A 127,761-nucleotide genomic window follows, 5' to 3' on the forward strand; every position below is an offset into this window, starting at 1 on the left:
ACCCCTCCCCCGGCCAACATCTCAGCACCCTCTGCAGCAACTTGTCCAAGCCCCCCCTCACCCAAATCCAGACAGCTGATGTTCTGAAAGAGCTGCAAAATCTGGATCCCTACAAATCAGCTGGGCTAGACAATCTGGACCCTCTCTTTCTAAAATGATCCGCTGAAATTGTTGCAACCCCTATTACTAGCCTCTTTCGTATCATCTGAGATCCCTAAAGATTGGAAAGCTGCCGCGGTCATCCCCCCCTCTTCAAAGGGGGAGACACTCTAGAGCCAAACTGTTATAGACCTATATCCATCCTGCCCTGCCTTTCTAAAATATTCGAAAGCCAAGTTAACAAACAGATCACCAACTATTTCAAATCCCACCGTCCCTTCTCCACTATGCAATCTAGTTTCCGAGCTGGTCATGGGTGCATCTCAGCCACACTCAAGGTCCTAAACGAGATCATAGCCTCCATCGATAAAAGACTGTGCAGCTGTCTTCATCGACCTGGCCAAGGCTTTCGACTCTGTCATTCTTATCGGCAGACTCAATAGCCTTGGCTTCTCAAATGACTGCCTCGCCTGGTTCACCAACTACTTCTCAGATAGAGTTCAGTGTATCAAATTGGAGGGCCTGTTGTCCGGACCTCTGGCAGTCTCTATGGGGGTGGCACAGGGTTCAATTCTCGGGCCGACTCTTTTCTCTGTATATATCAATGATGTCACTCTTGCAGCTGGTGATTCTCTGATCCACCTCTACGCAGACGACACCATTCTGTATACATCTGGCCCTTCGTTGGACACTGTGCTACCAAACCTCCAAACAAGCTTCAATGCCATACAACACTCCTTCCGTGGCCTCCAACTGCTTTTAAATGCTAGTAAAACTAAGTGCATGCTCTTCAACCGATTGCAGTCCGCACCCTCCCGCCCGACTAGCATCACTACTCTGGACGGTTCTGACCTAGAATATGTGGACAGCTACAAATACCTAGGTGTCTGGTTAGACTGTAAACTCTCCTTCCAGACTCACATTAAGCATCTCCAATCCAAAATGAAATCTAGAATTGGCTTCCTATTTCGCAACAAAGCCTCCTTCACTCATGCTGCCAAACATACCCTCGTAAAACTAACTATCCTACCAATCCTTGACTTCGCGATGTCATTTACAAAATAGCCTCAGCAAACTGGATGTAATCTATCACAGTGCCATCCATTTTGTCACCAAAGCCCCATATACTACCCACCACTGCGACCTGTATGCTCTCGTTGGCTGTCCCTCAGTACATATTCGTCGCCAAACCCACTGGCTCCAGGTCATCTATAAGTCTTTGCTAGGTAAAGCCCCGCCTTATCTCATCTCACTGGTCACCATAGCAACAACCACCCATAGCATGCGCTCCAGCAGGTATATTTTACTGGTCATCCCCAAAGCCAACACTTCCTTTGGTCGCCTTTCCTTCCAGTTCTCTGCTGCCAATGACTGGAACGAATTGCAAAAAAAAAATCACTGAAGCTGGAGTCTTATATCTCCCTCTCTAACTTTAAGCATCAGCTGTCAGAGCAGCTTACCGATCACTGTACCTGTACACAGCCAACCTGTAAATAGCACACCCAACTACCTCATCCCCATATTGTTACTTATCCGCTTGCTGTTTTGCACATCATCATCTGCACATCTATCACTCCAGTGTTAATGCTAAATTGTAATTATTTCACCTCTATGGCCTATTTATTGCCTTACCTCCCTACTCTACTACATTTGCATACACTGTACATAGATTTATCTATTGTTATTGACTGTACATTTGTTTACATTTTACATTTTAGTCATTTAGCAGACGCTCTTATCCAGAGCGACTTACAGTATATGTGTAACTGTGTTGTTTTTGTCGCACTGCTTTGCTTTATCTTGGCCAGGTCGCAGTTGTAAATGAGAACCTGTTCTCAACTGGCCTACCTGGTTAAATAAAGGAGAAATAAAAAATTATAATAATAACTAACCCCTAACCCTAGCTTCAAGTCCCAATCACGGTTCAACTCTTACCCTAGCCTCAACCACAACCCTATTTATCTTCAAGTCCACATCAAGGTTCAAACCTAACATCAACCACATCCCTAGCTTTAAGTCCAAACCATGGTTAAATCCTAACCCTAGCTGCCTGCAACCCTCATTTTGGCATAACCTTGGTTTATCATACTTTTATCCTACTTTTCTTTTTGGACCCGTAAGGTGCTGAAGCTCAGCATGGCACTCTCTTTAACAAGGTGCAGGAGTCTGGCTCTGGGAAGCCCAGCTCAATTTAACCACTGCATATCTGAAGGGAAAGGGGATAGCTAGTCAGTTGCACAACTTTAACCCAACCCCTCTGAATCAGAGCGGTGCGGTGGGCTGCCTTAATCGACATCCACAGAACAGTTGTCTGCGGTTAACTGCTTTGCTCAAGGGCAGAACAGCAGATATTTCCAACATGCCGGCTTGGGGATTCTAACCAGCGACCTTTCGGTTACTGGCCCAACACTGCTAACCGCAGGCGACCTACCGGTGTTTGTGTGAGGGGGATGCACTGATTTCTTTTGTTTTATCTGACAGGTTTACTCATCTAAACTCAAGTTGTGTTCACTCTCTCCTATATCAACAGAACGTCACCGCAATCTGATCTTCTGTCAGAGCTAGGTGTTGAGCCATTTCTACTCTACTACACAGTGAAATCAGTCATGACCTTTGCACTTCACCCCTATGGTCAAACATATGAGACGAAAGCACAAATAACCCAAAAAATCCATGCTAGCAGGTTGGGAGAAACATTTAGAAAATAGTAAAAAAGACACTGCTTTGTTTGGCCAAGGAGGGTCATCCATCATAATTATAATTAGAAAGTGTCACCTCACCTTTCTGCCAGATCAGCGGCTGATTAAATATTCTCTGGCTGCAGCCAATAATTGAATTGTGTGTGTATGTGCGAGCATGTGTGTAAAACCCAAGGGCTGCTGGGAAAAGCAAAATTAATTACGCACAGGTCTGGCGCCACTAATGAGCGGGCCATGATTAGCTGCATATTTATTCACATTGGGTTGTTGGGCAAGGTTCACCATTCTCTGGCAGAAAAGCTGTTGGAACTGTAGTCACTACTAGTGAGACATTAGCAGGTTATATACATGAAAACCTATCCACCTGTCAATCATTAGCAGGTGATTAGTCCAGTCTTTTACCTGTATGTAAACTACATAAACATGGACTATGGGCTGGGTAAAATCTGTATCACAGAAGATCCGTGTTCAAATGTAAAGGTAATTTTCGATTGAGCCGACAGCCTATGCAGCGTTTACCGTGAATGCTGTCTCCGCGAACAGTGCCTTTAAAATTTAATTTGAGCTATAAACGCAGATCTTCCGTGATACGGATTGAATCCAGCCCTTCAAGCATTGGTCATTAGCTCAGATATGAGGTTTAGGGGATGGATTCAATCCGTAGCACCGAAGATTAGCGTTGTAGCGCAGTAGAAATGATAAGATCATTTCCGATTGAGTACATGCAGTCTCTGCGGATACATTGCCTTTAAATTTCAAATCACGTCATAATGCTGATCTTCGGCGCTACAGATTGATTCCAGCCTTTAAAGGCAATGCTCCCGCGTTCACGGAGACTGCATTCACAGTAAACGCTGCATGTCGGCTCAATCAGAAATGTCCTTCACATTTCAATTGCACTTTACTACAGAACTTCCGCAATGCAGATTGAATCGAGCCCTTAGGCTCTAACTGAGATAGTGTTTACTTCGTTTTACCTGTGGTGAGGGAATCAAGGACACATAAACCAACAGTAAAAAATAAGACAATTTATTTTCAGTTCCCAAACTGTAGTCAAGTTAAAAATTATATTCGCAAACCATGGGCTGGTGTTACCAGAGCCTAATTTCACATCACAAAACAGAATCACTGACCACCAACAAGACAAGATACTGGTCTGTACAAAACTATACAAAGTCAAATCTAGTACACAGAGAATGAATGACTTCAGAATCAAGTCCACCGCTTGGAACTTGCTGAACCACCTTGCTAAACCTGACTACTCAAGTGCAGGACATATCAGTCTGGTGAAGAGACATGATGATGTAAGACAGGGTTTCCCAAACTCGGTCCTGGGGCCCCCCAGGTGCATGTTGTGGTTGTTGCCCTAGGACTACAGAGCTGAATCAAATAACCAACTCATCATTAAGCTTTGATTATTTGAATCAGCTGTGTAGTGCTAGGGCAACAACCAAAACCTGCACCCGGGACCGAGTTCGGGAAACCCTGATCTAGGAGACGTGCCACAGTTACACACACATCAACTCCAACCATGGGCCCTGCAAAATACATTTCTGGGATCATTCACCCACTTGACTTGGAGGGGAATCTCAAGATAAAATTGGTGGGCATTTTCAACACAAGGACCATGAGAGGCTGAGGCCATCATGAGTTTCATCCAGGTTCTGACATTCATGTGTAAACGGAGAGAAGCTGAGGAATATTACAGTGCTATGGAGGGCTAATGGGGTTAGGAAAAGCTCAATTGCTAAAGCTTGTCCTCCAAACAGTTTGCATGAAGGGTGTTGTTAAGGTAACTCCAGATATAAGGTCTGAGACACTCATGCCACAAGCACAGTTTGGATAATGCTTCAGTCAGTGAAGGGGCACTTCACCATGGCACAGGCCATTTGCTACACACGACATAAAGGATACAGAGGTCAGCCAGTTGTACAATGTGGAAATGATCTCTTGAAGGAGATTTGAGAGGGACATGATGAAATTGAAAAATAAAAAAAATAAAAATCTGACAGAATTCATGGACACACGACAGTACAACTTCTGCCTCCTCTCTCTACTCACACTGAATGACATACAGCCCAATGAACACACTATGGGATCAGACTAGTTTGGACCAGCTGTCCACTTATGACTGACAGCACAATGCAGCACTACTTAAACACTAGTGATGGGGGGGGTCTATACAGTTACATATTGGGATATTATTTGACAATATTTTGTATTGTTTTGACAATATCACAATAATATTTTGGTGCTAGTTGCCTGTACCTGCACCAAAACGCCAGTATTTTTCCTTCCATTTCTTGTTCTCCATTTTATTTTGTATTCACAACTTTTATTTCCATGACTGATCAACATTCGTTCCTCATGGATCTCTCTCTTGTCCCTCTGCAGCAGATATATGGTGAGCAATATGTTCGGGAAAATCGACTCACAATAAAATCACAGTATGGAATCGCAACACATATGGAATCGGCACATCATGCCTAAATCGTGAGGTCCCTGGCAATTCCCAGCCTTATTGAACATAGTTTATATTGATCTGGAGAGACTACCATCAAGAAAACAGCCCCTTGTAGGGTACAGTAGGAGATGGAACAACTAAAGGTTTCCTGCTTGGACACTGTAGCCAGTGAAGGATTATAATAAAGGCTTTGACAGATTTTCAAGGTATATCAAATACCCTTTAAAGACAATACCTTTTCAATGTTTCATCATTGTTTTTTTTGTTTGTTTTCTTACAATCACAGAAATAGAAAATACTGCATTCTAACAGCCGTATACTGTATCTCTCTGCACGTAAAAATGGAGGGACGCTATGTGGATTTGCTGACAGAAAAGGTCTGTTACGGGAGCCTCATGCCTTATACAAGTTCTACCTCTGCTGGCCTATGTCTGAACTGCGGCTGGTACCGAACAATAGGAGGGGAGCTTTCCAAGCCCTCTCAGCAAGGCTCATCCAGTGATGGTATGGTACACATACAGGTGATATTTAGTGGTGAGTTCAAGTGTTTAAGTCTTAACAGAGAAGATCTAGAGCCCAAAACGAGCTGGGGTGCGCTTTGGGGTCATGGGTGCCTCCTCCTTCCTTCCCGGGGTGCAGATTTTCACAGCCCTATCGAGACAAAAGAATAAACAATTGTCAATGGCAGAAGAGAATAAACATTTTTAAAAACTTGCCATGTCAAACATAATGGGATAGGCTAGCAGAGAGGGAGGGACAGGCTAGCAGGGGGGGAGGGACAGGCTAGCGGGGGGGGGGGGAGGGACAGGCTAGCGGGGGGGAGGGACAGGCTAGCGGGGGGGGGAGGGACAGGCTAGCGGGGGGGGAGGAGGGACAGGCTAGCGGGGGGGGAGGAGGGACAGGCTAGCGGGGGGGGAGGGACAGGCTAGCGGGGGGGGAGGGACAGGCTAGCGGGGGGGGAGGGACAGGCTAGCGGGGGGGGGGAGGGACAGGCTAGCGGGGGGGAGAGACAGGCTAGCGGGGGGGAGAGACAGGCTAGCGGGGGGGAGAGACAGGCTAGCGGGGGGGAGGGGGGAGGGACAGGCTAGCAGGGAGGGAGGGACAGGCTAGCAGAGGGGTAGGGACAGGCTAGCAGAGGGGGAGGGACAGGCTAGCAGAGGGGGAGGGACAGGCTAGCAGGTGGGGAGGGACAGGCTAGCAGGTGGGGAGGGACAGGCTAGCAGAGGGGGAGAACAGGCTAGCAGAGGGGGAGAACAGGCTAGCAGGCGGGGAGGGACAGGCTAGCAGAGGGGAGGGACAGGCTAGCAGAGGGGAGGGACAGGCTAGCAGAAGGGAGGGACAGGCTAGCAGAGGGGAGAGACAGGCTAGCAGAGGGGAGGGACAGGCTAGCAGAGGGGAGGGACAGGCTAGCAGAGGGGAGGGACAGGCTAGCAGAGGGGGAGAACAGGCTAGCAGAGGGGGAGGGACAGGCTAGCAGGGGGGAGGGACAGGCTAGCAGGGGGGGAGGGACAGGCTAGCAGGGGGGGAGGGACAGGCTAGCAGGGGGGAGGAACAGGCTAGCAGGGGGGAGGAACAGGCTAGCAAGGGGGAGAACAGGCTAGCAGGGGGGAGAACAGGCTAGCAGGGGGGGAGAACAGGCTAGCAGGGGGGAGAACAGGCTAGCAGGGGGGAGAACAGGCTAGCAGAGGGGGAGCACAGGCTAGCAGAGGGGGAGAACAGGCTAGCAGAGGGGGAGAACAGGCTAGCAGAGGGGGAGAACAGGCCAGCAGAGGGGGAGAACAGGCCAGCAGAGGGGGAGAACAGGCCAGCAGAGGGGGAGAACAGGCCAGCAGAGGGGGAGAACAGGCCAGCAGAGGGGGAGGGACAGGCCAGCAGAGGGGGAGGGACAGGCCAGCAGAGGGGGAGGGACAGGCCAGCAGAGGGGGAGGGACAGGCCAGCAGAGGGGGAGACATAGGCCAGCGAGGGGGAGACATAGGCCAGCAGAGGGGGAGACATAGGCCAGCAGGGGGGAGACATAGGCCAGCAGAGGGGGAGACATAGGCCAGCAGAGGGGGAGACATAGGCCAGCAGAGGGGGAGACATAGGCCAGCAGAGGGGGAGGGACAGGCCAGCAGGGGGGGGGGGGGCAGGCCAGCAGAGGGGGAGGGACATGCCAGCAGAGGGGGAGGGACATGCCAGCAGAGGGGGAGGGACAGGCCAGCAGAGGGGGAGGGACAGGCCAGCAGAGGGGGAGGGACAGGCCAGCAGAGGGGGAGGGACAGGCCAGCAGAGGGGGAGGGACAGGCTAGCAGAGGGGGAGGGACAGGCTAGCAGAGGGGGAGGGACAGGCTAGTAGGGAGGGATAAGCGGACGCCGCTGACAGCAAAATCTATAATCTTTAATTACAGCAGCGCGACACTGACACTACCCAGGATTCCCTCCTCAGTCCTCACACACACCAGCAATTATAGCCATCAGGTCATAACCCAGTCCTTCCCTTCATCCCTCAGTCCCCCCGCCCCCCCAGCTAAAGTCACATTTGACAAATATATTTATTTATTAAATTAAACTTTAATTTAACAAGGTTATTTCTAGAGGCTAAGAAAGTCGTTCACCTTTATTTTCCAATGTCTTTCACATACACACACACACACACACACGTCCTGAGAGGCCTGCTGGTAGGAGGATATGGAGAAGTGAGGAGGACAGCCTGGCTGAGATTAAAGCCAAACCATAACTAACGTGCCTCCCTTTCCATAATCCTCAGTAAAAAGCAGAGTTTGGAAGCAGGATGGATCATTCTAGGTCTAGTAGACAGACATATTGTTGTCAAGTGCTTTAAGAGCTCTCTGTCTGAGGGCCACTCTTCTTTCCACACACAGGTGTTTGGTGAACACAGCACAGAGGGAAGACAGCACCCTCATTCCTACCACCACCTTCACATACAAGGACAGAACACTTCTCTCAGCTCTGCATTTACATTGAATAAAAGCTCCCATAAAATCACTGACTTAGAGCTTTGAGCCCACTTATCTGAATAAGGGTGGGGGGTTGCTGAATGACAGACAGGAACCAGATCAAAATGTGTAGTAGAAGTGTTTCATGGGGCCCCGGCACGGTGAAGGGATGCTTGTATTCACAGGCAGAGTCGGACAAAAGCAGCTGACAGCCCACGAGAGCCGGCCATGTTTATTATCATAATTCTAAGGCGCTCGCTCTCTAATCTATTCCTTAATCCTCTGCGTTTTAATGTGATTATTTTGGAGACTGTCTGACAGACACACAGACTCTTATTGTTAATTAATAATCAGATTTATTGCTATATCAAAGTGTTCCTTTTTTCCTCCCAAACCCATCTCTCTTTTGTGAGCCTTATGGAACAGGTGCAAAATTAAAAAAAAAGTGTCCCTTCTAATTTGAAAATAAACGCTGTCTCCTTTCTCCCCTCTGCTGTGGCACCATTTAAATTGTAGCAGTAATGGGGGTCAGCCAGGAGTCAATATTATTTATTTTTGTCTCGTCTGGAGGGACTGGAGGTGAGAAAAGCTCATCATGGAAAGAGAGAGGTAGAAAAGACAGACGATAAGAGAGGAGAGGCAGAGATAATTAGAAAGAGATGGGTAGAGAAGACAGAGAGGATAAGAGAGGAGAGGCAGAGATAATTAGAAAGAGATGGGTAGAGAAGACAGAGAGGATAAGAGAGGAGAGGCAGAGATAATTAGAAAGAGATGGGTAGAGAAGACAGAGAGGATAAGAGAGGAGAGGCAGAGATAATTAGAAAGAGATGGGTAGAGAAGACAGAGAGGATAAGAGAGGAGAGGCAGAGATAATTAGAAAGAGATGGGTAGAAAAGACAGAGGATAAGAGAGGAGAGGCAGAGATAATTAGAAAGAGATGGGTAGAGAAGACAGAGAGGATAAGAGAGGAGAGGCAGAGATAATTAGAAAGAGATGGGTAGAGAAGACAGAGAGGATAAGAGAGGAGAGGCAGAGATAATTAGAAAGAGATGGGTAGAGAAGACAGAGAGGATAAGAGAGGAGAGGCAGAGATAATTAGAAAGAGATGGGTAGAAAAGACAGGATAAGAGAGGAGAGGCAGAGATAATTAGAAAGAGATGGGTAGAAAAGACAGAGGATAAGAGAGGAGAGGCAGAGATAATTAGAAAGAGATGGGTAGAGAAGCAGCAAAATTAACCCGTTTCTACAACTCGGAAGGGGCCCATTCTGGAAAACTAACATTTCCCATTGACCCCCATTGTAAAAGAGCAAACTTCGCCGTCGATTTTTTGTTATACAGAAATAACAAAACATGCTGAAAAGCTGCAGTATTGCTCAATGTACATGTAGCCAGGTCAAAAATCACAACCTACGGTTCGCAATGCTCCCACGTAGGGAAATAGAGCCTGTGAGGAGAGCACTGTGGCTTCAGGCTATTCGGTGTGGGAAATGTAGGGACGCGGTGTCCAAGTAGGGTACACGTAGCTATGTGTGTGTAAAACATTTAATCACAGGTAAGACATTTAACTTGTTAAGTACAGTCTGGTTGTAATTCCACTCACCACTTGTGAGTGGAATTACATGTATAGTCTATTTGTTTGTGGTGTTGGTCTTGGCTAGCTTAATGTTCTGGTTGGTAGCTAGCTAGCACTCACATGGCTAACGTTAGCGCCGTCATGAAAAGGGGCATGAGGGAAGCCTTTCAATATTACGTTTTTCTAAGTAGCGGGAACGCTTGGCAATGTTGAAAAGTCATCTTTAGACATGTACTTTTCTTAAATGTAGCTTTGTAAGAAACCTGCGTTTGAAAAACGTCAAGATTTTGCTGTGAGCCAATTGGGTAACCAAGGTAACCACAGGTCATTTTCCCGGTGTATTTAATAGCGACTGGGACTATTGTCAGAGTGAAACCTCTCTGTGAAGAATAGATGAGTGTATACCTGACGGTGCCCACGTTGCTCTTCCTGTTCTGATCCTCTCTCCTGCTCCTCAGTTGCTGCTCTGCCAGAGACATCTCCTCCTCCATGTTAGTGATCTCCTCCTTGGCCCGCCGCCGGTTCTCCTGCACACAGAGAGAGAGGAACAGAGGGGTGAGAGGAGAGAAAAGGACAGCGGGAGGAGGAATTAACCATGAGACGTAGGGAGGGAGGAAGTAAAGGCCGAAGAGCTTACCATCCTGCTCTTCCCTGCCTGTTTGACGCTGTAGAACATAGGCCCCAGCTCAGCCAGCCACTCCCCATCCACCGCAGTCACACACTGCATGTACTCCTACAGGAGGGACATCAAACACAGGTTACAACATTAGAACACAGTAACAGAGCTAGAAGGATGATATACACGACAGCTCTTTCTGGTGAGTCAAGGTGTAGAACATCGTCTCTGAACAGTCCAGATCAGAGCGTAGCTGTGTGGAGGCTGGGTCTGTTACCTTGGTGGTCATGACCAGCTCGTGGTAGGTGATGTAGTCTGGGGTGTAGCCCATGCCAAACAGAGAGCTGGTGGGGTGGAGGTGGCACGGCATCCCTGTCCTCACGTTCACATACTCCCCTATGCCCTTCAGCTTGGCTGCCTGGTGGAAGTAGGCAGCACAGATACACTTCCTGATGATGTCCCAGTCTGAGCCACAGGACACCAGGTTCATCCTCTGCTGCACCATGATGTCTTTGAGCTGGGAGCGGACCTCGCGCACCTGAAACGCCCACAGACAGAGACACGTTAGCTACCGGAGAACCAACACAACAGGACATTCAATACACATTGCTCAGTGTGTGACTATTGTGATGTAAAGTGGTAATGAAATGCATTTGGATCCTAAGCCAGGGAGACTGGTCAGAGAGGGTGAAGGACAGGGGCGTGGTCTGACCTTACGCATGGCCTTGGTATGGATGAAGTGTTCGTTGCACCAGATGCTGGAGTAGTTGTTGTTCTTCCACTGCAGGTAGACGTTCAGGTAGGTCAGGTGGTCGCTCTCTGGGACAGAGAACTTCTCCCTCACCTGGTCACTCTCCTCCTCACGACCCTGGAAAGGTCGGGACACAGAGGAAATACAGGGGTTACACAACTGTCCAGTGTGTAATGTGAATTTTTCTTAACAGTAAGATAAACAAATATTGGCAACACATTAAGACCTTCATTGGTTGGCGGTCTCAATGACATCTACCTTAGGCCTGTAGAAGATGGCCGGTACAGACAGCATGGAGACGATGATGAGGATGTCAGCACTGCAGCCCATGTCACATGATACGATCAGCATCTTGGACAGAGCCGGGTCCAGAGGGAACTCCACCATCAGCCTCCCAGTGGGTGTCAGGGCACCTGAGGGGGAACACAATAAAGGTGACACCTTCCTGTCTATATATGAGTGAGAGAGAGTGAGAGTGAGAGAGAGGAGAGCTAACAGGAGGATGGTTACAAAAACATATTTAAATCAAACTTTGCCAGCTCTGATTTAAATGATTACATGACAGACTATAAAGGAGCTTAGAGGGAAAGTGCAGAGGCAGAACAGGCTGTAATGGCCAGGTAAACCTTAATCAGAGATAATCTGCTGTTAACACACCACACAGGCAAACGTCAAAAGTCCTCCACAGACACCAAATCCCCTAATCCCCAGGGATCTGGCTCAGATGAGACAGAGATGAGACTCAGCCAGTCAAATCTAACAGAGGATAAAGCACTATGCAATTACTCCACTACCTACGCCACAGTGCTACCTAGCTCTGTACTTTACGGTGTGCAGTGTGTGTACATACCATTACAGCAACCTATTGACTAGTTCCATCATCCAAGTCTCTCCTCGCAACACATGAAGTAGTTATTGTTAATCTGTTGGCTGTATGCTGGTGGGGAACACATACTTATCCCACCCTATTTTAACCTTGTTTTCTGAGATTATTTATTATATTTGATCAATTTGTACATTTAGTGGCCTAATCTTGAGTGATGTGGTCCAGGCCAGGGCAGAGACCCACCTGTGTTGTCCAGGGCCCCCAGGATCCACAGCTGGTACATGGAGTTGAGCATGTTGTCCTCGGGCGGGGGGTCCATGAAGTGGAAGAGCAGCAGGTCCTGGACCCCCAGGGATTTGAGAAGCAGCACCACGTTGGCCAGGTTGGTCCGCTGAATCTCTGGGATGGTGGTGGTCAACATCTCATTCTTGAAGGCGCTCTGGGTGTACAGCCTGGATGGACAGAGGAGGAGAGAAGGAGAGAGGGAGAGATGGAGTGAGAGCGAATAATCTAGCAGACACTTTTTCTAAATGCACAAATGCTCCATAGAGTGACAGGTCTGGAGATGCTGTCTTCACCACCTGGTTAAACCCGCTCTGCATGGCACCGATATGATTTCACACTGCGCTCTAACCCTGTAACAATGGCACAGTGCTCTAACCCTGTAACAATGGCACCGTGATTGAGAAGCCTCCGTTTCCATGAAAGCTGAACGCTCCCCAACTGACATTTAGAGAAGGGCAAAGAGACAGGCCTACTGCACATTATAAACATTTAACCAAGCTACTTATGAGGTATTTACTATCCAAACTACTTAGAGCAGCTCCCATTGCTGCTTCAGACTGATAGGTCTGGCCTAACAAAGCAGCTCTCAACCATTTCAGTTAGTGGCTAATCCCTCTGAAGTGTGTGCATTATGGAGGAATGATCTGCGTTTGTTTACGCCGGGTTGTGTGAATGTCCTCGGGGCTGGAGATGTGCGGTGTGTGTGTGTGTATTGGGTGCAGTCACAGCTAAGAGGTGCTTTGAGTAGCAGATTCGCCACACAAGTCGAGTCACCCAGCATGGCGCGCACACGTCACCTCCCGCCCCTCCAAACGCCTACCCCACCCGCTCCACTCCAAAATTGATTCTTCACAGATCTGAGAGTGTGTGTGTGTGTGTGGGGGGGGAGTAATCTTGGTAGAGGGGGCTTTTATAAAATTCCCAGCTCATTTACAAGGCAAAACAATCATGTGCCTGGTGTGTTTGTCACCATCTCCCTCAACTTGGGAAAGTATGACAGATAGGTGAAAGGTCAGGTAAAAGGTCATGTGAAATCTCAGAGAGAACAGGCTTTTGTGTCACATTCTCCCTGCTGTAAACAGAGTTAAACTGCATGAAATCCTGTGGAGATTAGGATTCTCCCTCCTTCTCTCCCTCCCAGCCACTGATGGCTTTGAAAGCAGCCCAGCCGCCTTGCAGATCAGAGGCCTGGACAGCCCATCTGAGGGGAGCTCTGATGTGCATCAGCCAGAGGATGAAACACCAGCGGCGGCATTACACACAACACACACACACACAATCACGCTTCAGACAGACACCCGTTTCAGCACGGCTTACCATACAAAAGGATGCTAATGTTGTTAGCTGGTTTTCTACCTTTTTGGGGGATAGGAGCGGTTGGAATGAGATAGCAGGCAGAGTGAGGAGAATTGTGTAATTCAGCCTGTTTATTCCTATATCTAGGCCCAGAAAGACATGAAAGGGGGAAGATATGGCTGATCTAATATTGTAGTTCCAGACTGCTTCAGTCAGATGTAGAGGAGTATTGAAGTATCTTTCTAGAAGACAGGACACTCTTGACATGTGAATACTCCCTTCCTGCTAGCCCTGACTGGAACTCTAAAACATCACACTAAGGTGACACCTTCATTATGGCTCCATACTTCTCTACAACAACTGGAGGAGAAAGGAAGCTCTCTGGAAACTGAGGAAAGTGGGAGGACTGCACATTTGGAGTGTGAGACTGCGTGAGTGTGAGTAAGTGTGCGCTTGTGTGTGTGTAGACAGTGACTTACCTGTAGCACTGTCCCGGCCCTGTACGTCCTGCTCTGCCTGCACGCTGGTTGGCGTTAGCCTGGCTGATGGGGTACACCTGCAGGGCATCCATGCCAATGCGAGGGTTGAACACCTGTCAAAGAGAACACATCAACAACAAACACAGAGAAATACTATCCTAACATGGTGTGTCTTATTTCATTTGATAGTCTGGGGAAGATAGTGAGGGTGACAGGGTACCTTGAGTTTGCAGTATCCAGCATCCACAACAAACATGATACCATCCACAGTCAGGGAGGTCTCGGCGATGTTGGTGGCAACGATGCACTTCCTCACACCATCTGGAGCCTGGCGGTTAGAAAACATAAAGACATTAGCTACACGTCACTTTACCAGTAAGAAGGACGTGTTCCTTTTTGTGTAATATACAGTGCCTTCGGAAAGTATTCAGACCCCTTGACTTTTTCCACTTTGTTACGTTACAGCCTAATTCTAAAATGGATTAAATTGCTGTTTCCCCCTCATCAATCTACACACAATACCCCATAATGACAAAAATAAATGTTTTACATAAGTATTCAGACCCTTTACTCAGTACTTTGTTGAAGCACCTTTGGCAGCGATTACAGCCTCCAGTCTTCTTGGGTGTGAAGATACAAGCTTGGCACACCTGTATTTGGGGATTTTCTCCCATTCTTCTCTGCAGATCCTCTCAAGCTCTGTCAGGTTGGATGGGGATGGTCGCTGCACAGCTATTTTCAGGTCTCTCCAGATATGTTAGAGATCGGGTTCAAGTCCAGGCTCTGGCTGGGCCACTCAAGGACATTTGTAAACTTGTCCCGAAGCCACTCCTGCATTGTCTTGGCTGTGTGCTTAGGATCGTTTTTCTGTTTGACGGTGAACCTTCGCCCCAGTCTGAGGTCCTGAGCGCTCTGGAGCAGGTTTGTCAAGGATCTCTCTGTACTTTCCTCCATTCATCTTTCCCTCGATCCTGACTAGTCTCCCAGTCCCTGCCGCTGAAAAACATCCCCACAGCATGATGCTGCCACCACCATGCTTCACCGTAGGGATGGTGCCAGGTTTCCTCCAGACGTGACGCTTGGCATTCAGGCCAAAGAGTTCAATCTTGGTTTCATCAGACCAAAGAATTTTATTTTTTACTGGTTTTGCTTTGTCATTATGGGGTATTATGTGTAGATTGATGAGTAAATGTTTTATTTAATACATTTTAGAATAAATCTATAACCTAACAAAATGTGGAAAAAGTCAAGGGGTCTGAATACTTTCTGAATGCACTGTATATGCATTCCAACAACCTAACAGCAAGTATGCTTGTGTACAAAGGATACTGCAATATGTTAAGATTTCCAACTGTACATGTTAGTGTAACAGTAACTGGGTGTTATTGGTTACCTTCTGGAAGATCTTGGCCTGGAGGTCAGAGGGTAGCTGGGAGTAGATGGGCAGTACAGTTAGAGGAGGGGCGCTCTCCAGATCCTCCAGACGCTCCACGATCTGGTCTGACGTCACCTCGATGTCCTCCTGGCCAGGCATGAAGATGAGGATGTCTCCCCCCATACCACTAAGGTGGATCTGTAGGGCCTGCTTCACTGCTGCCTCCACATAGTCTTCCTGGGGAGTCTGCACTCAGATAACACACAACACTGTTAGAATACACAGCAACCACACACTACCTTGGTACAAATAACAGTAGTCTTACTCCATGACTAAACCGGCCCCGCGGCTGCGTCCATTGTGCGCGTGATCATTTTCTCTATCGCCACCAGGCGCGATCATTACACGCAGGTTAAAATACCAAAACCAACTGTGAATCAATTCTATTCATTTCAGGAAAGGTCGAAACACATGAAACGTTCATGGACATTTAGCTAGATAGCCGTTGCTCGCAGTTTCTCCTGGGATGTTATTTTACCCAACATGCAAATTGTCCTCTTTTTAGCTGGTTCTTTTTGTAAATTTGACAAATGTGTGTGTTTCTCTACTATGACGATTAACCCACGGACAAAAGTGAAACCAAGTTAGTTCTTAGTTATAACTAAGTTAGTTCTTAGTTATCTTTGATTAATCTCTCCTTGTTAGTCTTTAAAGCACCCACATTGTATCTTCGTGAAAACCAACAAGGAGATGGGAGAGGCATCTGAAATAGAACCAAGTAGGGTGGATGAAATGACTGAAAAACATGCACGTGTACATTTATTTTGCAACCCTCGCGCACGAAATGTGGCCGGTCTAGTCAGGGTATAAGTCATTATACAAATGAAATGGCTGTGTTGACTCCCTGTAAAAAAATATATAGAATAATGAATGGATGTTGAACGGAGAGTTGGACACAATACCTTGCTGAATAAGATGTCTACAGGGAATGTTCTTCCTGGAATGTGGAATATGGGAACGTTGCCGAAAAATGCAGCAAATTTGTCAGAGTCCATGGTGGCTGAGGTGACTATCAGCTTGAGGTCAGAACGCCTCGATACAACCTGGAAGAAAAGGACAGAGACAGAGTTCTACTACTGCTTACAAGACAACCAAAGCCTCAGAATAAAAAATATGCATGCAAAATAATTACAATTGAATAACATCCAGGGAGTTGTAAAAGTGTCTCCCTGGTCTGGCAGTCTAAGCCACTGCCCTGGAACACATGTATCACTGCCAGTATGGGTCTGAATCCGGCCCACTGCTCTTTCAGCACTCTTGATCCTACCTTCACCTCTATACCACTCTATCCAATAAACATACAAAAGACTGGGGGGGGGGGGGGGGGTGTCTCACTCACCTCTCGTAGCAGGCCGAACAGCACATCTGTGTTGAGGGAGCGTTCGTGGGCCTCGTCCATGATGACAGCACTGTAGTGGTCCAGATCTGACTCTCTGAGAGACTCTCTCAGCAGGATGCCGTCTGTCATGTACTTTATCACAGTCTTCTCCGACGTACAGTCCTCAAAGCGGATCGCATAACCCACCTGCAAAGCAAAAAAACGGAATGGTTTAGTAGTGAACTACATACATTTACATTCCACGTATGAATTACGGCCTTCAAACGACAGTGCTACGGGTCAACCAAAGAAACGAGCTGGCGAGGAGAGTTCCATTACAAGTTGTAGAATGGAAGCGGTGTACAATCTCTGAATCACCACTAGATAGCGGTGTTGCACAACATATGAATACAAGCGTCAAATCCATAAGGAAAAAACCAATACAGCACCATGACTCAACATCAACTGACAGATGACCTCTACACACAGTGAACATTGAAATCCGGTGGGGAAAAAACACTTATTGTGTTCTGGAGTACTTCTGTTCCTCTATAAACAAGTTAATTGCAGTTCATAAACTCTTGCCAGGTCTGCTACACTGGGTTAATTGATAAGACTAGTTATCCACTGCTTTGACTGATCCATAGATCAGCGTTTCTAAGACCTAGTTAATGTTTGTCTAGTGGCTCCTCCATCAGCCAGCGGAATGCTCACCTCCTCTCCCAGGTTGCTGCCCAGCTCCTCGCTGACTCTCTTGGCCACGCTCATGGCTGCCACTCTGCGGGGCTGGGTGCAGCCCACCATGCCGTAACTGGTGTAGCCGTCCTCGTGAAGGTACTGGGTCAGCTGGGTGGTCTTCCCACTGCCCGTCTCCCCCACCACGATCACAATGCTGTTGTCCCTGGAGAGAATCACATCACAACCAATAACATTACAATCCTGATGGGACTTTCAATCTTACAAAACTATGGAAACATGAATAACGGCTTACAAAAACATATCTGGAAGTATATTTGTCAATGATTTACAAATGCTGTCTAGCATTACCTAAGTCACCTTTGATGTGGTCATTCTCTAACCAAAGGTAAATCACATATGAACATTCTGACTTCACAGCCCCAAACTCCCCCCTTCATTGCCATACATGTCTTATCCTACACCCTGAATGAAAGCCTGCATCTGGGGTAAGGCTGGGGGTGACGTGGTCCCAGGACAGCCAGGCCGGGTCTAGTAGAGTAGCTACCTGATGATGTTGAGCAGCTGCTGCCTCACAGCGAAGATGGGCAGATACTGCCTCTGCTCCAACAGGGTCTTCTTCTTAGCAAACTCACTGCTGGCCTCACTCTTATCTTTCATGTGGTCTGCAAACTTCTGATCCGTTCTGGAGGAAGGAAGGAAAGGAGAGGGAGGGAATTAATGAGCTTGTCACATGTTCTTGTCACAACAGATGTTTAATAAACATTCAGTATGGAAACAAAATAAGCCTTTAGCAAAAGGCGTGTTACCTGTAGTCCACCTTGCCATCCTCGCCCACTGGTTTGCCCCCAGAGCTATCCCCGTCCTCGGTCTTCTTGATGCCCATAATGTCACCCAGCTTGGTGCCTGCCAGCTCCCAGTGTTTCTGTTGAGCCTGGAGAAACAATCAAAATAACAGTCAGATATTCAGCCAGTAACCATAGCATCAAGTACTGTATAGCTGTTTTAAACATTGCCTCCACTCCACTCAGCCCACCTTCTTGCGTTCCTTCTGCTCGCGGTGCTTGCGGACCAGCTGGCTGCCCTTGCGGGAGATGATGGCCATGTCAGAGGTGGCGTCTTTCACAGGGATGACAGGCTCCGGCTACAGCACAGAGAGACATCAGCAACAGTACGCATTCAGTACACATTCAGTACACAGCAACTCTGATAGTAAGTCCACTAGTTATTACTCAACCAGTTCCAAATACTTTACAGCAGACTCTCACAATCCCTCAACAAGCTTGCAACAGCTCTCCGCCAATGGCTCAGATCTTAAAAGTATATACACTCCCCAAAATATTTGGAAAGTGAAGAAAAAATATTTGTCTCTATACTCCCGCATTTTGAATTTGAGATCAAATGTTTTATACGAGGTGACAGAACAGTGTGTCACCTTATTTGCATAAGTATTCAGATGCTTTCCTAAGAAGCTCAAAATTGAACTCAGGTGCACCCTGTTTTCCATTGATCATCCTTGAGATATTTTTTCTACAACTTGGAGTCCAACTGTGGTAAATTAAATTGATTGGACATGATTTGGAAAAGCACACACCTGTCTACAGTTGAAGTCGGAAGTTTACATACACTTAGTTTGGAGTCATTAAAACTCGTTTTTCAACCACTCCACAAGTTTTGGCAAGTCGGTTAGGACCTCTACTTTGTGCATGACACAAGGAAAATTTCCAACAATTGTTTACAGATTATTTCACCTAATCACAATTCCACAATTCCACAATTACATACACTAAGTTGACTGTGCCTTTAAACAGCTGGAAAAATTCCAGAAAATTATGTAATGGCTTTAGAAGCTTCTGATAGGCTAATTGACATAATTTGAGTCAATTGGAGGTTTAGCTGTGGATGTATTCCAAGGCCTATGTTCAAACTCTGTGCCTCTTTGCTTGACATCATGGGAAAATCAAAAGAAATCAGCCAAGACCTCAAAAACTGTAGACCTCCACAAATCTGTTTCATCGTTGGGAGCAATTTCCAAACGCCTGAAGGTACCACATTCATCTGTACAAACAATAGTACGCAAGTATAAACACCATGGGACCATGCAGCCGTCATACCGCTCAGGAAGGAGACGCGTTCTGTCTCCTAGAGATGAACGTACTTTGGTGCGAAAAGTGCAAATCAATCCCAGAACAGCAGCAAAGGACCTTGTGAAGATGCTGGAGGAAACAGGTACAAAAGTATCTATATCCACAGTAAAACGAGTCCTATATCGACATAACCTGAAAGGCCGCTCAGCAAGGAACAAGCCACTGCTCCAAAACCGCCATAAAAAAGCCAGACTACGGTTTGCAACTGCACATGGGGACAAAAATCATACTTTTTGGAGAAATGTCCTCTGGTCTGATGAAACAGAAATAGAACTGTTTGGCCATAATGACCATCGTTATGTTTGGAGGAAAAAGGGGGAGGCTTGCAAGCCGAAGAACACCATCCCAACCGTGAAGCACGGGGGTGGCAGCATCATGTTGTGGGGGTGCTTTGCTGCAGGAGGGACTGGTGCACTTCACAAAATAGATGGCATCATGAAGTAGGAAAATGATGTGGATATATTGAAGCAACATCTCAAGACATCAGTCAGGAAGTTAAAGCTTGGTTGCAAATGGGTCTTCCAAATGGACAATGACCCCAAGCATACTTCCAAAGTTGTGGCAAAATGGCTTAAGGACAACAAAGTCAAGGCATTGGAGTGGCCATCACAAAGCCCTGACCTCAATCCCATAGAAAATGTGTGGGCAGAACTGAAAAAGCGTGTGTGAGCAAGGAGGCCTACAAACCTGACTCAGTTACACCAGCTATGTCAGGAGGAATGGGCCAATATTTACCCAAATTATTGTGGGAAGCTTGTGGAAGGCTACCCAAAACGTTTGACCCATGTTAAAAAACGTAGAGGCAATGCTACCAATTACTAATTGAATGTATGTAAACTTCTGACCCACTGGGAATGTGATGAAAGAAATAAAAGCTGAAATTAATCCTTCTCTACTATTATTCTGACATTTCACATTCTTAAAATAAAGTGGTGATAGTAACTGACCTAAGACAGGACATTTTTACTAGGATTAAATGTCAGAAATTGTGAAAAACTGAGTTTAAATATATTTGGCTAAGGTGTATGCAAACTTCCGACGTCAACTGTATATAAGGTCCCACAGTTGACAGTGCACATCAGAGCAAAAAGACTTGGAGAAGAGTCCACAAAATGTCTGCAGCATTGAAGGTCCCCAAGAACACAGTGGCCTCCATCATTCTTAAATGGAAGAAGTTTGGAACCACCAAGACTCTTCCAAGAGCTGGCTACCCGGCCAAACTGAACAATCGGGGGAGAAGGGCCTTGGTCAGGGAGGTGACTAAGAACCCGATGGGCACTCTGACAGAGCTCCAGAGTTCCTCTGTGGAGATGGGATAACCTTCCAGAAGAACAACCATCTCTGAAGCGCTCCACCAAATCAGGCCATTGTAGTGGCCAGACGGAAGCCACTCCTCAGTAAAAGGCACATGACAGGACTCTCAGACCATGAGAAACAAGATTCTTTGGTCTGATGAAAACAAGATTGATCTCTTTGGCCTGACTGCCAAGCGTCACATATGGAGGAAACCTGGCACCATCCCCACGGTGAAGCAAGGTGGTGGCAGCATCATGCTGTGGGGATGTTTTTCAGCGGCAGGGACTGGGAGACTAGTCAGGATCGAGGGAAAGATGAATGGAGCAAAGTAGAGAGAGAGATCCTTGATGAAAACCTGCTCCAGAGCGCTCAGGACCTGAGACTGGGGCGAAGGTTCACCTTCCAACAGGACAACGACCATAAGCACACAGCCAAGACAGCGCAGGAGTGGTTTTGGGACAAGTTTCCGAATGTCCTTGAGTGGCCCAGCCAGAGCCTGGAGTTGAACCCAATCGAACATCTCTGGAGAGACCTGAAAATAGCTGTGCAGCGACGCTCCCCATCCAACCTGACAGAGCTTGAGAGGATCTGCAGAGAAGAATGGGAGAAACACCCCAAATACAAGTGTGCCAAGCTTATAGCGTCATACCCAAGAATACTCTAGGCTGTAATTGCTGCCAAAGGTGCTTCAACAAAGTACTGAGTAAAGGGTCTAAATATTTATGTAAATATGATTTAAATTTTAGATTTTTAATAAATTTGCAAACCTGTTTTAAAAACCTGTTTTTGCTTTGTCATTATGGGGCATTGTGTGTAGATTGTGGGGGGGGGAGGGGGGGACGATTAAATCAATTTTAGAATAAGGCTGTAACATAACAAAATGTGGAAAAAGTCAAGGGGTCTGAATACTTTCCGAATGCACTGTATATTTGGCTGCTGTGTTGTGCTGCTGAAAGGTGAATTTATCTCCCAGTGTCTGGTGGAAAGCAGACAACCAGGTTTTGCTCTAGGATTTTGTCTGCGCTTAGCTCAATTCCTTTTCTTTTTAGCCTAAAAAAAAACTACTCCCTATTCCTCACCATGACCCCTAACATGATGCAGCCACCACCATGCTTGAAAATATGAAGAGTGGTACTCCGTGATGTGTTGTGTTGAATTTTCCCCAAACATTTCTTTGTCACATTCTTTGCAGTTTTACTTTAGTGCCTTACTGCAAACAGGGTGCATGTTTTTGACTATTTTTTTTTAAAATTGTGCACAGACTTCCTGCTTTTCACTCTGTAGTTACTCCACAATACTAACTTAATTGACAATGTTGTTGCTCCATCCTCAGTATTCTCCTATCATAGCCATTGAACTCTGTAACCGTTTTAAAGTTACCATTGGCCTTATGGTGAAATCCCTGAGTGGTTTCCTTCCTCACCGGCAATGGAGTTAGGAAGGACGCCTGTACCTTGGTAGTGACTGGGTGTATTGATATGCCATCCAAAGTGTAATTAATAACTTCACCTTGCTCAAAGGGATATTCAATGTCTTCTTTTGATTTTTTTTCCCAGTCTACCAATAGGTGCCCTACTTTACAAGGCGTTGGAAAACCTCCCTGGTCTTTGTGGTTGAATCTGTGTTTGCATTTCACTGCTCGACTGAGGGACCTTACCGAGATAATTGTATGTGTGAGGTACAGAGGTATTCATAAAAAAGATCCTGTAGAACACTACTATTGCCCACAGTGAGTGAGTCCATGCATCTTATTAAGCACATTTTTTACTCCTGAACTTATTTAGGCTTGCCATAACAAAGGGGTTGAATACTTATTGACCCAAGACATTTCAGCTTTTTAATTAATTTGTAAACATTTCTAAAAAGATAATTCCACTTTTACATTATGGGGTATTATTGTGAGTTGGGCCAGTGACCCAAAATCTCAGATTAATACATTTTTAATTCAAGGTGCAACAACAAAATGTGTAAAAGTAATGGTGTGTGAATACTTTCTGAAGACACTGTATTTGGACAAATTCACTAATAATGTATTAAATTCTGTGAAAGTTTAGTATTTGGTCCCATATTCCTAGCAAGCAATGACTACATTAAGCTTTTGAGCCTAGAAACTTGTTGAATGCATGTCAAATCAAATTGTATTTGTCACATACACATGGTTAGCAGATGTTAATGTGAGTGTTGCGAAATGCTTGTGCTTCTAGTTCCAAACATGCAGTAATATCTAACAAGTAATCTAACCTAACCTAGCATGTGCAGTTGGTTTTGGTTGTGTTTCGGATTATGTCGTGCCCAATAGAAATGAATGGTAAATTGTGTCATTTTGGACTTACTTTAATTGTAAAGAAGAATAGAATATGTTTCTGAACACTTCTACTTTAATGTGGATGCTTGCATGATTACAGATAATCATGAATGAATCGTGAATAATGATGAGAGAGAAAGTTAGAGGCATAAATATCATACCCCCCAAAAATGCTACCCTCCCCTGTTATTGGTAAAGGAAACAAAACCCGAAGCACATTTAACTTCTTTAGGAAAACTGCCCTAATGTTGGAAACAAACATCATTATACTGTTACCTAGAATCACCTTTATTTATTTTCCAAGCTATAGTACAGAATATTTTACATACAGCAGGTTTTTAAAGGACCAAAGAGAGTGGTCTGCTTTGCGTTTTCATTTTTGCCATGGAAAAAAAATATTGCGCCACTGTTATCGTCAAAGCCCTAGTGTCGCCTCACAAAACATTTGATCTCAAATCCAAAATGCTGGAGTATAGAGCCAAATTAAAAGTTTTAGTTTCCCTGTCCAAATAAATAGGAAGCGGAGTGTTGGTAATTTCATTGGCCCATAACGTGCTGTAATGATGTATTACCTGCTTGGTGAAGACAATCCTCCCGTCCAGGAAGGGAGGGACCAGGTTGTGAACCAGCAGGTGGACCTTGGCAGCGTTGTCCTCCTCAAAGTCATCATCCACCTCCAGCCTCTGGACCACTCCACTGGTCAGCATACGGTTAGTCTCCCAGCGCTCATTATCCTGGCAGGAGGAACACAACACGCATCGTTAAACACAGTCAACACACACAATTTAAACCCATGGATGGTATTAACGATAACTAAACGGGCTACATGCACCCAGGGCTGGAGGTGGTCATAGAGTAGCAACACAGTGCCATACCTCATTTATCTGTCGTCTCTGGGCAGAGATGCGTTTCTGTGTCTGCTTCTGCAGGATCTGCTCTCTTTTCTTCACGTAATCCTCAGAGGTGGAGGTCAGTGGGTTGTGGAACTCGTCATAGCCTTCGTCCATCATGTACCAGTCTCTGTCCGCTTGCTGCAACACCGCAGGGCAATAGTCAATACATAGAAATGTGCATTTATGAATGTTGGGAAAGCTATTCATTTGTGTTACTGCCAAGACTCCACATGTCCACTGACCTTTTGGTCCTCCTCCCACTGCTGCTTCTCATCATCATTATCAAAGGTGATGCCATTCTCTCCTTCATTCTTACCTGGGGCACAGAGACACAATTCACAAACATCAGCAAGCCTTATCAGAGCATTAATAAGAGCTCAAACGTGACTGGGGGAAGAGGGAGAGGGGAAGGAGGAGGGGCTTACCTTTCCCACGGGACAGACGAGGAGTGGAGCCCAAGTGCTTCCTGTCATTGGCCCATTCGTTGTACTTGTATGATGGGGTGGGAAGGGGTGTGTCATCAGGATACCGGCCTCTGACTGACCTGGGAACAGAAACAACAAAAGTTAATTTAAAAGCTGAAAATAACATTTCTAATAGCCACTGAAAAGGAGTATTTTAATAGTACTATTAAACCCAGTTGAATTAACATACAAGTGTTGAGCTGCAGTTGCTTACTTGTCCTTCCTCTCACTCTCCCGTCCAGTGCGGGGGCTGCGCTCCGACCGTTCAGACTTGTCAGAATCCTTGTGTGAAGGGGCAGGAGAGGGAGATTCCCAGTGGGAACGGCGTGAGCTGGCATAGCCGCTGTCATCCTCATCCCAGCTGGTGCGCGAGGGAGTGCCATCTGATTCAAAGGGTATGAGGAATGGAGGGAGAGAGAGTGGTTTGTGTATTGTAAGCGTGACCTAAGGACGTTAAAGGACAGCCTGTCCGGAGGTGTGGCAGGGTTACTGACCTTTGGGGCGTGTCTGGGGCGTTGGAGGCTCCTCTCTCTTGCTCCCCCGGCTGATGCGTTCGGAGGACCAGCCTTCTCTCTGTGAGCGCTCACTCCTCTCACTGCGGTCTCCACGCTCCGACCGGCTGCTGCCGCCGCCGCGGCTGTGACTGCGCTCCCGCTCATCTGCCATCAAAACAGTTAGTAATTACTTCAGTCAGAAATACACAACAGATAGAAAAGATTGCTATTGCCAGAATATTAACAATGTGCATGCAGATGTATACATTTTTTGTTCACCTCTTTCACCACTTTGATCTCTGTCTGTATCTCTGATCCTCTCTCTGTCCTTCTCCCTCTCTCTGTTCTTGTCCTCTTTGGAGGAGGCGTACATTCCATGCTCACGCCGGTCTTTCTCCCTCTGCTGGTGTTTGCGACGGAACTCTTCACTGACTCCTCCAGGGTTAGAGGGTGTCTCTGAGCCAGTCACACGGTACTTCCTGCTGCTTTATGAAACATAGAATAAAGTGTCAATAAGACAACGCTGAACGCATCAGTTTAGATCTCTCGATAGGGAGAGTTTGTATTCTATGCCAGTACGAAAAGAGGCTACAGTAACTCAAACCAAATCACAAATCACATACCTCTCTTTTTTACCACCCTGGTCCTCCTCGTCTTTGTCTTCTTCATCAGACCCAGAATCACTTTTCCCTTCCTCCCAATCCTTGTAGGAGGATACCTTGGATTTCTTGTTATTCCTGTCATCACTGTCAGCCTCAGCCTGCTCCTTGCCCTCACGCTCCTTTCTCTTTTGAGCTGCCAGCAGATCCAGGCCCAGGAGAGAGGTGCGTGGAGTGGGTGCACGAAAGACATGAGGCTCTACTGCTGCACTCTTCTTCTTCACAATCAGCCCGCCAACCTGCGCAGTGAGGTCACTGCCCTCCAGTCGATGCAGTGACGCATCATCCTCCATGGTCTCAAACAACTGTCTGGATTGGATACCACATTTTTGGGGAGATTAGCCAACTAGTAATTCTGTAACGTTAAGGATGTGTCAGATCATTTAGACCTTAACACTTAACCAAAGGCACTTTGCATACGGAAATTTGAACGACTTGAGAGATTAATACATTAAACTAATCGATCAAAAGTATAAAATCGCTTGAATAATTCACGGAATGCATTTTAGATTGCTACAGTAGCTAACTACGTAGCTATTTAGTCAGTACTGTAGCTACACTAGCTACTTACATTATATTTGTTACACCTACATCTAACGCCAATGAACGACCGGCAGAAACGATTATAATTTAGTGACAGACGTGACCTCAAATAAAACACCTTAAAGTAGATAACGTTACCTAGCTACATAACTGGATATCGCTCAGCCAATGAATTAAATAGCGAGCTAGCTATTACGTTACAAAAAGGAAATTAAACTAATAGGTACGACTATACACCCGATATTACAGTACAGTTATAAAATCCCATTTAATAAAACACGGGCTTGCTTACCTTTAACAATAGGTGGTGAGTCTATCAAGACGCTTACACTAGCTAGCTATTATTTTTTTTTAGCGAGCTAGCTAAACCTGCCACATGTATTTATTGTAAATCAAAAAACGATCTTCAATAACATTAACAGCCCGAGTTATTGGGTAAATAACATTCATGTAAGTACGAAAACTGTGCCACCCACTTGAAATGATTCAAACCATTAGCTATTATCTTTTGTAAATTATGCGTTTTTTGTTTACAAAGACAGAAGCCGCCATTGCTATCCCACAATTCCACGGGATATTCCTAAAAAAAACTTTATTAAAATTCTGTACCAGAACACTGGGTAATCGACTTTCTTCTTTGTGTGGCTAGTTGTGTGACTAGTTGCATATTGCTGCGTTTCGCAGGTTGGAGTGCGAATTGCACATTTTGGTCACCGAAAAAAGGGAAAATGAGAATAGGACCACCATCTAACCCTGCACCTATACACTTGAATCGTACTACACTGGCTTTGACGCTTGTCGGATGTGGCAAGGCTTGCAAACTATTACAGACTATAAAGGGAAGCACAGCCGCAAGCTGCCCGGTGACACGAGCCTACCATACGTTTCGAGGCAAGTAACACTGAAACATGCATGAGAGCATCAGCTGATCCGGACGGCTGTGTGATCACGCTCTCCGTAGCCGATGTGAGTAAGACCTTTAATCAGGTCAACATTCACAAGGCCGCAGGGCCAGACAGATTACCAGGACATGAACTCCGAGCATGCGCTGACCAACTGGCAAGTGTCTTCACTGACATTTTCAGTCTGTAATACCAACATGTTTCAAGCAGACCACCATTGTCCCTGTGCCCAAGAACACTAAGGCTTTATTTTATGTATTTAACCTTTATTTAACTATGCAAGTCAGTTAAGAACAAATTCTTATTTACAGTTACGGTTGACCAAAAGGCAAAAATGCCTCCTGCAGCGACAGACAAAACACACATCACGACAAGAGACACAACACAACACTACATAAAGAGAGACCTAAGACAACAACGTATCAATGCAGCAACACGTGACAATACAACATGGTAGCAGCACAAAACATGGTACAAACATTATTGGGCACAGACAACAGCACAAAGGGCAAGAAAGTAGAGACAATACATCACGCAAAGCAGCCAGAACTGTCAGAGTGTCCATGATTGAGTCTTTGAATGAAGAGATTGAGATTAAACTGTCCAGTTTGAGGGTTTGTTGCAGTCGCTAGCTGCAGCGAACTGAAAAGAGGAGCGACCCTGGGTTGTGTGTGCTTTGGGGACCTTTACAAGAATGTGACTGGCAGAACAGGTGTTGTGTGTGGAGGATGAGGGCTGTAGTAGATATCTCAGATAGGGCGGAGTGAAGCCTAAGACGGTTTTATAAATAAGCATCAACCAGTGGGTCTTGCGACGGGTATACAGAGATGACCAGTTTACAGAGTGCAGTGATGTGTCCCATAAGGAGCATTGGTGGCAAATCTGATGGCCGATAGCTACTTCATAGCTATGTTATCCACGGAGGAGTTAACCTCACGACGGAAGTACTCTAAGTATTAGACCAGTCGTACGTGGTGTGATCATGGTTCATGACTTCTAATAACCTTTCTCCTGAACGGAGGGTTCTATTTATTAGTGCCGTGTGTTAGCCATTGGAAGAGTGCAATGGAGATTCCCTTCCCCGTGTTGCACGGGGAAGGGACTCCTATGTCTGAGTGACTTCTATGTCGCTATTATTAATAGCAATTTAACTTGTTAGGTTACTAATCCTCTTACTGAGTGTTGCTGGACTGACTGTGGTATTGGTACTGGTATTCAAGGGGTCCAGTTGTCCTACCGATATATTCTGAAATGTCCTACAGGACTGGCTGAAATTATCCTACAGGAATACATGATTAGAGCATTTTACTAGTTGTCTTGTAGTGGATTCTACACATGGCAAGGAATGATTATTGTTGCCGTTTGTTTTGGAGGTGGACAAGTCCACTGGACTTCCTTTACGACCAGTGTGGTACACCTCCGTACTATCTTAGGTGTGTTCTAAGATAATCCCAGTCTAGGGGCCTGTCTGCTCCTCACTGTTCTCAAATGGGAGTTTACAACTAGATTTGATTTATGCTCTGGCGTCCTCGTACAGTGTTGTCCATAGTCTCGACCCCCCCACCGGTCTCGATAAGGCTCATCATGGGTCTGGGCTACTATTCCCCCCCTTTGTGTCTCGGGACCCCCCCACCAGTGGTGTTGGTATCCGAGGCGCAAACTAAAAGTTCGGACCCTATGTGCGAGTTGTCAGAGGCCGCGTTGTTATGAGAATGGCTGTAACCTTTCAACCAAATCTCCTGGTGTTTGTGCTTCAAAACACTCAGTGGCTGTCGAGGTCTGTCAGTCACCACCGCGTCCGCGTGTGGCAACCTCTTCAGTACCTGCGAACTGAGATGAGGATATCGGTCTGTGATATCGCAAAGTGTTTCACCAGTGGGAGTCATTGGGTCAGTTGCTGGACTGACGCCATTAGTGTCATTGTAAGGGTTGACAGTCCCCCACAAAGCGGAAGGTGTATCATCGGAAGCAGAGTATACTCTGCGCATCAATGTTTTTCTTGCTGAGACGGGCGCAGTGCAGTGTCCGAAGGGCAAGAGAAGTTCATCTCAACTACCATATTGCCCGACTGCAAGGAGGAGGGAAGTTGCTCATTCACAGAGACAGCTGGCTCGAAATCATGAAAAGAATGGTCAATCAGATTGGCTGATGGAATGTGTCGAGATATCGTAATATCTCCTTGGATCGGATTCTGCACCAAGCGGTTTCTAAACGTCTATTTCCCAAGGGGTACTTTAGACAGATACCCCTCGTGAATGACTGCGTTGCAGCTAGCGTTAGGGGAAGACAGTGTGGTCGGTGGAGAAGGCACTGTAGCCTGTGACCATACCTGGTTGGTTTTCCAATTCATCAATGGGAGTAACCGATCCATCAAGTCTGCTCCCAGTTGCAGGGGTACAGTTTCGAGGCTGGTAACATACACAGGGTGAACGAGTGAGACGTCCTGGAAGTGTAGTTTCAGCATGACTCTCAATGGTGGCAAATCTGATGGCCGAATGGTAAAGCGCATCTAGCCGCTCAAGAGCACCCTTACCTGCCGATCTATAAATGATGTCTCTGTAATCTAGTGTCGTGTCTTTGGCTATGCCGGATTAAGTGATATGACATGCTATTCTATAAAATCCTTTCTCTGTAATTAATATTACCTGATTATGCTAATCATGTAAATGTAATTAACTAGAAAGTCGGGGCACCACGAAATAATGTTTATAGAGCTGTTATCTTCCGAATAAACTCTTAAAGACCTAGTAATATTTTACATCAATAGCAGTCAATATTAATCGTCACCTTATTTCAGTCTCATTTGAAAGTTGTAAATTCTTGGTTATCTTCACGAACCCTGGCTAACAAGTTAAATCAGCAATACAAAATCGGGTTTAATTATTTATTTACTAAATACCTAATTAATCACACAGAATTACATACACACAGAATGCAAATTATGTCATAGAGAAAACGTCCCTGATGGACGGAACCTGTATGACTTCTGGTTACACAAAGAGAAGGGGTTGGGCTTGAATGAAAGAGCGGGAAGACTGAGGAACAAAGGGAGAAGCTAAGCTTTCGTAAATACAGTATCTTATGCATGCTAAATTACCGCCCATTTGGAAAAGGGAAATGCAATAAATATTTACTCTGAGCTGCGCTTCGGTAGGTTGGTCGTGGATGCTGGTCGTGTTGCCCAACAGAGATCTTGCTGTCCTCGGAATAATGTCTCTGGTGGTAAATTGGATACGTTGTAGTATCTTCGTTGTGTGTTAGACTGGATACGTCATCAGTCCTTTCCTAGCCCACGTTTACAGCTGCTGTTGCTAACTCAATGGCTAGGATATCTCACGTCTTTAGTGAATAAGAGTTCAAAGTTCATACCATTCACAACCAAAGCTCACGCTGAGGTTGGCTTAGTTCTGTAGTTGACATGTTAGTCGTTTTTAACGTTTTGTCCGTCGTCCTATCGTCCTCGGAACAGAAGGTTACATTTTCGTCAAGGGCTTATATAGTGGAGGGAGAGAAGGGTGTGTTTCATAGTTTATAACCTATGTCTCTTCACAGGGGTGGGCCACTGATTGAGCAGGGCTCTAACCTTATGAAAACCCAATTCTCTCATTTGGAAGCTAAAATTACATTTAATCTTTTCACAAATAGTTTCATATTCAAACATTTAAATTGCACAACAATTCCATGTGAATCTGATAACTAGAATGTGAAGACTTTCCCAGATACAGTTTATGTCATCCTGTCATCAGTCATAATGTCTCAGATGACAACCGAACTGACATCATATTCATTAAGTACCAACGCATATTTTCAACTGGTTCTATTACCGAAATATGGTTCCTTTCCCCCCACTTGTTTGATGTTCCCAGATTCTCTATGTTTAACAAAGGCTATTCAAGAGTCCTTCAGTAGAGTCAGAGAGAGGGAAGGGAGAAAGGTATTTATGGGGGGGTCTTAAACCTTACCCACAGGCCAACGTCATGACACTAGCATGGGTAAGATGGTCATCTGAATCAGGGTTAGTTTGGCAGCTGTGGTGAAAGAGGAGCGATTACAATAGAGGAAACCAAGCCTAGATGTAGCTTTAGCCTGCAGCTTTGATATGTGCTGAGAGAAGGACAGTGTACCATCTAGCCATACTCCCAGGTACTTGTATGAGGTGACTCTATCCCTTCAGAGGTAGTAATCACACCTGTGGGGAGAGGGGAATTCCTTTTACCAAACTAAATGACCTTTGTTTTGGAGGTGTTCAGAACAAGGTTAAGGGTAGAGAAAACTTGTTGGACACTAAGAAAGTTTTGTTGTAGAGCATTTAACACAAAATCCGGGGAGGGGCCAGCTGAGTATAAGACTCCTACTGCCTGAGCTATGTTGTTGATGTAAATTGAGAAGAGCGTGGGGCCTACGATTGAGCCTTGGGGTACTCCCTTGGTGACAGGCAGTGGCTGAGACAGCAGATTTTCTGACTTTATACACTGCACTCTTTGAGAGAGGTAGTTAGCAAACCAGGCCAAAGACCCCTCAGAGACACCAATACTCCCTAGCCGGCCCACAAGAATGGAATGGTCTACCGTATCAAAAGCTTTGGCCAAGTCAATAAAAATATCAGTATAACATTGCTTAGAATCAAGCGCAATGGTGACATCATTGAGGACCTTTAAGGTTGCAGTGACATCCATAACCTGAGCGGAAACCAGATTGTATACCAGAAAGAATACTATAGACATCAAGAAAGCCAGAGTTGATTATTAACACGTTTTTCCAAGACTTTTGATAAACAGGGCAAAATAGAAATAGGCCTATAACAGTTAGGATTAGCTTGATCTCCCCCTTTAAATAAAGGATGAACCGTGGCTGCCTTCCAAGCAATGGGAACCTCCCCAGAAAGGAGACAGGTTAAAAAGGTTGGAGCAACCTTAAAGAAGAAAGGATCTAAACCATCTGAACCAGATGTTTTTTTGGGGTCAAGTTTCAGGAGCTCCTTTAGCACCTCGGACTCAGTGACGGCCTGCAGGGAGAAACGTTGTAGCGGGGCAAGGGAAAAATAGGGAGAAGCATCGGGGATAGTCGCATCAGAAGGGGTGGGAGATGAGAAAATGTTGGACAGGCAAGGAGGCATGGCTGAGTCAAATAGGAATCCTCACTTAATGAAGTGGTGATTAAAGAGCTCAGCCATGTGCTTCTTGTCAGTAACAACCACATCATCAACTGTAAGGGACATGGGCAGCAGTGAGGCAGAGGGTTTATTCTACAGGTCTTTAACCGTTTTCCAGAACTTCTTGGGGTTAGACCCACAGAGAGAGAACTGCTCCTTAAAGTAACTAACATTGGCCATCCGGATAGCCTGAGTGCACTTATTTCTCGTTTGCCTGAACAAGAGCCAGTCAGCCTGAGTATGCGTGTGCCGAGCCTTCGCCAAATGTCATTCTTGAGGTGGAGTAACTCTACAAGATCACGGTAAAACCAGGGGCTGAACCTGTTTTTAATTCTCATTTTCTTTATTGGAGCGTGTTTGTTAAAAATACCGCTGAAAATATAAAAAAATAAGATCGAAGCGTCTTCGACAGAGGGGATCAAGCTGATTTTATACCATTTTACAGAGGCCAATTCATGAAGGAAGGCTTGCTCATTAAAGTATTTTAGCAAGCGTCTATGGCAAATCAGGACAGGTCATTTCAATGAGCAGCCATTACAAACACAGGCTGTAAAACAGTGATCACTAAGGTCATTACAGAAAAAACCAGACTGATACATGATAACATCAAGGAGAGTAGCCTTTTCTGGGTGTTTGGGGTCATAACTTGTGGGATTGGTAATAATCTGAGAAAGATTTAGGGAGTCCCATTGCTTTAGGACTTGGTCGGGTGGTTTAAGCATGTCCCAGTTTAGGTCACCTAGCAGGACAAATTCAGACTTAGTGTAAAGAGCCAGGAGAGATCTTAGGGCAGGTAGGGTACAGGCCGGTGCTGATGGAGGACGATAGCACCCAGCAACAGTCAACAAAGAGCCATTTGAAAGTGTAATGCTTTAAACCAGCAAATCAAATTGTTTGGGGACAGACTTGGTGGAGACAACCGAGCACTGAAAGTGATCCTTGGTAAAGATTGCCACTCCCCCACCTTTGGAAGATCTGTCTTGCCCAAAAAAGGTTATAATCAAAAAGGTTAACATCAGTTTTGAAAACACTCTTCCTTAACCACGCTAGTGTTATTTTACTGCTGCTGTTTAATTATTTGTTACTTTTATTTTCTATTTTTTACTTTACACTTGTTTTTCTTAAATCTTCTTAACACACTGTTGGTTAAGGGCTTGTAAGGAAGCATTTCACTGTAAGGTCTACCTGTTGTATTCAGCGCATGTGACAAATACAATTTTATTTTATCCCCCATCCCACTACTTTGGCCCTAAATGATCCTACACTAGGCCGTCGGCCTGGGAGGTGGAACCCCTTCTCTCAAAACTTCCTGTAGCTCTGCTGCACTAAAATCGCTCACACCCAAATATTCCGCTGCAACTACCACATCTATCTTCTGAGATTTCTGCTCCATCATTGCAGTGCAGTTGGCTATAAACGCAAGAAATTCAACCATACTAAAAAACGATTCCTTTCTGGTTCTCTTTCTTTGGGCTAACTCACTGGGGGCCTCCCAGTCAACTCACTGACCCTTGGGCTATCCTCTCTCTTCACTGCCTCAGCATAAGAAACGTTCTACCCCACTCAAACTCTGGAAATCTCAACCGGTCTCTCACAGGGCACTTAGGATCTCCAGCTGAATGGGCACCCCCACAGTTGACACAGTGCTTTCTTTATCCCAACTGTACACTCCCTCTGACTAAACCCTTCTGCACATTTCTCACATCTTGGGATCTCCCTTCTACACACTGCTGCAACATGTCTGAATCCTTGGCGCCTAAAGCACCGAAGCGGGTTCGAAAGATAGGCCTTCACAGAATGCAAATATCACCTAACCTGACCTTATCAGGTAGAATCTCTGTGTCAAAGCTCAACAAGACGGACAGGGTATTCTCAGTCTCGCCATTTCCACTGGGTCTACGTCTCACCAAACGGCGGGCGTCACAAACACAAAGAATATTCCTTTAAATTTTATCGACCTCTACACTCAATGCTACCCCATTGATCACCCCTTTTAGCTGCGCCCTGCTCCGGAGAGCAAAGCGCACACAGGTTGAGCCCAAACCACATGACTCGAAGCGCCGCTTCCTCTGGGAGGAATCCACTTTCCAAAAATCTCACTCTGACCGGTCCAAGGTGAATGTTGGAAGACTCTACCACATCTGTCGCCGCAGGTAGGCCCACTACATCCCGGACTGCACAGGAGGCTGCTCCTAATATTGGCCGGACGGGGCAAATGGAATGGCATCAAACACATGGAAACCATAGCACTTATTCTGCTCCAGCCATTACCACGAGCCTGTTCTCCCCAATTAAGGTGCCACCAACCTCCTGTGCTGGACTGGCTCAACATCAGAGCTCACCTCTGCTTACTGACTCCATTTTTAGATCATCAAGGTTCTCAAGAAAGCATGAAGACCTATAAGTAAGACTACTTGGTTTGTAATTTGGAGATGTAGGAATGTACACCTCGAACGAAAGTGTATACCAAGGAGAAGAATCTCTGATCTTAACAGCGCCGTTCTTATGCTTTCACAACCTCACACGATATGCTTTTCATTGGTCTCTGTGTACTATTTTTGTTACGATGAGGTGTACTCAGAAATACTGTAAGGAAATATTTGTTACTGTCATTTTCTACTGACGGATCAGTTCATTCAGATATCCACTATGTAACCTCAATTACTGTCATTGACTGCTAAGTTTTATCTCAAATGAATATTTTGAAAGCAGTATATTATGATTTTTAAAGTTCCATTTAATAGCTATGGTCGGGAATGATAAAAACAAATTCTGCAGTTGAATCATCACTTATTTAATGCAGTATACAGCATTTATGTAGTTCCTGCCTATATAATCCTGCCCTGCACAGAAGTAGATTGTCGGGATTATTGTCCTACCCAGATCCCCAACAATCTACTTCTGTGCAGGACAGGATTATATAGGCAGGAACTACATAAATGCTGTATACTTCATTAAATAAGTCATGATTCAACTGCAGAATTTGTTTATCATTCCCGACCATAGCTATTAAATGGAATAAATATTCATTTGAGATAAAACTGAGATTTTTTATAGAAAATGGCAATCAATGACAGTAATTGAGGTTACATAGCGGATATCTGAATGAACTGATCCGTCAGTAGAAAATATTTCCTTACAGTTTTTATGAGTACACCTCTCATCGTAACAAAAATAGTACAGAGAACAATGAAAGCATATCATAAATGCATCTAGCTTATAAAATAGCAACATTTCACCCAAATAATTTTATAAAAATGATAGCACATGATTCAGCCTTTTACTTTGCATGACAAGGGTAATGTCAGTCTCAATGGGAATTTTAATTTCAATGGGACTGGTCTTTGAAGTATAACGAATTTGAAAGTGTCCAAATGGAACATGTTGGTTATCATATGTACAAATCAGTATTATGTCTTGGGCAGGTTGTTTTCAGGTGCTCCACAAGTTGTGAATAGCAACATTTATAGGAAACATACAACGACTGAAATATGAAATATATTGTTGACATATACCAACTAAAATTGTTAGTGCAATTGATTATCCACATATATGCTTTCAAGTACTGCTGTTTATCCACAATTCCCAGATATAGATTTACACTTAAAAATGTCACAGTGGCACCAACACTAACAGACAGACAGCTAACACAATACGAATGTGTTTTATGCCTTCAAGAGTACAATTTTAGTCCAATCATTAGAATTCAACAACACTCACTACATAGGGCAGCATTTTTTAATTGCTAATGGATGTGCATAGGAAGAGACAAACATATATCCTGCACAATGTGTGTAATACAATAGAATGAATCCAGGTTATAATATATATAACACACACCAATCATCTCCTACTTAATGTTTTTGAAAGCATAGTATCACAAATAATTGCTTAGCGTAAAAGTAACTAGAAAAGGGGGAGTTGGGGATAAGTACATTTCACTTTTAAATAATATAAATGTAACGTATCAATACATCAAGAGAATATACATGGCGTGCAGCCTTCGTAATGCAAAAGATAAGAGATTCCGAGAACGAGGCCTACTCAATCAGTCGATGCATGCATGCAGCGCAATGAATAGCTGAACATAAATGATGTACTTTAACTATGAGGCATACTGTTCAATCAAGTCATTGGTTCAAATCAATGATGATTTTTAAGTTTGAAATGACAAATTGCATGACAATCTATTCTCAAGCAAACAGATACGTTAGAATGCTTTGTTTCTAGCTTTTCCTATGTTATTCAGTCACCAGATATGAAATACTGGGCAGCAGTCAGAGGAGAATTAAGACTCACGAGGAGTATGCAACTTAACCCAAACCAAAAAAAACATGCTAATCAGATTTCTCAGTGTAAGAAAACAGCATTATTTCTTATAGATATAACCCCATAACCTGTGTTGCTATGCTCTACTACACACAAATATATTTCTACTTCCTAGACCTAGAGCATAGAGATGGTGGGGTTAGCCACTAAACATGTCTGAACAAACAGAGAGAAATACAGAGAGCTCTAAAAGTATTGGGACAGCAAAGTCACATTTGTTTGTTATTGTGAAATTATTATGACTATGAGGTTAAAGTGTTGACTTTTTATACATAGTCTCTCTCTCCCCTCCCCCATTTCAGGGGACTAAATGTATTGGGACAAATGTGTTGGATGCATTTGCTGTTTGTTTTGGTTGTGTTTCAGATTATTTTGTGCCCATGGTAGCATCCATTAATGTGGATGCTATCATGACTACGGATAATCCTAAATGAATTCTGAATAATGATGAGAAAGTTAAATGCACAAATATATCGCCACCCCAAAATGCTAATCTCCCGTTTTTGTAATGGTGAGAGGTTAGCATGTCTTGGGGGTAAAATATGTATTTCTCACTTATTCACGATTCAATGAGAATTATCCGGAATCATGGTAGCATTCACATTAATGTAGAAGTGTTTAGAAACATATTATATTCTTATTTACAATAAAAGTAACTCCAAAATTGCACAATAATACACTATATACCATTCATCCCTATTGGGTACAAAGTAATCTGACACACAACCAAAACAAACAAATGCATCCAACAAATTTGTAGAATCACAACCTTAATGTAGTCATTGCGTGCTATGAATATGGGACCAAATAATTACCTTTTTACAACTTTAATACACATAAGTGAATTTGTCCCATTTGGTTTCCTAAAAAACTGCTGTAATTTCTAAACGGCTCACCCGATATGGATGAAAATACCCTGACAGTCTGCACTTTAACCGCATACTCATTGTGTCATTTAAAATCTAAAGTGCTGGAGTAGAGCCAAAACAAACAACAACAACAAAAAAATCGCTGTCCCAATACTTTTGGAGCTCACTGTAAAAGTCCCACAAAGCAGATAGCGACAAGAGTTTGCAGATATACATTACAGTTGAGATCACTTGCATATGAATAACTAACTTAAAAAGACACCACACAATAAGTATCAAAAGGCAGAGTGAGTAAACAATATGAATAGATTAGAAAGTAATTTAAAGAGACTGAGGGCAGAAAGTTTCCAGATGCATCTCGCCCCACAGCCTGTTGGATGAGGTCTAGAAAAGAAAGCCGAGGGGCAAGGGGATTGTTTTATCCTTTCCCTCCCTTTCCTTCAATGTGAGGGCACTGTGTGCGTTGAGTGGGACGCACCTCTGAAAAGTTGTGTACGTTCAATGCAAGGGGGGGTTTGGTCAAACATGTCAAGGCCTCCAGACAGAAAGAATGAGAAGCGACGACAGCGTCAGGGCTCAAGAAGACTTGCGCTCCAGCATGTAGTATCGATACATGATACCCACAACAACTGCAGCTATGGCAGGTATCAACCATGTGGTCCACGAGCTAGAGAAAGAAGGAAAAAGCACTTAGACAAAAACAGCTCAGTGAAGAATGTTTAGGAGACAGAATACTTAGTCAATGCAAATGGAATAATCAAATTCTTATCGCTTATGACTGACCTCGAGCCATCTCCTGAAGTTGTAATGAATTCTTCCTGTGGGAGAATTTTTGTTGTTGTTGATAAAAGAGTTCGAGAGTTAGCATTAGTAAAATAGGTGTTACACTATTATAAAACATTTTTACAGAACATTTACTTGAATACTTTACCTTTGCGCCGTCCTTCTTCCGGTCATCCTAAAAGACAGGGTGAAATAATAATTTACACACTTTTACGATCAGAATAAATCATGCCACAAATAATTTTTTTGTTCCATCATTAATCGATAACTATGTTTTGATGAATGAATTTGCAATGATTGAGAGTAAGCAATCTCTGTACCATATGGAGCTCCCCAATGTAGTACTGGATGAGCATCTCTCTAGCATCTGTAGAGTGACCAACATCCTCGAAGCTCTCTGTGGCATCTGCACCTGCCTGCTCCACTAGAACCTCCTCTCCTCCTGGATGCTGGAAACACAGAAACAAGTGGAAGAATTAATTTCAACATGATCTGTCACTACCGACAGTTACTGCATGGTCGGAACTAGAAGCACATGCATTTCGCTACACTCGCATTAACATCTGCTAACCATGTGTATGTGACAAATAAAATTTGAATGTAATCACAGACTACACAATTACAGTATGATGTCCTACATGACATGGATGGCTGGCTTATATCGACCTAAATGTCAATATGATAAATGTGTTAAATAAAGCTCTTAACTCTTTATTATCTGATATCCTGAAATTATTATGTATTGGCATATTATAGGGATAGATTGCTTGATTAAAAATGGTTCAAGCTCCAATGTCAACTTTTTTGTTGGCAGGCTCACTCTTTGAAGGTAAACAAATCTTACAGTGTGGTGTTACTTCACAAATACAGCCTTGATAATAATACATGAAAGAGGTCATGCCAAAGATACTTGTAACTAACCCCTTTAATCTTAACCTGAAATCCAGAACATGTACTCTGTACCATTAGCAAAAAATTGTTTAGCATGACATGGAGTGGAATGATAGCTAAACAGACTGGTACCCCATGCTACTTTCATCTGTGGTCATGCTGTGCCATTGGCATTGTATTTCGACTTATTTTCCCATTATACCTTTAATAGATGGTGGGTTGCGCAACTTTAGGCAACTGACCTCTTGTAACCTGCCCTAACTAGCTTTGTAACCTTTGCCAAGTGGACTAAAGTCCCACTGTGGTAGTTATAGCTACAGTGAGAGGACCAGGCAAGTATGAACTACCTAGCGAACAATTAGGAGTGGTCGTGACAAAATTATTTTTGGACAATTAAGCTAGCTCAAACCTAGCAAACGAGTTACGTTAGCTAGCTAACGTTACGCTAGGTACGTTCCATAATAATGCATCTCCAGTCCAGGTGCAACACCATCTCTGTTAATATTATTGGGAATATGCAGCTAGACACAGACAGCAAACACAGTTAAATTAGCCACATTAACCAGCTAGTTAAACTGGCAAAACACACACTAGCCAAAATAGCAAATGTTATTGCTGGCAAGCTGCCTTCCTCAGCCTGTGTTGACTGAGCGTTAGATAAATAACGTTCAGATATGGTAGTTAGCTAGAAAGACCCAGACCTTCACATAAGTACAAGTTAGTTATCTAGCTAGACGTTTGGTTGGCTTTGGATACTACATTAATTTGAAACCAGGCAACGGAGACCAATATTCTAGCTAACGTTAGCTAGTAGTGGCGTAGCTAATGCTAGTCAGCTAACGTTAGCAACGGTGGTATTTTGATCTTACCTCCTCCAAGAAACTGGTGATGTTATACACTTTATCGTGGATGATAAGCCATACGTCCCTGCTCATATTATGAGCTTTTATTTCTTCCAATGTGTAGTATATCACATCGCTATCTGCTGTCTTTTCTGCGGTGTGATTCACATCCCCCATGCTGTTAGCAGCACCATTTGTGTTGATCATGTTATCGTTCATTTCCTCGCCCATTATCTGTTTAAACACTTCTTGCCTCGCTAGCTAAGTCTCTCAGTTACACTTTGATTATCCAACGTTGAATCGTATGCTGTAGGGTTTAAGACAGAATGAAGGTTCGTGTATCCAACGTGGACTGCCTTAGCAATGCATAAGCCCGAGTTTCCCCTTTGCAACCGGCATATCGTTACATCAGCAGACATGCGGAAAGAACCAATGATTTCATTCCGGTGTCAACTTCCAATGAACATGTATTGACGTAACCAATGAAAGGCAACATTGTAGAATTGTAACCAATCACAGGTGACCTTTAGATGATCATGAGACCTCGTCATTTAGCATGTCCATGGAAGAGTTAGATCAAGTATTTTACATTACTTACATATCAAATCAGTTTTATTGCTCCTTTTAAATGTCATTTGATTTGGCTAATGATCAGTGCAATTCCATCCTGCATATTGTCTTTGTCAGTAGTGTTGTTTTTGAGTAGGTTCCACTTCCAACCTCACCCACTGAAGTGATGTCTAATGTACACTGAACAAAAATATAAACACAACATGAAACAATTTCTAAGATTTTACTGAGTTACAGTTCATATAAGGAAATCAGTCAATGGAAATACATTCATTAGTCCCTAATCTATGGATTTCACATGACTGGGAATACATACAGTATACATCTGTTGGTCACAGATACCTTAAAAAATGTACAAAAATAAAGGTAGGGGTGTTGATCAGAAATCCTTCGCATACACTTAATCAGATTGATTGTGGCCTGTGGAATGTTGTCCCACTCCTCTTCAATGGCTGTGCGAAGTTGCTGGATATTGGCGGATACTGGAACCAGCTGTCGTATACATCGATCCAGAGCAACCCAAACAGGCTCAATGGGTGACATGTCTGGTGAGTATACAGGCCATGGAAGAACTGGGACATTTTCAGTTTCCAGGAATTGTGTACAGATCCTTGTGAAATTGGGCCGTCCATTATCATGCTGAAACATGAGGTGATTGCGGCGGATGAATGGCACGACAATGGTAAGGACGACAAGCACGTAGATGAACTTCCCTGAGGCGGTTTCTGACAGTTTGTGCAGAAATTCTGTGCAAACTCACAGTTTCATCAGCTGTCCGGGTGGCTGATCTCAGACGATCCTGCAGGTGAAGAAGCCGGATGTGGAGGTCCTGGGCTGGTGTGGTTACACGTGGTCTGCGGTTGGGAGGCCGATTGGAAGTATTGCCAAATTCTCTAAAACGACGTTGGAGGCTTATGTTAGATAAATGAACATTAAATTCTCTAGCAACAGCTCTGGTGGACGTTCCTGTAGTCAGCATGCTAATTGCACGCTCCCTCAACTTGAGACATCTGTGGCATTGTGTTGTATGACAAAACTGCATATGGATAACCTTGGCAAAGGAGAAATGCTCACTAACAGGGATGTAAACAAATTTGTGCCCAACATTTTTGTGCTTATGGAAAATTTATGGGATCTTTTATTTCCGCTCATGAAACATTTTTTTATTGAACCTTTATTTAACTAGGAAAGTCAGTTAAGAACAAATTCTTATTTACAATGACGGCCTATGGGAACAACACTTTACATGTGTTTATATTTTTTTGTTCAGTGTAGTATGTCTCTCTGCATCCAGTGATAAGGAGGCAGTGGGAGGCTACATATACAACATTGATATGCTGGATAAGGGGGGCACTGACAGGAGTGTAGCAGAGTTTTTATCAGGCCTGCCTGATAACATACACAGAGATGTCATGCATTACTGTCATCTCATCAGCAATGTAGACAACACCAGGCAAACATTGCTCTGAGTTTGAACTAATAACAGCTGATAATGTAGTAACCTGAATAGGAATTCATTAAACGTAATGTAATTTTCAAGAAAACACTAAATACTTCCACTTGTATCATGCATTTCATCCTATAAATATATTGTAGCAATACTTGCTGTATGAGCCAGGTTACAATATCCACCTAGTTGGTTAAACCTATTTGCGTGATGTGTAAAATGTTTGCCTTTCACGCCAGTGACCCAGGTTCCCTTCCCTGCTATTCACTACATTGGTGTCAGAAGTGGGTTGGCGTCACAAGGCCATCGGAACGCATGGGCAGATGTGTGAAGGGGCTGGAAAGAAAGTCGAAGCACGGGGTCATGCCTTCCTGTTCGAAAGGAGGCGGTGTAGCAATCCATGTTATATGAGCCAAGTTAGAAGTTAATTCCCATCAAGTGTGTTAACTCTATTGGCACAATGTGTAGGGTGTTTGCCTTCCACGCCAGTGACCCTGGTTTGCTTCCATGCTTCGCCGTTTGCTTCAATGCTAAAAAAAGAAAGAAATGGTGATCTTCACATGCTACACAAGATGGCAGTAAAAGTTAAAACCCTTTGGCAGCTGTGTCTAAACTAAAGACCTAACACCTTGAATTTTGGATTTATTTTGCTTTGTTCACAGAGGTCCTTCTGTGAACAAAGCACTATTCAATATGTGTACAGATGTAGGATCTTAATTTTAGCTAGTTTGCTACAGCAGGAAAATAATCCTGCAGCAAAAGGAAACGTGAATTATTATGTGGATTACAATTAATTGTATTTTTTGTAGGGGTTGATACATTTTCAATTAGGGTAAATCAAGTCTGACATTTTAAAGTGGGAATTACAAACTTTAGAAACCTTTTTAAACTTTGAATACACCACAAGTTTGCATTTCCTGCTGTACAGGAAAATTCCCAGCAACAAAAGAGTGATCAAATTAAGATCCTACATCTGTATGGAATGATATGAAGAAGTATGTAAGAATGGTAGTGCCAAACCATACATACAGAATATCAACCAATAACAGAAACATGTGTCAGTCTCATCAACCTCTTATATGAAAGATCTCCCCTGAAAATATCTACTCTAATGTTGAGTAAAATTAAGCCTCCCATAAACTGGAGGACATTCTTTCAATCCTTCAAATGCACTTATTTCAAAATAACACGTTCACCTAACCTCTAGCAGATAGGCTGTTTGCATCTACAACCAGGGAATATCTTTGGGGAGGGGTCTGAGTTATCTCTCGAGCTGTAGCCACATCCCAGGGGGCCCCGTGTTAGACACCTCAATAACAGAAGGAACATTGGTGGGAGTGGAGTGACAGTAGAGTGAGCAACATTTGGAGCCAGCCAGCAGCGGAGCAGTGTGTCATTAATACCCCTGTCTTGTCCTAGGACTCACAGACTAATTGCTCTCACTAGGGGGAAACAAGGCATTCCGGTGTCACCAAAGGCCACACTCCCTGTGACATAATCTGTGCAATTAGGCCTGCCCTCAGGCAGGTAGATACTGGTCTAGAGGTTGACTGGCTGCCAGCGGAATAATGATAAGACGTTTCATATTCTGCCAGAGTTCCTGCTCCCCTTGGGATTTGTGTATGGGAGACCGCACTTCATCTGACCCTTCTTTCCATCAAGTATATTTTCATAGTTTAAAAATCCCTGTGTTATGACTATACAGTACATACAGTTGATGTCGGAAGTTTACATACACCTTATGCAAATACATTTAAACTCAGTTTTTCACAATTCCTGACATTTAATTCTCATAAAAATTCCCTGTCTTAGGTCAGTTAGGATCACCACTTTATTTTAAGAATGTGAAATGTCCGAATAATAAAAGAGAGAATGATTTATTTCAGCTTTTATTTCTTTCATCACATTCCCAATGGGTCAAAAGTTTACATGCACTCAATTAGTATTTAGTAGCATTGCCTTTAAATTGTTTAACTTGGTTCAAACATTTCGGTTAGCCTTCCACAAGCTTCCCACAATAAGTTGGGTGCATTTTGGCCCATTCCTCCTGACAGAGCTGGTGTAACTGAGTCAGGTTTGTAGGCCTCCTTGCTCGCACACGCTTTTTCAGTTCTGCCCACAAATTTTCTATAGAATTGAGGTCAAGGCTTTGTGATGGCCACTCCACTACCTAGACTTTGCTGTCCTTAAGCCATTTTGCCACATCTTTGGAAGTATGCTTGTGGTCATTGTCCATTTGGAAAACTCATTTGCAACCAAGCATTAACTTCCTGACTGACGTCTTGAGATGTTGCTTCAATATATCCACATAATTTTCCTCCCTCATGACGCCATCTATTTTGTGAAGTGCACCAGTCCCACCTGCAGCAAAGCACCCCCACAACATGATCCTGCCACCCCCGTGCTTCACGGTTGGGATGGGGTTCTTCGGCTTGCAAGCCTCCCCCTTTTTCCTCCAAACATAACGATGGTCATTATGGCCAAACAGTTCTATTTTTGTTTCATCAGACTAGAGGACATTTCTCCAAAAAGTATGATATTTGTCCCCATGTGCAGTTGCAAACCGTAGTCTGGCTTTTTTTAATGGCGGTTTTGGAGCAGTGGCTTCTTCCTTGCTGACCGGCCTTTCAGGTTATGTCAATATAGGACTCGTTTTACTGTGGATATAGATACTTTTGTACCCGTTTCCTCCAGCATCTTCACAAGGTCCTTTGCTGTTGTTCTGGGATTGATTTGCACTTTTCGCAACAAAATGCATTCATCTCTAGGAGACAGAACGCTTCTCCTTCCTGAGCGGTATGACGGCTGCGTGGTCCCATGGTGTTTATACTTGCGTACTATTGTTTGTACAGATGAACGTGGTACCTTCAAGCGTTTGGAAATTGCTCCCAAGGTTGAATCAGACTTGTGGAGGTCTACAACATTTTTTCTGATGTCTTGGCTGATTTATTTTGATTTTCCCATGATGTCAAGCAAAGAGGCACTGAGTTTGAAGGTAGGCCTTGAAATACATCCAGAGGTACACCTCCAATTTACTCAAATGATGTCAATTAGCCTATCAGAAGCTTCTAAAGCCATGACATCATTTTCTGGAATTTTCCAAGCTGTTGAAAGGCACAGTCAACTTAGTGTATGTAAACTTCTGACCCACTGGAATTGTGATGCAGTAAATTCTAAGTGAAATAATCTGTCATTAAACAATTGTTGGAAAATTTACTTGTGTCATGCACAAAGCAGATGTCCTAACCGACTTGCCAAAACTATAGTTTGTTAACAAGAAATTTGTGGCGTGGTTGAAAAAACGATTTTTAATGACTCCAACCTAAGTGTATGTAAACTTCCGACTTCAACTGTAAATGCAATGGTTCAAATTCAGTCCATCCCTAGTCATCCACCACCTTTTTACTAAGTTCAACAAACTAGATGATGATATGAACCTCAGACATCTGGCATTTCCACTGTGATCTTCACATTGGTGAGCAGAGTGCAGATGAGATCTGTGATATCTGTGTTATTGGACTTCTGCTGGCAGGCTTTTATTCTTAGTGACCCTATTGTATGAGCAACAGCACCACAGATCAATTGTATGAAGCTAGGATTTTGCTGCCCATATTCAGAGGGGTCACAGGGCACAGACCACGTTCTCCTTATTTTCAGCCTGTCACAGACAGGTCAGAAAACTCCATTCTACACCTACACACAGTCTCAGTCATGGTGCACTTATTTCTAAATAACACATTCACCTAATCTCCAGCAGATATGCTGTTTGCTATCATGTTGAACCAAGGACAGTTGTTCATGTAACTCCCATGAATTGCCATTGAGAATGAAAGTAATGGGTTAAGTAAGCCTGATTTAGAAAGGCATTAGTGTGTCAACTCAAGTAACTACTTCTCTGTTCTTACAAATGAATTAACAATATTACTTTCACCTTTACATAACTTTTAGGAGACAATCTTACATCAAGTGAAGTCATAGCTGTTGTCTCAATTCATACATTTTGGGGCAGGAGGGTGGCACATAAACACAAAAAGTAATGTGGTCACTGGCCACCCACTCAAATTCATTGTTCTCTTAAACAGTCATTCCATGGCACAATACAAAGAAACACTGAATAATGCCTTCCTCCCTTCAGGCACTTCCCTGATGAGGAGCGGGTGGTTATTGAAATAAAAGCTTTGCCGCCTACAGTCCCAACAAGAGCACTCATGGAGAGTGTGCCCATGCCCAGCAAACCCCAGATGGCACAGATCAACAGTCACTGACTCATCAATCATAATCAGGTGTGGCACAAACATAAAACATGATGACCACTCCACAGAATGTGACAAGTAGACAAACAGAAAAGATGACAAAAGAGCAGGTGGACATGGACATAACTCCAGCTACATGGAGTTTACCTGTTAACTGGAAGGCTGGAAACCAGATTAGTCATTTTTCTGTGCATAAGTCTGTACATTGTTGTCTCAGTTTTACTTCAGTTCTTACAACCGACTGTCACCATAAAGGTGTTGAGAGAGAGAGCCATATGATCACATCACATTGTGGAACCTACTGTATATATCGGTAGGCCAACATGCATGAACACTAGATGGCACTACAAGGTCAAGCTGATGCTGCCAACTTACTCCTCAGTCGCATCAATTGTTCCATTTTCTGTGAAGAGGAAGAACTGAAAAGGAATAAAACACAAAATGCACATGGTTGATTTGATTCACGCATCCAGATTCATTATTCCTATTTATAATATATTCATCAAAGGAACAACACTCAGCATGTCCAGGGGGCACGGTAAGTAAACACAGTGGGTGGTGTCACACATGATGGGAGAGACATTAAACACCAAACCAAAACAGCAATAACAAACAACAACCAACAAGGACTATCATGATAGATAATTGGCGGAAAGATTCGCATGAAAAGGTTTTCAATGCCACTAGAAATCCTCTTTGCCATCTAATGACAAAATTGCTATGTGCCCCATTGACAGTAGCCTATTCCTTAAAGCAGGTAATTTGATGACAACATTCTATCTGTTAGCTCCTTTATCTTGCCTTTCCATGGATTTACACTATGCACATAGCAGATTCTTTGGACCAGACAGATGGTGGTGTTTATACACAGACAATTGGACAGCGATTTCCCTGCTCTGTTTCTCTCTGTGTCTATCTGCCATGTGGAGTGGGCATTTAGATCATTTATTCTGGTCAGACTGACTGGGGACTTAAGAGCAACAACAGTAGCATCCACGGCCCTTGCATAATCTTCCATTTGGTTACACAGCTGTCGACACTGTCAATCATTGCACTATATTTCAACCCAACCTGTTGTATGACAACAACTTATTTGCAGTATAGTACTGTAATCAATGTGTGTATTTATAGAGGAACAATATACATCTAGACTGGAGCGCTGATGCCCCATATACTGCCCCTGAGACAGGCATACTTTATATTTATGACAGGTTTTCAAAGTCAACACTGCAAAGAAGAACAAAAAAAGTATTCTCCTAGCTATGAGACATGTTCAATAGCCACATGCTGTCTGTCAGCCTGATATTAATTGTATGGTAAGTCAATAGATTGGTCTGAATAAACATTTATGTGGAAAAAGCAATAGGAAAGTCGCAGAAGCAGCTCTAATATTAAAATCTAAATACTTGATTTTTGTAAACCAGCATTAAACTTTCTTACTTACTCAACTATGTAAGGCGCACATGGCCACAGACCATTTTGTCGGCTACATTTATTCTCTGGGTTGTGGCAAAGGCAATGGGCAGGCAGTAATGTTATTGGAGATCGCAGTGCAGACTGTAGTACTATATATTTGCGGCCCTGTTGGGAGCAGATGAAGACATCAGTCCCTATGGCTGAGGCTGCTGTCAGATCCATCACAGCCACTCCTCAAGGAGAGCCTCGGCTGCCAATGCAAAACATCACAATGACCACAGTGACTGACAGTCTCCGTACTATGTCAAATCCTCACCGGCCTGGAATGACCTTTTTGGCTATAAATGGAGTATTCAATAAATGAATAATATGTCTAGCTTGTACTGAATCTGAATTTTGGGACTATGATCAACAGATTGGACCAAAGCATGTCTATACATGTGCCCGTCAAACAAACACCTGACACATATGTTGGTATTAGTAACACTGACAGTTCAGTCCTTTTAGTATTTCCACATCAGTGTTATCGACTATGACAGGCAGTGGTTAGAGACAATCAACACTTCCTGGTAAATTACACACCTTTATCAAGGCCTTCTGTTGCTTTCGCTATTAATCAATTCTCTTCAGACTCAGAATAATACAGAAGAGCAAAAAACTGTAATTTATCAATAAAAACATTCCAGCGTTATGTGATGCTATTCCTTCTATATCATAGAGATACAGACTTAGAACTACTGCTTTTTCCAATACTTCCATTCAGAGCAGAATGAATGAGCGATTCATCCCACTTCATTTGAGTAGCCAAAGGACCTTCAGGGGTAAATCAAGCTTTACACTCATGTCAGATGCACAGAAGATATTTCAAGGAGAGGAACTCAAATAGCAGCCCTTGTATGAAAGGTCCACCAACACATTTCTATACTGTACATGGAGCGAACATTTAATCAAACTGAGTAAAAGGATGAAAACACAGCATGCATACTCTCTACCAATGGAGACTGGTGAGAGGAGCTTTAGGAGGATGGGCTCATTATTATGGCTGGAATGGAATCAATGGAACGGAGTCAAGCATGTGTTTTCAATGTGTTTGATACCGTTCCAATTATTCCATTCCAGCCATTACAATGAGCCCATCCTATTATAGCCCCTTCCAGCAGCCGCCACTGCTCTCTAGCCCAATATTTTGCCCAAACCCAAGCCTGAGTCCATATCAGATGTGGTGAATTTAAAATAGGTAATTGTACAGAGTCAATTTGCCAGTCTTTGTCTCATATGATGCTGATACTTGGTGAATTGTCAGATTGGAAAGGAAGTTTCCTAAGGACTATTATTCTATTCTATTCTCAAAGGACTGAAAACTTTTGTAGTCTGGCTATGTCTGCAGCTGAAAAGATGTACTGTTTAACTTTTGTGGGATAATGAGGATCCTGCTCTACTTTTCACTGGATAAATTAGATCCATTCCTGAACTTACTTATTTAAGAGGTAGCCCAGAGCTATTTCCGCCAAGTCAGAACCATGGCTGAATAACTGCATATTACCCACTACCGTGTAGGCTAGAACTACCAATGTAATTTGCATTGTGAAAAATAATTTTTAATTACAGATGTCAAACAGTTTTTCTTAGCTTGTTTTACATTTTTTTTAAACTTCCTTTTCAACAGTGTTTGGATTCAGTCATATTGAACTAAAATCCTCCAGAAGGGCACACAATACTGGGATGTCAATATTTCAGTGAGCAGATTCATGGAGAGGTGTTGTTCTAATAATACAAAGTACATTCTTACCAGTCTACCTCAGTGGTGTGTTGCCGTGTCCTCAGGGTCTGCTGGTAGGCCAAGTAAAGTGTTCCTTGTTCTAAAGCTTGACAGATCTACCTTGATGTCAGCATACCAATGAAAATGCACTCTGCCATGGGAACATAGACACAGAGTGAGGAGATAAAATAACAAAACAAACCTCCAAACACTCATGAGATGAAACCAATTGTTTTCGAGAGCTGAAACGGAACTATCCTGAAGGGCTTCCTTCCTATCAAGAATTCCTTCATAAGATCTGATTAAGCCAGCGTGTAAACAACAGCTAAGTAATTAGCAAAGTCATAGTCTCTGGTGATGAGCTGAGCCATAGACAGACCTGTGACTGTTTACCTTTTCATTGGGATTGGAGGGATTGATGTTGTACCCAGTCATTCACCTAGTCAATCACTGTTACAATGTGAGAGCACGGCTAATTAGAGTTATCTCTGTCAGTTCAGCAAAACCCAGCTCAGCTTTAGCATCAAATCATCTGCTGAATCCACTAAGCTACTATACACAACATGCCCTAAAAATTGCTGGAGGGACTGATAATCAGATTTAGATAATACTAATTTGATGCGCAGATGTAGATATGATGATGATGCATGATAATGGTTCCAATCCCCTGGTAGAGCTGCTATAGTCCCACAGTTATTGGATATCACTTTGATGGGCCTTTACTGCATCCAGAGGTCCTCTATAACCGTTCTCCTGAAGAGGACTTCACTTTAGTTTTATTGAGCCATAAAGAAAATCAATGTCTTCAATCTATATATAACCCGATATGACCACCTTGACGTATAGTCCATTAAAAAGTAGCAGTCTGAAGGGCCTGTAGGGATGATCACCGGAGGGTAACCCTGAGTGGTGTGGGAGCCGTCCTGTGAAATAGATCTAATCTCACTACAGTAAGAGCATTATGTTCAGGCCCTGCTGCTTTATCTGCTCTTCCTTTGCCCATTTCAGAAGCAGTGAAATGCCTATAGTTTTAATCTGCCAGCCTCTGCACTGCTTTGATGGTGCTCCCCTTCACATCCCATAATAAGCGGAGGCTGCACTGTGCTGAACAGCACAGCAGGTGCTCAGGGAGGGATCATCATCAGGATGTGTGGGGTTGCTTAAGAATTACTCCTAAAGTAAATCCATGTTACTGGCAGCTGCTACTTTCTTATCTGCTTAATCAAAATGTTCTACTTACTTACAGTATACCCAGGGCTTGATTTAATCTTTCAACGCCGTGCAATGTTACTCAGTACTGCATGCAACCATATGCAACATTTTGCAATGAATTAACATTAGCCCAATTCTGGGACAAAACTTGCATGCCACTGTTCAATAAAACTGAATAGGTTGAATTCAGAAGTGGTGACACACTTTATATCCATGGATACTAGCTGGAGGAAAAATGTTTCTGTAAATGGTTGTTCTTTGTTGAGTACATCAGACCTTTCCTGACAAAATAGCCCCCCGCTGTATGGCTGAGTGCCCGTGTGTCATTCCATAACATCACAGAGACCCAACCACACTGTCTGACAAGCTGGCACCTCCTACCCTGCCGTCAGCAGCCTGAACGTCTTTATGACAAAAGGCGCTATAAGCATGCAGCTGTGCTTTCCTCCACAGCTCTGACAGACAACAGGCTCATGACACAGCCGTGTGAAGCTTATCAAAGAGGAAATTAGAGGGGGAGGATAGTGTTTGCATGAGCTGTCCCTGCTAAGTAAACTGATGTTTTTAATTGCAATGTTTCTGACACCTCTCTTTGTGAACATATAGAATAAGCACAAAAGTGTAGGCTGAGGTGATGTCTGGCTGCGTTTAGACAGGCAGCCCAATTCTGATATATTTTTCACTAATTGGTCTTTGAAAAAGCTCTGAAAAATATCTGATGTCAAACAGATCTATTGTGATTGGTCAAAAGACCAATTAGTGGAAAAAATATAAAATTGGGCTACCTGTCTAAATGCAGCCTTTGTAGACTGAGAGGATAATGGACTAAAGAGTCTAGACTGATGGGTCGAAGCTGAAAAACGTGAAGTTGATCGATCCTTGTCGAGGGAAGAGTTAATTTTTTGTATATCACAAACCATGTTTCCATCCACAGTTTATTTTCGCGTAGTCATACCATATAAAAAAAAAATCCCAACAGCTGTGGAAACAGGAAGTTTCTGTACATTTTATAAATGTCAACATGGCGTGTGCTCCTCCCACTACGGCTCAGGAAACCCTGCAGTTTATTAGGCTACAGATTAAATAAATTATGATGACCTTCACATGGTGGTGAAAGTGCCCTGTATGAGCTTGATGCTCCTTTGCAATAAATGTTGATGGTCTTATTCTGGTGACATGATGATTAATCTCGCACTTATCCATAATAATCTCATCACGTACTATAGACGAACCTACCCACAGAGCCTACCTGCACTGTATCTGCGAGCTGTTGGCTAGAGCGCCAGTGTTGCCAACTCCTCAGTAAGGAAAGTAGCTATTAGCTTTCCTAAAAGTCGCTAGAAGTCGCTAAATGACGTCATCACCTAATTTGCATAATTGGCCATGTGCATGTAATTGTGATGGACGCTGTAGGAGAGAGGAATAACATCGTGGGAGAGACAAAAAGTGAGTAAAAAACACCCTAAATATGTTTAGAACTACAAATGAGCAAGCTGCAGAGAGTGGCACACACAGCGAATAAGAACCAGATATTTGTGGCCATACTCCTCTTTCAGAACTTTATGGACCCCATTGTTAATCCCCGTCATAACAGAGGCATTGTCAGTCCGTATCCCCAGGAGTTTCTCTTTTTTGAGACAACACTTCTCGAGGAAAGCCACAACAGCACGGGCTATAGATTTGGCATCTCCTCCCTCCAACTCAACAAGCCCCAGAAATGTTGATACAATTGTCTGCTTGGTGTCACTAAAGTACCTTATCACAACCCCCAGGTACTTAGAAACGCTTACATCCGTGGACTCATCGAGGAGGAGGCTGAAACGCTGGTCACCCACATCTGCGACCAACTTTTTCAGAAAGTATGGTGCTAGAACACCATTAATCATTTCTGTGCACTTTGTCCTGTACATTTTGAAGTGGGTAGCAGCATTGGAGTCTGAGAAAGCAGCACTACATGCTTCTCCAATGTGATCACATGCCAGCATGGAACAATGTTCAGCGATAGCTAATGCCATAGCTAATGCCATTTTTTTTAACCATAAGTGGCAGCTTGTTTTGGGTGGAACTGTTATAAGGCTTTGCCTTTTGAGTATGTTTTGAGTTGTCATGTGTTTTTTTACATCACAAAGTTTGGCGTAGAAATCAGCCTTACAATACAGGCAGTATGCCCGTGTATCATCTCCAATAAATGGCTTCAACCAGCCTTTGAATTCAGGGTTTGATTCCCACTGCTTTCTGTATTTTTGAGTGTACAGTTTAGACTGAGACATGATGAGCTAGCCAGCTAGATGTTTAGCTTATGTCACAGAGAGGTACACACACAGTGGACAAGGTGTGTATGTGACTGAGGCTGTGTGAGTCAAATGCAGTGATTTATTTTTGTGCAGTGATTTATTTTAGACAAAGAACATTTTACATTTACATCCCACCCTGAATGTAAGCCAGGGAGGGATCAGCCAGCGGCGGCTTCCCGCATGCACGATTCATTTGCAGTCTGGACGCGGAGGGGTGAACATCTCCTGCTCTGACTGCAGCTGGGAGGGACTGCTGTGCGAGGACTGGGCCGCCTGTGAGTGCTTTGGGACTGGGGTGGGGCCCACGGCCGCACCCGCTGCTCGTTGAGAAGAGTAAGAACGACACTAATATTCGCATGAAAATCTGTTGCCAATTGGATGGAAACCTAGCTAGTCCTCTCTCCACTGGGATTCTCTGCCTTAAACCCTAATACAGGGGCTGAGTCACTGGCTTACTGGTGCTCTTCCATGCCGTCCCTAAGAGGGGTGCGTCACTTGAGTGGGTTGAGTTACTGACGTGATCTTCCTGTCTGGGTTGGCGCACCCCCTTGGGTTCGAAGCCATGAGGGAGATCTTCGTGGGCTATACTCGGCCTTGACTCAGGACAGTAAGTTGGTGGTTGAAGATATCCCTCTAGTATGGGGGCTGTGCTTTGGCAAAGTGGGTGGGGTTACAGTTGAAGTCGGAAGTTTACATACACCTTATCCAAATACATTTAAACTCAGTTTTTCACAATTCCTGATATTTAATCCTAGTAAAAATTCCCTGTCTTAGGTCAGTTAGGATCACAACTTTATTTTAGTATTAGTATTAGTATTTAGTATTAGTATTTGGTAGCATTGCCTTTAAATTGTTGGGTCAAACGTTTCGGGTAGCCTTCCACAAATTAAGATCCTACAGCTGTATGGCATGATATGAAGAAGTGTGTAAGAATGGCAGTGCCAAACCATACATAGAGAATATCAACCAATAACAGAAACATGTGTCAATCTCATCAACCTCTTATACGAAAGATCTCCCCTGAAAATATCTACTCTAATGTTGATTAAAATTAAGCCTCCCATAAACTGGAGGACATTCTTTCAATCCTTCAAATGCACTTATTTCAAAATAACATGTTCACCTAACCTCTAGCAGATAGGCTGTTTGCATCTACAACCAGGGAATATCTTTGGGGAGGGGTCTGAGTTATCTCTCGAGCTGTAGCCACATCCCAGGGGGCCCCGTGTTAGACACCTCAATAACAGAAGGAACATTGGTGGGAGTGGAGCGACAATAGAGTGAGCAACATTTGGAGCCAGCCAGCAGAGGAGCAGTGTGTCATTAATACCCGTGTCTTGTCCTAGGACTCACAGACTAATTGCTCTCACTATGGGGAAACAAGGCATTCCGGTGTCACCAAAGGCCACACTCCCTGTGACATAATCTGTGCAATTAGGCCTGCCCTCGGGCAGGTAGATACTGGTCTAGAGGTTGACTGGCTGCCAGCGGAATAATGATAAGACGTTTCATATTCTGCCAGAGTTCCTGCTCCCCTTGGGATTTGTGTATGGGAGACCGCACTTCATTTGACCCTTCTTTCCATCAAGTATATTTTCATAGCTTACAAAACCCTCTGTTATGACTATACAGTACATACAGTTGAAGTCGGAAGTTTACATACACCTCAGCCAAATACATTTAAACTCAGTTTTTCGCAATTCCTGACATTTAATCCAAGTAAAAATTCCCTGTCTTAGGTCAGTTAGGATCACCACTTTATTTTAAGAATGTGAAATGTCAGAATACTAGCAGAGAGAATGATTCATTTCAGCGTTTATTTCTTTCACCACATTCCCAATGGGTCAGAAGTTTACATACACTCAATTAGTATTTGGTAGCATTGCCTTTAAATTGTTTAACTTGGGTAAAACGTTTTGGGTTTTGTAGGCCTCCTTGCTCGCACCCACTTTTTCAGTTCTGCCCACAAATTTTCTCTAGAATTGAGGTCAGGGCTTTGTGATGGCCACTCCAATACCTTGACTTTGCTGTCCCTAAGCCATTTTGCCACAACTTTGGAAGTATGCTTGGTGTCATTGTCCATTTGGAAGACCCATTTGCAACCAAGCATTTAAAAAAATATATATTTCACCTTTATTTAACCAGGTAGGCTAGTTGAGAACAAGTTCTCATTTACAACTGTGACCTGGCCAAGATAAAGCAAAGCAGTGTGACACAGACAACACAGAGTTACACATGGAGTAACAATAAACAAGCCAAAAACACAATAAACAAGTCAATGACCCAGTAGAAAAAAAGAAAGTCTATATACAGTGTGTGCAAAAGGCATGAGGAGGTAGGCAATAAATAGGCCATAGGAGCGAATAATTACAATTTAGCAGATTAACACTGGAGTGATAAATGAGCATATGATGATGTGCAAGTAGAAATACTGGTGTGCAACAGAGCAGAAAAATAAATAAAATAAAAACAGTATGGGGATGAGGTAGGTAGGTTGGGTGGGTGGGCAATTTACAGATGGACTATGTACAGCTGCAGCGATCAGTTAGCAGCTCAGGTAGCTGATGTTAGAAGTTGGTGAGGGAAATAAAAGTCTCCAACTTCAGCGATTTTTGCAATTCGTTCCAGTCACTGGCAGCAGAGAACTGTAAGGAAAGGTGGCCAAATGAGGTGTTGGCTTTGGGGATGATCAGTGAGATATTACCTGCTGGAACGTGTGCTATGGGTGGGTGTTGTTATCGTGACCAGTGAACTGAGATAAGGCGGAGATTTACCTAGCATAGACTTATAGACGACCTGGAGCCAGTGGGTCTGGCGACAAATATGTAGCGAGGGCCAGCCGACTAGAGCATACAGGTCGCAGTGGTGGGTGGTATAAGGTGATTTGGTAACAAAACGGATGGCACTGTGATAGACTGCATCCAGTTTGCCGAGTAGAGTAATGGAAGCTATTTTGTAGATGACATCGCCGAAGTCGAGGATCGGTAGGATAGTCAGTTTTACTAGGGTAAGTTTGGCGGCGTGAGTGAAGGAGGCTTTGTTGCGAAATAGAAATCCGATTCTAGATTTGATTTTGGATTGGAGATGTTTAATATGAGTCTGGAAGGAGAGTTTACACTCTAACCAGACACCTAGGTATTTATAGTTGTCCACATATTCTAGGTCGGAACCGTCCAGGCTGGTGATGCTAGCCGGGCAGGCAGGTGCGGGCAGCGAATGGTTGAAAAGCATGCATTTGGTTTTACTAGCATTTAAGAGGAGTTGGAGGCCACGGAAGGAGTGTTGTATGGCATTGAAGCTCGTTTGGAGGTTTGTTAGCACAGTGTCCAAGGAAGGGCCAGTTGTATACAGAATGGTAACGTCTGCGTAGAGGTGGATCAGGGAATCGCCCGCAGCAAGAGCGACATCATTGATATATACAGAGAAAAGAGTCCACCCGAGAATTGAACCCTGTGGTACCCCCAGAGAGACTGCCAGAGGTCCGGACAACATGCCCTCCAATTTGACACATTGAACTCTGTCTGCAAAGTAGTTGGTGATCCAGGCGAGGCAGTCATTCGAAAAACCAAGGCTATTGAGTCTTCCGATAAGAATACGGTGATTGACAGAGTCGAAGGCCTTGGCAAGGTTGATGAAGATGGTGCACAGTACTATCTTTTATCGATGGCGGTTATGATATCGTTTAGTACCTTGAGTGTGACTGAGGTGCACCCGTGACCGGCTCGTAAACCGGATTGCAGAGCGGAGAAGGTACGGTGGGATTCGAAATGGTCAGTGATCTGTTTATTAACTTGGCTTTTGAAGACTTTAGATAGGCAAGGCAGGATGGAAATATGTCTGTAACAGTTTGGGTCTAGGGTGTCACCCCCTTTGAAGAGGGGGATGACCGCGGCAGCTTTCCAATCTTTAGAAGCTCGGACAGGTTGAACAGGTTGGTAATAGGGGTTGCAACAATGGCGGCGGATAGTTTTAGAAAGAGAGGGTCCAGATTGTCTAGCCCAGCTGATTTGTACGGGTCCAGGTTTTGCAGCTCTTTCAGAACATCTGCTATCTGGATTTGGGTGAAGGAGAAGCTGGGGAGGCTTGGGCGGAGCTATTGGCCGGGGTTGGAGTAGCCAGGAGGAAGGCATGGCCAGCCGTTGAGAAATGCTTATTGAAATTTTTGATTATCATGGATTTCTCGGTGGTGACTGTGTTACCTAGCCTCAGTGCAGTTGGCAGCTGGGAGGAGATGCTCTTGTTCTCCAAGGAATTTACATTGTCCAAAAACGTTTTGGAGTTAGAGCTACAGGATGCAATTTTCTGCTTGAAAAAGCTAGCCTTTGCTTTCCTGACTGACTGCGTGTATTGGTTCCTGACTTCCCTGAACAGTTGCATATCACGGGGACTTTTCGATGCTATTGCAGTCCGCCACAGGATGTTTTTGTGCTGGTCAAGGGCAGTCAGGTCTGGAGTGAACCAAGGGCTATATCTGTTCTTAGTTCTGCATTTTTTGAATGGGGCATGCTTATCTAAAATGGTGAGGAAATTACTTTTAAAGAATGACCAGGCATCCTCGACTGACAGGTCAGGTCGACAGGCCAGGTCGATTAGAAAGGCCTGCTCGCAGAAGTGTTTTAGGGAGCGTTTGACAGTGATGAGGGGTGGTCGTTTGACCGCAGACCCATAGCGGATACAGGCAATGAGGCAGTGATCGCTGAGATCCTGATTAAAAACAGCAGAGGTGTATTTGGAGGGCAAGTTGGTCAGGATAATGTCTATGAGGGTGCCCATGTTTACAGATTTAGGGTTGTACCTGGTGGGTTCCTTGATGGTTTGTGTGAGATTGAGGGCATCTAGCTTAGATTGTAGGACTGCCGGGGTGTTAAGCATATCCCAGTTTAGGTCACCTAACATAATGAACTCTGAGGCTAGATGGGGGGGCGATCAATTTACAAATGATGTCCAGGGCACAGCTGGGATTGGAGGGGGGTCAATAGCAGGCGGCAATAGTGAGAGACTTATTTCTGGAGAGATTCATTTTTTTAATTAGAAGTTCGAACTGTTTGGGTATAGACCTGGCTGATGTCTTGCGATGTTGCTTCAATATATCCACAGAATTTTCCTTCCTCATGATGCCATCTACTTTGTGATGTGCACCAGTCCCTCCTGCAGCAAAGCACCCCCACAACGTGATGCTGCCACCCCCGTGCTTCACGGTTGGGATGGTGTTCTTCGGCTTGCAAGCCTCCCCCCTTTTCCTTTAAACATAATTATGGTCATTATGGCCAAACAGTTCTATTTTTGTTTCATCAGAGCAAAGGACATTTCTCAGAAAAGTACGATCTTTGTCCCCATGTGCAGTTGAAAACTGTAGTCTGGCTTTTTTATGGCGGTTTTGGAGCAGTGGCTTCTTCCTTGCTGACCGGCCTTTCAGGTTTTGTCAATATAGGACTCGTTTTACTGTGGATATAGATATTTTTGTACCTGTTTCTTCCAGCATCTTCACAAGGTCCTTTGCTGTTGTTCTGGGATTGATTTGCACTTTTTGCACCAAAGTACGTTCATCACCTTCCTGAGCGGTATGACGGCTGCGTGGTCCCATACTTGCATACTATTGTTTGTACAGATGAACATGGTACCTTCAGGCGTTTGGAAATTGCTCCCAAGTATGAACCAGACTTGTGGAGGTCTACAACATTTTTTCTGAGGTCTTGGCTCATTTTTTTTTATTTTCCCATGATGTCAAGAAAAGAGGCACTGAATTTGAAGGTAGGCCTTGAAATACATCCACAAGTACACCTCCAATTGACTCAAATGATGTCAATTAGCCTATCAGAAGCTTCTAAAGCCATGACATAATTTTCTGGGATTTTCCAAGCTGTTGAAAGACACAGTCAACTTAGTGTATGTAAACTTCTGACCCACTGGAATTGTGATACAGTGAATTCTAAGTGAAATAATCTGTCTGTAAACAATTGTTGGAAAAATTACTTGTGTCATGCACAAAGTAGATGTCCTAACCAACTTGCCAAAACTATAGTTTGTTAACAAGAAATTTGTGGAGTGGTTGAAAAACATATTTTAATGACTCCAACCTAAGTGTATGTAAACTTCAACTGTATATCCTGCCTGTTTGGCCTTGTCCAGGGGTAATGTCGGACGGGGCCACAGTGTGTGGCGGATGAATCAGAATTAGTTGGGTAACATAGATAATTAAGATGTTTTATTAGAATAATATGCTTATGTGAGATACTTGTCATTAGAATGTATCCTTTGGACTCTGGTGTCTTTCAGTTGCACTTTTCCCTTAGCTGGGGCTCAGTTACTTGGGGCCCAGAAAGGGGAGAGGTCAGACTTGTCTTTGACATATCTCTGTTGCTATGCAGAATATCAGACAGAGAGGAGGACAAAATGGAACATTGTCTTCATATGTGAATGTGTCTTTACCTATTCTTAAACCATGTGAAGAGATGGCATGATTAATGGGGAACCAATTATTTGTCTCCACAATGTCTGTGCGCAAGTCACTCCCCTCAGTGAGCTTGTCCAGGAGTGGAGTCAAGTGGGGGTTTACTTGAGATGGGAGTATCTAGAGTTGTCAATTGATTTATGCCATTGGATGAGATGGTGTTTTTGTATTATGAAGTACCAGGAACGAGATTAGAACCTCGTCATTAGGGACCAAACTGAATGATAATTTATAGCGAATGTTATCTGGTTAAGGGATACTCCTTTCTTAAGTATAAGGTCCCTTTGTGAACAGTTCCTAAGATCTGTTGTTCGTCATGTACGTTGAGAGGGATGGGTCTTGGGTATAAAAGATCTTTGTACATTTGTGTAATCACTTTTCAATGGTTCATTGAAGGTCAAGTGCTTTTGCAAAAGCATCTTAATTATTAAAGATGTAGTTTTAAGTATAACTGACTTGTGTGTGAAGTTTGTAACTCTCCTCATTTGGTAATGCAGAAATTAGCCACCACAAGTGTCTCCCGAGCCCCTCCTTTCTCAGCTTCCAGTATTTATGCTGCAATAGTTTATGTGTCGGGGGGGCTGTTATATCTGAAGTATTTCTCCTGTTTTATCCGGTGTCCTGTGTGAATTTAAGTATGCTCTCTCTAATTCTCTCTCTTTCTCTCAGAGGACCTGAGCCATAGGCCCATGCCTCAGGACTACCTGGCCTGATGACTCCTTGCTGTCCCCAGTCCACCTGGTCGTGCTGCTGCTCCAGTTTCAACTGTTCTGCCTGCGGATGTGCTGCCTTGTCCCAGACCTGCTGGTTTCAACTCTCTAGAGACAGCAGGAGCGGAGATACTCTGAATGATCGGCTATGAAAAGCCAATTGACATTTACTCCTGAGGTGCTGACCTGTTGCACCCTCTACAACCACTGTGATTATTATTATTTGACCCTGCTGGTCATCTATGAACATTTGGACATCTTGGCCATGTTCTGTTATAATCTCCACCCGGCACAGCCAGAAGAGGACTGGCCACCCCTCATAGCCTGGTTCCTCTCTAGGTTTCTTCCTAGGTTCCGGTCTTTCTAGGGAGTTTTCCTAGCCACTGTGCTTCTACACCTGCATTGCTTGCTGTTTGGAGTTTTAGGCTGGGTTTCTGTACAGCACTTTGTGACATCAGCTGATGTAAGAAGGGCTTTATAAATAAATGTGAATGCTTGATTGATGAGTGAGGCTGTAATAGGATCTTAGCAGACATGATAATGTCGGAAAAACAGGAGAAGAAAAGGAATAGATAAAGAACCTTTAATCCACATATTTGCCATTATTTTATTCATGGTCTTAATTGCTCATTCAAGATAATTGGAGAGATATGAAAGGGTGACATAAATAGTATGGCCTTCACAGCAGAGCACAACTACAGAAGTTCAACGTCTAGATTTCTGATCCCGAAATAGTGCCAATAAATGAATACATCAGTGGGTAGTGCACAGTTATTCTGACTTGGTCTAGTCCACCTTTATTATTGACAAGAAAAAGCTTGCCAGATTTTTGGTTCAAACAAACCGATCCTTCCCATTAAAAATCACTCCATATTACAGTTCTGAGAAATAGGCTACAACTTCGTCGTCCTTGGAACGACACAGTGCTGCTTCTCTGAAAGAAAACAGATCTCCAGATTTCCAGGAAGCTATTGCTTCATTAGCACTCTCTCTGTCAGTGAATTCAAATGTTTAATCATGTGTTGGCATGGTTATGTGTCTCATGTCAAGTAAGTAGCTGCAGGCTTAAAGAAACATTAAATCATATAATTTGCATATCAACCAAAATAAAAGCATGTTGATAGAAAAATGTGTCTCTCATGTACAGTCCCTATAGAAAGTCTACACCCCTTGAACGTTTTTTTTCACATTTTGTGGGATTGAAATATATTTAATTGTATTTTTTTGGTCATTGATCTACACAAAATATTCCATCATGACAAAGCGAAAATATTTTTTTTTAAATCACAAAATGTAAATAACTAAAATATAATTGTTGCATAGGTTTTCACACTCTTGTTTAGGCAAGCCTGTCACGACTTCTGCCGAGGTCGGTCCCTCTCCTTGTTCGGGGCGGCGTTCGGCGGTCAAGGTCACCGGCCTGTTTTGTCTTTGTCTTACATACCTGGTTTCAATCCCCCAATTACCTGTTCATTATTTAACCCTCTGTTCCCCCATGTTTGTTTGTGAGTGATTGTTTCTATGTAGGTAGGTCCGTTACTGTGGGCTCTGTTTTTGTATTTGCATTTATTATATGTTGAGTAAAGTATGTTTATTTACTCTTATCTGCTGTCCTGCGCCTGACTCCTATACACCAGCTACACATAGACCTCCTGACAGAATCCCTCACCCGAAAGAATGGAGTCAGCAGGAGCAGACGCCCTCCCTTCAGAGATAGAGGAGCGCGTTCAGCAGCACGTGGCCATATTGCAACATCTGGGCACCACCATGGATTGCGTGCTGCAGAAGATGGATCGTTAGGAGAGAGGAGGAGGTCGTCCAGCGCCTCCACCAGCCCCACTACAGACATTTACATTTTACATTTTAGTCATTCAGCAGACGCTCTTATCCAGAGCGACTTACAGTAGTGAATGCATACATTTAATTTAATTTCATGCATTTTTTTGTACTGGCCCCCCGTGGGAATCGAACCTACAACCCTGGCGTTGCACACACCATGCTGGCGTTGCAAACACCATGCTCTACCAACTGAGCCACAGGTCCCACTGTCCACCCCTCCTTCACCCGGTTCCAGCGGGATCCGGCTCGCGCTCCCAAGGGAGTATGATGGAACGGCTGCCGGATGCCAGGGGTTCCTACTCCAGCTTGAGCTCTACCTGGCGACCGTTACCCGGCTCCTTTGGGACGTGAGAGCGTGTCTGAACTCGTCTCCTGCCTCTCAGGCAAAGCCTTGGAGTGGGCCACTACGCAGAGTTCACCCGCCGCTTTCGGGCAGTGTTCGACCACCCGCCTGAGGGTCGAGCGGCGGGTGAACGACTGTTCCACCTAAGGCAGGGGATGAGGAGCGCACAGGATTTTGCATTGGACTTCCGGACCCTGGCTGCCAGCGCGGGATGGAAAGACAGGGCCCTGATAGATCACTACCTGTCTGACTTGGCCTCAAATTGGAATAAATACGGTGTGGGAAATAAGTGATATTCAGTGAAGCCTCTTGCAGAGTTTAATTCCCATGTAGGCAGCTTCTCAAATCTGCCTCTCCTTTTCCATGCCACACTAAATGACTAATTAACACAAAGGCCTTATGCTTTATTTCCTAATCACAAACATTTTGGGGGATTTTCACTTATTTATAAACAATATAAAATGATTTTATGTACACGACAAAGTCACTCAACTATTCACAAAATACAAATTAAACATACCATTAGTCAAAGACCAAGTACTTATTTTCACATTTGAAAGCACCAATAGAGTTTAGCAAGTTTCATAATAAATATGGACTATATTTTCAGATTTTGGCCAGACACCATACATTCCAGGTCATGAATCTCAAGAGATCACCACCAGCAGGTTTCACTCTCAACATTTACCATAATAACAAGTCTAAAGGAAGTTCTAAATAGTATAAGAGAGCTGCCCAATATCATACAATGTAGTGCGGACAGTAGCACAGTGATGGTTTTGCATAGTCTTAGCCACTTTTTTTTAATAAGGGACCATGAATTGGGAGGTGACCCTGGTGATATGAGAAGCTAAGTCAAAGGGAGGGAAAGGGTAACGCTGACAGACATGAGTGTGGTGGTGACCTTTATACACTGGAGCTGTTTAATGACCTTTCTCAGGAGATGAAATTCAATGACTTAAAGGTTTACCTTGCAAGGCTGCTACGTATACACCGGGCCTTTGATATACAAGATATAGGTGTACAGAGTAGATGGCCTGAAGACCATCAAAGCACTTGTAAACATTTCCTTGTGAAGTTCACCTAACACATTTTATTGTTTGATGGCAAAATTTCAATTTCAATCAATGATTTTTATTTTTTTGACATTTAAGTGCAATATATTGGCGGGCTGTAGACAACCTGCAGATCAAATTGTAGCACCATGTAAAATACTGATAATGCAAATACAAACAAGGTGGCGGGTGACATGGCTGGACGAGGGCTACATTCTGATGGATTTACCAACTAAAACAATAACTCAACTAAAAAAGTGGAGCATGAAATTCTGACAACACAGTGTGACAGTAAAATGTAAAACAAAAAATGAATCTATAAAAAAAAGAAACATTCCAGCATGGACCAAATACTGTCAATTGGGGATGAATACAATTTCAAAGAATTATGTTTGAGTTCAACAAAAAATAAGATTCCAAATAACTTGAAATGCATAGTGATGGTGAGGAAGATAGATGTTTCAAAGCCCTGTCAAACACCAAACTATGGTCTGACAGCACTCCCATGTCTCCTTGCCACACTTTGTTTTTAAATATAACCTGATACCACTATCTCAATACAAGCAGCTCTCCTAAATGTCCTTCAGGTGTTTGTCGTTGAAACTTACCAGATTTATCATTGAATAATGTGAGTGAGTACCATGTCTATGAGAAGCCTAATCCCTCAGAAGAGGGTGTCACTGGCCAGGGTGATCAGGGTGCAGGTTGACGACACACTGGAGCAGCGCTCCTGGAGGGTGTTGTTATTGTCCCAGACTACAGTCTGTGAGCTGGCTGTGCAGCCCAGGGCCTTGGCCAAATCTGGGCACACTGAGACACAGCCGCTGGAAGAGCAGGCAGAACTTTCTACGTAAGCTGCGGTTGATCCAGAAGTAGAAGATGCATTTGAGGAAACCGTTGGCGGTTGGCAGCCACACCACCACAAACTCCACCCACTCCGTAACTATGTTGCCCAAGATGGCTGGTGGAAGAGAGAACAGAAAAATACATAAAAAGGGACAGCATAGGCTATGAAATAAAACCGACTATGCACAAGCATAGTCAGTCGAAGTCTATGTCCCTTCTTCAGTGATTGTCAACAGTACTACTTGTAGCAGGAGTGGGAACTATGGACGGGACTCTTCAATCAAGTGTTTGTTGTCATTCAATGAGAGACGATTCGTTTTCATGCACATTATTTCACTTGAGAAATACTGCACCAAACATAGTTATATGTGAAATTGCACGACTAAGATCTCCTAGCCAAGTTAGGGTTAGAAAACAGAACCTAGGATGCGGGGCCTTTAGGCAAAAACATTTACAAAGAACCAAATGTCCATTGTCAATCACGAACGTTGAATAAAATGTGAACTTACTCTGCCGATTGTCCGTGGTGTTGGTTCTGTTGGAGTCGAAATTTGAGAAACTATCCACAGACAAGTATTATTACAGACTTCAAACTGTGGGACAATCAAGATGCGTTTGCTACTGACCCAAGTCAGGTGTACAAGGATATGCACGTTGATGCATGCATACTAACCAAAGTCTTGCAGGTGTTTACATGGTTTTCCGCATGTGTCAGGTAATATATATTTCAGCAGCAATACCAGCGGTCTAAAAAGTCAGGTAAATAACACTTTCCTGTGTATAATTTGTCTCAGAAGTTCACCACTGAATGACCAACTATACTGACAACCAGTATGGTAAAATGTAAATGTCATTTTATTCAAGATTCTTGCTTGTAAGGAAACGTTTCCTGTTCACTCTACTTAGTTTCAGGCTGTATACCAGAAGCTGCCGGTATCAAATCAAATTTATTTATAAAGCCCTTCTTACATCAGCTGATATCTCAAAGTGCTGTACAGAAACCCAGCCTAAAACCCCAAACAGCAAGCAGGTGTAGAAGCACGGTGGCTAGGAAAAACTCCCTAGAAAGGCCAAACCTAGGAAGAAACCTAGAGAGGAACCAGGCTATGAGGGGTGGCCAATCCTCTTCTGGCTGTGCCGGGTGGAGATTATAACAGAACATGGCCAAGATGTTCAAATGTTCATAAATGACCAGCATGGTCAAATAATAATAATCACAGTAGTTGTCGAGGGTGCAACAAGTCAGCACCTCAAGAGTAAATGTCAGTTGGCTTTTCATAGCCGATCATTGAGAGTATCTCCACCGCTCCTGAAGTCTCTAGAGAGTTGAAAACAGCATGTCTGGGACAGGTAGCACGTCCGGTGAACAGGTCAGGGTTCCATAGCCGCAGGCAGAACAGTTGAAACTGGAGCAGCAGCACGGCCAGGTGGACTAGGGACAGCAAGGAGTCATCATGCCAGGTAGTCCTGAGGCATGGTCCTAGGGCTCAGGTCCTCAGAGAGAGAGAAAGAAAGAAAGAGAGAAAGAGAGAATTAGAGAGAGCATACTTAAATTCACACAGGACACCGGATAAGACAGGAGAAATACTCCAGATATAACAGACTGACCCTAGCCCCCCGACACATAAACTACTGCAGCATAAATACTGGAGGCTGAGACAGGAGGGGTCAGGAGACACTGTGGCCCCATCCGATGATACCCCCAGACAGGGCCAAACAGGAAGGATATAACCCCACCCACTTTGCCAAAGCACAGCCCCCACACCACTAGAGGGATATCTTCAACCACCAACTTACCATCCTGAGACGAAGTATAGCGCACAAAGATCTCTTCCACGGCACAACCCAAGGGGGGACGCCAACCCAGACAGGAAGACCCCGTTAGTGACTCAACCCACTCAAGTGACGCACCCCTCCTAGGGACGGCATGGAAGAACACCAATAAGCCAGTGACTCAGCCCCTGTAATAGGGTTAGAGGCAGAGAATCCCAGTGGAGAGAGGGGAACCGGCCAGGCAGAGACAGCAAGAGCGGTTCGTTGCTCCAGAGCCTTTCTGTTCACCTTCACACTCCTGGCCCAGACTACATTCAATCATAGGACCTACTGAAGAGATGAGTCTTCAGTAAAGACTTAAAGGTTGAGACCGAGCCTCTCAACCCATCTCTCACATGGGTAGGCAGACCATTCCATAATAATGGAGCTCTATAGGAGAAAGCCCTGCCTCCAGCTGTTTGCTTAGAAATTCTAGGGACAATTAGGAGGCCTGCGTCTTGTGACCGTAGCGTACATGTAGGTATGTACGGCAGGACCAAATCGGAAAGATAGGTAGGAGCAAGCCCATGTAATGTTTTGTAGGTTAGCAGTAAAACCTTGAAATCAGCCCTTGCCTTAACAGGAAGCCAGTGTAGGGAGGCTAGCACTGGAGTAAAATGATCACATTTTTTGGTTCTAGTCAGGATTCTAGCAGCCGTATTTAGCACTAACTGAAGTTTATTTAGTGCTTTATCCGGGTAGCCGGAAAGTAGAGCATTGCAGTAGTCCAACCTAGAAGTAACAAAAGCATGGATTCATTTTTCTGCATCATTTTTGGACAGAAAGTTTCTGATTTTTGCAATGTTACGTAGATGGAAAAAAGCTGTCCTTGAAACAGTCTTGATATGTTCTTCAAAAGAGAGATCGGGGTCCAGAGTAACGCCGAGGTCCTTCACAGTTTTATTTGAGATGACTGTACAACCATCAAGATTAATTGTCAGATTCAACAGAAGATCTCTTTGTTTTTTGGGACCTAGAACAAGCGTCTCTGTTTTGTCAGAGTTTAAAAGTAGAACGTTTGCAGCCATCCACTTCCTTATGTCTGAAACACAGGCTTCTAGCGAGGGCAATTTTGGGGCTTCACCATGTTTCATTGAAATGTACAGCTGTGTGGCATCCGCATAGCAGTGAAATTTAACATTATGTTTTCGAATGACATCCCCAAGAGGTAAAATATATAGTGAAAACAATAGTGGTCCTAAAACGGAACCTTGAGGAACACCGAAATGTACAGTTGACTTGTCAGAGGACAAACCATTCACAGAGACAAACTGATATCTTTCCGACAGATAAGATCTAAACCAGGCCAGAACTTGTCCGTGTAGACCAATTTGGGTTTCCAATATCTCCAAAATAATGTGGTGATCGATGGTATCAAAAGCAGCACTAAGATCTAGGAGCACGAGGACAGATGCAGAGCCACGGTCTGACACCATTAAAAGATAATTTACCAGTCTGATTCAGCATCAGTCTGTATCAGTCTGATTCAGCAGCCTACACCAGCCATCTTACACCCAGCACATTGGCATTTCAACTTTACAGCCTTGTTGCCTACATTTGTTACGGGCATTTTCCTGAGCTCGTTTAGAAGGGTGATGAGTGACTTTGGGAAAAACATGCAACCTGTCTTAATTTTAGATGTTCCATCAACAAGTTGTAAACCAACTGGTTCTTTCTATAGGCCTACTCACCATTATAGATAATTGCCGCCATGCACGGCGTCCAACATGTGTAGTAGACAGTCATCACAGGGACAAGCACCCTGGATGCTATGGGTCTGTTGTGACGACCCAGGTGTTGTGAGCGCATCTTTACTCGCTGTCTCATTGCAGCAAACCAAAGGCGCAGGTTTGCGCAAGTCATGACGATTGAACAAGGAAAGAAGATGAGGCATGTCAACGTTAATGTATGATGGACTGCAAACCAGTGACGCTGTAGAAAAGTGGACCTCAATTATCCCGTTAGGAAAAGATATGGGCACAAGTAAAAATGTAGGAAAACACCATGCAAAGGCGACCAGAAGCAGCATTCTTCTCCTTGTCATCAGTGATGAGTATTCCAGCGGGTAAAACACTGCAATGTATCTTTCTAGACTTATTGTAGCCAGTGTGTACATGCAAGTCGAATAGATCGTTGCATTGAAGAAAGCCACAATGTGACAGAGGGAGTCTGGGCCTTCACTGTAGTCTTTCGCAAGACTGATGCACAGATTCAAGAGCGTGATTATCAGTCCAAATGTCGAATCAGCACCGGTGAGTGAGAGTAAAAAGTATCGAGAGTTCCTTGACCAGCCGGACACCGATGAAGAAATCACCATAATAACTGCAATATTCCCCAACGTGATCATCGCTGCTAAAACTGATATTTTGACAATTTTCCATTCTAGAAGCATGTGCGTATCTGTGCTGGTTAGATTGATGTCCTCGGACAAATTGAGTGTTGCAAACATTGTCCTCAACTCTGGCATTAGTTTGTTACTTCCTCTTCTCAATTCTTCTACAGGCAGAGTCAGGTGAGGACCACCTAAGCACAGGCAGAGATGAGCTACATGGGGGAGTGGATTGGGGAGGAAGAGAGCGAGGACATGAACCTAAACAGCTGAAATATGAGCCCATCTCCTCCTCCAGTCCCTGCGCTGGACTCTGCACAGATGGATTCGTCATTAGGACAGTGACAAGCGCATATATCAAAGGCTTATTCCAGGCCGTCCTCCTTCCACAGAGGGACATGTTCATGGCTAGCTGACACTACTAGCCTACCTGCTGGGGAAGTAGCCCCTCTGATGGGCCTCCATAGCAGCTGGACCTCACTATTCAAACATTGATACTGTACAGATAACTCACATTCTCTCATTAGTGGCTGAGGCAGAAATGTTATTTTATCAATCCAAGGGCCATGAGAAATAGCAGTCGGAGATCAATAATATTTGAATTACATCTCACCCCAATACAAGGTTATTTAATTTGATTTTACACAATATATATACTTCACATTGTATGAAAAAGATCTAAAGTTTTGTTGGAATCCATTTCTTTGTTATTACCAGAAGGCTTATTTGTAGGCCTTCCTTAGCTCTTCTAAATGTGACAAGTTGATAGAGTAAATTTATCTTTCCACTGAAAGATTGTGCCCAGACAAATAATATTCCATTATTTTCTAATGTCTGCAAAATTAATCATGCTGTTGAAGTGAATAAGCATGAATCATCAAGAACAAATGAAGACACAAGCTGCCATGAGATTTTAAAAGCAATGCAAATACATATTGGACATTGAAAAGCACCATCATGATCTCATGCTACATAAATGTTTTATGCAAATGAAAGGATGAAAAGGAAATGCATGTGTTGTGATGTAGATAGGCACCGCTATGCTTCAGAGACTGGGCATTGTACGAGTCTGAAGCTAAAAGTATGGGGCCAATTTGCTCCTTTCTGTAATCACTCAATTCATCAATTTTCTATTTTGAGCCACAGGAGAGTGGGGCTGATGCACATCTCGGTTTGCCATTGGTTACCTGAAGCATGGTGATAAGGGTCCTCATTCTTTTTTAGATTGTCTGTGCTGATTTATGACTGTTTTCTCTCTGTTAGAGAGGCTGCTCTGTGCTTGTAGGTTTTACATTGCAACAACTAAACATCTACCCCAGTGAAGATGAATATCTCATAAACCAGGGTTCAAGTCAGATAGGAGATTGTTAGCCTACTGTATGTTGAGTCAGTAATACATGGGGCAGGATAATGATGCTTTAGGTTTTTGTGACACATTCAATCAGAATTCAAGCACCCTTTCATAATATAATCAAAATGACACAGGAAACATAATTAGTCTAATTAGTCAGAATATTATCTCAAATGTGATTTTTTTTTTTATAGTGCAGGGACAATATGATTGGATGCTTTGATAAATCTGACTTTGATGTACATTGTAATAGTGTAATCCAGGCAGAGGTAATGTGTTGCACGGCAGCAATCATCCCATATTGGACAACTGAACCTCTGAATTACCTCATGTGCCTCCTCAGAACAGCATGACTAACAGGATTAGAATCTTCAGGAAGTTCACATAAAAGAGGGTGGCTCATCCCTGCAGAAGGTCAAATGGTTCTGGCATCTCTTATGTGCTATAGTTTGGTTAATTTTCTGTCTCTTTTCAATAATATTTTGAATTCCCATTAAGAAATAGGGATTTGACAAATAGAATGTCCCATTGTTTTATGGGAGTCTTTATATGTACAGCTCAAATATGGATGGTGTGAATACTTTAAATGAGTAGCTGTTAGTGAAAGATAAGCGTGTGTGTGTGTGTGTCCGTGTACACATGTAGGTTTCTGTTTGTGTGTGTGTGTGTCTGTGTGTCTGTGTACACATGTAGGTTTCTGTTTTGTGGATGTCTATCTGCACCTGCAAGATAGGGAAAGATATGTTGTGTTTTTTTGTGAGAGTGGGTGGACTTCGATTGTTTTGTGTGGGCTGCATCACTGTCAAGTGGTAAATGGTACAATGTGCAGCATGATAGCAGTAACATAACCACAACAGAAATTAGTAATTCGCAACTGCTCTCAGCTTACTTGTACTAGAGCAATATGCTTTCAATGGAAATTCGATTTTGGGAATATCCGCCAACCACACAGCATAATGTATGATTTGTACTAGGTAGTGACAATGGAGGAATCATGCGTGCAGTTTCCTTTACTTTATGATGCAGATAAGCTTGCTAAAATAATAGATTAATAATAGGACTAAGTGCATAAATATGAGTTTACAGGCACTCTAAAGCTATCATGTGATTTGAACAGGGCATAGTTTCTGTCAAAATTAGACACAAAAAAAACAAGGCCATTCGTAGGAGAGGACTCATTAAGATATAAGAAAACCAAATTCATTTTCTCATGCAAATTAGATGCCATATATTGTTATTTACATGTACAATATTCAAATATGTACCCTTTATACAGAAAAAAGAAAGCATTCCCAATATTTATACTGATATTGACAATTTTACAGTTGTTTTCGTTCAAATTTAAACCAAATTTCTATGACATGCCTAAATGCTTATTTAATTTAATTCACATTAGGTGACAACGGTAGCTATTAATTATCAATAAAAACTGGACAATGGAACTGATATCTGTGCCCAGTGAGAATATATCCAGAGGAATAATATCAACCTCTCACTTGATAACGTGTCCCCTCTCTTATGTGAATATTATAATTGAGGAAAGCTATTCACAGAATTACATTGACTCTTATCAGTCCAAACCCCAAATCAAGGCCCAAGGACACTTAGATTCACCCAGAGAAATTGACTTCCTTTCTCATTTTTCTTTACTTGGACATTGTCATTAGAGTAGTTAAATCTTATGCAGATGATTCTGGTTATCTATCAAGACACACTCCAAATCGGGAAAAGGTTTCTCACTGACACTGACGGGAACTGGTCTATGCAACACAACTCCATTATTTGAAGATTTGCCCTTTTGCCTTGTCATAATGACTCATTAGAAGATTAAAGGACACCATAGTGAGCCATGTGCACAATCCCCACAGCAATCTGACATCTCATCGAGATTTAAAATGATCAAGGCACAAGTGAGTCCATTAGTAAGTGCAGGCAGCGTTTTACTTTACCAAGGCAACAATAAGGGAATAAAGTCAGTAATTTAATAGATGTCCGGTTATCTGATACTATCATTGGGAAATCCACAGCTCAGAATCATGCATAGTAGCCTGATAGGGTTTGAGTGTTAGAGCCCTATAGATAGTAGCCTGATAGGGCTTGAGTGTTAGAGCCCTATAGATAGTAGCCTGATAGGGCTTGAGTGTAGAGCCCTATAGATAGTAGCCTGATAGGGTTTGAGTGTTAGAGCCCTATAGATAGTAGCCTGATAGGGTTTGAGTGTTAGAGCCCTATAGATAGTAGCCTGATAGGGCTTGAGTGTTAGAGCCCTATAGATAGTAGCCTGATAGGGCTTGAGTGTTAGAGCCCTATAGATAGTAGCCTGATAGGGTTTGAGTGTTAGAGCCCTATAGATAGTAGCCTGATAGGGTTTGAGTGTTAGAGCCCTATAGATAGTAGCCTGATAGGGTTTGAGTGTTAGAGCCTTATAGATAGTAGCCTGATAGGGTTTGAGTGTTAGAGCCCTATAGATAGTAGCCTGATAGGGTTTGAGTGTTAGAGCCCTATAGATAGTAGCCTGATAGGGTTTGAGTGTTAGAGCCCTATAGATAGTAGCCTGATAGGGTTTGAGTGTTAGAGCCCTATAGATAGTAGCCTGATAGGGCTTGAGTGTTAGAGCCCTAAAGATTTTTGATTTCGATTTTTTGATTTCACCTTTATTTAACCAGGTAGGCCAGTTGAGAACAAGTTCTCATTTACAACTGCGACCTGGCCAAGATAAAGCAAAGCAGTGCGACAAAAACAACAACACAGAGTTACACATGGGATAAACAAACGTACAGTCAGTAACACAATATAAAAATATGTATACAGTGTGTGCAAAGGAAGTAAGGAGGTAAGACAATAAATAGGCCATAGTGGCGAAGTAATTACAATGTAGCAATTAACACTGGAGTGATAGATGTGCAGATGAGGATGTGCAAGTAGAAAGACTGGTGTGCAAAAGAGCAGAAAACAAAAACAAATATGGGGATGAGGTAGGTAGTTGGTTGGGATATTTACAGATGGGCTGTGTACAGCTGCAGCGATTGGTATGCTGCTCTGACAGCTGACGCTTAAAGTTAGTTAGGGAGATGAGTCTCCAACTTCAGTGATTTTTGCAATTCGTTCCAGTCATTGGCAGCAGAGAACTGGAAGGAAAGGTGGCCAAATGAGGTGTTGGCTTTGGGGATGACCTGTGGTACCCCCAGAGAGACCCCCAGACAACAGGCCCTCCGATTTGACACACTGAACTCTAAAGGTAAAGGTTAAATATATTGTTTAAATACAGGTAAAAAGTCCTTTTCAATTATCTGTGTGGTGGGTATGAATGATGACCATTAACTGTTTTTCCTCCTGGGTAAGCCTGCTGCGCCAGTTCATATATTGACAGAGTTATGCAATACTTATGTCACTGTGTTTCTGCCTCCCACCTTCACACAGGAATTCCAATCCTGAGGCTAGAGCATTTCAGCATTACATAATCATTCCTCCCCTCTCACTCGAAAGAGCTCTGCTATGGCATAAGCTACTGACATTCATTAAATGTCTTCCCTCTTCTGCTGTTTTTCTGTGCCACAACATTAATTTTTAACCCCTAACCTCTCCTCTCTGCTCTTGGGAGTGTAGAGGCTGGTTGCTAGATGCAGGGAAGCAGTGCACTGCATAATGTTAAGGCTGCTTTGTTTTCTGCTCTCCCCACAGACTGAGCTCTCAGTGTGGGGAGGAAACGGAGGGGAGAGGGCCCGGGCAGGTTTCCAGAACACTGCCTTCCACAGTTTGTCTACAAAGCAGGAAGATGCGGTGGTCGATACCGTCCACATCTCCAGTCTATTGGCACCTCGCCTTCGAGAGCATGATCTCTCTTTGCTATGAATAAATAAATAAAGCATAAAGAATGAATGAATAAATAAATGAAAGAGTGGCAATGGTAATCAGCCTCTTGGAGAGCCTGCAGGTTCCCTTCATTAAAGTTTCATAACCAATGTTTAAAATGCAGGCAAGGAGGTAGAGAACCAGCCCACATCTTTACCAGATCAACCCCCTTTTCACGAGGGAACTAAGTTTTGTATAAATGTATACATTCATCATGAAATGTGAAGATGATATGACTCAGAAATGTTCAGCAGTTGGAACTGCTCAATGAACTTCACCTCTAACGTACTGTACTGGAGGGCTAAGCCTGGTCTTTGAATCATCTTACTTCATGGACAAGGTATTTACTTAGCAATCAAAACAGCACATCCCTCTGGTGGCCTAGCTTACTGAGCAGCTCCCAAGACTTGTTTGTTGATTGGTCTTTCAGACACTTGTTATTTCTATCAGGGAGAGCAGACCTGTCCACCAGCGGTGATGACAGGGACAGAGACTCTTTTTTTTCTTTAACAGATGGAGGTTCCTGCTCTGCCGTATCCCCTTTGACATGGTGTGGTGGAAATCTATCATGGAGAGTTTTCAAGGGTGGGTAATCCAACCCGAGACCTCATACTGTAACTTTTTTTCCTGTGTAATTTGCAATGCATGTCTTCTCCCCGAGGGCTACTAATTCATTAGTAGTCTGCATGACTGACGGAGCATGGAGGTGCGTTGCAGAGTCTACTTAACCCTGTTTTCCTCTGGAGACAGGAGCCATTAAGACATCCAGCACACCACACAGACAGTATAATAACTTTAAGTTGTTTCAAGTCTAGGCAAAAAAAGCCTCTCCTTAGAGAAACACTACTGTAAACTATAGGATCAAAGAGAGGACTATGGCTGGGGATATAATATATAACATTAGAGTGATACAACACCAAGCTTAGCAATTTATGCTATAGTTTCGATTGGACTCAAATACATGCAAAACAATTCCAAAAAGGTGTTCAAGCCTTGACTGTTTTACAGTGTAATGCAATTTTAAAGCCTGTCATAGTTATGACTCCACACAATTATCACGTCATACAGAAAATGAAATGATAAAAGCGTCATGTTCCTTTTTAAAGCATAGCTAGTAATCTCTCAAAAAGTTGTATTTCTCCTTTGAAAGGACGCTAATCAAAACTGAGAGCTGGAAAATTGAATTTAAGGGCCACTGGGCTGTTTCTTGTTTCCTTCTCTGTGGTATTTGTCTTGTCCTCTCTATTGGGACTGCTATATTACAATGAGGACATAGATTCAGGGAGAGGTGCTTGTAACTGCATACATTGTTGAATCTGTAATTTGTATTTCGAGACATTATGGGAAAAAAACAGATACTGAGTTAATGATACATAACACACAAGAAATGCAGCTACATTAGGTGAAAAAACGGGCAACATCATCAAAATGCAATATAAGAGACATATGGGTTTGTTAAAAGACAGTAGACAGACAAAGATTGGAAAAAAGTGTTATGGACAGACAAATCTAAGTTTGAGGTGTTCAGGTCACAAAGAAGAACATTCATGAGACGCAGAAAAAATGGAAAGATGCTGGAGGAGTGCTTGACGCCATCTGTCAAGCATGGTGGAGGCAATGTGAAGGTCTGGGAGTGCTTTGGTGATGGTAAAGCGGGAGATTTGTACAGGGTAAAAGGGATCTTGAAGAAGGAAAGCTATCACTCCATTTTGCAACATCATGCCATACCCTGTGGACGGTGCTTAATTGGAGCCAATTTCCTACTACAACAGAACAATGACCCAAAGCACAGCTCCAAACTATGCAAGAACTATTAACGGAAGAGCAGTCTGCTGGTATTCTGTCTATAATGGAGTGGCCAGCACAGTCACCGGATCTCAACCCTATTGAGCTGTTGTGGGAGCAGCTTGACCGTATGATACGTAAGAAGTGCCCATCAAGCCAATCCAACTTGTTGGAGGTGCTTCAGGAACGTCTGCAGGGCTGTAATTGCTGCAAATGGAGGATTCTTTGCCGAAAGCAAAGTTTGAAGGACACAATTATAATTTCAATTAAAAATCATTATTTATAACCTTGTCAACGTCTTGACTATATTTCCTATTCATTTTGCAACTCATTTCATGTATGTTGTCATGGAAAACAAGGACATTTCTAAGTGACCAGAAACTTTTGAATGGTAGTGTATATCCCAGCCCTTTCCTTCAGTTTAACTGGACAGCCGTTTGCCTTTCCCTGTTACCACCTTGACACATTCGATAAACACCATGATTCCATCTCAGCAAAGATAAATCCGAGATGAGGACGAACCTACTCCAGTCAACACAGAAAGCAACAAAATCATCTGTGTTCACTGATAGCAACCAATTTAGTTGTATCCGCATTGCTATTGTGATTCTATTGAAATGGTTTGAAAGTAAATGTTTCAAGTTAATTAAGAAAATGTTAAGTGAAGGTTACGTGGGTGTGTTAGTTCTGAAAGCAGATCCTTAAACCCCTGTGCTGATGTGAAGAACAAGGCCTTGACAGGCTCTGTCCAAACGGATGCTATTTGCTTTACTCATGGTCAGCAGTGTCAATTAAACCTACATTTCCCAAAGTATATTAATGGGAGCATTTGAACAGGGAACAATTAGGTGAGGAAAATGTATTTAAATATGTGTTAGTCATTACCATTAATAAGGAATGAGGGTTAAACTCCCAAATGGTAATATTGGACATATGGGAGTGGATAAGAGTCTCTCATCGGACCACACAGTATGGTATGGGCCAAGGGAAACCTGCAAATGCGCAGCTCCTCAAATCCATGCCCCTCAAATTCTTATTGGTATGGTCCTATTTTGTGGCTTTGACAAGATGGCAGTCCTAGCTACGAAATATACAGTACCTGCCAGATTCATAATACCTGATCGCCCCATCATAACATAGCCTCTGATATCAATAACCCCACGAATCAATTACTGTAGATTCTTCTTTATCAGGGGACTACTTCAGATAAGAAAACGGACGTCATGCCTTAAACACCTTTAGCAATTTGCAAACAGTCAGATTTATTCAAATCATGAGCTCAGTCAAACCGGAACTTAACTGAATAACGTTTGAATAACATATCACTACATCAGAACATACAGTAGCTCTAGGTGCGTGTAAGATTAAGTGTGACATTTGATCTCAGCAAAAACTCTGAATTCATCATCCACCTCAATTCCCTTATAACATGATTGATTTTCAGTGACTGTTGTATAATAATATTGTATCTGCCATTTGTTAAGGCAAATGTTTGAGACTTTGAAATGTTATATTTATGATGGATTCTTAAATGAATGTATTCCCATTTTGAATACACACACACACACACACACACACACACACACACACACACACACACACACACACACACACACACACACACACACACGTGTCCGTTGATGGCTGATTGAACATTACAGAGTCCCCTGTCAGCTCTGGGCTTGGAGTTGAAAGTGAGATCAAAAACAGAATCACTATAATGCGCAACGCCACAACTTTTAATCTCCGGGCTCGGGAATGCTGCCAAGGGCGATAATGAGGTACTATTAAGCGCCTCTACCTGCAGAGAATTACTGTGTCCTCACTGCTTACAGGAAGTTAGATTTCAACAACCACTGATGAAATCTCTTTGGAAATCAACAGGTTAAAATGCAACCAAATAAACTGAAAACTATTAATCTCCCAACTGAACTCACAGAACCAAACAGTCGTAAACAACTTGAGCATCTGATATTTTATTTACCTGATGTCATTCCCTGTTGTTGTCAGAACTAACTGCGGCAGTGTCAGGCCATTTAAAATGCATATAAAGCAGCCTCTTGAATATTTATTCCGGTATATATAGTCCCTTTATGGAAGTTATTATATTTTCAGTGATGGGATAATGACAGAGCTCATTTGCACCTCATTAATGTAATTTTATTGGGAAATGTTGAAACAGCCACCTTCACCAATTTGTCTGTGGAGAGCAAAAATTATTGAAGAATAATGAAGGTCTCTGCGGCAAACAGAAGGGATTTCAGGAAGAGATAGAGGAAACCAAATTGTTGAAATTCAAATTGTTGAATGTTGAAAAGGAGCTCTGTCTGCTTTGTGATTGAAATAGATAAAGAGGAAAGTAAAACTTTCCTCCCTGTCTAGTCTACAGACTTTGCTAACTATATTTTATGAATAACTGCTGGTGAATTACAATAACTCCCATTGCCGTTGTTAAAACCATACGCTGCATAAAAAAGTTACCCAATAGCTAGACCCAGTTTACATTGAGTTGTACTGGTACCATGTTACAAAGAAATTGCATTTACTCACTAATATGAAACAGAGTTCGGCCTCTGTACTTCCATTACAATTCACTTACTGTTTCAAATCTGCAGTTAGAAAGTATATCAGAGTCATTACATTCTGGTTGTCAAAGTACTAACTGAACTGCACAAAGGCCACTGGAGGTAAAGTGTGAACTCAATAGCATTGAAAAGGATTCCATCAATAGTTCTTGTCAATATGACCCCTCCATTAACGAGTGACGATTTCTCAGCAGATAACTTCGATTCCTTGAATAAACCCAGCTATATTGTCAAATCTGTTCATCTTCAGAAGGGCACATTTAAAGCAGAATGAGTCCAGATACGGGATAGACAGTCAGACAAAAGGAGACGACAGTAGAGTGATGTATGACGGATATCATCGGGCTCACCAAGGTTTTAACTGTGGCTCGGTTGCTAGGAGAAGAGATCAGTGTCACCTGTCTCCAGAGTTCCATTCTGAGAATATGATGTTGGAGGTCAGAGAAACAGAGCCGTTATGTACTCATATTTGACCTTCATCTGTCACTGTGTCCTGCTCCACATGTTATTCATGCCATCAAACAGATGGGCTATGTTTATATGACCACTGTAATACATGGCCATTACTGTTGATCATGGTGTTTTTCAGTAGCCAGGCAGTGCCATCAAATGTTTTTTTCCATCAGCAGGCAGCTTTTTGGGTAATGGCAGGCTGCTCTTAGTAATGAACTCACTGGTCCATTTTTGGATGGAGCTGACAGACAGAAGTTGTGTTAATGCGTGTATGTGTGCCTACGTGTGTGAGTGTGTGCGTGTGTGCGTGTATGTAATAGGGTTGTCCTTTTTTCTTCTTCTAATGCCTTTTAAATGGAAAGTAATCCAAAAGTAACGGAAAGTAATCCAATTACATTACTGAGTTTAGGTAATCCAAAAGTTACCTTACTGATTACAATTTTGGATAGGTAACTAGTAACTGTAACAGATTACATTTATAAAGTTTAAAAAAAGATTTTGTATTGTCAGGATAGGTGCAGTGAAATGTGTTGTTTTACAGGGTCACCCACAGTAGTACAGTGCCCCAGGAGAAAATTAGGGTTAAGTACCTTGCTCAAGGACACATCGACAGATCTTTCACTTTGTCGGCTCAGGTATTCAAACCAGCAATCTTTCGGTTACAGGCCCAACACTCTAACCACTAGGCTAGGCTACCTGACACACAAAAACCTGCTCAACCCGAGTAACCTAGGAACCTACCTAACCATGCTCTTTAGTGTGATATATGACAAAATATCATTTAGTGGAAATTAGAAATCGTGTCTTAATTGGAATCAACCCTACAATGTCACTTTTATATCAGATTGCAGAAATGTTGACTATGTTGTAAGGAATTGTCTGTGTGGTTAGAATTTCATTCACGAGCGAACAGCCATCAACCAAGAGGCTCTTGTTAATCATTGCATGTAGCAGTAGCACAAAGTGCAGCCAATCAGGACATAATCAAAGCATGATAATCATTTCATCTCATCTTTTGTTGTATCCTTGTGAGACAATAGCACACTGTTATTCTGGAGACCATTCAGCATTCCAAATATCTGCTGCCATCCAAACATCCATAACCCCCCCATCTCTCTCTCTTTCTCTCACCTCCAGTTATTGCCTGAAGTTCTCCACCTCCTCTTGTTCTGGCTTTGCTGATGTTTATCTAAGTGGGAGCCAGTGCTTGCAGAATAATACCCCAGGATTTCGTTTTTCTATTGAGCTTGTAACACCCCTGCCGGTTCCAGTGCTGTACTCACATTTAGTTTTACACCAGTGAGAGAGAACTGTTGACTGAGAGGTGGAGTCTCATTGTCCAAAATGACATAATGCAGCATGTAGAATCACTGAGAAAGATAACACAGAGACTCAAAATAGATCCAGTGGACCAGCTCCTTATGCCGGCTGACATGAATGAATCTGTCTCATATCTTTCTAAAAGACAGTGGGAATAGCTGTGAACATCTCCTTAAACATGATACTGTGTAGTAATATCACTTAATCTAGTAATACAAATGAATCGCAAATTCCTTGTAATTGTTTTTCATGATTTTCTTGACTTGTAATGAAACCTGTTAGTTGTCGATCTGTGCAAGAATAGTCATACGGTATGGTGCAGAAACAATGGAGGGGTTTATTTTATTCCCTACCCTTCCCTCCCAGGTCTATAGGCTTCTTTCTGGTTAAGCCTACTTCCCAGGTCCACCTATATCCTGGAGGCGATCACTGTCTACTTTCCTGTGACACTGAACTTTGGATGCCGGATACAATCGCTGTCCACTCTCCAGTGGTGCTGAACTTCAGACGGCGGATACGATTGCGGTCTACTTTCCCGTGATGATGATGTTCAGTGGCGCTGAAACTCTGACATTCTGATTCCGTCATTGTCTATATCAGTGGTGCTGAATAATCGCTGTTAGCTTCTTTGTTTACTTTAGCATCTGACCTTTCTCTCTTGTGACCCTATCAGAATGGTTGTAACTTTAAAGTGGATCTCTTTGATTCAAAGAGGAACTCCCTGCCTGTCAGTGTGATAGGAGGAGAGGTGATATAAGACTGAGCAGAGTGATAAAGAGTAGAGACCAAGTTGTTATCCTGTCAGACTGACAACACTCAGGGGATCCTGGGTAACAATGAAGCTGACAAGACTAGCACAGCAGAAGACTGAGTGGAGTTCAGTGTGGAGGCCTGGAGTGTGTCTTGCCTGTGTGTCTAATACACATCTGTCTGTCAGCATCGGTGTCTTTTATCCTCCATCCCTCTATCCCCCTGCTGTAGGCATGAGCACCTGTGTGCAAATCTACCTCGCTCCTTCCATCCGCGTCTGATCAGCTGGTGGGTGAGAGCCCAGTCTGTTTGTTCTAAATGTAGGAAAACATTTGAAAAACTCTTATTCTGTGTACAGTGAAGCACACCAAAACTTCAATAGTTTCTAGCTAGTCCCAGAGGATCCATGGAGGTATTTTCTCTTTGAATCAATACACACATCTCTGTGCCAGAACTGGATAATTACCCCCATGCCTTGTATGAGTTCCAAGTTTCAGGTTTCAAGTTGTATTTCTCACATGCTCAAGTACAGTGAAATGCTTAACTTGCAAGCCTTCCTAGCAGTTTATTATTCAATACCAAAATAGTATAACTAAAAAAAATGTCGGACGTCTACATACACCTTAGCCAAATACATTTAAACTCGTTTTCTTGCAATTCCTGACGTTTAATCCAAGTAAAAATTCCCTGTCTTAGGTCAGTTAGGATCACCACTTTATTTTAAGAATGTGAAATGTCAGAATAATAGTAGAGCAAATTATTTTTTTCAGCGTTTATTTCTTTCATCACATTCCCAGTGGGTCAGAAGTTTACATACACTCAATTAGTATTTGGTAACATTGCCTTTAAATTGTTTAACTTGGGTAAAACATTTCGGGTAGCCTTCCACAAGCTTCCCACAATAACTTGGGTGAATTTTGGCCCATTCCTCCTGACAGAGCTGGTGTAACTGAGTCAGGTTTGTAGGCCTCCTTGCTCGCACACGCTTTTTCAGTTCTGCCCACAAATATTCTATAGGGTTGAGGTCAGGACTTTGTGACGGCCACTCCAATACCTTCACTTTGTTGTCCTTAAGCCATTTTGCCACAACTTTGGAAGTATCCTTGGTGTCATTGTCCATTTGGAAGACCCATTTGCGACCAAGCTTTAACTTCCTGACTGATGTCTTGAGATGTTGCTTCAATATATCCACATAATTTTCCTCCCTCATGATGTCATCTATTTTGTGAAGTGCACCAGTCCCTCCTGCAGCAAAGCACCCCCACAACATGATGCCGCCACCCCTGTGCTTCACGGTTGGGATGGTGGTCTTCGGCTTTCCCTCCAAACATAATGATTGTCATTATGGCCAAACAGTTCTATTCTTGTTTCATCAGACCAGAGGACACAATCTTTGTCCCCATGTGCAGTTGCAAACCGTAGTCTGGCTTTTTTATGGCGGTTTTGGATGCAGTGGCTTCTTCCTTGCTGAGCAGCCTTTTAGGTTATATAGGACTCGTTTTACTGTGGATATAGATACTTTTGTACCTGTTTCCTCCAGCATCTTCACAAGGTCCTTTGCTGTTGTTCTGGGATTGATTTGCCCTTTTTGCACCAAAATACGTTCATCTCTAGGAGACAGAACGCGTCTCCTTCCTGAGCGGTATGACGACTGCATTGTCCCATGGTGTTTATACTTGCGTACTATTGTTTGTACAGATGAATCTGGTACCTTCTGACGTTTGGAAATTGCTCACAACAATGAACCAGACTTGTGAAGGTCTACAATTTCTTTTCTGAGGTCTTGGCTGATTTCTTTTGATTTTCCCATGATGTCAAGCAAAGAGGCACTGAGTTTGAAGGTAGGCCTTAAAATGCATTCACAGGTACACCTCCAATTGACTCAAATGATGTCAATTGGCCTATCAGAATCTTCTAAAGTCATGACATCATTTTCTGGAATTTTCCAAGCTATTTAAAGGCACAGTCAACTTAGTGTATGTGAACTTTTGACCCACTGGAATTGTGATACAGTGAGTTAAGTGAAATAATCTTTCTTTAAACAATTGTTGGAAAAATGACATCTGTCAAGCACAAAGTAGATGTCCTACCCGACTTGCCAAAACTATAGTTTGTTAACAAGAAATTTGTGGAGTGGTTGAAAAACTAGTTTTAATGACTCCAACCTAAATATATGTAAACTTCCGACTTCAACTGTATATATATATATATATATATATATATATATATATATATACTGCTCAAAAAAATAAAGGGAACACTTAAACAACACATCCTAGATCTGAATGAAAGAAATAATCTTATTAAATACTTTTTTCTTTACATAGTTGAATGTGCTGACAACAAAATCACACAAAAATAATCAATGGAAATCCAATTTATCAACCCATGGAGGTCTGGATTTGGAGTCACACTCAACATTAAAGTGGAAAACCACACTACAGGCTAATCCAACTTTGATGTAATGTCCTTAAAACAAGTCAAAATGAGGCTCAGTAGTGTGTGTGGCCTCCACGTGCCTGTAAGACCTCCCTACAACGCCTGGGCATGCGCCTGATGAGGTGGCGGATGGTCTCCTGAGGGATCTCCTCCCAGACCTGGACTAAAGCATCCGCCAACTCCTGGACAGTCTGTGGTGCAACGTGGCGTTGGTGGATGGAGCGAGACATGATGTCCCAGATGTGCTCAATTGGATTCAGGTCTGGGGAACGGGCGGGCCAGTCCATAGCATCAATGCCTTCCTCTTGCAGGAACTGCTGACACACTCCAGCCACATGAGGTCTAGCATTGTCTTGCATTAGGAGGAACCCAGGGCCAACCGCACCAGCATATGGTCTCACAAGGGGTCTGAGGATCTCATCTCGGTACCTAATGGCAGTCAGGCTACCACTGGCGAGCACATGGAGGGCTGTGCGGCCCCCCAAAGAAATGCCACCCCACACCATGACTGACCCACCGCCAAACCGGTCATGCTGGAGGATGTTGCAGGCAGCAGAACGTTCTCCACGGCGTCTCCAGACTCTGTCACGTGCTCAGTGTGAACCTGCTTTCATCTGTGAAGAGCACAGGGCGCCAGTGGCAAATTTGCCAATCTTGGTGTTCTCTGGCAAATGCCAAACGTCCTGCACGGTGTTGGGCTGTAAGCACAACCCCCACCTGTGGACGTCGGGCCCTCATACCACCCTCGTTGAGTCTGTTTCTGACCGTTTGAGCAGACACATGCACATTTGTGGCCTGCTGGAGGTCATTTTGCAGGGCTCTGGCAGTGCTTCTCCTGCTCCTCCTTGCACAAAGGCGGAGGTAGCGGTCCTGCTGCTGGGTTGTTGCCCTCCTACGGCCTCCTCCACGTCTCCTGATGTACTGGCCTGTCTCCTGGTAGCGCCTCCATGCTCTGGACACTACGATGACAGACACAGCAAACCTTCTTGCCACAGCTCGCATTGATGTGCCATCCTGGATGAGCTGCACTACCTGAGTCACTTGTGTGGGTTGTAGACTCCGTCTCATGCTACCACTAGAGTGAAAGCACCGCCAGCATTCAAAAGTGACCAAAACATCAGCCAGGAAGCATAGGAACTGAGAAGTGGTCTGTGGTCCCCACCTGCAGAACCACTCCTTTATTGGGGGTGTCTTGCTAATTGCCTATAATTTCCACCTGTTGTCTATTCCATTTGCACAACAGCATGTGACATTTATTCTCAATCAGTGTTGCTTCCTATGTGGACAGTTTGATTTCACAGAAGTGTGATTGACTTGGAGTTACATTGTGTTGTTTAAGTGTTCCCTTTATTTTTTTGAGCAGTGTATATATCTTTATATTTATTATTACTATTCTTATTATTATTATTGTCACATACACCAGATAGGTGCAGTGAAAGGTGTTGTTTAAGGGGGGAAAACAAATGTAAGGAGAATGTAAGCTATATACAGGGTGAGTGCCAGTACCATATGTAAAATGCAGGGATACTGGAGTAGTTGAGGTATATATGTACATAAAGACAGGAATTAGGAGAAAGTGACTTGTAGCAGGATTAATAATAATAATAATGGTAAATAGTATGGCAGCAGCATAAGTGGTGCGTGGTGGTGAGTGTGAATGTGAGTTTATGTGTGTGGGTGCAAGACTGTCAGAGTAGGCGTAACAGGTTGATATACATGTAAACAGGGCTGAAAAGTGACTGGTAGCAGGAATGTATAAATACTTATGGTAATATACTAATAGTAAAATATACATGTCAACAACAGTGTAATGATAGTAATACATCAAATCAGTTATAATTTTAGCAGCAGGTAGCATAGTAGTAATGCATCTAATCAATAATCATTTTTGCAGCAGCGTAGGTGTGAGGGGGTGTGTGGGTGTAAGTGTGTGGCGTCAGTTGTTAGTGTGAGGGTGTATGTGTGTGTGAGTAAGAGTGACAGTGAAGGTGTGTCCGAGTGACATGTGGGTGGGCATGGAGTCAGTGTTGATAGTCTGTGGGAGAGGGAAAGCAGTAGTTGTTAGCCATTTAACAGTCTTTTGGCCAGTGGATAGAAGCTGTTTAGGAGTATTTTGGTCTGAGCCTTGATCCACCGGTATCGCCTGCCGAACGGGAGCATAGAGAACAGTACAGTACAATTTTTGGGGCCTTTCTCAGACACCGCCTGGCATGTACGTCCTTGATGGCTGGGAGCTCACCCCCAGTGATGTGCTAGTCTGTCCGCACCACTCTCTGTAGGGCCCTCCTGTTGAGGTCGCTACAGTTGCCATACCAGACAGTGATACAACCGGTCAGGGTGCTCTTGATAGTGCAGCTGTAAAAGTTCCTGAGGATCTAAGGGGCCATGCCATATACTGTTTCAGCCTCCTGAGGAGAAGAGGCGCTGCTGTGCCTTCTTAACGACTGTGCTGGTGTGAGGGGACCATATTAAGACCTCAGTGATGTTGTCACCGAGGAACTTGAAACTCTTGACCCTCTCCTCTGCGGCCCCCTGTTTCCTGTAGTCCACGATCAGCTCCTTGGTCTTGCTGACGTTAAGGGAAAAGGTTTTGTCCTGGCACCACACTGCTAGGTCTCTGACCTACTTCTTGTAGGCTGTCTCAGCGTCATAGGTGATCAGGCCTACCACCGTTGTGTCGTCAGCAAACGTGATAATGGAGTTGGAGTCATGCATGGCCACACAGTTGTGGACAAACAGGGAGAACAAGAGGGGGCTAAGCACACACCCCTAGAAGGCCCCCGTCTTGAGGGTCAGCGTGGCGGAGGTGTTGTTGCCTATCCTTACCACCTGGGTTCGGCCTGTCAGGATGTCCAGGATCCAGTTGCAGAGGGAGGTGTTCAGTCCCAGGGCCCTGAGCTTGGTGACAAGCTTAGAGGGCACTATGGTGTTGAACGCTGAACTGTAGTCACTGAACAGCATTCTCTCATAGGTATTCCTCTTGTCCAGGTGGGAGAGGGCAGTGTGGAGTGCAATTGAGTTTGCATCGTCAGTAGATCTGTTGGGGCGGTATGCAAATTGGAGTAGGTCTAGGGTGTCTGGAATGATAGAGTTGATGTGTGCCATGGTGGAGGTGTTGTTGCCTATCCTTGCAGCCTATCCAACCAGCCTTTCAAAGCACTTCATGATTACAGATATGAGTGTTACAGGGCAGTTGTCATTGTGGCAGGTAGCCTTAGAATTGTCGGGAACACAAATTATGGTGGTCAGCATGAGACATGTGGGGATGATTCCTCTCCACCCCACTAGCTACCTCAAGGTGCATACACACCATTGGTGAGCTTACCCTGCAAGTACAGTAAGGTCTTCAGCTGTCCTTGAACAGAAGGTACTGTAAGTCATCGTCATTACCTCCTTTGCTAAGAGCAATGTCAGGAGTACTAAGGAAGCACAGTAAAAGTAATCCCAGTAATCACTAATGAGCCAGCACATGCAATGACACAATAATTAAGTTCCAATCACAGCAGATAAAACATGACCCTCACTCTGAAGCATATATAAGGAGAGAGAGAAAGAGAGAGAGAGAGAAAAATTACTGTACCCAGTCAAGTGGAAATAGATTGTCTACCCTTGTCAATGCTCTGTCCTGTTCAGCAGTCTAAATGGTACACTATCTAGATAAATTCAGGCCTCCTCTTCTCTCCTCTCCCCTCAGTGAGGAGACCCTCCAGTGACCGTGAGGTGTGAAATCCAAGCTGTTGCTCCATGAGGTGACATGAGGACCAAAGACCTCCACCACCACCCCATCCCCTCGCCTTCCTGGCCTGTCTCTGACCCCACCCCCCTCTCCTGCTGTTCCTCTCACCCTGCCAAGCCTGCTCTCATCCAGTGAGGAAGAGGTGAAGTGAGAGGCATAACTAGGCCCAAAATCTGTTTTCAAATTTTTCTTCCCACCCACCAAGCGAGGAGTTTTTGTGTGGAGGTCAGTGAGAGTGTCCAATTTGGTTATTTGCTACTTGTGGCTTATTTTATTGAATATAAGTTTTATAATGATTCGGTTTTTACAAGTGTACTGATATAAGTAGGACATGTGACATCCTGGCAACTTTGAGAAAAAACACTATATCAGCGTTGTGCCTGGTCATCACTAGTTACCACAAAGTCATAAACCCTGCCTATTTCTACAATTTCTCTAATTAAAATGTTTTTAGACCTAACCCTATCCACACTTCTAACATTATGCCTAACCCTAACCTTAATTTAAGACAAAAAAGCAATTGTTTGTTTTCATGATCTCGCCAATTTAGACTTTGTGGTTGTGGTATCTAGTGGAAACCATTGTGGCTATTGTTCACAAGCATATCTGCCCTCTCATTGGCTAGAATGGTCCCAACTGATCTTGCCCCCTCCCGACTGCCTTCCATTTTTTAAGACATTTGTTTTCATTGTTAGTGCGGCCACTAGAGTAGCTGGTCAATATAATGGATAATCTGTGTCTCATCACACTCCCATCAGGACTGACACATTTTCCCATGAGTTAGTAATGGGTGAGAAACACATGTCCACAAACTCCCGTGGCTCTGAGAGAGGAGGTAAATTGCCTGCTCCACCTCGTCAGCTTAGGTTTAGATGCATGTAATCATAGGTCCTTAACACTGATTGGCTCAACGAAGTGTGATGGGTTACCACTACATGTCCACAGAAGCTGCAGTGTGTGGGCATTTTAGCTCTGGAAGTAAGTGAAAAGTGAGTGCCTGGCTCTAGTCATATATTTGTCAGTGCCTTGACAGCTCTCTTTCATCTCCTCCTCTAGTTTATTTTCATTTCCATTTTCACCGGCCAAATGAAAATGTACATAAAAACTGTCGCAGCCAAAGAGAATATCAGATTAAAATAAAAAAGCACTGATACATAATTTACTAAAATACATACTGCATGATACTTTCACAGTCAGTGTGACGCGATGGAATGACTATGATTATTCAAATGAACAAGAATGTGACAGTCAAATACAGTATGCTGTCCTTATCAGGGGAACCCTCAAATTGTTACATTTCTGAATGTTATTATATTACGACAGAAACCCAATATTTACTGAACGTGTGTTATGATATGAGGAGTAGTTTAGTGTTGGCACATAGTTAGGCACCACACTACCAGGATACACTTCCGCACTCTATCCCCAGGTGGCAGCACCAACCGAGTCAGGGGCAGGTGCTATGCCAAGCCTTATTAAGCCCACAGGTAGAGGCGTCAAGTGATGATTAGTGTGCAAGCTTGCAGAGCTGGACTACTGCAGGTTATTTTCTTGGTGGCCATGTGGTCTTCAAAAGCTGACCCTTGGCCTCCGGAGTGGCACAGCACTAAAAATTGCTATGGTGAAATCCCTTTTGAAGAAAACTAATCTAGATTCTTCAGCTTTTAGTAATTTTCGGCCAATCTCCATTCTAAAGCAAAATTCTGGAGAAATTGGTGTTCAAACAGATAAATTATTTTTTACGTGCTAACTGTATTTTAAAAAATCCAAATATGGTTTTCGTGCCCACCACAGCACAGAAACAACCTTAGTTAAAGAGTTAAATGATCTTAGAGCCAACACAGATGCCAAACAGCTCTCTGTCCTTGTACTCTTAGATTTAAGTGCGCATTCGACACTGTTGACCATGATGTCCTTCTGGACAGAAATTGGTTTAGGACCTACAGTTGAAGTCGGAAGTTTACATACACTTAGGTTGGAGTCATTAAAACTCGTTTTCAACCACTCTACAAATTTCTTGTTAACAAAATATAGTTTTGGCAAGTCGGTTAGGACATCTACTTTGTGCATGACACAAGTAATTTTTCCAACAATTGTTTACAGACAGATTTTTTCACTTATAATTCACTGTATCACAATTCCAGTGGGTCAGAAGTTTACATACACTAAGTTGACTGTGCCTTTAAACAGTTTGGAAAATTCCAGAAAATGATGTCATGGCTTTAGAAGCTTCCGATAGGCTAACTGACATCATTTGAGTCAATTGGAGGTGTACCTGTGGATGTATTTCAAGGCCTACCTTCAAACTCAGTGCCTCTTTGCTTGACATCATGGGAAAATCAAAAGAAATCAGCCAAGACCTCAGAAAAAACATTGTAGGCCACAAGTTTGGTTCATCCTTGGGAGCAATTTCCAAACACATGAAGGTACCACGTTCATCTGTACAAACAATAGTACGCAAGTATAAACACCATGGGACAACACAGCCGTCATACCACCCAGGAAGGAGACCTTTCTGTCTCCTAGAGATGAACGTACTTTGGTGCAAAAAGTGCAAATCAATCCCAGAACAACAGCAAAGGACCTTGTGAAGATGCTTGAGGAAACAGGTACAAAAGAATCTAACCCTAAAACCACCATAAAAAAAGCCAGACTATGGTTTGCAACTGCAAATGGGGACAAAGATCATGCTTTTTGGAGAAATGTCCTCTGGCCTGATGAAACAAAAATATAACTTTTTGGCCATAATGACTATTGTTATGTTTGGAGGAAAAAGGGGGAGGCTTGCAAGCCGAAGAACACCATCCCAACCGTGAAGCACGGGGTGGCAGCATCATGTTGTGGGGGTGCTTTGCTCTAGGAGGGTCTGGTGCACTTCACAAAATAGATGGCTTCATGAGGAAGGAAAGTCAAGGTATTGGAGTGGCCATCACAAAGCCCTGACCTCAACCCTATAGAAAATTTGTGGGCAGAACTGAAAATGAGTGTGCGAGCAAGGAGGCCTACAAACCTGACTCAGTTACACCAGCTCTGTCAGGAGGAATGGGCCAAAATTCACCCAACTTATTGTGGGAAGCTTGTGGAAGGCTACTCGAAATGTTTGACCCAAGTTAAACAATTTAAAGGTAATGCTACCAAATACTAATTGATTGTATGTAAACTTCTGACCCACTGGGAATGTGATAAAATAAATGAAAGCTGAAATAAATCATTCTCTTTACTATTATTCTGACATTTCACATTCTTAAAATAAAGTGATGATCCTAACTGATCCTAATTTTTACTAGGATTAAATGTCAGGAATTGTGAAAACGTTTAAATGTATTTGGCTAAGGTGTATGTAAACTTCTGACTTCAACTGTATTTAACCGGTTGAGAGTTTGTCACCCTTGGTGAACATAACTCAGAGAAAATACATTTCACAAGGTTAGTTTTTGGGTCTGGTACTGTTCAGTTTATATATGTTACCCCTTGGCAGCGTTATCAGAAAGCACAGCATTGATTTTTACTGCTACGGACAATGCACAACTTTACATTTCTGTGTCACCATAGGATTTTCGCTCCATGGATAAATTATTAGACTGTATTAGTGATTTAATTACTTGAATGGCTCACAACTTCCTCCAGCTAAATAAAGACATGACCGAGGTACTTATTGTTGGAGCCAAAGCTCAGACAAAGAATCTAGCCTCACATTTTAATTCACAGGCAATAAATATAAAATATCAGGCAAAAAAACCTAGGTGTTATTTTAGATGCAGAACTACATTTTTAATCACACATTAAGAATGTGACCAAAATAGCTTTTTACCACCTGAGGAACATTGCCAAGGTGTGGCTATTTCTCTCTCAGGCTGATACAGACTCATCCATGACTTTATTGCAAGCAGGCTTGACTACTGTAATGCTCTCCTGTGTGGTCTACCCAAGAAAGCCATTGGTCAACTGCAAAACATGCAGAATACTGCAGCACGGGTACTGACCAAGACCAGACAGAGAGCACACATTACACCGGTTTTAAGGTCTCTACACTGGCTACCTGTGAGTTATATAATACATTTTAAAATTGTTATATTGGTTTTTAAACCAATCCACGATTGTGCACCCCAATACATGTCAGACATGCTTTTATGTTATGTACCCAGTAGATTCCTTAGGTCCTCTGGCACTGGCCTTTTAACTATCCCAAAGCCGAGGACCAAGAGGCATGGAGAGCCAGCCTTTAGTTATTATACTCCCAGCCTCTGGAATAGCCTGTCGAAGAACTTGAGATGGGCTGAAACTGTGAACACATTTTTAGCTTTGCTTTCCCTTAGGGTACTTTTTAGTTGTTCAGTTTGTGTCATTCTTTAGTTTTTTATCTTATGTTTGTTGTGTATTAAATATTTCAGCTTTTGTTTTAATTGTTTACTTGTTTTTTCCTGTAAAGCACATTGCATTCCATGTCTGAAATGTGCTTTATAAATAAAGCTTGATCTTATTTGATTTAGAGGAACTACATCTCTGCCTACATCACCACCTTATCAGCTTGAATAAAATACAAAATAATAGCTAGCAGGATGGAGATCACAAGTTATTTTTAATGAGTGCATTTCGCAAGTGGCTAGTTTGCATCAACTACCTTCACTAAAACCATTGCAAAGGTTTTGTCTGAAAACTTTTCGAATCACAACGCTCTGGCATCTCTGACTTATGATTTGTTGGGAGATGTGTCTGTCTGAAGAGGACCCACCCGGAAATGTTTTATTTCCTCTTATCGAAGTTGCTAAAAGAGTCAATGAGTCATTGAAACCAGACCCTAGTCACTGTTGCCTAGGGTCGGGTGTTCTAGACTAGTGGCCATGTTGGCCATGTGGGTTGAATCCTTAGTTTTGGAAATGTAATTTTTAGTTTATTTTTGTGTATATGTATTTCGGTCATCATTTTGAACAAACAATAATCCACTTGGGCTAGCCGACCCAGGAGGAGTCAACTCACGACTGAACTGGCCCTGGACCTAAGGTAAGGTTCCTGTCACCTGGGCACATGTACAAACAACACGGTCCTCATACCCTGATTTCTCACATAGATACACACCTTAAAACAGGTTTCAGACAAGTTAACTAGGCTTAGAACCCCTAGACTTAGCGAGCGTATCAATATTAGCAGGCTAGTTATTGGTTTCGTAATAATGCACCTGATAACTTTTCTTGTTAAGAAAGTTTCTATTAGGACATCTAAATAAGTGCTTGTGCTGTAAATCAATGTTCAGTGGTCCATTTCCCCCCACTAGAGATTTCCATCTGCTTTGTATCCTTCCTCTCAGACACAATTATGAGTCAAGGCCGTCTGGAGAGCTGAGGTCCACAAAGAGCAGCAGAAACACGTGACTGGCTACTGATCTACAATAGAACATAATTAGTCCATGAGGCTATTATCTGAAATTTGAATAAGGGAATCCCACCATGGACCTCTACTGGCTAATATTCCCCCTAACTCCCTCCCTCAGGCTGGGTAGTGATAGCTCTGTTAGGGCTCAGAGAGCACGGGGAACCTTCAGGTCCAGTCTGGAGCACAGAAGCTCGGGGTGGGATGCTGGACAGGGAGCATCATGGGAGCATAATGGGAGCATGTGACAGAGTAAGAACTAATAACAACCTAACAGGTCAAACCCTAACACCACTTCTAGAAGTCTGAACTTTGAGCTGGCCTTTGCTCCAGTGTAGGTCGTTATCCAATGCCACCATTCACAAGTCCCTCTGAAGTAATTCCAGTGTCTAAAACAGGCAGTTAGAAATGTAATGTAATGGGATTTAGTTATTTCCCTTTCATTTGATTGGAGTGTGCCAGTTTCGAATCCAAACACCTTAACGCAGAAATTAAAGTTATTCTTGTCTTGCCTCCCAGGTAAACGATCCCAGATTGGATTTAAATTGATTTGTTTTATAGAGCTTTCGCTCACCAGAAGAAAGTAGACATTACACACACAGACCTTTGATGATCTGCTTCACTTTATTTCCTCTCTAATTTGTTTCCTGATAGTGATCAGCTGGGAGTGTAAGCTGGGGAAGAGCTGGTAGAAACTAGGGTACGTAATGAATGGATGGGAGAAATAGATGTGTCTGGCGGGCGCTGAGCAAGGACTGATGGGAATGATGATGAATTTACCCCCTCATTAGGCCAAGAGAACACACGCTGAAAGAATGATTCATAATCTCATGAAAATACCTACTGTATCAGCCAAGTTCCCCAGCACCAACTCCACTGTCTGGTGAAACTAGGGCATCCAGTCTTTTACTATGTTGGATTGCAATAAAGCTGAGGTGTCCAGCCTATCAGCACTGTGACAGTCAAAACCATCAGTTCTGGCTTGGCTGCCCATGCCAAGAGGTGGGGCTCAGTGGGTTTAGCTAATGTATTTTCAGCAGCAGAGAAAAACTCGCATTCAGCTAATCAGTAATGGTTAGTCAAGCACAGTATCGTCAGTCCCAGAGCCAATCATCTCTCTTCAGTCTGGTAAATCACCAAACCAGAGCTTATTACTCATCAGAGAGCAGCCTTCCGTCACCTTGCCAGAGCCCATTTCCTGCCACGCAGGGCTTCTGTTCTGTGCAATTCCACAAAGCGCTTTATTTACCCATGCCCATCTGGACTGGAGAATATTTGGTAATTTCTGTATCATGAATTACTGGGTATATATTTTGGTAATTTGATGTAGATGTTTTAGTTCATGTAATGTGATGATACTCCAAATTATTACATAGAGGCACTCAACAATTTTCCAATGTAGAAACAAACATGTTAGGTTGCTCTGATATTTTCAGTTTGTTTAAAATAATAGTTTCGCATGTGCATTCGTGCATGTGGATGCATGTGGATTTTTGTCTGCTCCTCTTATGCAAATTGGTGTGCGGGATTTCATTTTCACGCCCCTCAGAATGTTTTCTTTCTGCAATATCTTTAAACTCCCCCACTCAACTTCAACCTCCAGTGCACATTGTCAATCATCCGGAATGCCACATCACATCACACTCCAGAGAAATTCATTGAAAATATTATGACAAATAAATGTTTTCTCTCTCTATAGGTAAAAGTATGCTGGCCACATCTGGGCATATTTACAGAAAAGTGTCAACAGTATCTTTAACCAGGGAATGTGAAATTGAGCTGAGGGAGTAATGTAGTAGTGGATTCAGCAGTATATCTCACTGTCTGAGGCCAATTTCCATCCCACCATGCCAGGCAGAAGTTCCTGTAGAGATGGTGGTGGTTGAATCAGGGAGTTCACGGTCATAATTTAACATTTCTATTATGAGCTCAGGTTGGGGAACTTCATTATACTGCTGACCTGTGCAGTGAAAAGTGCAGTTCAATAGGCTTCCATTGGCAGCTTTTACTCGCAAATCATTAGCCTTTTGTGCTGCAGTCAGTTTGTCTGTACTGTTGGAAATGTAATCTTTAATGGGCCCAGCAGGCTGATTCTGAGATGGTTGTATAGCAGAGATGTCTTTAGGAATGTATGAGATGTACAGTGCATTCAGAAAATATTCAGACCCCTTGTTACGTTACAGCTTCATTCTAAAATTGATTCAATTATTTATTTCCCTCATCAATCTACAAACAATACCCCATAATGACAAAGCTAAAACAGGTTTTTTGAAATTTTAGCAAATGTATTACAAATAAAACCTGAAATAGCTTATTTACATAAGTTTCAGACCCTTTGCTATGAGACTCGAAATTGAGCTGAGGTGCATTCTGTTTCCATTGATCATCCTTGAGATGCTTCTATAACTTGATTGAAGTCCACCTGTGGTACATTCAAATGATTGGAAAGGCACACACCTGTCTATATAAGGTCCCACAGTTGACAGTGCATGTCACAGAAAAAACCAAGCCATGAGGTTGAAGGAATTGTCCGTAGAGCTCCAAGTCAGGATTGTGTCGATGCGCAGATCTAGGGAAGGGAACCAAACAATTTCTGCAGCATTGAAGGACCCCAACAACACAGTGGCCTCCATTACTCTTCAATTGACGAAGTTTGGAACCACCAACACTCATCCAAGAACTGTCCGTCCGGCCAAACTGAGCAATCGGGGGAGAAGGCCGTTGGGGTGCGTTCGTAAATTCACTCTGGAGTGCCAGAGAGCGGTCAGAGTGCACTCTGGGCGTTTATAAATTCAGAGCGTTGTCAGATTGTCCATTCGTAAATTCAGAGCGTTTCGCTCTCGGAGCGTTTAGAGAGCACAATGGACATTCTGGTCGAGGAGTAGGGTTGATCCGAGCGTTCTGACCTGACAACGGCAGTCAAGCACCCAAGCTAACTGGCTAAAGTTAGCTAGCTTGCTTGCTACTTCCAGACATAAATGAGAGAACAGCTCACTCTGACCATTTTACTTGCCTTAGCAGAGCTGGTTAGGCTGTTTTCATGTTATCCAGAGTGTTTGTGACTGTAATTGTGCAGCTGGCAACAATTGAAGTAAGCTTTTTTACTGACACTGGCCATATTCAACAGGTGTTGAGTGTTCGTAAACTCGTCAGTTATCCTGCGCTCTGGCACACTCAGGTGAGAGTGCTCTGAAATCGGAGTACATAGCCAGAGTGAATTTATGAACACGCCCTTGGACAGGGAGGTGACCAAGAACCCAATGTTCACTCTGACAGAGCTCCAGATTTCCTCTGTGGAAGCTTCCAGAAGGATAACTATCTCTGCAGCACTCCACCAATCAGGCCTTTATGGTAGAGGGGCCAGACGGAAGTCACTCTTCAATAAAAGGCACATGACAGCCCGCTTGGAGTTTGCCAAAAGGCACTTAAACGACTCAGATTATGAGAAACAAGATTCTCTGGTCTGATGAAACCAAGATTGAACTCTTTGGCCTGAATACCAAGCGTCACGTCTGGAGGAAACTTGGCACCCTCCCTATGGTGAAGCATGGTGGTGGCAGCATCATGCTGTGGTGGATGTTTTTCAGTGGCAGGGACTGGGAGACTAGTCAGGATCGGGGGAAAGATGAACGGAGCAAAGCACAGAGAGATCCTTGATGAAAACCTGCTCCAGAGCGCTCAGGACCTCAGACTGGGGCGAAGGTTCAACTTCCAACAGGACAATGACCCTAAGCACACAGCCAAGACAACGCAGGAGGGACAAGTCTCTGAATGTCCTTGAGTGGCCCAGCCAGAGCCCAGACTTAAACCTGATCGAACATTTTTGGAGACACCTGAAAATAGCTGTGCAGCGACGCTCCCCATCCAACCTGACAGCGCTTGACAGGATCTGCAGAGAATAAATTTTAGAAACTCCCCAAATACAGGTGGGCCAAGCTTTTAGCGTCATACCCAAGAAGAATAGAGACTGTAATCGCTGCCAAAGGTGCTTCAACAAAGTACTGAGTAAAGGGTCTGAATACTTATGTAAATGTGATATTTCTTTTATATATATATATATATATATATATATATATATATATATATATATATATATACCACCGTTCAAAGGTTTGGGGTCACTTAGAAATGTCATTGTTTTTGAAAGAAAAGCAATTTTTTTGTCCATTAAAATAACATCAAATTGATCAGAAATACAGTGTAGACATAGTTAATGTTGTAAATGACTATTGTAGCTGGAAACGGCAGATTATGGCAGAATATCTACATAGGCGTACAGAGGCCCATTATCAGCAACCATCACTCCTGTGTGTGGGGGAAAGGGGTTGAGTGTGTATGAGTGTGTATAAGTGTGTGGGTGTATGTGTGTATCCCACAACTGTTGCAAGGGAGTAATTTCCGAACACCTGAAGGTACCACGTTCATCTGTACAAACAATAGTATGCAAGTATAAACACCATGGGACCACGCAGCCGCCATACCGCTGATAAAATAATTTATAGGTTTAAAGATAATGATTAAATAATTCTACCCTGAAACGTAAATAATTTGTAATTAGTTGTTTATGTAGCATGTATAATGAATAATTAAAGTACTAAACGTAAGTACAATTAGTACTTTTTTACTAATTAGTGACCTTAATTCATCAATCAAGTACAAGGGAGGAGCAAAAATCTACAGACACTTGACCCTCTGTGGAATGAGTTTGACACATGTGAACTATCCAAATAAAGTGATACCCCAAAATACAACCATGACTCTGAAAATCACCAGTTCACTTTGATTGGTGCTCTTCTTTTATCTTTTAATGTGAAAGAACATCACAAAATCAAACTAGACCATAGAGCACTTCTGGCCATCAGTAAGAGATATTGGAATCAGTCGGGGGCATGGCCACTGTATTTAAGAAAAACGTTCCATGCTTTGCTCTCCCCCTCTCAAGACGTCCTTGGATAAGCCTCTTCTGTTCGGCTCCATTATGCCTCTCCGTAGGCTCTGCCTTTCAGTTAGTGCCATATGAAGGCACAGACACAGACACAGACACAGACACAGACCTACTCTCAGGTGAATTATAGGTATTCCATTCCGTCCATCCACACAGTAAACTGTTTTCCATGTAGGTTTTATTTGTTTGTTCATCCAATCTATTGTATGAAGCAGAGATCATGGGGCTTAATAACAGGACCCCACTTGGCAAAGATGTCAGATCAACATCCCATTTTATGTGATATTTTATTGAGTTGTCAACAGACAACAAACAGTTTAACTTAAAATAAACCAAACCTTTAACTAACTATTTCCGGTGCCATTAAAGCAACATTATTACATTGATAAAGTAAGTCATAATAATGAGGAAACTATGACTCAACCAATGTCTGTCAAGTGGGAGGTGGAGGAGGTGGGAAGAAAGAATGTCGATATCTGGGAGGGAGGGAGGAGTACCGTAAGTGCTTTAGGGTCTCCATATTACTCAGACACCCAGAGAGAGAGGGGAGACAGAGAGAGCGAGCGAGAAGGAGAGGAGAGAGAGATTTTATTTGTTTAAATATTGTAATATTATATATATATATATATATATATATACACTGCTCAAAAAAATAAAGGGAACACTTAAACAAGACAATGTAACTCCAAGTCAATCACACTTCTGTGAAATCAAACTGTCCACTTAGGAAGCAACACTGATTGACAATAAATTTCACATGCTGTTGTGCAAATGGAATAGACAACAGGTGGAAATTATAGGCAATTAGCAAGACACCCCCAATAAAGGAGTGGTTCTGCAGGTGGGGACCACAGACCACTTCTCAGTTCCTATGCTTCCTGGCTGATGTTTTGGTCACTTTTGAATGCTGGCGGTGCTTTCACTCTAGTGGTAGCATGAGACGGAGTCTACAACCCACACAAGTGGCTCAGGTAGTGCAGCTCATCCAGGATGGCACATCAATGCGAGCTGTGGCAAGAAGGTATGCTGTGTCTGTCAGCGTAGTGTCCAGAGCATGGAGGCGCTACCAGGAGACAGGCCAGTACATCAGGAGACGTGGAGGAGGCCGTAGGAGGGCAACAACCCAGCAGCAGGACCGCTACCTCCGCCTTTGTGCAAGGAGGAGCAGGAGAAGCACTGCCAGAGCCCTGCAAAATGACTTCCAGCAGGCCACAAATGTGCATGTGTCTGCTCAAACGGTCAGAAACAGACTCCATGAGGGTGGTATGAGGGCCCGACGTCCACAGGTGGGGGGTTGTGCTTACAGCCCAACACCGTGCAGGACGTTTGGCATTTGCCAGAGAACACCAAGATTGGCAAATTCGCCACTTGCGCCCTGTGCTCTTCACAGATGAAAGCAGGTTCACACTGAGCACGTGACAGAGTCTGGAGACACCATGGAGAACGTTCTGCTGCCTGCAATATCCTCCAGCATGACCGGTTTGGCGGTGGGTCAGTCATGGTGTGGGGTGGCATTTCTTTGGGGGGCTGCACAGCCCTCCATGTGCTCGCCAGAGGTAGCCTGACTGCCATTAGGTACCGAGATGAGATCCTCAGACCCCTTGTGAGACCATATGCTGGTGCGGTTGGCCCTGGGTTCCTCCTAATGCAAGACAATGCTAGACCTCATGTGGCTGGAGTGTGTCAGCAGTTCCTGCAAAAGGAAGGCATTGATGCTCCGGACTGGCCCGCCCGTTCCCCAGACCTGAATCCAATTGAGCACATCTGGGACATCATGTCTCGCTCCATCCACCAACGCCACGTTGCACCACAGACTGTCCAGGAGTTGGCGGATGCTTTAGTCCAGGTCTGGGAGGAGATCCCTCAGGAGACCATCCGCCACCTCATCAGGAGCATGCCCAGGCGTTGTAGGGAGGTCATACAGGCACGTGGAGGCCACACACACTACTGAGCCTCATTTTGACTTGTTTTAAGGACATTACATCAAAGTTGGATCAGCCTGTAGTGTGGTTTTCCACTTTAATTTTGAGTGTGACTCCAAATCCAGACCTCCATAGGTTGATAAATTGGATTTCCATTGATTATTTTTGTGTGATTTTGTTGTCAGCACATTCAACTTTGTAAAGAAAAAAGTATTTTAATAAGATTATTTATTTCATTCAGATCTAGGATGTGTTGTTTAAGTGTTCCCTTTGTTTTTTTGAGCAGTATATATATTCCCCTTTCTCTAATCACCATTACTATTTTTTTTACTGTTATTGTTGTCATTATCTCACTTCGCTATACCAACAGTGGCCTTGTTATTCATGCTTATAAAGCTTATCTGAATCTGAGAGTGAGCGAGAGAGCAGGAAAGACAGACAGAGAGAGAGGAAACAAGGACCATTGATTAATCTCTGAACGACATTGGACACTATGAACACTCTTGCTCTGCTTTACAAACTGCTCTGAATGACGTGTCTAATGGAAGCTCTTGTAACGTTCAGCAGACAAAATGTCCCTACTAGAACTGTGAGGGTAATTACTCAGCTCTTGCTCAGCAAGATAGGAAGCACTGTCATTGCCTAGCTCCTTCACTATAGATGGGATTTTGTATACCAAACATATTTATCACTGTTTCTCCCTGCAATGCTTGATGGCAGTTTGCAACAAAATACATTTTGGGTTAATGGCTGCTCATTTGGTGTCTGTCACAAGCCGGGGTTCCATGACATTTAAACTACATCATAGCATCAGTCTCTGGCACAGTAAGCCTAACAGATTACCTCTGAGAAATACAATTTCCTGCTTACGGATTTCACGTCCACATTTCACATAAAGCTATTGTGGCCACGTATCATTCACAAAAGAGAAGGTTTAAACATGAGATTAAATATGTTATCTGAACCCCAAACAACACAAAAGAAAAAGCGTGGTCAACAAAACCAATATGTTTGACTTTTCTGTGGGTATCCAATTGCTGTAGATGTACGAAACATTTACGTATGTCTCAGTCAATGGAGTGGTGTTTTAGTAGTAGAAGCTACTGACCTGTCCATCAGTGGATGAGATCATGTGTTTCAGTCATTGACTGAAGCAGTAGAGGTAATATCAACTTCCAACGTGTAGAGTCTGGCTCTTGTCCTTTCTATTTTCTGAAGGAGAGTATTTTGATGGGAAAGATAAGTACACTGAACAAAAATATAAACGCAACTTGTAAATTGTTGGTCCAATGTTTCATGAGCTGAAATAAAAGATCACAGAAATGTTCCATACCCACAAAAAACGTATTTCTCTAAAATGCACAAATTTGTTTTGGCATATCAAGAAGATGATTAAACAGCATGATCATTACACAGGTGCACCTGCTGGAGACAATGAAAGTCCACTCTAAAATGTACACTTTTGTCACACAACACAATGTCACAGATGTCTCAAGTTTTGAGGGGGCGTGCAATGGGCATGCTGACTGCATCAATGTCCACCAGAGCTGTTGTTAGATCATTTAATGTTCATTTCTCTACCATAGGCCACCTCCATTGTCATTTTAGAGAGTTTGGTAGTACGTCCAACTGGCCTCACAACTGCAGACCGAGAGTAACCACACCAGCCCAAGACCTCCACATCTCCATATATCTGTAGGTTTGTCTGAGACCAGCCACCTGGACAGCTGATTAAACTGTGGATTTGCACAACTAAAGAATTTCTACACAAACTGTCAGAACCCGTCTCGGGGAAGCTCATCTGCGTGCTCGTTGTCCTCACCAGGGTCTTGACATGACAGCAGTTCGGCCTGTAACCGTCATCAGTGGGCAAATGCTCACCTTCCATGTCCACTGGCACACTGGAGAAGTGTGCTCTTCATGGATGTCAATGTTGTGAACAGAGTGCCCCATGGTGGTGGGGGGGTATGGGCAGGCATAAGCTATGGAAAGTGAACTAATTGCATTTTATTGATGGCAATTTGAATGCACAGAGATACCGTGATGAGATCCTGAGCACATTGTCGTGCCATTCATCAGCCGCCATCACCTCATGTTTCAGCATGATAATACACGGCCCCATGTTGCAAGGATCTGTGCATAATTCCTGGACGCTGAAATTGTCCATGTTCCATGGCCTACATACTCACCTGACATGTCACCCACTGAGTATGTTTGGGATGCTTTGGATCGACGTGTACGACAGCATGTTCCAGTTCCTGGCAATATCCAGCAACTTCGTACAGCTATTTAAGAGGAGTGGGACAACATTCCACAGGCCACAATCAACAGCCTCATCAACTGTGTCGAGCTGCATGAGGCAAATGGTGGTCACACCAGATGTTGACTGGTTTTATAATCCACGCCCCTAGTTATTTGTTTTAAGGTATCTGTGACCAACAGGTGCATGTCTTTACTCCCAGTCATGTGAAGTACATAGATTAGGGCCAAATGAATTTATTTCAATTGACTGATTTCCTTATATGAAGTGTAACTCAGTAAAATCTTTGAAATTGTTGCATGTTGCGCTTATATTTTTTTTCAGTGTAGATTCTCAGCAATTACAGTTGAAGTCGGAAGTTTACATACACCTTAGCCAAATACATTTAAACTCAGTTTTTCACAATTCATGACATTTAATCCAAGTAAAAATGCTCTGTCTTAGGTCAGTTAGGATCACCACTTTATTTTAAGAATGTGAAATGTCAGAATAATAGTAGAGAGAATGATTTATTTCAGCTTTTATTTCTTTCATCACATTCCCAGTGGGTCAGAAGTGTACATACACTCAATTAGTATTTGGTAGCATTGCCTTTAAATTGTTTAACTTGGATCAAGCGTTTTGGGTAGCCTTCCACAAGCTTCCCACAATAAGTTGGGTGAATTTTGGCCCATTCCTCCTGACAGAGCTGGTGTAACTGAGTCAGGTTTGTAGGCCTCCTTGCTCGCACACACACTTTTTCAGTTCTGCCCACAAATTCTCTATAGGGTTGAGGTCAGGGCTTTGTGATAGCCACTCCAATACCTTGACTTTCCTCCCTCATGATGCCATCTATTTTGTGAAGTGCACCAGTCCCTCCTAGAGCAAAGCACCCCCACAACATGATGCTGCCACCCCGTGCTTCATGGTTGGGATGGTGTTCTTCGGCTTGCAAGCCTCCCCCTTTTTCCTCCAAACATAACGATAGTCATTATGGCCAAAAAGTTATATTTTTGTTTCATCAGGCCAGAGGACATTTCTCCAAAAAGCATGATCTTTGTCCCCATTTGCAGTTGCAAACCATAGTCTGGCTTTTTTATGATGGTTTTAGGGTTAGATACTTTTGAACCAAATTTCCTCCAAGATCTTCACAAGGTCCTTCGCTGTTGTTCTGGGATTGATTTGCACTTTTTGCACCAAAGTACGTTCATCTCTTGGAGACAGAATGCGTCTCCTTCCTGAGCGGTATGACGGCTGTGTGGTCCCATGGTGTTTATACTTGCGTGCTATTGTTTGTACAGATGAACGTGGTATCTTCAGGCATTTGGAAATTGCTCCCAAGGATGAACCAGACTTGTGGAGGTCTACAATTTGTTCTGAGGTCTTGGCTGATTTCTTTTGATTTTCCCATGATGTCAAGCAAAGAGGCAGTGAGTTTGAAGGTATCCCTTGAAATACATCCACAGGCACACCTCCAATTGACTCAAATGATGTCAATTAGCCTATCAGAAGCTTCTAAAGCTGATGTCTGGGAGGGCACTCGCCTGGGCCACGGCGGTGTGGGAGCAATATTCCGCCGTCTGTCTCAGTCTGGAGGTGTTCGTGGAGGAAGTTCGGAAGGTGTTTTATTCTCAGTTGTCCGACCGAGAGGCTGCTCGCAAGCTGCTCCAGCTCCGCCAAGACTCCCGTAGTGTGGTAGACTACGCAGTGGATATCTGCACTTTGGCAGCTGAGAGTGCTTGGAACCCGGAAGCGCTGTATGACACGTTCCTACACGGAGTATCGGAGGAAGTTAAAGACGAGCTTGCATCCCGGGAACTACCGATGGATTTCGACTCGGTCATCGCCTTGACCATTTGGATCGATGGATGACTACGGGAAGGAAGGAAGGAGAGGAGAGTTGGTTCCACTTCCCCTCCGGGGTATCCCGGAAGTTCCTGACGGCTACATTGCTGAGAGAACACGAGGCTACCCGAATTCTCATGAGAGCCTCTGAAGACTGATGATGCCCCTCTTCCCGAGCCCATGCAACTAGGCAGAGCTAGACTGTCTCCTCTGAACGGTTATACAAGAGTTTCCTGTATTGCGGGACTACTGGTCATTTCGTCTCCACCTGTCCACCAAAAGACCAGGGTCACCAGTAGGAGCGAGTAGTCTGGTGGGCCATACGGATAACTTTTCCTCTCCCCTTACTCGCATTCCTTTTCGTGCCATGTTGCTGTGGAGGAACCAGTCAAAATCTCTCCGGGTACTCGTCGACTCTGGGGCTGATGAGAGCTTTATGGACGCTACCCTGGCTTCCGATCTGGATATCCCCACTCAACCCCTCTCCATTCCCATGGACGTTAGAGCACTGGACGGGCGCTCTATTGGCCGGGTCACCCACAATACCATCCCCATCAACCTACTTGTGTCAGGGAACCACAGCGAGATGATCCAGTTCCTGCTCATTAAGTCTCCTCAGGTTCCCGTGGTGTTGGGGTTCTCCTGGCTCCAGCGACACAATCGCCTCATTGACTGGTCTGCCAGTGCCATCATGGGCTGGAGCCCGTTATACCACGCCCACTGCCTGAAGTCAGCGCAGCCTTTTCAGGGACGTCTTTCTGGGGCCTTGGAGGTTGCCCCTGACCTCTTCACCATTCCCATGGAGTACCAGGACCTCCGGGAGGTGTTCAGTAAGGCCCGGACCACTTCGCTGCCACCGCACCGACCCTTTGACTTTGGGATTAATCTTCTCCCAGGCACCACTCCGCCCCGGGGACGACTGTACTCTCTGTCAGGTCCGGAGACCAAGGCTATGGAGACCTACACTACCATTCAAAAGTTTGGGGTCACTTCGAAATGTCCTTGTTTTTAAAGAAAACCACATTTTTGTCCTTTAAATAACATCAAATTGATCAGAAATACAGTGTAGACGTTGTTAAATACAGTGTAGATGTTGTTAATATTGTAAATGACTATTGTAGCTGGAAACTGCTGATTTGTTTATGGAATATCTACATAGGCGTTCAGAGGCCCATTATCAACAACCATCACTCCTGTGTTCCAATGGCACATTGTGTTAGCTAATCCAAGTTTATCCTTTTAAAAGGATAATTGATCATTTGAAACCCCTTTTGCAATTATGTTAGCAAATCTTAAAACTGTTGTCCTGATTAAAGAAGCAATAAAACTGTCCTTTAGACTAGTTGTGGGTTCGATTACAGGCTCAAAATGGCCAGAAACAAAGAACTTTCTTCTGAAACTCATCAGTCTATTCTTGTTCTGAGAAAAGAAGGCTATTCCATGCAAGAAATTGCTAAGAAACTGAAGATCTCGTACAACGCTGTGTATTACTCCCTTCAAAGAACAGCGCAAACTGGCTCTAACCAGAATAGAAAGAGGAGTGGGAGGCCCCGGTGCACAACTGAGCAAGAGGACAAGTACATTAAGAGTGTCAACTGGAGGCTTCATTAAGTAGTACCTGCAAAACACCAGTCTCAACGTCAACAGTGAAGAGGCAACTCCGGGATGCTGGCCTTCTAGAGTTGCAAATAAAAAGCCAAATCTCAAACTGGCCAATAAAAATAAAAGATTAAGATGGGCAAAAGGACACAGACACTGGACAGAGGAAGATTGGAAAAAGTGTTATGGACAGACGAATCTAAGTTTGAGGTGTTCAGATCACAAAGAACATTTGTGAGACAGAAAAAATGAAAATATACTGGAGGAGTGTTTGACGCCACCTGTCAAGCATGGTGGAGGCAATGTGATGGTCTGGGGGTGCTTTGGTGGTGGTAAAGTGGGAGATTTGTACAAGGTAAAATGGATCTTAAAGAAGGAAGGCTGTTATTCCATTTTGCAAAGCCATGCCATACCCTGTGGACGGCCCTTAATGGGAGCCAATTTCCTCCTACAACAGGACAATGACCCAAAGCACAGCTCCAAACTGTGCAAGAACTATTTAGGGAAGAAGCAGTCAGCTGGTATTCTGCCTATAATGGAGTGGCCAGCACAGTCACCGGATCCAACCCTATTGAGCTGTTGTTGGAGCAGCTTGACTGTATGGTACATTAAAAGTGCCTATCAAGCCAATCCAATTTATGGGAGGTGCTTCAGGAAGCATGGGTTGAAATCGCTTCAGATTACCTCAACAAATTGACAACTAGAATGCCAAAGGTCTGCAAGGCTGTAATTGCTGCAAATGGAGGATTCTTTGACGAATGCAAAGTTTAAAGGACACAATTATTATTTCAATGAAAAATAATTATTTATAACCTTGTCAACGTCTTGACTATATTTCCTATTCATTTTGCAACTCATTTCATGTATATTTTCATGGAAAACAAGGACATTTCTAAGTGACCCCAAACTTTTAAACTGTTGTGTACATTGTGGACTCCCTAGCTACCGGGTTCATCCGTCCTTCTGCCTCCCCCGGGGTCAGGGACCATGGTCATCTTTGTTGAAATGGACAAAACCCTGCGTCCGTGCATCGACTACCGAGGTCTCAATGACATCACAGTGAAGAACCGTTACCCGCTACCTCTCATCTCCTCGGCCTTCGAGCCGGTCCAGGGGTCACCATGTTCTCCAAGCTGGACCTACGAAACACCTGCCACCTGGTGCGGATACGGGAGGAGGACGAGTGGAAGATGGCCTTCAACACGGCCAGTGGCCACTACGAATTCCTGGTCATGCCCTTTGGCCTTACCAACACCCCTGGTGTGTTCCAGGCTCTAGTTAATGATGTTCCCCGTGACATGTTGAACCGGTTTGTCTTCGTCTACCTCGATGACATCCCTGTCTTCTGCCGCTCCACCCAAGAACACGTACTCCATGTCCGATAGGTTCTCCAATGCCTTCGGAGAACCATCTTTTTGTAAAAGCTGAGAAGTGCGAATTCCATCACTCCATCATCACCTTTCTTGGTTACATCATCATTGCAGGGAGCATACAGATGGACCCTGGGAAGGTGAGAGAAGTGGTGGATTGGCCCCAGCCCATGTCCAGAATCCAGTTGCAGAGGTTCCTGGGCTTCGGCAACTTTTATCGCCACTTTATTCGGAGCTACAGCACCCTGGCTTCCCCCCTGTCTGCACTCACCTCTCCCAAGGTTCCGTTCACGTGGTCTCCGGCTGCTGATCAGGCGTTCCGGGATCTCAAACACCGCTTCACCACAGCTTCCATCTTGGTTCATCCTGACCCGTCCTGCCAGTTTGTGGTGGAGGCCGATGCTTCTGATGTTGGAGTGGGGGCTGTCCTGTCCCAGCGGTCTGCCCTGGACCTCAAGTTGCATGCCTGCTCCTACTTCTCCCACCTCCTCAATGCCACAGAGGTTAAGTACGATGTGGGGAACTGTGAGATGCTCGGGGTGAAGATGGTGTTGGAGGAGTGGAGGCACTGGCTGAAGGGGGCGTAACATCCATTCATCGCATTGAACGACCACAAGAACTTGCTCTGTACCGCCAAGCGCCTCAATTCCAGGCAGGCTAGATGGGCCTTACTGTTCACCCGGTTCAACTTCTCCCTCTCCTACCAGCCGGGATCCAGGAACATCAAGCCAGATGTGCTGTCACACCGCTATAGCCCCACGACTACTTCCCCAGAACCTGAGACCATCCTTCCCACCTCATGCCTGGTGACGACAATCAGCTAGGGAGTAGGGAAGCAGGTTCGGGAGGCACAGCGTTTCCAGCCGAACCCTGGGGGGTCCAGATAACTGGATGTTCGTGCCTGACGTGGTCCGCTCCGCGGTCCTGGAGTGGACTCACTCCTCCAGACTTGCCTGCCACCCAGGCTCCCGTCAGACCCTGGCTTTTGTGCGACAATGCTTTTGGTGGCATACCATGGTCCCTGACGTCTCCTCATTCATCGCCATTTGCACAGTTTGTGCACAAAACAAGACACCTCGGCAAGCTCTGGCTGGTCTTCTCCAACCTCTGCCTGTCCCTCACCATCCCTGGTCTCACATTTCCCTGGACTTTATCACAGGTCTTCCCCCCGTCTGATGGCAACACCGCCATCCTGACTGTGGTGGATCGCTTTTCCAAAGCCGCCCACTTCATTTCTCTCCCCAAGCTACCCACTGCCAAGGAAACGGCCCAGCTCATGGTGCAGCACATCTTCCAGATCCATGGATTGCCCGTGGACATGGTCTCCAACCGGGGTCCTCAGTTCTCGAAGGCAATCTGTACCCTCATTGGGTCATCAGCCAGCCTGTCCTCCAGGTTCCACCCCCAGTCCAACGGCCAGTCGGAGCGAGCCAACCAGGACCTGGTCTCCACCAACCCCACCACCTGGAGCCAGCAGCTTGTGTGGGTGGAATACGCCGGCAACACCCTTCCCTGCTCTGCCACGGGCCTATCGCCATTTGAGTGTTCCCTGGGGCATCAGCCCCTGCTCTTCCCCGAGCAGGAATAAGAGGTCAGCATACCTTCTGCCCAGATACCTGTTTGACCGCCGCTGTCGTCGTACCTGGAGGAGAGCCCGGTCGGCCCTCCTCAAGACCACCTCCAGGTATCGACGACAAGCGGATCCAAGACCACCTGCCCCTCCAGGTGGAATCCCGCAAACTCTTCCCCTGGTTTATCAGTCCGTTTCCCATCTCCAAAATTATTAGCCCCTCTGCTGTTCGTCTTCTGTTGCCCTGTGCCCTTCGTATACATCCCACCTTTCATGTGTCCAGAGTCAAACCCATGTCTCACAGCCCTTTGTCTCCTGTTTCCACCCTGATCTGTTTCACCTGTCTTTGTGATTGTCTCCACCCCATTCCAGGTGTCGCCCATCTTCCCCATTATCCCCTGTGTATTTATACCTGTGTTCTCCATTTGTCTGTTGCCAGTTCGTTTTGTTTGTAAAACCTACCAACGTTTGTTTCCCTGCTCCTGCCCGTTTTCCTGTTTTCTAGTCTTTCCCGGTTTTGACTGTTCTGCCTGCCGTGACTCTGAGCCTGCCTGCTGTTTTTGTACCTTACCCCACCTAACTGGATTATTGACCCCTGCCTGTCCTGACTCTGAGACTGCCTGCTGTTCTGGTCCCTTTATGCCCTCACTGGATTATTGACCCCTGCCTGCCTTGACCTGTCATTTGCCTGTCCCTGTTGTTAGGAATACACTTTTGTTTCTTCAACTCTGTCTGTATCTGGGTCATACCTCAAACGTGATAGAGCCATTTGCTTTCCAACCTGTGTTTTCCCATGATTGTATTTGAAATATTGAGAAAGTGTAAGGATTGACGGTGGAGACGAGAAGCAGGTACAGGGAGTGAACATTTAATAAACAATGGACATGAAACAGAACAGGAACAGCCTGGACAGGGGAAAAATAACGACATCAATGCTGACAGAGGGAACACACTGAGGAGCAAGCCTGACGGGCTGCCAAGGCATGGGAGCTGGACAAGCTGGCTGAGGCGTAGAAGCCCAACGAGCCGGCTGAGGTGTGAAAGCCTGATGATCCCGCTGAGGCGTGCAAGCCTGACGAACCAGCTGAGTGGTGGGAGCCTGATGGGCCGGCTGAAGCATGATGTGGGGTGGGTGCCTGCCGAGCTTATCGATGCAAGAAGACCTCACGAGCCAGCTAAGGCGTGGAAGCCCGAAGAGCTAGCTGAGGCACCCGCTATTCCATCGGCGACGGCACCCGGACCTGACGTCACCAACCAAAACAAAACCCCAAAACTCCCTGATGCTTCCTTTAGTGGTTGTCAGCATTCTGTAAGGTTTGACACTGGAGACGAGAAGCAAGTACACGTTTAATAAACAACGGACATGAAACAGAACAGGAATAGCGTCTGGACAGGGGAAAAATAACGACATCAAGGCTGACACAGGGAACAAACTGAGGAGCAGACAAAAAGAGGGGATAATCAACAAAGTAATGGAGTCCAGGTGAGTCCAATATTGTGCAGCTGCGCATAATGATGGTGACAGGTGTGCGTAATGAAGGGCAGCCTGCCATCCTCGAGCTTCAGAGAGGGAGAGCGGGAGCAGGCGTGACAGAAAGGCCTGTTTTGGCTGCATGCTGTTCACTGACAGATTGCCACGTGTTCCCGACTGTAGGCTGTACCTTGTGATTAGGCTACAAACAAACCACAACTTTGCAATTTTTTTCTATAAACTATTGATCCTCTGGGGCTAAATTATAGGCCTACTCCGTGGTGTAGCATTCTGAATGATGTACTGTAATTTCAGTGAATCTCACTCTAGTTATGTGAAAGATTCAGGTGCTCTTCCCTCTCTCACCACCGCAATGGCCACATGTTGGTCTCTAGGCTACAATGTTGCGTAAACCATAAACCCGGGCCGGTCCAACACAAATCAATTCTTAGAATATTGGGCACATTTTCAGATGTAGTTTTTTAGGGGGCAGGAGTTTTACAGAGGAGGCAACTCAAATGAACATTGATCGCTTTTATTGGCATTTTTACATTGCAAACAGTGAACATTTTGCTTCATGCCAGAAGAGTTACCAGATCTGGGAAAATAGGTTCCAGAACAAAACAGTCCTAAACTGAGAGGTTCTGGATCCTGTTCCAGCACTGGTGTTCCTGCTGAGTTCTGTGTGTAGTGGAATACATTTGGTCTGTTAACAGGCCTGTAATTCCCAATCTCACCATCAGCCCTGGGCACTCTGTGTTGTTTACTTTACTGTTTGTTTCCGTTTCACTTGAGACTGTGATTCAATATCCCTGTCATCCACGCATCTGCCTGTCTACACTGCTCAACGCTAAGTCCTCCTGGCCATTTGGTTGCTTTACTAACATTTTCAACTTATGCTTGTTTTACAAATAGGAAATTATGCCCTTGATTTTATGAAGAAAATGTCATTTTACTGACAGTTTTAACCTCACTGCTGGAGGGAGAACAGAATGTGCTGTGCGCTGGATAACAATCCTACTTTCTCATTACCTATCTGTGATGGAGTGTGCAATGAATCTTGATGTATAATTATTATCGTTGTCCTGTTGCCACAAGGGGTGTGTCAGTCTGGTCAGGAGGGAACACACACACGCACAAACACAAACACGCTCATTCGCACACACAAACGCGTGTACACACAAACACACACACATACACACATTGTCTGAGCTGACAATAGGACCTGTGAGAGCATCTGTTTTTTTGACCACAGTGAAAACTCTAAACTCCAGACCAATAACTGCCCATATAGTCAGAGACAGCAGCATTACGTAGGCCTACTCAGAGAGAGTACTGAATGGGCCATGGAGGTAGTCCATAGGGAGAGCTAAGAGACTGGGGAACCAGGGGAGACAGATTTGATCAGGCGGGGATGTTGGCAGGGAAATGAGAACTAGTCTAATCTGTGTGCAAACACCTGGCAGAAGTTGATAGTGGTTCTGTCATCCAAACTGTTTTAATCAAAATCCAACGAGCACATTATAGCCAGCAGTCTTCCAGCTACTCTCACTTAAGCCTACTTCCCTCATGGTCTGTTCCAAATGTTTCTTAATCTTTCACACTCTCACACATTTTAAACAGGAAATAATTAGCCGCACACTGAATTAAATACAGGATGGTTTGAATTATTACTTGTCAATGTGGTGTTACTGAAACCGTTGCAGACTGTTGCATTTGCAGCACATTACTCACGTCTACTAATAGATATGACAACTGCTGTCTATCAGGGTTGGGGAGTAACGTTTTGTTATTGTTTCGTCTGTGGATTTGTCCTTTAAACAGCTGCATGTTGTCAAGATATCAAAGTGTCACCAACAAAAAGGTAAACAATAGGCCTATAGTAAATGCAGCATATGGCATTCATTTTTCACATGTAAATAGCACTTTTCAGTAGTGATCAAAGCATGCCATTCCATGAGCGCAGCATTTATTTTTCAAATCAATGAGCCCAATCATGACAACAAAATCATAAACAACAGAGTAGGGTTGGCTAATAAGTCCTTCGTTTTTGGGTTATACTCATGTAAAACAATTTGGCTAATCTATACTTCCATATTTTCAAGTCCTTTTCTTGAAGATCAACGGGTATAACATTTATTGGAATGACTGGAATACTGATAGACTTTGGTTTTTAATGTAACGCTGGGGCGGCAGGTAGCCTAGTGGTTAGAGCGTTGGGCCAGTTTCCGAACATTTGCTGGATCAAATCCCTGAGCTGACAAGGTTAAAATCTGTTGTTTTGCCCTTGATTAAGTCAAGGGCACCGAAGACATGGATGTCGACTATGGCAGCCCCCCGCACCTCTCTGATTCAGAGGGGTTGGGTTACATGCGGAAGACACATTTCAGTTGAATGCATTCAGTTGTACAACTGATTATTTATCCCCCTTTCCCTTTCCCTAAAGATATCATTTAATCGTATTATTATATGTAGTAGAAAGCGATGGGTTAGAAGAAGCCTACATAACCAACCCATAAAGTAAAATGTAACATCCATATATGGCCAGCTATGTAAACTTTAACATTGACTTATCCTGCAATAGATGTCATTCAATTGGTAACATACATTTTTGTCTTCTAATGCTTCTTAAGGGGAAAGTAATCTAAATGTAATCTGTAATCAGATTAGGTTACTGAGTTTGAGTAATCCAAAAGTTACATTACTGATTACAATTTTGGACAGGTAACAAGTAACTGAAATGGATTACATTTATGAAGTAACCCACCCAACCCTGCTGTCTATGAATATCAAATGAGGGAATAAAGTTAGTGAGATTATTACCGTTGATACTGCAGCTCTAGTGTAACGCAACCTCAGCTCATGGACCATGGGAGGGAAACTTTCACATAAACTATACGGAGGAGTCTTACTCCAGGGGAGCTGAAGTAGCGAACAAACATAAATAAGAACAAGTTTTCCTGTCGTTTTATAGATCTTCTGGTGGAACTGCAGTGTGATGGAGGTTGACTTGGATGCAGATCTTCAGACTGTAGTCTCAGTTAGGTGTAATCATTCTTTTCAGATTTTGGCTGAATGACAGAGAAATACGTCACGACAGGCAGTCTACACCATAGGGATACGTATGTCTACACCTTGTGTGACTTTCTTGCCATTCCATTAATTGGATGATGCTCCATTGTTGACGCCCACCCAGAATCTCTTGTCTATAGTACAATGTAGGTTGTAATTAATGACCATTGATCCTCTACAGGTCCACTGTGGTGTGGAGGAGATCAGATGTGGACCCGGCTCTAACGCCTCTTCCTGCCTGTCTGCGTCATCACTGGTGTCCCTATCGGCCTGCTACATTGACCACAGGCCTGCAGATTGTTTCAAGGTTAGTGGACAAACAGCCTTGAAATTCCTGGCTTCTGTGAAAGTGAGGCAAAACCACAGCCAAACGGAGTTGTCTGGTAAGATATTCTACCATACATTCAGTTAGCTTTGTAATATTGTTCAGATATTTGCAAACATGTCAACAATAGTCTGAAACACAAAATCACAGAATGGGGAGGGGGGGCAATTATCAATGAGCAACAAATGAGAAGCAAAGCATTTACCTTTATTTTAGACACACAAACACGTTCGTGCGCACATACCCACACGTGCATACATAGACACACAGGCAGAGAATTAGAGCGAATGATGGCTTTCATCATTGGTCATTGGATGGCTTTTCTACACTGTCAGTCTCTAAGTACCTTCTGGGCTGCTGGGGGAATATTCAGCACAGGGGTAAAGCGAATGATTGTGACTCCAGTGGACTGGCCTGCAGGTCATACAGCTTCACCACGGTAACAAGACAAAACAAGTGATTTGGAGCAGGAGCATTGTGATTGCTCTGGCAGGAGAACATGATTTCTATGCCAGTGCCTATGTAGCCCAGTTACCTCCACGGTCTAAGTGAGTCAATAGCCTCCCTCCACAGCTCACTGCCTGGGCGTCAATCTTGAAAACAAGGGCCAGCTTGGGAGTACGTTCTACACATAGCTTGGGCTTGAAGCCACTTTGTCACACAGAACACAACATAATAACAGTGTTAATTGTTTTGCAGGGTCAAATTGACTCCTGAATAGTTTGCTTGTGTCCCAGTACCTGAGGGCATGTCTGCCGTTTGACAGCAACCACTTGAGGACAATGCAATGATGCGTTAAAGGTGAATCCTGAATCTGATCTGTGTATATAAGTGTCTGGGGTAAGTCATGAATACTGAACACAAGATAAAGGACCACTGTGTCATCAAAAACGACAATGTAGACCAGTGGCAGAAATACCGCATGTGAATAAACAACTAAAGAAATAAAACATTTATGCACTCAGTACTGTAAGTAACTCTGGATAAGAGCCTCTGCTTAATGACAACCAAAAAATAAACAAACCCGTACCAAGCATTAGAATGTAGTTCTGTTTAGTAGGTGAAGTGGTTAAAACAAGACAGAAAAAAGAGGAATGGTTCAGGGGTAACTGGAGAAGACAGTGTCATAACAAAAAAATAAGTCTTATTTGGGACGTGAAGCCAGCAGGACTATTATCTTGTATGCTCAACTGTATACCTCTGTGCAGTTTGTGTTCTGACAGGTAGCCTGTGTGGCGGTCAAGGAAGGGGTCAGGAGTGGCATGGAGGCAGCCAGCTGGGGACTGTTGGGCGATTGTCAAAATATCACAAAATGCTCATACTGTTGCTACCTCCCTCTGTGAATAATAAGGCTTTTCACTTTGGGAAGTTTCTCAAAGACTTTCTTTTTAGACAAAGAGATTTACCATTGAAAGATCTTTAGCACTGTTTTAAATGATATAACAAAGTAAATAGATGTAATATTACTTGATGTAATATTATTCATAACTCCTGTCAGGTGACAATTGAAAGACAGATTGGACACGTCAAGTGTAAAAGGTGTCCTTGCCTACTGCATGTTGCCATTTATTTGAATCTCTCTATTACTCATAAAAAAACAATAAAGGACATGCAGAATGATACCGTACATCATTTGAATGTAAACCATCATCAACAGTATAGACGGTAATCGGATTTGTGGGGAATGAATATAACACTTGAAAATGGTCTCAATATCAAACAATACAGGAATTGTAACTCATACAGCATATGCCTCTGAAATGCTAAGGAATAATACCCCCTAGCTTCTGAGTGACGTTCTTGCCGTTTACTAAATTCTATTTGTACTTCTCTCCAGTCCACTCTGTCTCCTTTTATGAGAAGCCAGGCCAAGCCTGAGTGTTAAAAGGCAGTTTGATGTCACTCACGAGTGAGAATGGCAGCCCCTCAGGCTTATCGCAGCAAGGCTGCCTCCCTCTGGTTCCAACAGACCTCCACCCATGCGTCTCATGATGTGCCTGACATTTTAGGATATTCGCCTGCCGCTTTTTCACTACCACAGGATCTGTTTGCTGTAATAACTATGACTATTCCCCGCTCCTTCCCTTTGCCACAAAGCACATTTGACTCAAAGAAAAAGATCACATTGAATGCTGTCATGTGGACACAATGGATTACCTGCTGGGACTACCTACATTTGCTCAATACTCTCATCAGTTGATCATGATAGGATTGTTCAACAAAAAATATGTAATACCTCTTCCCAACGAAGCATAGTGAAACCTTGGCTTATTCTGGGATGCATTACTACACGTACTGCAGCATATTGTAACCAACCAGAAATGCTCATTTCATGTGAGTGCAGTACCTTCATTTAAAATTCTGTCACAGGTCAGGATTGGCCTTCCTTTAGGTCACAGTAAGAGCTGATGGAGGGGGATGAGGCTAGTCTAAGGGCAGAGGTGAGACTGTAATTGGCTCAGGTTATATGGTCATTGATTAATGTTGTCTCTTCAGGGAGGGATCTGCTACTGGTCAGGGCTTTTCTGCAATCCAAGGAGATGCACACTGACAATACTGGTCTACACATCACATGTAGCCTTCCACAGCATACTGTAAGTTAACCAATTCCAGCAGGACCATAACCATGCACTGTTTACTCAGCAGGTAGAATGTATATTGCATAATCATTGTTAATACTTTAAATGTATAGTTCTGTCCTTGAGCTGTTCTTGTCTATTGATTTCTGTATTATGTCATTCTGTATTATGCCATATTTCATGTTTTGTGTGGACCCCAGGAAGAGTAGCTGCTGCTTTTGCAGCAGCGAATAGGGATCCTAATAAAATACCAAAATACAAAACAGTGATGTGACAAGGTGAACATCCATGTATTGAAAACAGGGAGCATTGTGCTGCAGTTGCAAATCAATGAATATCAGAGGCATGTTGTGAGTCAACTGAGAGAAAGATATATCCTATATGTCCATCACACAAGCCAAGCCCAATTACTATAGTTCTAAAAATCAGATCAGTCCAATCATACATACATACAACAAGCCTACATGCATACTATACATACAGTTACTGTAGACTATAAATCCACCTTAAAGTGGCTTTCTTTTTCTGATTGTAAATTGCTTACCATGTAACAAACCTGCAGCAACAGCAACCTTGAATTACATTCATTTATTTGATTGAAAGGTGAGTTTTTCTCCTAATATTTACAACACTATGACAACTGTCTGTGCTGAGGGACCAATAAAAAGCCCAGAACATTGGTTCTCAAGTTACCTATGCGAATACTATTGCTTATTGTTGATTACAACAAATTATTTTTCCAATGCCTGCCCACGTTACGCATCCAGTAGTGTTAGTCATCTGGTGAGGGAATAGGACCAGGACAGACAAAATTAAGCCCATTTATAACCAACAGAGACAGAAAACCATTGGAGGGGAATCTCAATTGGTACCTCAATTAGATCATTTATTCACAAAAAGACAGAATGGCCGCGTTACAACACATTAGTACTCTCTTGTGACCGGTTCATCTCCCTTATGCACGGTGTGCTGTGGGAAAAGTATACTGTCACGACTTCCGCCGAAATCGGCTCCTCTCCTTGTTCGATCGGTGATCGACGCCACCGGCTTTCTAGCCATCGCCGCTCCATTTCTCATCTGTCCATTTGTTTTGTCTTGTTCCATACACACCTGGTTTTCATTCCATAATCAATCTACATGTATTTAGTCCTCTGTTCCCCTCCATGTCTTTGTGTGTAATTGTTTCGTGTTACATGGTTATCGTTACGCGCCCGACTGGGTTTTTCATGTTTACGTGTTTTTTGCACATGGGTTGTTTATTTTGTATTACACTGTCTTGTATTGAACATTTATCGCTCCTTACACTTTTGCTTTGTGGGCAAGAGGTTTTCAAGAAGCTGCGTTCTTCTGTTATTTTCTCTACTGCCATAATAAAGTGTGTGCTTGTTCAATACTCCCTGCTCTCCTGCACCTGACTTCTCCACCAGCAGTGCACAGCCCTGACATATACCCTCCATTGTTCTTCTCAATATCCACTATTTACAGCCACACGAATGCAATAGCTGTAAAGACTAGCCCAAAAAGTTTTAAAAATCCCTCTGTCTAACCCACGACCAGCCCTCAATCCCACCTAACTGCAGACCACAGAAAGGTCTATATTTGCTTCTGAACAAATATACTGAACAAAAATATGAATTCAACATGCAACAATTTCAACTACTTTTACTGAGTTACAGTTCATATAAAGAAATCATTTAATTAAAATAAATAAATTAGGCCCTAATCTATGGATTTCACATGACTGGGCAGGGGTGCAGCCATGGGTGGGCCTGGGAGGGCATAGGCCCACTCATTTGGGAGCCAGACCCACCCACTGGGGAGCCAGGCCCAGCCAATCAGAATGAGTTTTTCCCCACTAAAGGACTTTATTACAGACAGAAATACTCCTGTTTCATCAGCTGTCGGGGTGGCTGGTCTTAGACGATTCCATAGGTGAAGAAGCTGGATGTGGAGATCCTGGGCTGGCATGGTTACACGTGGTCTGCAGTTGTGAGTTGGACGTACTTCCAAATTCTCTAAAACGACACTGGAGGTGGCTTATGGTGGAGAAATGAACATTCAATTATCTGGCAACAGCTCTGGTGGACAGTCCTGCAGTCAGCATGCCAATTGCACACTCCTTCAAAACTTGAGACATCTGTGGCATTGTGTTTTGTGACAAAACTTCACATTTTAGAGTGACCTTTTATTGTCTCCAGCACAAGGTTCACAGCACCCGTCGAAAACCAGCCATAACGTACCAAATGAACATAGAAACAATCACGTACAAAAACATGGGGGAAACAGAGGGTTAAATACATGAACATGTAATTAAGGAATGAAACCAGGTGTGTAGAAAACAAAGACAAAACAAATGGAAAATTAAAGGTGGATCGGCGTTGGCTAGAAGACCGGTGACGTCAACCGCCGAACGCCGCCCGAACAAGGAGAGGGACCGACTTCGGCGGAAGTCGTGACAACCTGTCAGGTAGATGGATTATCTTGGCAAAGGAGAAATGCTCACTAACAGGGATGTAAACAAATTGTGCACAAAATGAAACATTTCAGAGATATTTTATTTCAGCTCATGAAACATGGGACCAGCACTTTACATGTTGTGTTTATATTTTTGTTCAGTACATAATAATAGAATTATATTTTTATTCTATTATTATTATTATATATTATTAATTATTATATTATTATATTATAATACATAATGAGTGCCAGTATTGAGCTGCCTGCAGGAATAAGATCGATGGAGAGAGGTCAGACAAGTGTACTGTATTTACAACATTATGAATTCAGGTTGTGCTTTACTGATTGGAATAGAACCAGTCTTTCTCTCTTTGAACACTGCTATCTAGTGATGGTCTATTAACCAACTTACACAGCACTGTAGTCATTTCTATTGAAGCCATAGCTGGTTGGCTTGGTTAATAGGGCTAATTATATGTCCCGGGATTCAGCCCCCTGATTAAGAAATGAATACCCTGAACTTTTAAGATGGGAAATAAAATTAACCTTTCAAAGCGCTTATCTAAGACCCCACACTAATATGCCTTTCTATCTTTTCCATGGCTTATTGCTGCTCTGGCATTTGAAAGGGAAGGTTAAGTCAGTTTAGAAGATAAAGCAACAAAGATGTGCCACCATTTTATTTTTTATGGGCAAATACGACTGCTCCTGAAATGTCAAATGAGGTTGGTCTTTCAAATATGGATTTAAATTAGTTTTAATATTGTGAGTTTACCTTATCAGATTATTTGTTAAACATCCCCAATGATGCAATAGCCAACAGAATACCATTTTCTGATAAGACAAGACATAACCCACAATATTGAAACATGATCCATATCTGAATAATTCCCCAACACATCAGAGATTACAGGAGGAGAATAAGTACACACTCCTGAGGGGCCCCCATGTTGATGTCAGCGTGGCGGATGTGTAGTTGCCTACCCTCAACGCCTGGGGCAGCCTGTCAGGAAGTCTAGGATCCAGAGGGAGGTGTTCAGTCCCAGGGTCTATGGTGTTGGATGCTGACCTGTAGTCAATGAACAGCGTTCTTACATACAGAGCATTTGGAAAGTATTCAGACCCCTTGACTTTTTCCACATTTTGTTACGTTACAGCCTTACTCTAAAATGTATTGAATCGTTTTTTTCCCTCATCAATTTACACACAATACCCCATAATGAACAAAGCAAAAACAGTTTAAAAAAAAATTGTACTAACATATATAAAAACAATGAAAATATTACATGTACATAAGTATTCAGACCCTTTACTCAGTACTTTGTTGAAGCACCTTTGGCAGCGATTACAACCTTAAGTGTTCTTGTGTATGATGCTACAAGCTTGGCACACCTGTATTTGGGGAGTTTCTCTCATTCTTCTCTGCAGATCCTCTCAAGCTCTGTCAGGTTGGATGAGGAGTGTCACTGCACAGCTATTTTCAGGTCTCTCCAGAGATGTTCAATCAGGTTCAAGTCCAGGCTCTGGCTGGGCCACTCAAGGACATTCAGAGACTTGTCCCAAAGCCACTTCTGCGTTGTCTTGGCTGTGTGCTTAGGGTTGTTGCCCTGTTGGAAGGTGAACCTTCGTACCAGTCTGAGGTCCTGAGCACTCTGGAGCAGGTTTTCATCAAGGATCTCTCTGTACTTTGCTCCATTCATCTTTCCCTTGATCCTGACTAATCTCCCAGTCCCTACCGCTGAAAAACATCCCCATCGCATGATGCTTCCACCACCATGCTTCACCGTAACGATGGAGCCAAATTTCCTCCAGAGAGTTTAATCTTAGTTTCATCAGACCAGAGAATCTTGTTTCTCATGGTCAGAGAGTCTTTAGGTGCCTTTTAGCAAACTCCAAGCAGGCTGTCATGTGCCTTATACTGAGGAGTGGCTTCCGTCTAGCAACTCTACCATAAAGGCCTGATTGGTGGAGTGCTGCAGAGATGGTTGTCCTTCTGGAAGGTTCTGCCGTCTCCACAGAGGAACTCTAGAGCTTTGTCAGAGTGACCATTGGGTCCTTGGTCACCGCCCTGACCAAGACCCTTCTCCCCCGATTGCTCAGTTTGGCCGAGCGGCCAGCTATAGGAAGAGTCTTGGTGGTTCCAAACTTCTTCCATTTAAGAATGATGGAGGCCAGTGTGTTCTTGCGGACCTTCAATGCTGCAGAAATGTTTTGGTACCCTTCCCTAGATCTGAGCCTCGACACAATCCTGTCTCCGGAGCTCTACGCACAATTCCTTTGACCTCATGACTTGGTTTTTGCTCTGACATGTACTGTCAACTGTGGGACCTTATATAGACAGGTGTGTGCCTTTCCAAATCACGTCCAATCAATTGAATTTTAAGCTATAAAAATAAAGAGAGTCGCACACTCCATATATAAACTCCCAATAATTTACTGGCTAAACGTTTCGGCATCACTCTGCCTTCTTCGGGGTAGCACCTCTACATAAAAATAGTTTTTTTCTGCGTGTGCGCCAGCTCATGTTTTTTATTCAATCAATTGAATTTACCACAGATGGACTCCAATCAAGTTGTAGAAATGGAAACAGAATGCACCTGAGCTCAATTTCGAGTCTCATAGCAAAGGGTCTGAATACTTATGTAAATAAGGTATTTCTGTTTTTGATTTTAAATAAATTAGCAAACATTTCTAAAAACCTGTTTACATTTTGTCATTGTGTGGTATTGTGTGTGGATTGCCGAGGAAAATGTTTTATTTTATCCATTTTAGAATAAGGCTGTAACGTCACAAAATGTTGAAAAAGTCAAGGGGTCTGAATACTTTCCGAAGGCACTGAGGTATTCCTTTTGTTCAGATGGTTGAGGAAGGTGCAATAGAGATTGTATCATCTGTAGATCTGTTGAGGCAGTATGTTAATTGGAGTGGGTCCAGGATGATATAATATATGCCATTCAGCAGACACTTTTATACAAAGAGACTTACAGTCATGCGTCCGTACATTTTACTTATGGGTGGTCCCGGGAATCAAACACACTATCCTGGCATTACAAGCGCCAAGCTCTACCAACTGAGCTACGAAGGATATGAGCCATGACCAGCCTTTCAAAGCCTTTCATGGCTATAGATGTGAATGCATCAGGGCCATAGTCATTTAGCCAGGTTGCCTTGGCAATCTTGGGAACGGGTCGTGGACTATGGTGGTCTGCTTGAAAAGAGAGTGAGTGAGAGAGAGAATTCAGACAGTATATTTTGAAAATGCTTTATATTCCTGTGGGTCTATTTGCCTCAAGTAAAAATACAGATTTCAGACAGTATAAGTTGACAATAATTTATTCCTGTGGGTTTATTTGCCTCAACTAAAAGTCTATGTGGTTAGATAGGAGACAAACTGATGTATCTCTTGTCATCAGGGTTGTTCCCGCGGAGCTGTCTTCACTCTGTAAACTATACTCTCTCATCACTCTACTTTGATGACTGCCAACTGACTCTAACAGAAATTGTCTGCCAAAGACTAGTGGCAGTCAAAGTTATATAGCATGCAATTGCTGCTCCTTTCAGATCACGGATAACGTTTTGGAATACTGCCAGTACCATTTGTCACTAGAATATAAAACAACTACAGTATGCATTGGAAGGAGAAAATAAAACATAGGGCCTACATTACAGTGATGCTGTATATCTTCACTCCCATCATATCCAAACTACTATACCTTTGAGTTGCAATCTCAGCAAGTCTTGATAGCCAAGGGACGTGTGTAAGAGATAGGGAGAGAGTGAGGATATAAGTTCTCTGTGAGCTCCAAAAGTATTGGGACAGTGAAAATGTTATTGTTGTTTTGACTCTGTACTCCAGCCCTTTAGATTTTAAATGATACAATGAGTATAAGGTTAAAGTGCAGACTCTCAGCTTGTCAACTTTAATCCATATTGGCTGGACCATTAATAAATTACAGCACTTTTTTTACATACTGTAGTCCCCCCATTTTAGAGTACCAAAGGTATTGGTACAAATTAATTGATATGTGTATTTAAGTAATCAAAAGTTTAGTATGATTACATCAAGTTTGTGACTCTACAAACTTGTTGGATGCATTTGCTGTTTGTTTCGGTTGTGTTTCAGATTATTTTGTTCCAAATAGAAATGAACGGTTAGTAATGTATTGTGTAATCTTTGGAGTCACTTTCATTGTAAATAATAATAGAACATGTTTCTACATTAATGTGGATGCCACCATGATTACGGATAGTCCTGAATGGGGGGTATGATATTTATGCCTCTGTAATTTTCTCACTCACGATTCATTCAGGATTATCCGTAACCATGGTAGCATCCACATTCATGTAGAAGTGTTTAGAAACATATTATATTCTTATTTAGAATAAAAGTGACTCCAAAATGACAATACATTACTTACCATTCATTTCTATTGAGCACAAAGTTATCTGAAATACAACCAAAACAAACAGCAAATGCATTCAACACATTTGTAGTCACAAGCTTGATGTCGTCATTGCGTGCTATGATTATGGGACCAAATACTTAACTTTTTACTATCTAAATACAGATGGATAGAATGGCGCTGGAAGGGATAGGCAGCTGTTTTATTGATGCTGGCACTAAGACCGCACTCAGCAAGCTGTATAAGGTCATAAGCAAACAAGAAAATACTAATCCAGAGGATGCGCTCCTTGTGGCTGGGGACTATAATGCAGAAAAACTGAAATAGTTTTACTTCATTTCTACCAGCATGTCACGTGCAACCAGAGGGAAAAAAACCTCTAGATTTGAAGAAACTTTCGCTAGCACAGACTGATATGTTCTGGGATTCATCTGATGGCATTAAGGAGTATACCAAATGAGTCACCGGCATTGACAATCCCCACAGTGACCGTACATACCAGAAGCCATGGATTACACTCAACATCTGCACTAACATCTGCTAAAAGCTAGAGCTGACGCTTTCAAGGAGGGGAACACTAATACGGATGCTTATATGAAATCCTGCTATGCCTTCCGACGAACCATCAAACAGGCAAAGCATCAATACAGGACTAAGATCGAATCCTACTACACCGGCTCTGATGCTCGTCGGATGTCGCAGGGTTTGCAAACTATCACGGATTACAAAGGGAAACCAAGCCGTGAGCTGCCCAGAAGACATCAACACTATGAAATATCACATATGGAATCATGTAGTAACCAAAAAAGTGTTAAACAAATCAAAATATATTTTATATTTGAGATTCTTCAATGTAGCCACCCCTTGCTTTGATGACAGCTTTGCACCCTCTTGGCATTCTCTCAACCAGCTTCACTTGGAATGCTTTTCCAACAGTCTTGAAGGAGTTCCCACACATTCTGAGCACTTGCTGGCTGCTATTCCTTCATTCTGTGGTCCAACTCATCCCAAACCATCTCAATTGGGTTGAGATCGGGTGATTGTGGAGGTCAGGTCATCTGATGCAGCACTCTATCACTCTCTTTCTTGGTCAAATAGCCCTTACACAGCCTGGAGGTGTGTTGGGTCATTGTCCTGTTGAAAAAGAAATGATAGTCCCACTAAGTGCAACAGAGATGGGATGGCGTATCGCTGCAGAATGCTGTGGTAGCCATGCTGGTGAAGTGTGCCTTGAATTCTAAATAAATCACCAACAATTGCTCAACTTACCCCACTCTTCCCTACAGCCATGCCTGCTGGAGGAATCCAATACCTCTCGAATTATGGGCAGAGCAGCATCAGGATTGTGGGATATCAGTTTTCCAGGATATCACTTCAACCCCAACATTATGTTTTATAAATGTTACCACCACTTTGACCTGCCGTTGTGAGGTTTAAAAATAAACTTCTTTACAACCATGTGATGGAAGGAGCAGGGTTTTTACAGTAAGACTTTAAGAAGCATCTTCATCCAGCAAAGCCTCGAGCATATAGCTCAGCTGGGGTGGCTTGTGGATTCTATCTGGCCTTGTGAGGGCACTGAACAACACAGTCAGTCAAGGCCTCTGTTTAAAAAATAAAAGTCTTTCAAGGAAAACTTCACTCTATTCCGCACCGAGCCCTCTACCACTCCCCCCCATCTCTGTCCCTGGTTTTCTCCAAACATAGGTATTCTCACAAATCCCTGTCACCATGGAAACAGCCACTATGCAGCACTCTCGCACAATAGCCGTTGAATGAAAGGAACTGTCTGAAGGAGCAGTCTTCACCCCCATTAAATGTACTGACGCTGTACAGCCTCATGATCGCTGACCCGGCCACGGTGAGCGTGTGCATGGAGTATCCCGTCCAAAGCTTCCGTCACACTGGGGGAAATCAAACGAGAGCAGAGATTGCGTCTCTCAAAAGACTGCTGCAGTCCTCTCTCAATTGTATTCCTCTTTCCCAATAAATTGAACCACAAGGCAGAAAAAAATGTTATAGGTCACAGAAAATAAACAGGGGATGTCACTCCATCTCTCTGGTGGTTTAAAGGCATCAGTAAGTGCTTTGAGTCAGATGTGGGACTCACAGGGGCCGTTGTAATGGAAATCTGTGATAAATTCCTATTGTAGCAACATATTATCCAATATTGTGTTACCACCCCCAATAGGTACGCTGTAATTTTCCACAACCTGATAACCTGAATCGAATCAGAGAAGAACGATCAAATCAAATGGCAATAAATACTAAATCTTTATTTCGTTTTTCCACTTAAAAACCATGGAAGAAGAATAGAGGCGAATATTTCCACTTTTTTTCACAAGGATGAGACATCACAGAAACTATCATGCAGTCGACTGGATTTATTGGCCTAAATGCAAGATAAAGAGAGCATCCACAACATGAACAGAGGTTTGTGCAAATGCAGGCTTGCCTATCACCATATCGTACTCCAAAGGAATGTACAACACATCTTAACAACAGAAGTAAGCATGCAATGAATTCTCTTTTTAGAAATAAAATATATCTATGACCTCAAAATCATCAAGTGGTTTAGGGAATACACAGCAGGGAAATAGACTAGCCTGTATTACCTTCCACCCATAACACTGTAGTATTTAGAGCCTGTGTTTGTCAGTGGTGAATGCAAAATAAATATCTCAGATTATGCACTCTTTGCAGTGCTCATTTAAAAACAGTCATTCTCCCTGCATAAATATTTTAAAGGAGACATCCACCATCGAAATCAATACTGCTAGATACAGTATGTATCAGGGTTAGCAACACCTGCAACTGACTGTGCATTTGGTCTAGAGGGTTTATTCTTCAAATGAACTAAGCAAAGGATGATTTTAGTTAATGGAGAGTGCTTTGGCTTGTGCCTGAGGGCAACATTAAATAATGAGCCATGTTGTCCAGGGCCATGTTGTCCAGGGCCATGTTGTCCAGGGCCATGTTGTCCAGGGCCATGTTGTCCAGGGTGGGAACAACAGTACAGCACAGCAAAGAAACACCAGAAAGGTGCTGATACTTGTGCCTTGAGCATATGATATTCAAATCCCGTTCCCCCTCAGGAACAGGAACACTGATTCATATCAGCATGATATCACTTGCTGTTACTCGGAGTGTGTAATGTATGTATGGTCTTAAGTGTGCGCATATGTTGGGCTGCGCACAAGCCAATTTTATGAAAATGCACACTGTTTTAGCTTGTGCAATAAAGATAAGGACCAGGGGGCTGTAACGGATTACAGCGTACCCCATCATCTTGCCAATGATTCATACATTTCTCAATATAGATCTGATAGATAATGTTTCCTGCCATTGCTCAACAGTAATCCTAAAAATGAGATATCCATTCATGTGATGAATAGATCCATGGCAGTATGCCATCTTGAGAAATGGTGTCATCATATTCAAACAAACACATAGTAGATATCCAAACAAAAACAAACAAATCATTAATTTAATAAATATAAAGTCCTTCAGTATATTACCATTGATGTCAGAACTCAGTCCAACAGAAAATTGGCAAATGTTCTACATCCATTTCCCCATCCTACACGTCACACTGCAGAGCCCCAGTATGGAGATGAAAGTCCATCCAGGGTTATTTACATTCAGCTGATCAAGTAGGACTCCAGATCTGAGCGTCCTGAATCAATAAGCCGAAGCTTGTGGTCCTTAGTGACAGATACACACTCACTGTTCTTCAAAGAAGCCCAGAGCACAGCACACAGGAGAACTGTACCGGGGAGTTTAGCCACAGTTATGTACATAAGACCACATGGGCCATCTGGGAGAGATGCAAGTATTGAGGGAGAAGCCAAAGTGAACTTGATAATTACAAAGTCGCATCAACAAAGGAGACAGAGGCAATGGCACGGACTGGCATCAAAATCTAGAAACCCAGATTATGCTAATTGACCATCTATGGCGGGTTCAATTGAATTCCAGCCTGCATGTGGTTGTCACTGTCCAGAGAAAGGTACTGATAAGGATTAGAGCCAGTTTTACAATATCCCAGACAACTGTGATGTCATTTTCATGGTATTTCTCCATTATGAGCAAACATTTGCAATCTTTATACTGAATGCAACCTGTTTTTAGGTGTTATTCTTAGTGTATGTAAAAATATGGGCAGACAAAATAATACAATTTCAGTGACTAGGTTACCTCTGTTTGCATCATATCTGACCTGATGCACCTAAACTACGTCAGTAGAATTTTTAGCAGAAGTTTATGGAACTATGTGCAAGACTTCTTACCCATGATTTATACAATCAACAAGTCAAAGTGTCAACAGAGAGAACAAAATAGTTCCTAAAGGGAAAAAAATTGTTACAGTACATATTAATCATGGAGGGATGTGCATGTAAAGCTGCTTACCATAAGTCAGCAGCATCTCATCCAAACCAGTCAATATGAATACAAGGCCATGATCCCACTCTCTGGCCTTTTCTCATTAACGTCAAAGTGTACTCCTGTGACATTTGCACTCGTCAAACAATAGAAATCATATAAATTCCACCGTATTTAGATTCTTTACTAGACAGTGCAGTGAGGTCTTTCACATGAGTAATGAGATGCAGGGTTATCTCATTGGAATAAGATTTCTTTTTAAAGACCTACAATATCGTACAGCCTTGTGATACAAACACCATGAAGAGACCCATTTAAAATGTTCCTCATTAATTCAGTTAAGAAAAGTAACTGGCTAAGGCTCCAGATAGGTCAGGGTGAGAAAAAGATAAATCCCTAAGGTATGCTTCATATGGAGGTAATGGGCATAACAGTTGAAAAAGATCTGATTTATCTTGATGTGGAACTTTATCATTCATTTACACTGTACATATATTTGTTTATATTTGTTGACTTATTTATCATGTATACACTTCTGTAACATTTTATTTGAATGCTCTGCCATAATGCCTGCATAAGGTTATTATAAACCTGAGATTGACATAACATGTATGTACGTCACATCTCTTAATCTGTAATAAATCACTAAGCTTTAAAACGTTGTACTGTAACGTAATATTAGTGTGAGTCATGTTACAAAATGTCAAGTTTGCATGTACAGTACCCGTCAAAAGTTTGGACACACCTACTCATTCAAGGGTTTTTCTTTATTTTTACATTGTAGAATAATAGTGAAGACATCAAAACTATGAAATAACACATATGGAATCATGTAGTAACCCAAAAAGTATTAAACAAATCAAAATATATTTTAGATTTTAGATTATTCAAAGTAGCCACCCTTTGCCTTGATGACAGCTTTGCTGTCATGAGGAATGCTTTTGAAGGAGTTTCCACATATGCTGAGCACTTGTTGGCTGCTTTTCTTTGACTCTGCGGTCCAACTCATCCCAAACCATCTCAATTGGGTTGAGGTCGGGTGATTGTGGAGGCGAGGTCATCTGATGCAGCACTCAATCACTCTCCTTTGTCAAATAGCCCTTACACAGCCTGGAGGTGTGTTTTGGGTCATTCTCCTGTTGAAAAACAAATGATAGTCCCACTAAGCGCAACTCAGATGGGATGGCGTATCGCTGCAGAATGCTGTGGTCGCCATGCTGGTTAAGTGTGCCTTGAATACTAAATAATTCACTGCCAGTGTCACCAGCAAAGCACCCCCACACCATCACACCTCCTCCTCCATGCTTCACGGTGGGAACCACACATGCAGAGATCATCCTTTCACCTACTTCTCACAAATACAGCGGTTGGAAACAAAAATCTCAAATGCCAGATTTCCACCGGTCTGATGTCCATTGCTAGTGTTTCTTGGCCCAAGCAAGTCTCTTCTTATTATTGGTGTCCTTTAGTAGTGGTTTCTTTGCAGCAATTCGACCATGAAGGCCTGATCTCCTCTGAACAGTGGTTTTTGAGATGTCTGTTACTTGAACTCTGTGAAGCATT

The 127,761-nt window shown here is 43.3% G+C and overlaps 2 protein-coding genes and 1 pseudogene across 4 annotated transcripts; all 3 read right to left on the reverse strand.

Moving 5' to 3' along the window:
- Positions 1 to 3,811: 3,811 nt before the first annotated feature.
- LOC115167268 (pre-mRNA-splicing factor ATP-dependent RNA helicase PRP16) lies at positions 3,812 to 26,867 on the reverse strand. 3 transcript variants are annotated; one of them, XM_029721515.1, is made up of 25 exons: positions 26,569 to 26,867; positions 25,698 to 26,042; positions 25,354 to 25,556; positions 25,075 to 25,239; positions 24,795 to 24,963; positions 24,542 to 24,660; positions 24,359 to 24,432; positions 24,099 to 24,254; positions 23,796 to 23,957; positions 18,512 to 18,619; positions 18,285 to 18,409; positions 18,023 to 18,160; positions 17,494 to 17,680; positions 16,801 to 16,986; positions 16,364 to 16,504; positions 15,420 to 15,647; positions 14,247 to 14,354; positions 14,027 to 14,139; positions 12,210 to 12,418; positions 11,399 to 11,553; positions 11,102 to 11,257; positions 10,667 to 10,927; positions 10,411 to 10,506; positions 10,179 to 10,300; positions 3,812 to 5,913 (listed from the first exon to the last, which is right to left on the reverse strand). In XM_029721515.1, the coding sequence occupies exons 2-25, from the start codon at positions 26,024 to 26,026 to the stop codon at positions 5,832 to 5,834; spliced, it is 3,792 nt and encodes a 1,263-aa protein (XP_029577375.1). In that variant the 5' UTR covers positions 26,027 to 26,042; positions 26,569 to 26,867; the 3' UTR covers positions 3,812 to 5,831. The 3 variants fall into 3 exon arrangements, with proteins under 3 accessions (XP_029577375.1, XP_029577373.1, XP_029577374.1); XM_029721513.1 differs by having other exon boundaries at positions 25,354 to 25,559; XM_029721514.1 differs by having other exon boundaries at positions 25,354 to 25,559; positions 26,753 to 26,866.
- A 9,016-nt stretch (positions 26,868 to 35,883) lies between these two features.
- Positions 35,884 to 40,476, reverse strand: LOC115167270 (cytochrome b5). Its single transcript, XM_029721516.1, has 5 exons — positions 40,072 to 40,476; positions 38,632 to 38,760; positions 38,460 to 38,486; positions 38,312 to 38,346; positions 35,884 to 38,195 (listed from the first exon to the last, which is right to left on the reverse strand). The coding sequence occupies exons 1-5, from the start codon at positions 40,273 to 40,275 to the stop codon at positions 38,105 to 38,107; spliced, it is 486 nt and encodes a 161-aa protein (XP_029577376.1). The 5' UTR covers positions 40,276 to 40,476; the 3' UTR covers positions 35,884 to 38,104.
- Positions 40,477 to 64,057: 23,581 nt separating this feature from the next.
- LOC115167620 (probable G-protein coupled receptor 21) lies at positions 64,058 to 68,443 on the reverse strand (annotated as a pseudogene).
- Between the last annotated feature and the right edge of the window lie 59,318 nt (positions 68,444 to 127,761).

This window comes from Salmo trutta, chromosome 29, assembly GCF_901001165.1.
Source record: "Salmo trutta chromosome 29, fSalTru1.1, whole genome shotgun sequence".
NCBI lineage: Eukaryota > Metazoa > Chordata > Actinopteri > Salmoniformes > Salmonidae > Salmo > Salmo trutta.

Coding starts and splice junctions, on each gene's coding strand:
- LOC115167268 (XM_029721513.1), bottom strand. CDS start 26,026: ATGGAGGATGATGCGTCACTGCATCGACTGGAGGGCAGTGACCTCACT. Junction 16,505..16,800: donor TGTTCGGCCTGCTACGAGAG/GTGAGTGAGACA, acceptor CTTTTCTTCCAG/GTTGTATCGAGGCGTTCTGA. Junction 12,419..14,026: donor GGGCCGGGACAGTGCTACAG/GTAAGTCACTGT, acceptor CTGTCCATCCAG/GCTGTACACCCAGAGCGCCT.
- LOC115167270 (XM_029721516.1), bottom strand. CDS start 40,275: ATGGGCGAGGAAATGAACGATAACATGATCAACACAAATGGTGCTGCT. Junction 38,761..40,071: donor TCACCAGTTTCTTGGAGGAG/GTAAGATCAAAA, acceptor CTGTGTTTCCAG/CATCCAGGAGGAGAGGAGGT. Junction 38,196..38,311: donor ACTTCAGGAGATGGCTCGAG/GTCAGTCATAAG, acceptor TTCTTTCTCTAG/CTCGTGGACCACATGGTTGA.